Source organism: Trachypithecus francoisi, unplaced genomic scaffold (assembly GCF_009764315.1).
Source record: "Trachypithecus francoisi isolate TF-2019V2 unplaced genomic scaffold, Tfra_2.0 Lachesis_group14, whole genome shotgun sequence".
NCBI lineage: Eukaryota > Metazoa > Chordata > Mammalia > Primates > Cercopithecidae > Trachypithecus > Trachypithecus francoisi.
In genome coordinates this window covers 28,629,524-28,772,531 of record NW_022681459.1, presented here as the reverse complement: position 1 = coordinate 28,772,531, position 143,008 = coordinate 28,629,524, and the positions used below count along the sequence as shown (strand labels likewise).

The 143,008-nt window shown below is 47.4% G+C and overlaps 2 protein-coding genes across 9 annotated transcripts; one reads left to right on the top strand and one right to left on the bottom strand.

The window, feature by feature from the left end:
* Positions 1-63,926: 63,926 nt before the first annotated feature.
* Positions 63,927-106,004, top strand: TMPRSS2 (transmembrane serine protease 2). Of its 3 annotated transcripts, none has more exons than XM_033232534.1 (14): positions 63,927-64,004; positions 74,905-74,975; positions 78,568-78,790; positions 83,507-83,593; positions 84,568-84,687; positions 89,422-89,548; positions 90,739-90,849; positions 93,385-93,428; positions 96,736-96,907; positions 98,268-98,443; positions 99,852-99,947; positions 102,040-102,182; positions 102,691-102,843; positions 104,406-106,004. In XM_033232534.1, exons 2-14 carry the CDS (start codon positions 74,961-74,963, stop codon positions 104,424-104,426), a joined length of 1,488 nt encoding a protein of 495 aa, XP_033088425.1. In that variant the 5' UTR covers positions 63,927-64,004; positions 74,905-74,960; the 3' UTR covers positions 104,427-106,004. The 3 variants fall into 3 exon arrangements, with proteins under 3 accessions (XP_033088425.1, XP_033088422.1, XP_033088423.1); XM_033232531.1 differs by having other exon boundaries at positions 63,938-64,135; XM_033232532.1 differs by lacking the exon at positions 63,927-64,004 and adding an exon at positions 71,628-71,981 and having other exon boundaries at positions 104,406-104,551.
* A 1,032-nt stretch (positions 106,005-107,036) lies between these two features.
* MX1 (MX dynamin like GTPase 1) lies at positions 107,037-142,600 on the bottom strand. 6 transcript variants are annotated; one of them, XM_033232527.1, is made up of 16 exons: positions 142,514-142,600; positions 141,502-141,586; positions 138,220-138,295; positions 136,664-136,809; positions 132,543-132,735; positions 131,333-131,470; positions 128,636-128,790; positions 127,493-127,631; positions 126,720-126,918; positions 124,799-124,877; positions 123,102-123,224; positions 122,560-122,701; positions 119,486-119,644; positions 117,210-117,286; positions 115,695-115,940; positions 107,037-107,729 (listed from the first exon to the last, which is right to left on the bottom strand). In XM_033232527.1, the coding sequence occupies exons 4-16, from the start codon at positions 136,766-136,768 to the stop codon at positions 107,499-107,501; spliced, it is 1,986 nt and encodes a 661-aa protein (XP_033088418.1). In that variant the 5' UTR covers positions 136,769-136,809; positions 138,220-138,295; positions 141,502-141,586; positions 142,514-142,600; the 3' UTR covers positions 107,037-107,498. The 6 variants fall into 6 exon arrangements, with proteins under 6 accessions (XP_033088418.1, XP_033088416.1, XP_033088421.1 ...); XM_033232525.1 differs by having other exon boundaries at positions 136,664-136,790; XM_033232530.1 differs by having other exon boundaries at positions 136,664-136,790; positions 138,220-138,234.
* Between the last annotated feature and the right edge of the window lie 408 nt (positions 142,601-143,008).

Sequence of the window (143,008 nt, the reverse complement as noted above, 5' to 3'; positions counted from 1 at the left end):
TCTGCCTGCCTCGGCCTCCCGGTGTCAGGATTACAGGTGTGAGCCACGACGCCCAGCCCAGACTTTAAACAACCAGATCTCGTGTGATCTCGGAGCAAGAATTCACTCATTTACCACAAGACACACCAAGCATTCATGAGGGATTCACCACCATGACCAGGACACCTCCAAGCAGGCCCACCTCCAACACTGGAGGGCGCATTTCAACATTAGATTTGGAGGCAACACATGTCCAAACCATATCATCTGGCCTCAGGCCGAGATTTCATGGTGGGGTTTGCTGGGTTTGCTGAGCCCAACTACCACAACCGCAGGAGGAATGATCCAGCCTCTTCTCCTGAGTCGTGTCCTGGGGGAAGGGCAGCAACTGGGGGGCAGCTGCTCCTAGATCCCCAGAGACCCCACAGCCCAAGTGCCTCTGGCTTCCACTGCCCCTGCCCCAGAGAAGCCACCTGTGAACCGACCTGGCCTGCGACTGACCTCTGTCCAGGATTCTGCAAAGGCTGCCAGTGCTGAACCTTGTTCTTGGCCCTGAGACGGTGACAGTAACTTGGAAAAACCAGGTACCTCCCTGCCATATGGGGCGCCCACTCCAGAGGGACTCGGGCTCCCCAGCTGGTGCGGTTCAACCAGAGAATTCATCTCAGCACAGAGGAGGAAGTCAGCCTGGGCACTTTTTTGAAGCACAAGTGACTCTACATGAAAGAGTGAACCAATTTTTTAAAGTTTTGAACACTACAGTGACATAAGCTATACAAACATATGTACCGTAAACCTTTTCTGTAAGGAAAGGCAATTGCAAATAGTAGTTTGAGCAGTGTCACAAGTGTGTTTGAGAGGTTGTGGGGAAACAGCAGACTGGATTGCAGGGCCTTGCCTGCCAAGGGGAGCTCATGGCACATGCGCACCTGATCTCTGGAGCCTATCCTGCTCTGACTTTCTCTCACTCATCTACAAGCAAACTTAGCTGACACGATGTGAGTTAAAGGTAGGGATGATGGGCCCCAATGTCATGTGTAGTCACTAGAAAACCCCGAGTGTAGCAGAGCTTTGCCCTACTACTGGAAATATCTATGTCTGCTCAGATGTCCTTGTCCTCAGCCCTGGCCCAGTATCTCTCAGAGGCCATGTCTGTTCCTCCAGTGCTCTCCTGGGCAGTGCCAGAAGGCCAGACACTCCTCAGACCCTGCATTTCCATAATGGGGCTCCTTATTGTCCCCCAAATCTGTGCCTCTTCCATGTTCTCACAGTAAATTAAGGCACCATGGATCCCCTTGCTGAAGCTGAGGATCTCAGTGACAGCCTCGACCTCTTTCTGTCCCTCATGTCCACAGCCAAGCACCCTTTCCATCAGAAGGCTTCTTCCTGCGGACTCTCACATCAGTCCCCTCTCTGCATCCCTCCTGCCCTGCCAAATCCAAGCTTGTCCCCTCTTTCTAGACTATTATGATGGCCTTTCAATCACTTTCCTCTCGCCAGTCTTGATTTTTTTAGTCGGTTTCTCTGCTGCAGTCTCTGAGGTCTTTACACAAGACCCTCCAGCTTACTTACTCTGGCATCCAGGGCTTTTAGGATAATGTCAAAATTCAAAATTGGGACCTTCCTACTCCTTTCCTAATGCTCATCTTCACAAGATTTGATATTCAGAAAACACTGGCAAAAGATGACCAAAAGTACGTAGGAAGAAAGGAAGAAGCTCTGTATGTCTTTCTATTCCATAGCACACAGAAAAATACTCAAAATCCGAATTCTTTTCCTCCCTCTCAGTACTGGCTCAAAGACTCCCCAAAATCTCCCCTGTGCTTCCCCCAGCTGCTGGCTGTGCTGGCCTCTCTCTAAATCTCTTCATGGAGGCACCATGTCATGGACCCCAAAAGTTAAGCAAAGGGCAAGTCGTCAGCCAAAGTCCTCAGGAAAGAGACATGTTATTAATTCCTCTGTCTTCTCGTAGAAGTCTGAGCTCTCCACCTGCACTATGCTTCTTTGACTAGATTGGGCTTTGCTTTAGTACTAGTACTAAAGACTCTTGAATTGAATGAGAATCCCGTATTTTTATATTTTCCCTTTTAGGGCCCCACACCTTATAGATTGTAAAATGAAATGCTATTGAAAATAGGAATCTTTCCTAGCTTTGTCTGACCGCACAATCACAGCTGCTAAAGCTATTCTCCTGCCATCACAGAAACAGACCACATCCTAATATGTCTGCTCACCACTTCAGAAGAGCCTTGACTCTGGCCGCCAAGCCCTTTCATTGTACCCCACCCCAGATCTCACTTCCAACCTTTGACCCCCTTAAGCTTTGTACATCATGAATTAGTGCTGCCAATGGCTAGGGGAGAAAAGCTGGGTTCATGGAGCAGGCATGGGTTTTCTGTGAGCAGAGAGGAGAGAGATTAGGGAGAGGCATGGCCTGAGGCCGTCTCTTACCATCAGATACATCCACTTCAAGCCCTCTCTTTCCCACTCCCCACATCTGGTAAAGGCTAGCTGTGCCATGCTAAAAGCCAAAGATCTCCTCATGATCCTACACAACCCACATCCAACAGCGGAGTTGTGCATGGGTGTGTTCACACATTATGAACCCTCTCTTAAAACTCTGAGCTGTGTCTCACCTGAATAGACACAACTGTTTATCCATCTAAGTGTTTTTCTTGTTATGAATAAGCCCCATTTCTTGTTTGAGGAAGTGCAGGTTGTGGGCAATAACGTTGAACGAATGACAAGGAATAAAAAAACAAAATTGTTGTGGTGTGAGTCCTAATTAACACTTGGCACTTTGAGCTTATTAAAGTGGATGGTTATAGATTGTAAACTGAAGTGTAAATATTTAAAGTATAGAACATTTTTTAACTGAGACTTGGAGAAATATATTCACGGAAAAAGGACGTATGATAACTCATCTTTATTCACCAGAGTTTTAAGTGATTTCCACCTCTAGTTGTTTGGACTGAATAGGTAATTTTGATCAGTAATCCCAATGAAAACAACTCTAAAGCTGGATAAAATGTCTTTTAAAAGTGTTTAAAGGACTTGGAGCCATAACAAGGTTATAAAACTGTCTGGATGAATATCTAGGAAAAGAAAGAAATATAGAGAAATGCAGCTGGCATCGGGTGCTGCCTGAGTCTGGGAGGTTTCTGCTCTTTCAGGAAGAGGAGTCTGGGAAACTGAACAACACTTTTGACTGCCTCATGAGGCAGGAGGTCAAGTGCAGGAGTCCAAGTCCTGCCAAGATTAAGGCCTTCATAACGCCCTTAAACTGAGTTGGGAGCCCAACTCTTTTTACTGAGCAGTAAGGAGGAACAAAAGGTAAACCTGTTCTTACATATACTTGTCTCAGCTTCAAGTCACCTGAGAGGCCCTAAAAAATATCACCACTGAAATTGTATAAAGGTAATCCCGGATTAATGGTGTCTCCAGGCACCTGGCTGAAATAAAGAAATTCATCTCTGGAGAAAGCAACATCCTACCAGGCCTCAAATTATTTCTAAGCAATCTCTTAAATACTTGTTTGGCATTTTGTCAAAGATAGCCAGAAGCACAGGAGGTGTGACAATCTAACTTAGAACTAGCAGAAGGAACTGGTACACAAGCACCCTAAATAAAAGAATTATCAGACACAATCTCTAAAATAATTGTGTTTATGTGTTCAAGGATATGAAAAACAAGATTTAAGATATCAATAGAATACCAAACATATTCATTTGTGAAAATTACAGCAGCTTTGGGGGAAAAAAAGAAATTCTAGAACTGAAAAATACAGTAACAAATTAAAAACACAAGGAGCATGTTTTATAACAGAATGGAAATAGCTGAAGAGAGAATGATTAAACTGGAAGATAGGCCACAAGAGGATAGCCAGATTGAAGCAAGAAGAGTCTAAAAATGAGAAAGACAAGAAAGAATATTAGACTTGGCCAGGCGCGGTGGCTCAAGCCTGTAATCCCAGCACTTTGGGAGGCCGAGGCGGGCGGATCACGAGGTCAGGAGATCGAGACCATCCTGGCTAACATGGTGAAACCCTGTCTCTACTAAAAAATACAAAAAACTAGCTGGGAGAGGTGGCGGGCGCCTGTAGTCCCAGCTACTCGGAGGCTGAGGCAGGAGAATGGCAGTAAACCTGGGAGGCAGAGTTTGCAGTGAGCTGAGATCCGGCCACTGTACTCTAGCCCGGGCAACAGAGCGAGACTCCGTCTCAAAAAAAAAAAAAAAAAAAAAAGAATATTAGACTTGGAAGACATGGTGAAAGGACTAGAGTTTCAAAAGGAGAGAAGAAAGAAAATGGGCAGAAGCAATATTTGAGAAGATAGCAGCTGAGAAAATAATTTATTTCTTTTCTTTATTTTATGGGGAGTTCAGAGTTTTTTCTGAGCTTAATTTTTAGGAAGATGAAGCACTTTTAAAGTGCTCATTAGTCACTATCAAATAACTAGAGAATAAAAGCCTCTGTTTTAGATATAAGAAAATAGGACTTAAAGTAGTTCTAAACTTAAAGTAGTTCTAAACAGAGTTATATTAAAATATCACTTTTTAATTTGACTAATCAATTAATACTGGAAATAGGTTTATCTTAGCAAATATTCTATTAATATCTATTTTGGTACTTTGAGAATATGGTGGAATGGTTTCTTAACCACTTGAAAATAGGGAAACTAAGATTGTCCCCTGACCGTTGAACCTTACAATACAGAACTAGCTGATCAGGGCAAAGATATGCACCTTTCTTAATTACACAGAGTAGTGCCCAGGAAAGCTTCACTTGAAAACGACCTGAATGATGTCATATCTTAGTCAATTAGGTGTGTAAATGAAGGGGCAATTTTATCAGTAAAGCAAGCAGAGTAGAAGGAGGGTCACAGAGACAAACATTGGCTCGGCCTATAAAAGCTTAGTCTAGGGGCAAGGACAATGAATATTACCATACTCCAAACAAGACTCTTACATCAAAAGATTCCATACATCTCATTTATCCAACTGCTCCCTTGCTGTGATTCCAGATCCACCATTGTAATTATCTGATTATGGTTTGGCTTCCTAGGCTGTCTCCATAAAGAAAAATGGTCTTTGGTGATAGTGTGCTTCACTATAAATTGTAAGTTAGTGTTACGGTTTATACATCGGTCTCTGTTACATTGATTAATGTGAGTCTACTGCTACAGATGCATTCACTCAAAAGCCAGGGGTCTGATTCCATAGAGCTGGGAGCCAAAATATAGAACAGGTTATATTTGTCAAAGTAATGCCATTCTATGATTCCCTTAGATTTGTTTTTCATTATTTAAGTTAAAGCCCTGGCACCATCATTGGCTATTTATTTCTTTTAAAAGTTAAAGCAACATAATCATATATTTAAGAATTGTATCTACTATTAAAACATATCCTAAAATAGCTTATCCTTCTTTTACTCCCCACCCCCCCCGCCTGCCGACAATTCCAATACCGAAAGACAATTGATCACTCCTCATTTCTTCTGGAATTTACCATCATAACTTTTAAGTCCTGCATACATTCTATTTATTTTTCAATTAATTTTGAATATGTTGAGGCCAGGCGCGGCAGCTCAAGCCTGTAATCCCAGCACTTTGGGAGGCCGAGATGGGTGGATCACGAGGTCAGGAGATTGAGACTATCCTGGCTAACATGTTGAAACCCCGTCTCTACTAAAAAAAATACAAAAAACTAGCCAGGGGAGGTAGCGGGTGGCTGTAGTTCCAGCTACTCGGGAGGCTGAGGCAGGAGAATGGCGTAAGCCCGGGAGGCGGAGCTTGCAGTGAGCTGAGATCCGGCCACTGCACTCCAGCCTGGGCAACAGAGCCAGACTCCACCTCAAAAAAAAAATTTTTTTGAATATGTTGATAAAAAATTAGAAACATGATGAGTCTCTACTTCCTTGGAAGTTTTCCTGTCTTTATTTATGATTGATTATTGAAATACTTCAACTATTGGATGAATATTTTCATATGTGCTTTCTTATTTTTAATGACTTTTTTTATATCATGCTGTTTTGGTTTTAAGAATACAAATTCATGATAATTTTTTGACGATTTCTTCTATTCCCAAAATAATTTCTTTGTCCTTTACATGTTAAAATTCTTTTTATTTGTTTTGGTTTCACTGGCATATTATAGCCTTTCCCGGCTTCAGGTTTGTGGTGGACAGACCCTTCAAATGGTCTCAGTAACCTGCCCCCATCCTAGAGTTCACGACCTTGTTCAATTCCTTCCCCATGAGTGTGGGAAGAATGTGTGACATGCATCTAACCAACTGACTACCACAAAAGTGGCCAGATGTCCATGATTACAATAATGTAAAATTTAACATCAGTTTTGTTGGACTCTCTCTCTCTGCTTTGCTGATTTTGAGGAGGCAAGTGGTCATGTTGGATAACCCACGTGGCAGGAACTAAGGGCACCTCTAGGAGTCAAGGTGGCTTCTGGGCAACAGGAAATTGAAGCCTTCAGTCCAACAACTGCAAAGAACTGAAGCTTGCCAACAAGATGAGTGAGCTTGGAAGTGGATCTTTTCTCTGGTTAAAGCTCGATGCAAACTTAGCCAGCCAGACACCTGGATTAGAGCTTGGCTGAGACCCAGGCAGAGGACTCAGTGAAACATGCCTGTGCTGTGTTTATTATTTAACCATTAAAAAGTTGATAAGAAACTGTGTTTCTTTTTTTTTTAACTTTAATTTTAGGTTCATGGGTACATGTGCAGGTTTCTTATATAGGTAAACTCATGTCACAGGGTTTATTGTACAGATTATTTAGTCATCCAGGTACAAAAGCCTAGTACTCAATAGCTATTCTAGCTAATCCTCTACCTTCTCCCACCCTCCACCCTCAGGTAGGTCCCAATGTCTGTTACTCTCCTCTATGTGTCCCCATGTTCTCATCATTTATCTCCCACTTATAAGGGAGAATGTGCAGCATTTGGTTTTCTGTTCCTCCGTTAATTTGTTAAGGATAATGGCCTCCATCCACGTTCCTGCAAAGGATATAATCTTGTTCTTTTTTATGGCTGCATAGTATTCCCTGGTGTATATGTACCACAGTTTCTTTATCCACTCTATCACTGATGGACATTTAGGTTGATTCCCTTTGCTATTGTGAATAGTGTTGCAATAGCCATACCTGTGCATGTATGTTTATAGTAGAATGATTTATATTCTTTTGAGTATATACCCAGTAATGAGATTCCTGGGTCAAATGGACAGAAACTTTGTTACTAAAATTTAAAAGGAGTAGCCACACAAAATACTGGCAAGGATGTGGAGCCACTGCAGCTCTCAGGCATTGCTCATGGTACAGCCACTCTAGAAGACAGTTTCACAATTCCTTAAACGGTCAAACATTACAACAAAATGAGATATTATTACAAATATATTCAAATACCCACAATTGGAAAAGTCAACACCACCAAGTCCTGGTGAGGACTCTTATCAATTGCTAGTGGGATGCAAAACGCTACAACAAATTTGGAAAAAGAAAAATTGGCAATTTCTTGTAAAACTAAACATTCTCTTACCATACAATCCAACAATCATGGTATTTACCTTGGTATTTACTCAAATGAGTTAAAAATTTATGATCAGCTGGGCATGGTAGCTCACACCTGTAATCTCAGCACTTTGGGAGGCTGAGGTGGGTGGATTACTTGAGGTCGGGAGTTCAAGGTCAGTCTGACCAATATGGTGAAACCTCATCCCTTCTAAAAATACAAAAATTAGCTGGGTGTGGTGGCGGGTGCTCGTAATCCCTGCTACTCTGGAGGCAGGAGAATCACTGGAACCCAGGAGGTTGCAGTGAGCCAAGATCATGCCATTGCACTCCAGCCTGGGCAACAGAGTGAGACTCCATCTCAAAAACAATAATAATAAAAAAATTATGATCACACAAAACTGTGCATGCAGACATTTATAGCAGCTTTATTCCTAATTGCTAAAACTTGAAAGCAACTAAGATGCCCTTCAGTGGTAAATGAATAAATAAACTGTGGTACATCCGTACAATGAAATATTATTCACCACTGAAAAGAAATGAGCTATCAAGCCATAAAAAGACATGGAAGAAACTTAAATGCATATTACTCAGTGAAAGAAGGCAGACTGAAAGGCTGTACACTATATGATTCCAACTACATGACGTTCTGGCAAAGGCAAAGCTACAGAGTCAGTAAAAAGCTCAGTAGTTGCCAAGAGTTAGTGGGGAGGGAGTGATGAATCAGTGAAGCACAGAGGATTTTTAGGGCAGTGAAAAAATTCTGTATAATGGTATCAGGGTGGACATATCATGATCCATTTGTCAAAATTCATAAAATACAAATAGCAAGTGTGAACCCTAAACTATGGACTTTGGATGATTATGACGTATAAATGTAGGCCATAGATGGTAACAATGCGTGCTCTGCCACAGAACATCAATAGTGGGAAGCCTGTGCCATGTCAGGGAGGAGAGGGGGAGGGACCATATAGGAAATTTCTGTACTTTCTGCTCAATTTTGCGGTGAATCTAAATCTGTTCCAAAAAATAAAGTCTTTTTAAAAAAAGTTAAACACACATCTATATGATCCAGCAACCTCACTCCTGAAATTCATTTCACAAAAATAAAAACTTCTGTTCACACAAAAGCCTGAACATGAACATTTATTATACCAGCTCTATTCACAATTGCTAAAAGCTGAAACCAACCCAAATGTCCTCCAACAGGTGAGAGATGAACAATCTGTGGTCCATCCATAGCGTGAAATACTACCCAGCAATAAAAAAGAACAAACTGTTGGTGCACTCAACAACCGGATTGAATATCAAAGGATTAGTGAAAGAAGCCTGTTACATGCTACGTGCTGCCCAGTTCCCTTTATTTTTATTTTTATTTTTGAGATGGAGTGTTGCTTTGTCACCAGGGCTGGTGTGCAGTGGCGCGATTTTGGATCACTGCAACCTCTGCCTCCCGCGTTCAAGTGATTCTCCTGCCTCAGCCTCCGGAGTAGCTGGGATTACTGGCACACACCTTTAAATAAAATTCTCTGCCTTCTGATCAGTGGTGAAAAAATTTAAAAAGAAATCCTCAAAGAGACAAAAAGATAGTGATGGAGAACAAATCAGTGACTGCCAGAGCTTGGGGATAGGGAAAGATGTGACTTAGGGGGTAGAATGAGGGAGTTTTGGAGTGATGGGAATGTTTTATATCCTGCATAGGGTGGTAGTTACGTGAATCTATATAGCTGTTAATATTCACAGGGGTGTACACTGGCCCCCAAATTCAATGTTGCTGTATAATAACTTAAAAATGAAAACATACTTCATATCTAGAGACTGTACCATATAAAAATAAACATATACCATCCATAGGATCCAGCCATGCCACTCCCGGGTATCTATCCAAGAGAAATGAAAGCACGTGTCTGTGCAAAGTCTTTTCTTTCTTTGTTTTTCTTCTTTTTTTTTTTTTTGGAGACAGAATTTTGTTCTTGTCGCCCAGGCTGGAGTGCAATGGTGCGATCTCAGCTCACTAAAACCTCTGCCTCCCGGGTTCAAGTGATTCTCCTGTGTCAGCCTTCTGAATAGCTGGGATTATAGGCATGTGCCACCACGCCCAGCTAATTTTTGTATTTTTAGTAGAGACAGGGTTTCATCATATTGGCCAGGCTGGTCTTGAGCTCCTGACCTCGTGATCTACCCACCTGGGCCTCCCACAGTGCTGGGATTACAGGTGTGAGCCACCACGCCCAGCCTCATGCAAACTCTTGTAGGCAAACTACAATGTTCTTAAACAAGTGAATAAAAAAAAAGTGGTCTCTCCATTCAGTGAATTCTACTCAGCAATGAAAAGAAAGGAATCCCTGATGCAGGAGATGACATGGACAAATCTCAAAGTAATTATGGTGAGTGAAAGGAACCAGGCAGAAAGAGAGCACCTACTGTCTGGTTTCATTTGTACAAGATGATAGGGAATGCAACCTCACCTGCAGAGACAGGAAGTGGATGAGGGATGAGAAGGTGTGAGAAGACAGGGGGTCATTGCAAAGGGGCACAAGGAACTTCTGGGGGTGGTGGATATGTTCATTATCTTGACTATAGGGAGAGTTTTACACATGAATACACTGATATATATTTCATATAACATACATGCGTGTATTTTTAAAGCGCTGTCTTGCCCCAGTTTTGAGGCCCTGGCCAGAGGCCAGTCAGTTCTCCTTTGTAAGCAGCTGATTAGGCTCTCACACTCAGGGGCTGCTATATACCTGCCCTAATCACCCCAGAGCCAGGTACCAGACAACTAGGGAGAGCCCCTGTGCCTTAGAGTCTGCAGAACTGTTCAAATTAGCCAATCCACAAGGAACACCCAAAACCTAGTGTGAAACTAAATAAGTAGTGTAATGTAAATAATCCATTACATAGTGTAATGGATAGACAATATGTGACATACACCTGCAAGAGAATGTTAATCAGTCTTAAAAAAAGAAGGAAATCCTGTCCTATGTGGCAGCACGGACAAACCTTGAATGCATGATGCTAATGACATAACCCAGTCACAAGAGAACAAATACTGTTATGATTCTACTTCCATGAGGAATCTAAAGTAGCCAAATGCACAGAAACAGAAAGTAGAAAGGTGGGTGTCAGCGCTGGGAAGAGGGGGAATGAGGAGTCCGTGTATAATGTAGTTTCAGTTTTGCAAGATGAAGAAATTCTAGAGAGCACAACAGTGTGCATAGAGTTGACACTATTAAACTGTGCATCTAAAAATTATTCAAATGGTACATTTTATGTCATGTGTTTATTACCACAATTAAAAGAACTGTGAGGTGAACAGTGTGGTTATTTATTATTATTTTTACTTTTTTTTTTTTTTTTGAGATGGAGTTTAGCTCTGGCCGCTCAGGCTGGAGTGCAATGCGGTGATCTCGGCTCACGAGGGAGCCTGAGGGTGGGGTCTGGAAAGGAATCGGTGACAAGCGCAAGGCCTCAGGCTGCAAGGACCCATCCTGTGGACTTTGCCGACACGGGGAAGCAGCAGTTGTGGAGTTTGCATCTCTGCTCATTCTCTAACTCTGCCCAACCAGGAGCGAGTCGGCTGTGTGCTTGGCTCAGTCCATAAAATGAAAACAGTGCTCCCTGTCTGCTTTATAGGAACACTGTAAAACAAAGGTAGGATTTTAAAGCATTGTAAAATAGTCTGACACTCTAAGCTAAATTCGAACGCTGTCTAATAGAATGTCAGCTTGCATCGCACCTCGAGACACCCAGAAAATGCCAGTGATGCCAAACTGCTTCCACTTCTCCCAAACGGCTCCGGTCCCTCCTGTCCTTTCCCAGGTTTTGGCTCTGCTCCATACCTGGACAATCCATGCAGCACCCTGTCCAGTCCTTGCCTGGAGGAGGTGCCAGCCTCCTGTCATTTCTCTCCCTCTGGGAGAGCCCACCCTCTGCTCTCCTTCTTGTTTTTTATGTTCCTCCTTTTCCAGGCTTTTCTGGCTGTCATCAGCATTTACAACTGGTTTGTGGTCCCAGAATGTTCGAAATCAAAGAGTTCATATCCCAAATCCAGACCAACTGAGCAAAGATTAGGTCCAAGAATGAATGTGGGTGTGTGCTCTTAAAGCTTTGCTTGAGGCAATTTACAGCCACATTAGGAAGATGTGGGTGGGTGGCAGCGTCTATGAGAAGCCTCACAGCCTGCCAGACAAGGCAAAGATTCTGCCAGGAGGCAGAATCTGTGGTGGGGACAATGCAGAGGGCTAGAAGGACTGGACTCACCCGCTGAGCCATGGAGACGTCAAGGGCACAGTACATCCGCGGCAGGTGTTGGGAGAGGGCAGGGCACTATCTGTGGGCTTACAGCAACGTCCTGCTGCCCAGACAGTGCCTGGCATGCAAACAATTGCTGAAGGCATGAGTGGCCCATGCCTTTGGTACTCCGTCATGAGGAAGTGGGACTTGAGGGCAAGGCCGACGGAAGCGGACTGGTCTTGGGTGACAAATTGCAGGTGTGTTCTTCTCCCTCCAGGAAGAGACCTCAGAGAAGGGCAGATCCCAGGCATTCACGAAGCCCCTTCAGGTCCCCAGGAGGACCTCTCATACATGCTCACATCCATGCGCTGGGACCTCGGCTGCATGCCACCGTCTGCCCCAGCAGAGGAGTTGATCCTGAAGGCAGGCTCGGTCCCTTCTAGGAGCACCGCTCTTTATGGCTCTGCTCTTCCAAATTGCTGCTCTGGGACTTGCAACTGGGGCAGGGCTGACAGAGAAAAGTTTGCACCCTGAACACAGGTTGTCTGCAGGGCCCTTGCGCTTCCTCCTGGCACTTTAACCCCTCAGTCGCCAGCGACTCTTCTTTCTATGTGACTGTCTTAGCTGTCAGGACAGGGGTGAGCTGACACTCACTGTCACTCCAGCATGAAAGACTGACAAGGATTGTAGTAACTCATGAGACAGCCCCAGTGAACATGGAAACTAGTCTCTAAAAGTGGCACCCAAGCCATGACTGGCAAGGCTGATAGAATCCATCCATCCATCCATCCATCCATCCATCCATCCAACCATCCATCCAACCAACCATCCATCCATCCATCCAACCATCCATCCAACCAACCATCCATCCATCCATCCATCCATCCATCCAACCAACCATCCATCCATCCATCCATCCATCCATCCATCCAACCATTCATTCATTCATTCATTCATTCATTCTGTTTTGCTGGAGAAGCAAAGGAAATGCCCTCCCCTTTCCCAGTCATCAGCTGCTGCCTTCCTATGGCAGGACACAGACCATGCTTTCCCTCTGAGTGGGATGTGGTCCCCCATTGCCTTAGCTTCTGCAAGGCTTCCTAGTGGTGGGGGCACCTGATTGCTGTTCTCCAGCTCCCCCAACCAATCCCACCCAGGTGACTGAGGAGGAAACGGAAAGTCAGCTCTTGGGCTCCTCATCTCCAGGAGCCGCCCTGAAAGAAAGACTCTGTGGCCTCTTTGCCCTCTGGATTACAAATTAGGGCTCAAGGTGCCCCTAGGGAAGCCAAGTCTGGGACAATTGTCTGGATAACTCAGTTGAAGCCAGATCTGATTTAAGGAAGTATCGAAAAAGATTTAGCTTGATAGTAAACCTATGCTTTATCAGCCATTGGCCTTTGGACAATATATTTAATCTCCGTAAGCCTCAATTTCCTCATCCCATAAAATGAGATGGTGAGGGCACCTCCTCTGCAGGCTAGTTATGTAAACTCACTGAGATGAGTTGCAAAACGCTAAGGATGGCAAGGCCTTCACTTACAACCCACGCCTGGCTCACCTGGGATGGAGCAGGTAGACAAGTCTCCTGGAGGTACCAGGCAGTCATCAGCTCATCCCCCAGAGCAACTGTAGGGATGTGCGGTGCTATAAAAGCATGAACTCTGGGATGCGAGCTCATCAGAGAGGTCAGGGAAAACCACATCAAGGAAGGAGAGCTTTGAGGCCAGAGTTGAGGCAGATTTGGCAGCATTAACCAGGCAAGGAGGGGGAAAGAGCAAGCAGCTAAAAGGAACAGGTGTGCCAGGTTCCCCAGGCAGGAGGCACTGCGAAGGGGGAGCTGGGAGAGGCCAGGCATGTGCTCAAGGCAGAGGGTTTATCGCATTCCAGACCACTGTTGGGTTTTGACAAGGAGACTTGTTCAGATGTCAGAGTTCATCCATTTCCCGCCCCCACCAATCATGCTATCTTCCCTCTTTAAATCTAAAAATCAATCTGAAATTGATATTTTCCCATTAGATTGTTATCACATTTGCTTTTTTTTGAGACAGAGTTTTGCTCTTGTCGGCCAGGCTGGAGTGCAATGGTGCGATCTTGGCTTACTGCAACCTCCGCCACCCGGGTTCAAGCGATTCTCCTGCCTCAGCCTCCTGAGTAGCTGGAATTACAGGTATGTGCCACCGTGCCCAGCCAATTTTTTTTTTTTTTTTTTTTTTTTTTTTAGTAGAGCCGAGTTTCTCCATATTGTTCAGGCTGATCTCGAACTCACGACCTCAGGTAATCCACCTGCCTCAACCTCCCAGAGTGTTTTTTTTTTTTTTTTGAGACAGAGTGTGAGACCCTGTAGCCCAAGTTGAAGTGCAGTGGCATGATCTCAGCTCCTGAGCTCAAGTGATTCTCATGCCTCAGCCTCCTGAGTAGCTGGGACTACAGGCAAGCAATGCCACGCCCAGCTATTTTTTTTTTTTTTTTGAGACGGAGTCTTACTCTGTCGCCCAGGCTGGAGTGCAGTGGCACGATCTGAGCTCACTGCAAGCTCCGCCTCTTTGGTTCATACCATTCTCCTGCCTCAGCCTCCTGAGTAGCTGGGACTACAGGCACCCGCCACCACGCCTGGCTAATTTCTTTCATTTTTAGTAGAGACGAGGTTTCACTGCGTTAGTCAGGATGGTCTCGATCTCCTGACCTCGTGATCTGCCCGCCTCGGCCTCGCAAAGTGCTGGGATTACAGGCTTGAGCCACCGCGCCCGGCCTTTTTTTCTTCTTCTTGTATTTTAGTAGAGATGGTGTTTCATCATGTTGCCCAGGGTGGTCTCAAACTCCTGAGCTCAGGCAATCCTCCCACATGGGTCTCACAAAGTGCTGGGATTACAGGCATGAGCCACAGTGCCCAGCCTAGATTGTGATCACTTTTATCACACTGCAACATTAGTAAATAAATTCCAAGTTCAAGTAGACAAAGTGACTCCCTTTCCAGAACATACACAATTTAAACAACACCGAATCTTGGTCATTTGCATCATTTGCGGGCCATCCCCATGCCCAGCAGTGAATTCTGCGAGCTAATTTTAAACACAACCTTTGGTAACCATAACTGAAAAAGATGCAGTGACAATTGCTTGATGGACTATAGTAGATATCATGTGATAAAATTCAGTTTGACTTTTTTGTCGGGGGACTCATCCAGTCTTGTAAAAAGAAAGCCAGCCGTCTCATGACTGACATTTGACCTAGACTGTCAGGGGGCTTTACTGCAATGTTTTGGGGCCAGGAAGAGAAGATTTCCTGTAATGGAAGAAATGAACACTTGGTGAAGATTCTACATGGGAACGTGTTGTGTGTTGATTGAGGGCAACTCTCGGGCACTAGGAAATCCAGGTAGCTTGTCCGGTGATTGATCACGTGAGATGAGGAGGGTGAGAGAACAGAGGGGCAGCCTGCAGGAAGTGTATGCAGCACTGAATAGCCTCCAGATGTCGGTTGAGAAGAAAGCTGTAAAAAAAACGAAAAACAAAAACAAAGAAAAAGATTTAGCAACAAGGAAACAACCAGGCATATGGGAGTAACGCTTTGCTCTAGTTTTCAGGAACAAGTGACTCACAAGCCTCGTTGGTTACCACCAGAAACTGAACCGTCTGCTAAACGCAGCAGGAATACAGGAAGGTGTTACACGTGGGGCGAGTGTGATTCTAGGCATTTCCTGCACTATTGGAACAATTATTATTATTATTTTGAGAGAGGGTCTCACTCTGTTGCCCAGGCTGGAGTGTAGCGGTGGGATCAAGGCTCACTGCAGCCTCGACCTCCCCTGGCTCAGGCGATTCTCCCATCTCAGCCTCCTGAACAGCTGGGACTACTGGTGCACCACCATGCCCAGCTAATTTTTTTGTATATTTTTGTAGAGATGGGGTTTCACCATATTGCCCAGGCTGGTCTTGAACTCCTGGGCTCAAGTGATCTTTCTGCTACAGCCTCCCAAAGTGCTGAGAATATAGGCATGAGTCACCTTGCCCGGCCTGGAATGGTTAACAGTTTTCAGGAAGAAACTGAGACTCAGAGAGATGAAGGCAATGGGGTCACCTGTGGATAATGACCAGACTCCTAGTTCAAACCCAGTCTGGTCCATCTGACTGCAAACTCCACGTGCCTTTCTCTCTGCCTTGCTGCTTTCTAACGGGCAACCGTGAACCATTCCCAGCTACGCCTAAGCGCACATTTTTACGTGTTTTCTTTATTACTATTATTTTATTTTATTTTATTTTATTGAGACAGAGTCTCACTCTGTTGCCCAGGCTGGGGTGCAGTGGTGCCATCTCAGTTCACCAAAACCTCCACCTCCTGGGTTCAAGCGATTCTCCTGCCTCAGCCTCCCAAGTAGCTGGGATTACAGGCACCTGGCACGATGCCCAGCTAACTTTTGTATTTTTAGTAGAGATTAGGTTTCACGACATTGGCCAGACTGGTCTCAAACTCCTGAGCTCAGGCAATGTGCCCTCCTCGGCCTCCCAAAGTGCTGGGATTATAGGCATGAGCCACTGCGCCCAGCCACCATTTACTAAACAGAGAAATCAGGATCCTCAAGCTGAAAATAAGTATCAAGTCCGAAATCAAAGAGAATATTAGTTACTATCTACTTTTTCCTGGAAGCTCCATCACATGTAGCAGAAAGAATATCTAGAGAAGAAGAAGAAAATTCAGCATTGTCACCGTTCCCTAATCTTTCATTTCAGGAGAGAGAGAGGCACATCGTTCCAAACAATTCTGTGAAAAAACCTCTGCATCCGGCATGTTGAACCATTTGCAGGACATCCCAGTGCCCAGTGGTGAACTCTGCCAGTTAATTTTAAATACAACCCTGAGCCGCTGCTGCAGTCCCTCCATGGCCCTCACTCAGATTGTGGGGGACGCGCCCAGGACTTCCCGGACTCTCTGTCCTCCCGGCTCTTCCAGGACCCGTCCCCTTCAATCTCTCTGTGCCTCCTTCTCATACTCACAGCTCCTTCCAGTCCTCGCAGGGTCTCCTTCCTACCTTTCCCTGTCAAACTTCTGGAAATCACATCCGCTACCTTCAGCTTCTTACCGTTCCCCTGCACTCTGCCTCTTGCCATCTGGCGTCCACCTAGAACTCAGTGGAGATTGCTGGGGAGGGAAGAGACAGGAAGGACATCTTCCTTCAAGAGCCAGTTCCTCCTCCACCACCTGGACACGCCCAGGGTGCTTGACACCTGGAGGGTAAACATCTTCTAGCCTAGACCCCCAGGACTCCAGGGCCATGAGCTTCCTGCTGGGGCAGCCAGAGGCCCAGCTGTCTAGACCCAGGGGTCTTCGTCAGGCAGGTCAAGAAGCAAAGGGAAGATGAACAAGAGGAGGTGGAAGGCAGGCCACCTCTGGCTGGAGCTGTGCCAAGTGGCCTAAAGGATAGACTTTTCTTCCAGCTCCCCTAAGACCCCCGTTCAGCACTGTCACCTGAAGACTTGGCTGTGCTGCTGCTGCTGGCCCCCTGCGCCATCTTGTTTCTCTCCAGGGTGCCGCAGCAACTCTGCAAATGACCCAGCAGGACCAACTTCCTGGTCCCAAGCCTGCTAGATGGAGCTTAGGAGAGAGGGTAGATGGAGCATCGCTCATCCAGACACCTCAGAAGAGGCAGACACCAGCACACACAGTGCCAAGGGGGAAGAGATGTGGAGCAAAGAGCTGGAAACTTCTCAGGTGCGTGCACTTGGGGGCATGGAGGGGGAATGAGTGTCCCGGCGGAAGAGAAGGCAAAAGAAGGCACCCATCTGAAGAAGGGGCGTGCACTGCCCAAATCTGAGGGTGAGAACACCAGGGCCAGCGGGTGAAAACGTGAGGGCATGGGCCTTCTTAGAGCAGTGGTGGTAGATTTCTAGGTGGACTCCAGGCTACAGGGCACTAGAGATGGGGAGGCGGTGAGAAGCTTTCAGCAGCAGATGCTATTTTGAGAAATTTGGCCGGGAAGGGGAGGAAGGAGACAGCGTGAGACAGAGTCAGAGCAGATGGAATGGCGTGGCTCCAGGGCAGTGCCCGCCGCCTGCAGGTGTCGTATCCCATCGCTGGTGACCCTCCGAGGCAGCTTGACCAAGCCAGTGCTTTAGGAGCTGGAGTGGTGGAAGGGCCAGAGGGAGGGTGACTTCATCATTCACTCTTTAGAGAGGCCATGTGAGAGGAGGAAGTACAGCTGGGCAAGGCCCTTGGACATTCAGGTTCCAGGCCATTCACCCAGTGCTGCCCCAACCTGGGCAAACTCCAGGCCAAAGGGGACCAGCAGCCGCAGCTCCCTGCCTGGGGATTTCACTGGGTGACCGCGGGGCTGGGAAACACTGGGGAGCATCACATGGCCTCTCAATGGCGGAAGGTGACTCCTTCATGAGAGCTGCCTCCAGAACCTTCCGGGCCAGGATCCGCCTGCCAGCTGCCTGCCTCTGGGAGGCTGGAGGAGCCGGGCCAGGCCACATTTGTGGAGACTGAAACCCCGTATGGCATTTCTCCTATTCTGTTGAGTGGTAGTTTGCTTTGTTTTGTTTTCTTTTTTTTTTTTTTTTTGAGTTTATTTTCTTACTTCTAAGGCAAAAATTAAAACTGCCTACATTAAAATCTGGTTAAAATTCAACATGCTGCCTGCCATGTGTCTCTGTGTCTGGGCAGCTCAAACCACTGTCTCCTCGGCGGTCCTACTGCAGCCTTTGCCCACCGATGCTCCTCCACCCCACACCTTGCAAACCCGGGTGACAAAGGCTCATTCTGGCCCCCATGGTGGTGACCCCAAAGCGGAGTCCCCAGCCCTCCCTTGTCGGTGTTATTTTGGAGGCAGTGACGATGCCTCATGGTCGATGGTGATGCTATCTCGGGTCATGTTTCTTTCTCTCCCCTGACTGTGATCTTGGCCTGAGCAGACCAATCTAATGGTGCTCTTCATCTGTGAGGGCTGTGTGTGTGTGTGTGTGTGTGTGCGTGTGTGTGTGTGTCTGTGCGTGTGTGTGTGTGAGAGAGAGAGAACACGCACCAGCCGTCCATCCCCCTGCAAGTCAGGCAAGTGATCCTGCCCCAGGTGGAGAGAAAACTGGGGTCTCCTCCACACTACTCTAAGGCCATAGAGCCAGGCTTCAGGCACATGTCCAATGGTGCAGGTGTGCTGACCTTGAGCATTGACACATGACAGGCACACTGTGCTGATGGAGAATCCTGCGAAATGTGGCACTCCTCAAACACCCCCAAACATGGCAGAATCTGGTAAAGCGAGGATAAAGGGGCTGGAGCAGGTTGGAGCAGAGAGGCAGGGAGCAGGAAGCCCGAGCGGAGCCTGGTTCCACCTCAGTGCTGGGACCCAGGAAAGCACATGGCCTTTCTAAAGCCTCAGTTTCTCAGTTTCCCCATATGTAAAATGAGAGAATCAAACCAGAGGATCTCTAAAGCCCACCCACCTAGAGACTCTGCAGGGGACTAGTCACCTGGCCCTGCCAGCAGGATACTGCTACCTGGGTCCCTGGGCCACTGCTGATGGCCGGGAAGGCTCCCTGCCTTGAGACTGGATGAGTCCTCATGGTGATAGCTCATTGATGACCATAAGGTGTTCCAGGAAAGAAACAATAAATAAGATGTCCCTGTTTATCAGAGCCATTACTGAGCTGTGTGGTAGATTTCAGGTCAGCAGAGAAGTGACTTTTGCCCAGAGGAGGTCGGCCAGCAGGGACCCAGTAGACACACCCGGCTGTTAGAGGAAGGAGCTGCAGGGAGAAGTGCCCACACCCACAAGGTTTAACGAAGTGTGACCCACCCCTGCAACAATTTTCCTGGGAGCTGATTTAAAATGCAGATACCTGGGCCCTGCCTCAGACCCACTGACGCAGCGTCTGTGCAGGTAGGACCAGGGAATCTGCATTTTACACCAAGTGTGCCAGTGTTTTTTATGCATATGAAAGTGTGGAAAACCCTGAGAGGCTGGGCAGCAGTTTGATTCTAGAAGGGAATGCTTTAATTCCTCCAAAGTTGGCTAGCTTTTATCTTAGTGATAAGGTCGCTTGAAAGTTGACTTGGAGATGCCCTTGTTTAGACAGCTGGGTTAATGAGCGCCTTGCTTTTTGTGCTTACATAAATAACCCTTTTCCTGTTCACTGCTTTCTGGACTTACAGCATCACCGTCTTGTTCCCTAGACATTCACATTGGCAACTCCCATTCCAAGAATAATTATTTAAGACAGATTTCAAGTTTCGGGGCAGGGATGGTGTCTTACTCATCCTGGGCTTCAGGGCATATGTCTAACAGATGCTCCAGGTAATGCTTGTTGAAATGAACTAAAATGAAATGCTTGAATGAAGGTCGCCAGGCTTTCAAGGAAGCCCCATGCAATCACCTTATCGTCCAATAACCGCCCAGGGCCTTGCCCAGAGCACGGTATCAAATTGTAAAACACACACACCCAGAAGATTGGTTGGGTCTCCCCACAACAGTTAAGGAAGTAACTGCACGAAACAATAAACTGACTTGTCCAAAGTCCTCCCCAGTAAAAGCTTGGCTGAGATCAGGTTTCTGAACCACCAACACCCTCCAATGAGCTGACTGTTCCAGATGTGAATAGTAGAAATAGGCCAAGAAGAAATAAAAATAAGCAATTTCCTAAATTACCAACACACTCTCAATATTGCCAATTTGTTCAGAAAACAATAATTTGTTTAATGCCTGGATTCTTTACCCAAGAGTTGTGAAAATGAGCCCCATCTGTACCTTCTAAAGAATTCAGTGCTGTTCTTTCTAAGTGGTCTCCACAACTGCTCAGAGGACTCAACGCTCCCTTCTCCTCTTCATTTCTTCTGGTGTCCTTGACCCAGAGGACTAATCGGTGGTTCTCAAACTCAGCTGCCCCTGGAGAGATTTGAGAACTCCTGTCGGTGAGCTTCATGGCTTACAGATTAAAGTGGAACCACAGGGACTGAGCCCCAGGCATTAATAGTTAAAAAAAAAAAAAAAAAAAAATTCCCAGGAGTTTCTAATGTGCAGTGAGATTGCAATCCACTGATGTGAATAACATTAGGCCACCAACCGGCCCTTCTCCCCAAAACAAACATAAGGTACTTGAAAAATGAATGGGAAAAGCTCAGTTGGGAGAGAATAAGACAAATGAAATTCAAATTGTTCAAAAACTCTCACACCAAGCAATGAAACTGTCACACAGAGGATCCTCTCCCTAAATAATAGTTCATTGTTAACTGGCAGTTGACTGATTTAGGTGCTCTTGGTAACCTCTTCAGAATTCAGTTTTCTTCTTCCGAAGTAATTAGGTGAAGCAGTGATGTTAACCCTGGCTGAACACTGGAATCACCTGGGAAGATCAAAACGCACCACCACCTGCGTCTAGGTGTGGGCTGGACATTGGAATTTTTTTAACATTCCTGGTGGTTTTAATGGGCACGCAAGATTGAGAACTACTGATTTATCGTTTTCATCAAAAGTCCGTCTGATAAACTCTTCAGTCTTTTTCAGTCTGAAGTCTTTATTTTGAATTCAATCTTAATAAAAATTTAGTGGCTTACAGAATTTTAGGTTGAAAGTCATTTTCCAGGCCGGGCGCGGTGGCTCAAGCCTGTAATCCCAGCACTTTGGGAGGCTGAGACGGGCGGATCACGAGGTCAGGAGATCGAGACCATCCTGGCTAACACGGTGAAACCCTGTCTCTACTAAAAATACAAAAAACTAGCCGGGCGAGGTGGCGGGCGCCTGTAGTCCCAGCTACTCGGGAGGCTGAGGCAGGAGAATGGCATAAACCCGGGAGGCGGAGCTTGCAGTGAGCTGAGATCCGGCCACTGCACTCCAGCCTAGCGACAGAGCTAGACTCCATCTCAACAAAAAATAATAATAAAAAAAAAAAAAGAAAGTCATTTTCCTCTGACTTTTGAATATTTTCACTCACCACCTTCCTCTTTTTTTTTTTTTTAAAGACACAGTCTCACTATGTTGCCCAGGCTGGACTTGCACTCCTGGGGCTCAAACCACCCTCCTGCCTCAGCCTCCTGAGCAGTCACCTTCCACTCTTCATGTTGAGATGTCAGCTTTTAGCCTAAACTTTCTGGCTTTGTGTAGGTTTTTTTTTTTTTTATCTTTTTTGCTCTAGTAGCCTTTAGATTTTCTCTTTTTCCTCGATATCCTGCATTTTTAATGCACTGCATCTGACTATGAATTTATCTTTATTCTCCTTGTTTCTCAATGTTATCTTTCTAATTGGAAAATCATGTCTTTCTTCAATTTTGGAAAATTGTCAGGTATTTTAATCTGGATATGTCCTCCACCATTTCCTGTATTCTCTAGTTCTGGAATGCCGATTAGATGTATGTTGGAGTGTCTTATATTACTTTCCATATTATTTGGTCTCTTTCATATGTTTTCACTTCTTTGTCTCTCTGTCCTGTTAGCATTAATTCCTTGGTACAATCTGCTCTTTTTCTCTTTAACTGCATTTACTTGTTTATAGTTTATCTCAATATTTATAGTTTTTTATTTTCAGAATCTCCTATCCCTCATTTATCTTATCCATGTCTTCATATTGATAGCTGCTCAAGCTGTTCACAGCACCCTATTTTTGTTTTTTCCTATGGTTGAAACTTCTTTCGTCTCTTTGAACATTTATTTAACTCTTTGAACACAAATAAATCCTCTGATGATTGGTCTATCATTTAGATTTCCTCAGAAGCGTTCTCCAATTTGTCGCATTTACTGTAAATTTTTTCAAGCCGTGTATTTTTCCCCTGACTTTGAAACACTTTTTTGCAAGCTCCCATTGCTTGGTTTGTTTAGCTCTCCTTCTTCTCTCACCTCTCTGTCCTGGCTGGTAGGCCTATGTTTAACTCCACCCCGAACTTCATCCTTCCAAGATCAGACAAGCAGTCCTTATCAAAGCAACCTGGCCTTTTACTCCCGGGAGCAAAGTCCAACTCCTACTCTTTGTTTCCTAAAGAGGCTGACTCCAGGCTCCTGAAGCACGTACCACAGGAGCCCCTTCCCATTCAGGAGCTGGGATCCTGGTGGCTCTGCCCGTTTCTACATCTGTGGGTTCTGCCTGCCCCTTCTGTGCATATCCATTCCCTTCCTAACCCATAACATTTTTTATTTTTACGATGGCTTTGTAGGTAGAATATTTTCTGTATGCATGTTAAGATACTTTTGAGTGCAAGAAACAGAAATTGCAATTCAAAGTTTTTAAAATAAAGCAATTGATGGCATCATGCAACTGCAAATTCAGCAGTGTCTGGTTGCTCTAAGAGGCTGTGCACCTAGCTTGCACTTGTCCTTCCAGGTTGCCTCCACAGCCCTCTCTGTCCCAGCAAGCTGAACTTACAGACTTCCATTTGAATTCAGCAAATCAGGAGCATCAGCAGGTGATCATAGTAGAAAGCAAAGTGAGTGTGGGTATTTATTTCCCCAGCTGTCTCCCTGCAGGCACCCCCACGGCCAGGCTGGTGCAGTCTCCTCCCAGAAGGCCTATCCATGAGGCTCTCAGTCTTCAGGTTCTGGGAAGGTACCTCCCAACCCCGCTTTCAGAACTTGGTGGTGGAGAACAGGATGGGGACACCTCCTCCCACGGTCACTAACTTCAAGTAAGTACTTCCCTTATCCATTCTACACCTTTTAAAACAGTCACTTTATTAAACTTTCCCCAAATTTTCTCAATTACAATGTACCCTTTACTGGGAGTTTGATTAATTTAAAAGGTCACCAAATGTCAAGGTATTTTTGTGTCTCTGAGCTTCATCCTAAAAGTGGTTGGTTGACGATGGCTGCAGCGGTCATAGTGGATACACATGGTAACATTCAGTGGCAGAGAAAGACGTCTTCCCTTTATAGCTCAAGGGATTTTTCCAGCAGCTTCCAGCCAACCTCCCCGATGTTTCATTGGCTTTAATTCGTCTCCTGTCCATTTCTGAGCCGATTCCTAGCTACTAGGGAAATGCCTTGTGTTCATTGGCTTACACCTGGGGGCTCTGACCGATTGCTCTCAAGGAAGCTGGAATTTCAGTGGTTGGTTTAGATTCTCTAGAGCTGAGATCCATCCTCTGGGGAGACCTTACCGTTTCTGCTAAGTTTGGGAGGACAGAGGATGAAGTGGTGAACCTGAGAGTGTATTTGGATGATTGCTGTGGATTCTCCTTTGCTGTGTTGCTTGGAAGTCTACAGAAATTTACAGTTCAGAAGGCATTTGTTATTTGAAAGTAATGGCCCCTAAAAACTTTCATCAGTCTCCAGACCCAAGACAATTATCCAGACCCAAAATGCCCTCAGTTCCCTTACCTGAACCAGAACTAAAAGACAAAGCACTGCTTGAAAGATTGAATGAGATCGTGTGTCATTCACACCAAGTGGGGAGGCGGCTGGCCTGGTTTAGGCACAGCTCTGCGACCAGCTCCTCCCAACCTGCTTCGTCCATGAGTCAAAGTCTGACCACACTCCAGAGGACCATTGTGAGGGTTGGGGGATTGCTCAGAGTGGGTCAGATGCCAGCTGAGGATCAACCTTTCTGTGCAACGTGGCTCTCAGGCAGTTTGTTTGTGTGTTTGCTCATTCGTTTGTTTTGAGATGGAATCTCACTCCCGTCGCCCAGGCTGGAGTGCAATGGCGCAGTCTTGGCTCACTGCAACCTCCACCTCCTGGGTTCAAACAATTCTCCCACCTCAACCTCCCAAGTACCTGAGACTATAGGTGCCCGCCACCACACCCAGCTAATTTTTGTATTTTTAGTAAGACGGGGTTTCACCGTGTTGGCGAAACTGTTTTCAAATTCCTGACCTCAAATGATCTACCTGCCTCAGCTTTCTAAAGTGCTGGGATTACAGGCGTGAGCCACTGTGTGAGGCCTCTCAGTTTATTTCGGGCTTCATTATTAAGTCATTTTTTATTTCCTGAGAAGAGAAATGAGAGATTACATGAACCATTTCAGATCAATCTATTTGACTACAAAAATACGATGATTTAATGGAGCACATGAAACTTTCAATGATTCTTCACCACCTTTCCTTCTCTCTTCCTTCTCTTCTACCATCAGTAGAGACCGAAGTGTCCTCACTCTTCCTGGGTGAATCTTGACCTAGAGAATAGAATTGCTGAAAAGAAAACAAAGGATGACAGGGGTGCCTGTGTGAAAGTGTGTGTCTATGTGTACCTGTACGTACTTGTGCCTTCCTGCTTGATATGTATACATGTGACTTGAGTGTGTGAGCTTGTGTGCATGGGAGTGCACAGTTGCACACACCCCACTGCATACATCTCCTGAGTGCCTAGAAATCAAAACTAGATAGAATTTAGACATCAACTAATTCAGAATCTTCCTTGATCACAATGAACTTAATTAGAGCAAAAGACTTAGAGGTCTGCCAATATTTACCAATGCTCACGCTGCGTCAGAAAAAGAATTTGGTGATAACAACAAAATGGAGAGAAGGAAATATTCAACTTTCCCTAGAAATGTATATGAATGACTTATTTATGCTTTCATTAGAACAGAATATCAACTTATATATATTACTTGAATTATGAACAACACTCTATACGATTACAAATAATCTGATACTTTCAATATACTCACTGTGAGAAAATTTTGCAAATATTTTCATCTGTGTAGATTTATAGGCAGCACATTGTTAATGCCTGAATAAGACCTGTAGGGATTAGGCTGCATCCACGTATGTTTATCTGGCAGAGAAAGTTTGGGTAGCACATGTGACCTCGAACGGTACAAGACTCCAGGCTTAATTACAGGAAAATCCTAGACAGTTCTATTAACATATTATTCTTGAGTTAACCAAATAACACAAATTGATTAACAATTTGTTAACTCAAGAGTAAAATCAAATTGATAATACTAAGGCTGATATTAAGGGTAATTTATAAGCAGAAAGCATGAAGCAGCAGTGGAAAACCACAGCCAACTCAAAACAACACCAATGATAAAAACAAATTCAAAATCTTCAGCAATCACAATCACTGAATATGTTCCTAAATATTCTTCCTCCTCGAAAAAATAACCTTCTAAGAGATTAGTAGGTTGCTTTCCACTTAAATTCTCATTAAGTCTTTTATAAGGCATTCTTATACTTGCTTTTTAAACTCATGTTTTTATTGTGAAACATAACATCAATAGCTTTTCTGCAAAAGGCCAGTTTCTTTTTCCAGGAGGCACAGTAGCCTGGATTGACCTCAATCTGTGCTTGTCGGGGATGTCCAGAGTGGCCAGGGGGGTGAATCACTAATAGTAGATAAAGAAGAAAAGATATTTAACACACATTGAATTATTCCAGGAGGTATGGCCTCATATTCAGAGGTGTAGTGTGTTAAAAATAAGCCTTGTTGGAGGTTGCAGTGAGCCGAGATCGCACCACTGCACTGCAGCCTGGGTGACAGAGTGAGACTCTATCTCAAAAAAAAAAAAAAAAAAAAAAATCCGTGTAAAGACCACATTAAGAGCAATAGGTTGTCTATGTTGTATAAATTGTCTTACAAAAGGAATGAAAAAGAAACAATGTTCTAATGTTATATAAATAGTACTCACAAAAGTTTCCAGCAACAGTATCTTGAAGTCAGCAGAGCTCAAAGAAATTAGAGGAAACTGAAGACTTTATAATGTTCTCTGGAAAAGATTAGCTCAAAAGGCACGTCTGTGACAAGAAGGCTGTATGTCATAGAGACAAGGAGAGTTAGGATGGAATGGTGTCATCAAATGAGAGCTTGGGGAAAAAATGTGGCAAATTGGAATTTATATACATATGACATCTGACCTTTTAAATGTGTGTCATGAAGTTAACACATTTTATATTTTAAGTAAAGATCGGACTAATCCACATTGTTAAATTATCTATGGATTTTCTCATAGGACAGTGTCTTTAATGGCCCTTGTGGCCTAGTTCCGGGGATAGGAGGAGTCCCTGAGTCCCTGAAGTTCGCATCATAGTCACGAACGTGTGTTCTTTCTCTTAAAGAGAGCCCCTAAATTGTACAAGCTGCAGGTCCCAAAAAGGGTGAATTTTATCAAATCCCCAACAAAGACAAGGGAAAAACAAGAGTACCAACACTTAAAAAATTAAGTTAAGTTTGGGAGGCCAAGGCGGGTAGATCACAAGGTCAGGAGATCGAGACCATCCTGCCCAACATGGTGAAACCCCATCTCTACAAAAAATACAAAAATTAGCTGGGCGTGGTGGTGGGCACCTGTAATGCCAGCTACTCAGGAGGCTGAGGCAGGAGAATTGTCTGAACCCAGGAGGCAGAGGTTGCAGTGAGCCGAGATCAGCGCCATTGCACTCCAGCCTGGGTCACAGGGCAAGACTTCGTCTCGGAAAAAAAAAAAAAAAAGAAAAAGAAAAAGAAAAAAATTAAGTTAAGGAATAACCTGTGTAGATTAGGGGTTTGAAATGTTTATAATATTTCAGACAGTTTGGACTACTTGAAAATATAACAAATTGGACTTGTGATTGCAATTTAGTATGTTTTTGAGGCATTAATTTAGATCTTTGTTATCAAGCTCAAAACAGATCTCTTCTGTTTCTTGAAACATAACCATATTTATAAATGAATGCTATTAAAATTATATATGTACTTGAAAAAGTTTTGTTAGACAACTGAAGTACTTAAAATGAAACTAAAAATATTTTAAAACGATAAATGCAATTCAAAATATTTAAGAACATTTAATAAGCAAAAACTGTAAAGCCCCTTTTCTGAGTGATTATCAAAATTCTCCAGATTTCTAAGTAGAAAAAGAGGAATTGAACATAAAAGCCTAAAGAAAAACCAGGTTTTAAAATTTGTAGCTGTTGAAAAATCAAATATTAAATTTTTTTAAAAAGTCGTTGCAAATCGTCTTTCATAAGTGTAAAAGATACTCCACGGCACCATGAAATCCAAACAGAGAAATAGAATTTATCTCTGTGAGTGGACTTCACATACCTATTTTAAAGTCTATGTCAGATTTCTCATAAAATTAATTTTCCTGGAAAGAATGCCTTTTTTTTTTTTAATTGAAATCAAGCATGGTGGCTCATGCCTGTAATCCCTGCACTTTGGGAGGCTGAAGTGGGAGGACTGCTTGAGCCCAAGGGTTTGAGACCAGCCTGGGCAACATAGTGAGACCTCATTTCTACAAAAAAGTAAATAATTGGCCAGGCACAGTGGCTCACACCTGTAATCCAGCACTTTGGGAGGCCGAGGGGGTGGATCATGAGGTCAAGAGATGGAGACCATCCTGGCCAACATGATGAAACCCCGTCTCTGCTACAAATACAGAATTAGCTGGTTGTGGTGGCACGTGCCTGTAGTCCCAGCTATTTGGGAGGCTGAGGCAGGAGAATCACTTAAACCCAGGAGGCAGAGGTTACAGTGAGCCGAGATCATGCCACTGCATTCCAGCCTGGTGACAGAGCGAGACTCCATTTCAATAAATAAATAAATAATAAAAACTTGAGATGGGTTACCACTATATTGCCAAGGCTGGATTCCAACCCCTTGGCTCAAGGAATCCTCCTGCCTCAGCCACCTGAGTAGCTGGGATTACTCAGGTGTGAGCCACCAGGCCCAGCACGATTTTCCCAGGTTCCCAGGCCCCCACCTGTATGGGGCGGAAATAACAAATCCCATAGGCCAGGAGCTTCAATGTACATTTATTGGTTCAAAGTCCTGGAGGCTGAAAATCCGAGATGAAATTATTGGCAGGGCTGGTTCCTCTGAATCCTCTCTCCTCTGCTTGCAGACGGCATCTCCTCCCTGTGTCCTCACAAGGTCATCCCTCTGTGTGCATCTGTGTCCTCATCTCCTTGTCTTACAGGACATAGTCAGATTGGACCAGGCCCACCCTAATGCCGTCATTGGAACTCGGTCACCTCCACAAAAACCCTGTTTCCAAATAAGGTCACATTCTGAGGTATGGGGGTTAGGACTTCAACATATGGATTTTGGGGGACACAATTTAGCCCAAGAACCCCTTGACCTTGTTTTCCTCCTGTCCCCCCTTAGAACTTTCTGCTGTGCCCCAGGGCACCACATGGGACTCTTGTCTCCGGCTTCATTTCCTGAGAGATCCCAGCCAGCATTACTGCATTAAATCTTGTCTTGACACCCACATGGGAAAGACTCCCATGTTCCTGCTCCCAGCCCGGGCCTCCCCACAACTCCAGAGTTGGGTACTCAGTTGCGTCTTTGATGTCTCCCTTTGGGGATCCAGAATTAATATCAGATCTAACTTGTGTGAACCCCAGTGATCCTTTCACCCCCAACTTATCCCTGTCCACTCGGGGATGGTGCCTCCATCCCTCCTGGACTAGAAACACCCAGTGCTGTCTCTTCACTAATAAGGAGAGAAAGGCAATGAGTTACCTGTGCCTCTTCTGAACGAATCAAATGAAATGGCAAACAAGTAACGGCATGGAAAGAAAGAAAAAGGGTTAGAACTGTGCACTGGTGCAGGGCGGGTGGACTGCACTGGTCTTGGTCTCCTCCTCCTGCTTCACCTGCAGAAGCAGAGACAGATGGGCTTGCAGGGGTCCAGGTTGGAGGAGTCCAGGTAAAGGGCCCACCCAGGTCTCACTGGCTTGGGAACAATGAGTTCAGACTTCCCAAGCACTGCAGAGAAGCTAGGATGGTTCCAGAATTTTCCTGTGAGCTCAAACGGGAGATTTTCTGGAAAGCTGGAGCCTAGAAGTCCTGGGAGAAAGCTGCATGGCCATGGCATTTTGCGAACATTGCAAGAGTAAGTTATTTTCATTGCAATCCTGAGGACGGCTGTCTGTTTCTGTTCATGCTCTCTCTCCTTTCTGGATGTCCTGGCCATAGTGCAATGGCCTCAGGCACACCGGAGCGGTGCTAAGGGAGTGGGAGGTGCACAGAAGTTGGGACCAGTGAGTAGTTCTTATGTTGTTGGCAGTCATGTGCAGGTAATTTGTGGTTAACTCTGAGCCATGGGAATGGCTTCCAGGAATACATGTAACACACACAGTGCCTGCTGGGTGGCAAGGTGCAGGGCCAGGTGTCTCCCCACCACAGAAGTACAGTATGCCCCATGGTGCCCAGCACTTTAAGTTTTCGGGAAATGGAGTAGAGAAGAGAGTGTTAGAATTCCAGAGCCAGAAGCTACCGTGTCAAGAGAAGGCTGAAGTATCCTTCCAAGTGCTCAGCAGGAATGCTGTTTTTGTAATTATTGTCCTAAGAAGTAAGCAAAGTGCATGCACCTCAAAGCTGTAGTTTAACAGGAATTATAATATTAATACAATTATTATATTATTTTTGTGGATGTGTGATATTATGATACTGTTAGCTTTTTAGAATTTGTAATCCATTTTATTTTATTTTCTCATTTTAAACAAATATGATCTGCTTTGGATCTGCTCTTGTATTTATAATCGTGTATACTATTTCTTAGGCAAAGTCCCCCACTTTGTATAAGCTTCATCCTCTACAAAACTTGCATAGGCCCCTTGTAGGCTTCTTACAAATATGCCTCATCCTCCCTCCAGCAGCACTGAGCGCCCAGAGTTTGCACAGAGTGGGTGCGTCTTGCCAGTGCTGACACAGAGAATGAGCCAAAACCACAGAAAAACTGGCCCACCCAGCTAGCTGTGGACTGCTTTGGTGCTGCCTTCTCTCTTCAAAGCATTTCAGATCTATTATTTCACATGGCCACTGGCTCGGTAGATCACCAAATCCCCACTTTACAGAGGGAGAGGCTGAGGCTGAGGGCGTGGTGGTTGACAGACAGCCATCTCGCTCGAAACTGGGGGCCTGGAGCCTGAATGCAAACATCCTGGGCTCTGGTCCCTGCCTGGATGTGCACGAGTCCACATAAATGCCTGGCGAGGCTGGCATTTCCGGTGGCAACCAAGATGTGCCTACGGAAACATTCCCTTCTCCAGGCCCAGAGGCTGATATAGCTCCCGTGGGTGCGTCTGGTCCAACTGGAAAAACCAGCAAGCCAAGCCCCTGGGGTGACTTCAGGCTGACCGGGGAAGAGAAGTATTTTCAGATGCAGGTAGTGAGAAAAATAGCAGAAAGAAAAATGCTGAATCGTTCCACAAGTGGTCAAATCACTGCAATCCCAGCGGATAGATGAAAGAAGCGGATCCTGGGGCCATCACCTCGACCCCCAGGGCAGTGGATGCACAGCACGCAGGCGCGGGCAGAGGACGCGTCAGGACTCACTTCCACCTCTGTCCTTCCACTTCCTCGCTGGGTCCCCTGTTCCTGCCAGCTCTCCCAGCTTCTCAGCTTGCCCCTGGCTACCAACACAACTCCCACGTGGGACAGGGAATGCAGGGAATGTGCTTCCAACAACCTTACCCCTGGCCAGTGCTTCTTTCTGGATCCAAAACTAAAGCTGGAGTTTTGGGAACCCCCCCTCCCTCCATGCTGGGTTGTCTGGGTGCAGATGGATCACCCCTAGGGTTCATGCCCAGGCACAAGTCTACTGGCACCCACTCAGGGTGGCACTGGCCTGGCTGGTGCCTTCTCCGCCTCCCTACCCACCTTGACTACACGGTCCCTGGCTACACAGTGTCCAGCCCGACTACACTGAAGGTAAACACAGCCCGTCCCCCTCCCCCCTCCAAATCCAGCCCAGCCCCCAAACACCAGGCAACATTGAACAACACGCTCAGACCCTGTGCTTCCTCTGGAAAACAGGGCTACTAACGCCACCTCCCAGCATTATTCCAAGGATGGAATGAGAGAATATGCAGGAAACATTTACCAAAATACTGGACCTATGACACATCGCTTAAAAATCAAACCTATTGGATTACAGTCCTATTATGAATGATGAACATTTTAAATTGGAATATTTATTGTAATTACTTTTTATAGTAGGTATCGCAGGTTCTACATATCAAAAATATTGACTATAAACTCTCTCTTCTATGGTTTTGCTCCTGTTTTTCTGAGTGTCTTTTTTTTTTTTTTTGTGACGGAGTCTCGCTCTGTCACCCAGTCTGGAGTGCGATGGCACAATCTCGGCTCACCACTACCTCCGCTTCCCGGGTTCAAGCGATTCTCCTGCCTCAGCCTCCTGAGCAACTGGAATTACAGGCATGCACCACCACGCCCAGCTAATTTTTTTGTGTTTCTAGTAGAGACGGCGTTTCTCCATGTTGGTCAGGCTGGTCATGAACTCTTGACCTCAGGTGATCCACTCCCCTCGGCCCCCCAAAGTGCTGGGATTATAAGCGTGAGCCACTGCGCCCGGCCTGCTCTGGGTGTCCTGTATTGATTGCCACAAAACCAGAGCTGATGTGGCTCCATGAAATCCACTCATCCTCCCAGCTCCTCCTGATAAAATGGTACTCAGCTAATAATATCTTTCTTAAGGAAATTATATTACTCTAGGATTTGTAAAATCAGTAGTGCATGTAGTTCTTCTGTCATTTTCTCTTTATTGAATTTCAGGACAGGGAAGGCATTTTCCATATGAAGATTAAGCTATCACTGGGTGGGGGTCCGGCTCCATGTCTCCATCATCGATGCCATGGGTGAAAGTATGAGTTTAAAACTTATTTATTTATTTATTTTGGGGAGTGTCTCTGTCGCCCAGGCTGGAGTGCAATGTCATGATCTCGGCTCACTGCAACCTCTGTATCCTGGGCTCAAGTGATTCTCCTGTCTCAGCCTCCCGAGTAGCTGGGATTACAGGCATACGCCCGCCTGGCTAATTTTTGTATTTTTAGTAGAGACAGGGTTTTACCATGTTGGCCAGGCTTGTCTTGAACTTCTGACCTCAAGTGATCCACCCACCTTGGCCTCCCAAAGTGCTGGAGTTATAGGTGTGAGCCACCACGTCTGGCCAATGAGTTTAGAATTAAGAAACTGGGCTGGGTGCAGTGGCTCACACCTGTAATCCCAGCACTTTGGGAAGCTGAGGCAGGAGGATTGTTTGAGCCCAGGAGTTCAAGACCAGCCTGAGCAACATAGCAAGGCCCTGTCTCTACAAAAAATATTTTTTAAAAACCTAGCTGGGGCCAGGCGCGGTGGCTCATGCCTGTAATCCCACCACTTTGGGAGGCTGAGGCGGGCAGATCACGATGTCAGGAGATCGAGACCATCCTGGCTAACACGGTGAAACCCTGTCTCTACTAAAACTACAAAAAATTAGCTGGGTGAGGTGGCGGGCGCCTGTAGTCCCAGCTACTCGGGAGACTGAGGCAGGAGAATGGCGTGAACCTGGGAGGTGGAGCTTGCAGTGAGCTGAGATCGCGCCACCACACTCCAGCCTGGGAGACAGAGCGAGACTCTGTCTCAAAAACAAACGAACAAACAAACAAAAAACCTATCTGGGTGTGGCAGTGCATGCCCATAGTCCCAGCTACTCAGGAGGCTGAGGTGGGAGGATCACTTGAGCCCAGGAGTTTGAGGCTGCAGTGAGCTGTGATCGTTTCACTGCATCTAGCCTGGGTGACAGAGCAAGACTCTGTCTCTAAAAAAACCACAAAGGTTTAGGGAAAAAACAGACAGAAATGCTGAGGATCGAGCCACAGGCTTCTTTCCCAAGTCTTGACCCTCAGCATTTTAATTCCTCCAGCTGGTTCCATTCTCTCCCACCCCTTGGTTTTACGTCAAGCTATCATCATGGGGATTCTCTAAAAGTAGAAACACTTTCTTTGTCTCTTTATCTTGGGGTTGATCCGGGTCTGAAAAACACACGTGAAAGAATTTTGACCACTGTCAGATGCTGCCCAAGTGCGACAAGGAGAGACTGTGCTTCTTCAGAATCCAGCGAGCACCATGCTGTTGCCTTAGGTACTTCGTGGGCTTTCATCTTTTCAATCAGCCTACAGCATAGACATCCTTTGTCTGATCTCACAGATGAGATAACCAAGGCTTAGGGAATTTAAGCAACTTTTCTAGATTACACATCTCAGGAATGACAGTTCCAAGGGTTAAGACCACTTGTCTGATGTCAAAATCAAGATTGTAACAAACTTGAGCAGAATACACTGGTCCGCCAGTCCCTCTTTACAGAGCACATAATCGTCCCAAGCACAGAGTGAATTCCTGGAATCAAGAGGTGTCAAGAGGGTTATAGAGTCTGGACTCCAGGAGCTTTTATCCCCAACAAAACTGTCTTCCAAGTAAAGAACTGTGGCATTGATTACCAGAAATCCTCCTGGTCGCTGACTGCATTTCTCCCTGCTCTCTTACTGCCTTACACCCCAGCAGCCAGCACAGTCCCTGCTACTGAACTGGGATGGATTCTGTTCCCCATCCCTTCCCCAAGCATCCTTCAGGTGCTGTCCTCTGCCCCTCACCCCCACCATGCCCAGCAGCCCCCTCCAGGTGGTCACAGCCACCCCCATATGCCATCCAGCCGCCTGGCCAGGTGACACCTCTCTGGCTGCTTCTCGATGCTCCCATGCACCATCGGAAAGGGAGATCTCATTGGCTTTCACCAACTTGTGAAATAAATGCAAGACTGCTTATGACTTTTGGATGTGGAGCCGTTGACTCTTTGCCCTTGGGGTGGGATCTATATTCTCTCCCTTTTAAGCTTCATGGTGAGGACGGTGCAGGGGCAGCAGGCTCAGGGAGGAGTGGGGAGCTTTGTCAGAAAATTGCCTCCGACCCAAAATTCAAGCTTACAATCCCACCATCCGTGTAAGAGCCACAAAGCAGAGGACAGGGCTTGAATACATCATTTCTTTTCGTGTGTGTGTGTGTGTGTTTAAAGTAACAAGAAATTCAGGAAGGGCCAGGCGCAGTGGCTCATGCCTGTAATCCCAGCACTTTGGGAGGCTGAGGAGGGTGGATCACCTGAGGTCAGGAGTTCGAGACAAGCCTGGTCAACATGGCAAAACCCCATCTCTACTAAAAATACAAAAATTAGCCAGACATGGTGGCACACACCTGTAACTGCAGCTATTCGGGAGGCTGAGGCAGGAGAACTGCTTGAGCCTGGCAGATGGAGGTTGTAGTGAGCTGAGATAGTGCCATTACACTGCAGCCTGGCCAACAGAGTAAGACTCTGTCTCAAAAAAAACAAAAAAACAAAAAAACAAAAAAACACCAAAACAAAACAGAAATCCAGGAAGACAGTAAGCTCTGGGTGCATGTATTATGCAAAATAAATAAATACATAAATAAACCATAAAGCAAATGTTTAGAAGCAGGGGTGGGTTCCAGGGTCTTTCCAAATGAAATAGGTGATATTTCTTTCCCTGATGGTGGAAAAGAAACTGAGGAAATGACCAAGACTTTCTTCCCTGATGACCGCATGGACACCCTCTTTATTTTCTGGATTAAGAGGGGCAGGGCCTAGACTCCAGGATGCCTACAGCTTCCTAGCAACAGCAGCAGAGGAAGACAGATGTCTCTGGGGGATGTCACTCCCCAGGCACCCCAGGAGTTGGTCCATGGATGTGCACCCCTCAGAGAGGTTCTCTCCAAATCTAGGTGGGGTTCTGAGAAGCCCAGGACCCCTCCCTGCATTTCAGTGGCCTCAGTAGCTGTCATTGGAGTCCCTGTCTTACCTTAAAGTCATGTTTCTAAACCATTTCAGCCGTAGACATCTGGCACTGTGTCCAGGTCTAAGAAGAGAAGGAGCCAATAGCCAGTGGTGTAAGGTTATTTTTACAGCCGATCTAACTCAGATGACTTAAAAAAGGAAAGGTAACATTAAATTATAAACTCTTCATCTTTGGTGAACTAAGGATGAAACTCTGATTTTTTATCTTGCCCAAATTCCTATCGAAGTGGTCTGGGAAGTCATTTCCTACAAACCATACATTTTCGTCAGATGGGTTTTATTTAACCCTATAAATCGTGACTTACTTTCCAATCTAACTCTGGCATAACATTATGTGACAAAGAAGAAAATCAAAGTATTTTGCCCTGAAACGTGTTTCTTTGCCATATTTTGAAGTGCCCTGCAAAGATGTCCTTTGTGGGAGAAAATTTACATCTGTAAAGAATCTCTATTGACATAGCCAGATCTTTTTTCTTCCAGGCCCTCTCAATCCTGAAGAGATTAACTAAGAGCCCAGCACCTTTTAAAGGTCCCAATAGGAAGCATTTGTCATCAGTTGCCTCTAAGGGCAGCCACTAAAAGACTTCACAAGAACCTTGGTCTCCACAATCTTTTATCTTAACCTGAGCATTTCCTTTCTAAGGATCCCAGGTCTTTAGACAAGATCAACCAATTGTCAACCAGAAAATGTTTAATTTGACTGGGCACAGTGGCTCACGCCTGGAATCCCAACACTTTGGGAGGCCAAGGCGGGCGGATCACCTGAGGTCGGGAGTTTGAGAGCAGCCTGACCAACATGGAGCAACCCCATCTCTACTAAAAATACACAATTAGCCCAGCGTGGTGGTGCATGCCTGTAGTCTCCCAGCTACACGGGAGGCTGGGGCAGGAGAATCGCTTGAACCTGGGAGGCGGAGGTTGCGGTGAGCTGAGATCGTGCCACTGCACTCCAGCCTGGGCAACAAGAGTGAAGCTCCATCTCAAAACAAACGAACAAACAAAAAAGTGTAAATTCACCTAGAGCCTGGAAGCACCCCCCACCCACCCCCTCCCCCACCTTTGAGTTGTCCCGCCTTTCTGGACCAAACCAATGTATTTCTTAAATGCATTTGATTGATGTCTCATGCCTCCCTAAAATGTATAAAGCCAAATTGTGCCCGACCACCTTAGGCGCATGTCATCAGGACTTCCTGAGGGCTGTGTCACAGGCCACGGTCACTCAGATTTGGCTAAGAATAAAATTCTTCAAATGTTTTTTATTTTTTAATTTTTTTTAATTTTTATTATACTTTAAGTTCTAGGGTACATGTGCATAACGTGCAGGTTTGTTACATATGTATACTTGTGCCATGTTGGTGTGCTGCACCCATCAACTCGTCAGCACCCATCAGTTCATCATTTATATCATGCATACCTCCCCAATGCAATCCCTCCCCCCCGCCCCCCATGATAGGCCCCGGTGTGTGATGTTCCCCTTCCCGAGTCCAAGTGATCTCATTGTTCAGTTCCCACCTATGAGTGAGAACATGCGGTGTTTGGTTTTCTGTTCTTGTGATAGTTTGCTAAGAATGATGGTTTCCAGCTGCATCCATGTCCCTACAAAGGATGCAAACTCATCCTTTTTTTTATGGCTGCATAGTATTCCATGGTGTATATGTGCCACATTTTCTTAATCCAGTCTGTCACAGATGGACATTTGGGTTGATTCCAAGTCTCTGCTATTGCGAATAGTGCCACAATAAACATACGTGTGCATGTGTCTTTATAGCAGCATGATTTATAATCCTTTGGGTATATACCCAGTAGTGGGATGGCTGGGTCATATGGTACATCTAGTTCTAGATCCTTGAGGAATTGCCATACTGTTTTCCATAATGGTTGAACCAGTTTACAATCCCACCAACAGTGTAAAAGTGTTCCTATTTCTCCACATCCTCTCCAGCACCTGTTGTTTCCCGACTTTTTAATGATTGCCATTCTAACTGGTGTGAGATGGTATCTCATTGTGGTTTTGATTTGCATTTCTCTGATGGCCAGTGATGATGAGCATTTTTTCATGTGTCTGTTGGCTGTATGGATGTCTTCTTTTGAGAAATGTCTGTTCATATCCTTTGCCCACTTTTTGATGGGGTTGTTTGTTTTTTTTCTGGTAAATTTGTTTGAGTTCTTTGTAGGTTCTGGATATTATAGCCCTTTGTCAGATGAGTAGATTGCAAAAATTTTCTCCCATTCTGTAGGTTGCCTGTTCACTCTGATGGTAGTTTCTTTTGCTGTGCAGAAGCTCTTTAGTTTAATGAGATCCCATTTGTCAATTTTGGCTTTTGCTGCCGTTGCTTTTGGTGTTTTAGACATGAAGTCCTTGCCCATGCCTATGTCCTGAATGGTACTACCTAGGTTTTCTTCTAGGTTTTTATGATATAAGTCTAACATTGAAGTCTCTAATCCATCTTGAATTAATTTTCGTATAAGGAGTAAGGAAAGGATCCAGTTTCAGCTTTCTACTTATGGCTAGCCAATTTTCCCAGCACCATTTATTAAATAGGGAATCCTTTCCCCATTTCTTGTTTCTCTCAGGTTTGTCAAAGATCAGATGGCTGTAGATGTGTGGTATCATTTCTGAGGACTCTGTTCTGTTCCATTGGTCTATATCTCTGTTTTGGTACCAGTACCATGCTGTTTTGGTTCCTGTAGCCTTGTAGTATAGTTTGAAGTCAGGTAGCGTGATGCCTCCAGCTTTGTTCTTTTGACTTAGGATTGTCTTGGCAATGTGGGCTTTTTTTTGGTTCCATATGAACTTTAAAGCCGTTTTTTCCAATTCCGTGAAGAAACTCATTGGTAGCTTGATGGGGATGGCATTGAATCTATAAATAACCTTGGGCAGTATGGCCATTTTCACGATATTGATTCTTCCTATCCATGAGCATGGTATGTTCTTCCATTTGTTTGTGTCCTCTTTGATTTCACTGAGCAGTGGTTTGTAGTTCTCCTTGAAGAGGTCCTTGACATCCCTTGTAAGTTGGATTCCTAGGTATTTTATTCTCTTTGAAGCAATTGTGAATGGAAGTTCATTCATGCTTTGGCTCTCTGTTTGTCTGTTACTGGTGCATAAGAATGCTTGTGATTTTTGCACATTAATTTTGTATCCTGAGACTTTGCTGAAGTTGCTTATCAGCTTAAGGAGATTTGGGGCTGAGACAATGGGGTTTTCTAAATATACAATCATGTCATCTGTAAACAGGGACAATTTGACTTCTTCTTTTCCTAAGTGAATATCCTTTATTTCTTTCTCTTGCCTGATTGCCCTAGCCAGAACTTCCAACACTATGTTGAGTAGGAGTGGTGAGAGAGGGCATCCCTGTCTTGTGCCAGTTTTCAAAGGAAGTTTTTCCAGTTTTTGCCCATTCAGTATGATATTGGCTGTGGGTTTGTCATAAATAGCTCTTATTATTTTCAGGTACGTTCCATCAATACCGAATTTATTGAGCGTTTTTAGCATGAAGGGCTGTCGAATTTTGTCAAAAGCCTTTTCCGCATCTATTGAGATAATCATGTGGTTCTTGTCTTTGGTTCTGTTTCTATGCTGGATTACGTTTATTGATTTGCGAATGTTGAACCAGCCTTGCATCCCAGGGATGAAGCCCACTTGATCATGGTGGATAAGCTTTTTGATGTGCTGCTGAATCCGGTTTGCCAGTATTTTATTGAGGATTTTTACATCTATGTTCATCAGGGATATTGGTCTAAAATTCTCTTTTTTTGTTGTGTCTCTGCCAGGCTTTGGTATCAGGATGATGTTGGCCTCATAAAATGAGTTAGGGAGGATTCCCTCTTTTTCTATTGATTGGAATAGTTTCAGAAGGAATGGTACCAGCTCCTCCTTGTACCTCTGGTAGAATTCAGCTGTGAATCCATCTGGTCCTGGACTTTTTTTGGTTGGTAGGCTATTAATTATTGCCTCAATTTCAGAGTCTGCTATTGGGCTATTTAGGGATTCAACTTCTTCCTGGTTTAGTCTTGGGAGAGTGTAAGTGTCCAGGAAATGATCCATTTCTTCTAGATTTTCTAGTTGATTTGCGTAGAGGTGTTTATAGTATTCTCTGATGGTACTTTGTATTTCTGTGGGGTCGGTGGTGATATCCCCTTTATCATTTTTTATTGCGTCTATTTGATTCTTCTCTCTTTTCTTCTTTATTAGTCTTGCTAGTGGTCTGTCAATTTTGTTGATCTTTTCAAAAAACCAACTCCTGGATTCATTGATTTTTTGGAGGGTTTTTTGTGTCTCTATCTCCTTCGGTTCTGCTCTGATCTTAGTTATTTCTTGCCTTCTGCTAGCTTTTGAATGTGTTTGCTCTTGCCTCTCTAGTTCTTTTAATTGTGATGTTAGAGTGTCAATTTTAGATCTTCCCAGCTTTCTCTTGTGGGCATTTAGTGCTATAAATTTCCCTCTACACACTGCTTTAAATGTGTCCCAGAGATTCTGGTATGTTGTATCTTTGTTCTCATTGGTTTCAAAGAACATCTTTATTTCTGCCTTCATTTCGTTATGTACCCAGTAGTCATTCAGGAGCAGGTTGTTCAGTTTCCATGTAGTTGAGTGGTTTTGATTGAGTTTCTTAGTCCTGAGTTCTAGTTTGATTGCACTGTGGTCTGAGAGACAGTTTGTTATAATTTCTGTTCTTTTACATTTGCTGAGGAGTGTTTTACTTCCAATTATGTGGTCAGTTTTGGAATAAGTGCGATGTGGTGCTGAGAAGAATGTATATTCTGTTGATTTGGGGTGGAGAGTTCTATAGATGTCTATTAGGTCCGCTTGGTGCAGAGATGAGTTCAATTCCTGGATATCTTTGTTAACTTTCTGTCTCGTTGATCTGTCTAATGTTGACAGTGGGGTGTTGAAGTCTCCCATTATTATTGTATGGGAGTCTAAGTCTCTTTGTAAGTCTCTAAGGACTTGCTTTATGAATCTGGGTGCTCCTGTATTGGGTGCATATATATTTAGGAGAGTTAGCTCTTCCTGTTGAATTGATCCCTTTACCATTATGTAATGGCCTTATTTGTCTCTTTTGATCTTTGATGGTTTAAAGTCTGTTTTATCAGAGACTAGTATTGCAACCCCTGCTTTTTTCTGTTCTCCATTTGCTTGGTAGATCTTCCTCCATCCCTTTATTTTGAGCCTATGTATGTCTCTGCATGTGAGATGGGTCTCCTGAATACAGCAGACTGATGGGTCTTGACTCTTTATCCAGTTTGCCAGTCTGTGTCTTTTAATTGGAGCATTTAGTCCATTTACATTTAAGGTTAATATGGTTTTGTGTGAACTTGATCCTGCCATTATGATATTAACTGGTTATTTTGCTCGTTAGTTGATGCAGTTTCTTCCTAGCCTCGATGGTCTTTACATTTTGGCATGTTTTTACAATGGCTGGTACCGGTTGTTCCTTTCCATGTTTAGGGCTTCCTTCAGGGTCTCTTGTAAGGCAGGCGTGGTGGTGACAAAATCTCTAAAAGCATTTGCTTATCTGTAAAGGATTTTATTTCTCCTTCACTTATGAAACTTAGTTTGGCTGGATATGAAATTCTGGGTTTAAAGTTCTTTAAGAACGTTGAATATTGGCCCCCACTCTCTTCTGGCTTGTAGAGTTTCTGCCGAGAGATCTGCTGTTAGTCTGATGGGCTTCCCTTTGTGGGTAACCCGACCTTTCTCTCTGGCTGCCCTTAAGATTTTTTCCTTCATTTCAACTTTGGTGAATCTGGCAATTATGTGTCTTGGAGTTGCTCTTCTGGAGGAGTATCTTTGTGGCGTTCTCTGTATTTCCTGAATTTGAATGTTGGCCTGCCCTACTAGGTTGGGGAAGTTCTCCTGGATGATATCCTGAAGAGTGTTTTCCAACTTGGTTCCATTTTCCCCCTCACTTTCAGGCACCCCAATCAGATGTAGATTTGGTCATTTTCCATAATCCCATACTTCTTGCAGGCTTTGTTCATTTCTTTTTCTTCTTTTTTCTTTTGGTTTCTCTTCTCGCTTCGTTTCATGCATTTGATCCTCAATCGCTGATACTCTTTCTTCCAGTGGATCGAGTCGGTTACTGAAGCTTGTGCATCTGTCACGTATTTCTCGTGTCATGGTTTTCATCTCTGTCATTTCGTTTATGACCTTCTCTGCATTAATTATTCTAGCTGTCAATTCTTCCACTCTTTTTTCAAGATTTTTAGTTTCTTTGCACTGGGTACGTAATTCCTCCTTTAGCTGTGTGAAGTTTGATGGACTGAAGCCTTCTTCTCTCATCTCGTCAAAGTCATTCTCTGACCAGCTTCGATCCATTGCTGGCGATGAGCTGCGCTCCTTTGCAGGGTGAGATGCACTCTTATTTTTTGAATTTCCAGCTTTTCTGCCCTGCTTTTTCCCCATCTTTGTGGTTTTATCTGCCTCTGGTCTTTGATGATGGTGACGTACTGATGGGGTTTTGGTATAGGTGTCCTTCCTGTTTGATAGCTTTCCTTCTAACAGTCAGGACCCTCAGCTGCAGGTCTGTTGGAGATTGCTTGAGGTCCACTCCATATCCTGTTTGCCTGGGTATCAACAGCAGAGGTTGCAGAAGATAGAATATTGCTGAACAGCGAGTGTAGCTGTCTGATTCTTACTTTGGAAGCTTCCTCTCAGGGGTGTACTCCTCCCTGTGAGGTGTGGGGTGTCAGACTGCCCCTAGTGGGGGGTGTCTCCCAGTTAGGCTACTCAGGGTTCAGGGACCCACTTGAGCAGGCAGTCTGTCCCTTCTCAGATCTCACCCTCCATGTTGGGGGATCCACTGCTCTCTTCAGAGCTGTCAGACAGAATTGTTTGCGTCTGCAGAGGTTTCTGCTGCTTTTTTTGTTGTTGTTGTTTAGCTGTGCCCTGTCCCCAGAGGTGGAGTCTACAGAGACAGGCAGGTTTCCTTGAGCTGCTGTGAGCTCCACCCAGTTGGAGCTTCCCAGCGGCTTTGTTTACCTACTTAAGCTTCGGCAATGGTGGGCGCCCCTCCCCCAGCCTCGCTGCTGCCTTGTGGTTAGATCGCAGACTGCTGTGCTAGCAATGAGGGAGGCTCTGTGGGCGTGGGACCCTCCCGGCCAGGTGTGGGATATATTCTCCTGGTGTGCCCATTTGCTTAAAGCGCAGTATTGGGGTGGGAGTTACCCGATTTTCCAGGTGTTGTGTGTCTCAGTTCCCCTGGCTAGGAAAAGGGATTCCCTTCCCCCTTGTGCTTCCCAGGTGAGGCGATGCCTCGCCCTGCTTCAGCTCACGCTGGTCAGGCTGCAGCAGCTGACCAGCACCGATTGCCCAGCACTCGCTAGTGAGATGACTCCAGTACCTCAGTTGAAAATGCAGAAATCACCAGTCTTCTGTGTCGCTCGTGCTGGGAGTTGGAGACTGGAGCTGTTCCTATTCCGCCATCTTGCTCCACCCCCCAAAATTCTTCAAATGTTTTATAGCGTTTCACAGTTTTCATTGACACGTGGCTGTGTTTTTATGTATTTATCAACAATGGAAGCAAAAGAAGAGGGTGCAGGGGGCTCACAGACCGTCTCACACCAGGTGAGCTGCAGGCAAAGGCACCTAGGGCTGGATTTGTGGGGAGGGGTGGCCTGGGCCCGCCCCCCAGGTGAGGCTCTCATAGAGGACAGGGGGACGCCCCGCAGAAGTCACAATGCAGAGCTGCTCCTCACTCTTCCAGGCTGAGATCTGACTTCTCAGCCCACCAAAGGCAAAAAGAGGACAGTCTCATGGTCCCCAAGCCCAGAGACCACTGGGAGGGGAGCAAGTGGGGTCTGGACCACCGACCTTAGCTTCACCTCAACCCCAAGAACGCCTGCCTCGCTGGAGGCAAAAGACCTGGAAATTTGCATTGTTTAAAAGTCTGGCTTTCTCAATAACTCTTGTATGGAATGACGTTTGTGAATCACTGGAGGTATTATATATACACCCCCAACACACACACACACACACACACACACACACACACACGCATACACACACACACGATTGTTCTGACCAGAACCTTGAGCATTCTGTCCGTTATATGAGGTGCTTCTGTCTCCAGTTACAGCCACCCTGGTCAGGGGACCCCTGCTTCCCATCTGGGTCCCCTCTCCCTCACTGACAGCCGGCCCAGCCAGCACTCACCCCCACGATGGCATTTTCTAAACTCCTGTGGCCAGCCAACCCTGCTCGTCAGTGGCACATTCTTCTGGTTTTGTTTGTGTGTTTAGTTGTATGCATACTTTCGATCCATGAAGATAAGATCTCGCTGGCATTAAGCTATTTTTATCCTTTAAACATGACTTTGAATACTTATGCTCTGATCCTGCGTGAACTGCCTTTGCAGTTTTATGGTGAGAAAGCAATTATGTCATTACTTTCAACTTTTGGGGCAACAGCCTTGTCAGTCACTCCATCTAGAACAACACATACTTCATTATTATTATTATTATTAATTCTGTTCTTTTGCTTAATCTCACACTATAGGCAAGTTCCTGGCCTATGATCCTGTCTGGTCCTATGCTGTGACATTATTAGTGGTTTTGTATGTGCCCAGTTATTTTTGGATGTTAATGTATATATTTTTCTTTTGTTTTTCCCTTTTCTCTCCCTCTGGCAGACTGGAGCTGGCTGTGGACTTTATTTCTCAGGAGAAAGAGGTGGGAGCTGGAGCGAGTGACCCATGGGTGTTTCTGGCTTTTCCTTGGCTAGCTAGGTCGCTCGGGAGCTGGGAGCCAGAGTTCCGCTGAGCTGTGGGACCGAAGGCCACTGGCTCCCCTGCACCTGCGGACTGAGATGCCCACCTGCTGAGACCCAGCCTCTGTGTGCTTAGGGGTCCCCTGCTACAGGGTATTGAGGTGAGGTCTGCCTTTGCCCAGTGTGACAGCACCGCTTTCAGAGCTTTGAGAAGGCCGTTATCATTCGTTCCTTTTTGAACTTTCCGCTTCCCCACTCAGAGAATATTTCTGGAGATAGAGTTTTATAACTCCTGCGGCATAGTTGGTGCCTGCTCTCGACAACATTAAATCTATTTTCAGTGCCCCTCCTGCCACAAAATAATGTTTTTATTTCTCACATCCCTGGCAACACTGGGTTTATTTTTATTTTTCGTTACTGTCTGAAGTACATGGAATTTTAATACTTTAATATTGCCCTCATTCCTTTCCTTCCATGTCTGTGCCGTGCCCTTTTTTCAGGTGGACGTACATTGTTTTCACAGCTTCTTGCTCATTCATATCTTTCCTGGAATCCCCCCATTCTGCCTCTCGTGGGCAGCCCCAGAGCTCTGTCCACGGCTGAGCCTCCCTCCCGGGGTAGGTCCTCTGGGCCCCGGCTCTAAGTAGCACTTCCCTGCTGACGACCCCCAAGTTCACATCTCCATCCCCTCAACTCCACCTGCACTTCACTGTTTAATTAGCACCTCAAGTTGAACCTGTCCAAGGCCAAGTTCTTGATGTCATCTTGCACATCCGCTTTCCCCATCTCTGTCAGTGGCGGCTCCATTCCTTCAGCTGTTCAGACTAAAATTCCTGGGGTCACCTCTGACTGCCCAGGTATCCTCAGCCCCCACATTCCATTTGCTAGTCCTCCACTCCCATCCCCCGCTCTAGGATGTCTTGGGCACTATTGAATAAGCCTTCTGCTAGGACCTCCCCTCCTTGGCACTGCTCCCAGCACTTCACTTGTAACACAGCAGATAGGCCAGGCACGGTGGCTCACGCCTGTAATCCCAGCACTTTGGGAGGCTAAGGTGGGTGGACCACTTAAGGTCAGGAGTTCGAGACCAGTCTGGCCAACATGGCAAAACCCTGTCTCTACTGAAAAAAAAAAAAATGTAACACAGCAGAGAGCAGACTGTTTCTTTTGAAGTGTTAACCAGGGTATGTAATTTTTCTGGTCCCAGCCATCCAGAATACAATCCTAAATTCTTCCTGCAGTCTTCAGGGCCTTCCATAATGCACTCTTACTGCCCTCCTGAAAGCTCTTCTCCCATGCAGAGGCACCTGCTGCTTCTCCTGCAAATGGGCACCCTCCCAGACTCCTGCCGGAGATGAAGCCTCTTCAATAGTCAGGTTGGCCCCTTATCCTGGCTTTACTTTTTTTTTTTTTTTTTTTAGCACAAGCACTACACTTTCATTATTTGTTAGTTTCTGCCTTCCTTGCTGGGACAGAAGCTGCAGGAAGCTGCATGTTCTGCTCTCTTTGAACTTCCAGGCACAGGTGGGCAGTAAATGTGTGCAGCCGCCCTGCAGAGCAGATGCAGGGGTGCAGGTGTGGGGGTCTCCATCATTTTCCTCATTCTTTTTTTTTCTTTTTCATTTTCTTTTTTTTGAAACAGAGTCTTTCTCCATCACCCAGGCTGGAGTACAATGGCGTGTTCTTGGCTCACTGCAACCTCCTTCTCCCGGGTTCAAGTGATTCTCTTGCCTCAGCCTCCCAAGTAGCTGGGATTATAGGCGCCCACCACCACATGCAGCTAATTTTTGTATTTTTAGTAAAAATGGAGTTTCACCATATTGGTCAGGCTGGTCTCGAACTCCTGATCTCAGGTGATCCGCCCACCTCGGCCTCCCAAAGTGCTGGGATTACAGGCATGAGCCACCGCGCCCAGCCTTTTCCTCATTGTTTCCAAGCTAGGGAAGTTAGGAAGTGGAGCGGGTGCACAGAGGGAAGTCAAGGTGGTTCATGTGCTTGGCGGCAGCTTCTGACCTCCATCCTGCAGGGAGACAGGTCTCTGGAGCTCGCTGCTGGGCATCAGGGGTTAACCAGATCCCAGTGCCTCCTGGAACAGCTTAGGACAATGGTATTTCAGTTCCCTGTAGGGCTGCCACTCAGATGCCCGCAGGGCTGGGGAGCTCCTTCCTGCTCCTCTAAAAGGTGGCCCAGTGAGCCAGGTCTCCCATATTTTAAAGAGAAGCTGGAAAGCTGAATCTTATGTGAAGTCTCCTAGTTTTAAAATGTCAGTTCAAATGTTTGTAAATTTCTGTATTTCTAGTAAGACACATTGCACCTGGTTTGGCCCACTATAGTCAACTGACAGTTTTGTTCTGGGTCAATCTAAAGTTAATTGATGCATTTTCAAAAGTTGATGTTTTTTTTTCTGGCCTCCAGCCATATATGTAAGTCAAAGAACAATTAAGATACAGAACTCTGATTCAATGTTACAACCCATGTAGAAGAGAGTTCAGTCTTAAGATTTAGTTTCTTTCATCTTACAAAATAGGATCTGGACAGATAACTTCACCATGAGTTTGTTCAATATTTTCTTATGAATATGAATACATCATCCTTTCCATAGACATTTTAAGGCATCTGCAGGAAAGTGTCATGTTAAATATACATATCCTTCATTACTACGAATGTGAAAGTCATCCCTACATTTGTGCAGTATACAACCTGAACAACTACACATGGCAACCCTAGGTATGGATATCTCTTTCCAGCCCAGTCCAGCTCTAAACTGGTTTGCAAGTTGCCTGAATTCTCTACTTCTTGGAAAATATACCTTGGATTTGGCTAGCTCTTTGTAGTTCACAAGTCTCTCTTTATTCATTGGTTAATTTAATCCTTCATGCCCCAGAAATATGTATTATGCGTATTTTATGGATAAAGCAACTAATTCTCGGGGAAGCTGAGCAATTTTTCTGAGATTACAGAATTAGTTACAGGTACAGTGAGGGGCAAAGCTATGCTCTGATCTAAGGGGTCCCTGGAGCTGAGATGGTCCACCCTGCATGACTTGGTGCATCTTCCTTATCCTGTGGGCAGGTGGGTATCCTCACTCCCACCCCGGCACCCACAGTCCACCCTGGGGGTGAGGTCCAGTCCCTCCCAGTGTGCTGCCTGGGGTGACCAGGAATCAGTGTTTCAGTGAGCAGTTAAATGCCAGGCCGAGCCGGCTCACAGGCGCTGAGCACAGGTGCTTTCACCTTCCACATGCCTCTCACACACAGGGCTGGGTGACTCCCAGGAGGCGAGCATACTCACCGCACACATGCCTGTGACCTCTTGTCACCTGTGATGAACTCATCACCTAAAAGGTCTAACTCACCTTGAGCAGGAATCTTGAAATGCCTGACCCTTTTTTTTTAGCATCTCAGATATTAAAACGATTTTCAAACTGCCATTAGCCTAAGGGATTGCAGGTGATTTTTGGAGGACAGAGTGGGTAAAGAAGGAAGTAGCTTCCGCACCACCCCCCACCCCTCGTTTTCTTTTTATAGTAGAATTCTTTTTTTTTTTTTTTTTTGAGACGGAGTTTTGTTCTTGTTGCCCAGGCTGGAGTGCAGTGGCACGATCTCGGCTCACTACAACCTCCGCCTCCTGGGTTCAAGTGATTCTCCTGCCTCAGCCTCCTGAGTAGCTGGGATTACAGGCACCCACCACCACACCTGGCTAATTTTTGTACTATTAGTAGAGATGGGGTTTCATCATGCTGGCCAGGCTGTTCTCGAACTCCTAACCTTGGGTGATCCGCCCATCTCGACCTCCCAAAGTGCTGGGATTACAGGTGTGAGCCACCATGCCCGGTCTTTTTATAAGTAGAATTCTTCACTGTTTTACAGCAGACATTTTGTTCCCATGATTGGAAGACTTTTACAACCAGGAACATAGTCACTGTTTTATTTTCTTTGTTAGTTTTATTGAGTAGTTTATCACTGTATAGTTGGCACTGGTTACTGGCAGACATAGGCTCTCCAGATCCCTAACACACCAACACAAATTTGGCTAATTAGTCACAGTGATAAACGAAGTCACGCAGTGCCTGGGAGGCAGGAGGGCAAGGTTGGAACTCCCTGAAGATTGGAGTTGGGATAAAGTGGAACATTCACTGTCGAGGGGTCAAAGGGTCGAGGAGTGGGTGTGGACCATCTTACACCAGCCCAGGCGTGGTGGGAACAGCTAGACAAGGGGTATAAGGTGAGAGATTCAAAGAATCTTAGGGCACAGAGTTGCTGCTTTCCATTGAAGAGCTGATGGATCTTTCTGGAGGTTTCCACGAGAAATTTGTCCCATTTCATTTACCGGGGCTGGAGTCTCCTGGAAGGACTTTGCCAGTCACGTGAATGGAAACAGTGGAAGAGCAAAGTCTCTCCTTAATTACTCAGGGAACTGTTTGGGGTGTGGGGCACAGGTGGTTTAAGTTCTCATTTCTGGTTTTTTGTTTTTGTTTTTGTTTTTTTGACAGAGTCTCACTCTGTCTCCTAGGCTGGAGTGCAGTGGCGCGATCTCTGCTCACTGCAGCCTCTGCCTGCAAGGTTTAAGGATTCTCCTCCCTTAGCCTCCCAAGTAGCTGGGAGTACAGGTGTATACCACCACGCTTGTCTAATTTTTGTATTTTTAGTAGAGACAGGGTTTCATCATGTTGGCCAGGCTGGTCTCAAGCTCCTGACCTCAAGCGATCAACGCACTTTGGCCCCCCTAAGTGCTGGGATTACAGGCGTGAGCCACTGCACCTGGCCAAAGTTCTTGTTTCTTAAAGGACATATTTACTAAAGCTGTTATGGTTTCCAAAAATCAGTGGGAAAAATGGGCAGTTGTGTATTTGAATCTTTAACTATACACATTTATAAATATAAATATATATTTAACTATATTTATATTTATGTATACATACTGTATATATGCCTGTTTGTACACATATGTGTATACACGTGCATACACACATACACATACATGTGCATAGATAATTAAGTTCTCAGCATGTGATATATCCCAGAATCTGGAAGCAGAGGTGCTCAAGTAGGATGAACTGTGTTGCTCGTTGGTCATTTGGCTTGCTCCTGACTGGATGCTGGGAGTGATAACAGCAGACTCACAGTGTGGTGTTTCTTTGTCCCTGAAGAAATGAGAGAGGAGTGACCTAGCCATCTGCGACGTGCAGCCACCCCAGGGTCGCTCCTGTTCAGCGCGGAAGCCCATCGCGCCCATCCCTGTGGATCTGCATGTTTCACGGACCCTTTGCTCAGTCCCTCTTTAGCTACATTTCGTGTTTGTTTCTCTGCAAAGGCAGCGATTCGAGGGTTTTATGAACCTTCCTTTGGGTCAGCCATTTTCAGGAAAAAACAAAACAAACGGAAAACAGGTGCGGTTCCCTAAATGGACTGCGCCGCGGGATTTTGGGACTGGGAGGAGTTGAAGTGGGGTAAGTGCAGCAGCAGAAGCAGTGCCTGGCCGTCAAGGCTTTGGGTGCCCCAAAGTAACCTAGCTCCTCAAAGGCGTTTAAGCGTGAGCACTGCGGGAACATCCGTGGGATTTTTTTTTTTTTTTTTTGAAACGGTGTCTCTCTCTGTCCCCCAGGCTGGAGTGCAGTGGCGCGATCTCGGCTCACTGCAAGCTCAGCCTCCCGGGTTCACACCATTCTCCTGCCTCAGCCTCTCCAGTAACTGGGACCACAGGCGCCCGCCCCCACGCCCGGCTAATTTTTTTGTATTTTTAGTAGAGACAGGGTTTCACCGTGTTAGCCAGGATGGTCTCGATCTCCTGACCTCGTGATCCTCCCGCCTTGGCCTCCCAAAGTGCTGGGATTACAGGCGTGAGCCATCATGCCCGGCTGGCTTAACCTATTTTTATAAAGTTACTTGCATGTATTTTAGCTAGAAAAAAGAAATGTACAAGGATCAAAAAGCATATTTTATGATTATAAAGACTTCTGAACGACCAGGCACGGTGGCTCACGCCTGTAGTCCCAGCACTTTGGGAGGCCGAGGCGGGCAGATGACGAGGTCAGGAAATCGAGACCATCCTGGCTAACATGGTGAAACCCCGTCTCTACTAAAAATACAAAAAATTAGCAGGGCATGGTGGCGGGTGCCTGTAGTCCCAGCTACTCGGGAGGCTGAGGAGGAGAATGGCATGAACCCAGGAGGCAGAGCTTGCAGTGAGCCAAGACTGTGCCACCGCATGCACTCCAGCCTGGGCAACAGAGCGGGATGCCGTCTCAAAACAAAACAAAACAAAACCAAAAACAAACAAACAACTTGTGAACAAACCTTGAATTTTAGATCTTTAAAAACTTATTCTAAGTGGAATAATGTTTCTCATTTTTCTAAGCAATGAAAAAAAATATGACCCAGATTATCTTCAGCCATGAAGAGACTCCTCTTTGTTGGGTTGGAGTGGAGGAGGGCGAAGGCCCAGCCTTAGGGGAGGGCTTCAGTGAGGTCCATTCTATCAGCGCCACCTTTCTGGATATAACATTGCATTTGGCAACAGACATACTTTATTTTCTCTTGACAGACCGTAGGTAACAGCTTCTGAAACAGACAATAAAAGCTGTACTACTCATTTAGAAACACATTTTAGCAAGATGTTAAAAATACAGGAGAGGTACATTCTTGTCTATGCAAATGAAGCTCTAAAACTAGTTTCCTGGGCTTCCAACCACACTGGCATGTCAGCCCCCAGAACACAGGCATGTGCCCCTTCCTACTCTGGACCTGGCTGGGGTGGGCAGAAGGTGGGAGGGGGCAGGAGAAATCAGAGGTGCACGTTCTACCTCCATACATTGAGAAACGAAGTCACTTCCCTCTTCAACCCTTCCAGGATGCCCTTGCCCTGAGGTCAAACTAAGCTCTTTGGATGAGTCTGCAATGCCTCCAGGGTCTCATCGATCCCTGCCTCCTCCTCAACAGCAGGGACTTTCAAACCTTTGAAAGCAGCAGCCTCCATTTTGCAGACGAAATCTTGCACACCCTCTTCAAAATGGGCCCCAGCTGAGGTGGATAACAGAGGGTGTTGAGACCGCTGGTGCCTGCCCTCCCTTGGCCTCCACCCCGGCCATCCCCTCCCCACTGCCGTGGGACTTCCTTGCCCCACACCACAGACAGAGCTAGGTACCAGGGCTCCTGTCCTGGGGAGGGACAAGTGTCCCCTCCAAACTCCCTCTGCCCCACACTGGAGTCCCTGGCTGCCTTTCCTCATCCGTTCCTAGTGCAGGGAACTCCCAGGCCGTGGAGAACTCCCAAGGGACAAGATGATGACAAAGATGTTCTGCTTGATTTGACCCAGCAATTTCATTACTGGTTATACATCCAAAGGAATATCAATCATTCTGTTACAAAGATACATGCACGTGTATGTTCATTGCAGCACTATTTGCAATAGCAAAGACATGGAATCAACCCAAATGCCCATCAATGACAGACTGGATAAAGCAAATGTGATACATATACACCATGGAATACTATGCAGTCATAAAAAGGAACAAGATCATGTCCTTTGCAGGGATGTGGATGGAGCTGGAAGCCATTATCCTCAGCAAACTCACACAGGAACAGAAAACCAAATATTGCATGTTCTCACTCATAAGTGAGAGCTGAACAATGAGAACACATGGACACAGGAGGGGAACATCACACACTGGGGCCTGTCAGGAGTGGGGTGGGGGGAGGAAGAGCATTAGGAAAAATACCTGATGCATGCTGGGCTTAATACCTAGGTGATGGGTTGATAGGTGCAGCAAACCACCATAACACATGTTTACCTATGTAACAAACCTGCATATCCTGCAAAGTTTCACCAGGACTTACAATTAAAAGATTCTCTGCTTGATGGAACTTCAGTCAACCTCCTGAGGTTTTTTTAGGGTCCATATGTGAACTTCCTTCTAAAATCCAGCTCCAGCAAAGAACCCTGTTAAGTCAGTTTGGTGAGAACTCCACCCTCGATATCTGATGGGTTACCTTACCCTCCACTATCCCCCGGATGATGTTTGATCCCCCCAGCCTGTCCTCAGCAAGGGCGGTTTAGCCAGAATCTCCCTCACCCCTGATGTTTCCTCTTAGTGATTTTCTATCCATGGACCCCCCTCTTCTCCTGGGCTATCAGTTCCCACTTGCCTGTGCTATAATCAGAGTGGAGCCCAGTCTTTCCTACCCCGCAAAGTCCCATTGCCGTGGAGCCTATACCTATTGCAATGGTCCTGAATAATCTGCCTTTCCATCTTTAACAAGGGTCTTCGAATAACTTTTTAAACCATGGAAAGCAGGTGCTGCCTTTCTGGGAAAGATTTGGGGCAGTGATATTACCTTGTAGGCCCTTTTAAAAGAAGCCTTGTGATACCTCACCCATCTTTGACCTATATAGCCTTTCATTCAAAATCATGCTTTTTCAAAAAGCCCAGGATGTGAACTTGAAAGGTCATTCTGGAAGCTGACCTTTAATGAAATTTGTTTAATCATAAACTCTTATTGCTGGAGCTAGTGCTGCATCTATTAAAAACTTTAAAGGGTACGGCAGGTACTCATATCTGATTAGCATCTGCACTTCACCAGGTGGCCATTTGTTGTCTAAAAATGTTGGCATTCAACAATGTAATGAAAATGTTGGTCCTGGATGATGAAAAAAGTCTTTCACACAGCAAGGCAGAGGATAGTGCACTCCATTGTGGGGCCCAGGTCTCTCTGCACCACTGACTAGGGCAGGGGTGAGGAAGTGGTGGGCCACACCTCAGCCCAGAAGACGTGGTTTTTCCCGGGCACTTCAGAAGCTCTTTTCAATGTTTGCAATCACAGGGTCTCAGAATCTGCCAGGATTTAACAGGACTGGAGGACACCAGAATTTTCCAGGATTTAATAGGACTGGAGACCAGAATTCTCCAGGATTTAATAGGACTGGAGGAGAATAGAATGGGCTCCCCAGAGGCCTCAAACCTCCATTCCTTTCTGTCACTCAGAGTGACATATAAGCCTCCTCCCCACCTTTTTCACGGGAGGAGTTCTTATTGCAATGATCCTGTGTCCCCCTATCATTGTGAATGTGCTGTGTTGGGACCAGTTAGAATTATGACAGAGGTCCCAGAGCCACCTCCCGAAGACCTGCCTACCCAGTGAGAGGATTTCTCAGCAGCTGGTGACCCATCCTAGACACAGGGGTTTCCATGTGGAGGTGACAGCAGTGAGGTGGGAGGAAAAGGAGGCCCAGAGAGAGGGAAGGAGGAGACGAAGCAGACCAGGTGTCACCTCACCCTCAGCTGCTGCTGCACTCCCCATGCTCTCCCAAACACCTTTCCCCTGCAACTGCCTCCCTCTGGGTTCTGGAGCTAAGAGAGCCTGCAGGACTTGGGGCCCCTGGGGACAGAAAGGGAGCAGAACAACCCCACCAACAGGGTTCCCTTCCCAAATCCTGTCCCCAGGTACCCCAGCTCCTGATTCCAACTCAGCTGCCCATCTCCTAGGGGCTATGTGGTGCAGCCAAGTCAAGTGCCCTCTCTGAACCCCAGCGTTCTCAGCCGTAAAATGGGGAAATCAGCATATCCATCTTGCACTGTGACTGGCAAAGCAAATATTCAGTAAAAGGTAATTGTTTTTATAGCATACACAGTAAGCCTTGGAGCTGAGCCTTATAACTCATTTCAACCATGAAAAACAACAAATATTAAACAACCTTTTCCTTGTTTGAACAACTGGCATCTGGAATTCACCTGAAGAATTTGCTGAAAGCTTGGTGGTTGTATGAAGAGATCCATGAAAGTCTTTGCTATGGTATGAATGTTAGAAACTTAATCCCTGATGGAACAGTATTGGGAGAGCGGCATAATGGGAGGTGTTTAGGTCATGAGGCTTAACTCTTAGGGATGGATTCATGATGATTAGAGGGCTTGAGGTTTTGAGGTTATGTGTTCCAGCTCTTGCTGTCTCACCATGTGATACCTTTTGCCATGTTATGATGCAGCAAGAAGACCCTCGCCAGACAGAGCCCCTCAATCTTGGACTTCCCAGCCTCTAGAACCATGAGCCAAATAAACTTCTATTGTTAGTAAATTATCCAGTCTGTAGTATTCTGTAAAAGCAGCACAAAGCAGACTAAGACAGTCTTTATTTTTTTCTAAATGAGGGACCTCATTCATCCCTTGAGGACACGGCCAAAGGTCCTCAGCACTCAAGAGATTTGCTTCACCTGGCTCTTGTAAGAGCTGATCATCCCATGTATAGCATTCTACACATCCTGTCTTTACAAGGAACTCGTGAATTCTCTGTCTTGCCTTCCGACTACGAGTACTTGTGGGAATCTTAGAGCTGGTTCATATCAAAACTAAAGTACAGACACTGGGACAAACACTGGAACAAACATTGTTTTATTGCTGACATCATGAATAGCTGCATTATTCCTTTTCAGGTACACACATTTTAAAATCCATTAATGAAGAATCAAATGTCACTTTTCTTTTTCTTTCTTTTTTGATACGGAGTTTCACTCTTGTTGCCCAGGTTGGAGCACAATGGCATGATCTTGGCTAACTGCAACCTCCTACCTCCTGGGTTCAAGCAATTCTCCAGCCTCAGCCTCCCAAGTAGCTGGGATTACAGGCACCCATCACCATGCCCAGCTAATTTTTTGTATTTTTAGTAGAGATGGGGTTTCACTATGTTGGCCAGATTGGTCTCAAACTCCTGACCTCGGGCAATCCACCCGCCTTGGCCTCCCAAAGTGCTGGGATTACAGGAGTGAGCCACCACACCCGGCCAAATGTCACTTTTCAAATTAGGAAATATTTCATACATACTAGAACATATATATATATAATACAAAAAAGGAATGAAGAAAAAATGAAGTGAACACCCATGTATTTACCTAGGTTCTCATCTAGGTTAAGAAACAGATTATTGCAATACTATTTTGCCCAGTTCCACAGTTTGTACCCCCAGGCCCACTGAATCTCCATGCATTTCCACTAGAGGAATCACCTTACTGAATTTTGTGTTTATCAATTTATTTCCCTTTTTCATAGATTTAGTATATATTTCTGACTATACATAATTTAGCTTTGGTTGTTAATGAACTTTATTTAAATAAGATCTGCAACTGGTTTTCTTGCCTAATACTTTGTTTCTGAGAGTTATCCGTGTGGATGCAACATTAGTTCACCATCTTTCATTGTTGGAGGGCACTGGATCACATGCATACATCACTGCACGTTTATCTTTCCTCCTATCAGTAGGAACTGACAGAATTTCCTATCAGTATTTGTTTTCTTTTTCTCCAGGCTTTGCAGCAGAAATAGGGCTTCTCTGAACATATGAAGGTTTTTGGTATGTTGCAAGAGTTTCTTTAGGGCACATACTTAGCAGCGGGATTTCTGGGTGAAAGATTTTCATGTCTTCAACATTACAGCATGATGCTGAAAAGGTTTTCAAAGTGGTTGTACCAATTTATATGCTCCTCTCATTCCCTCTGCCCCCAGCAGATCCCCCATTTTGGTCATACATACTACTGAGCAATTTCGATTTTTGCCAGTCTGGTGTGTATAAAATGGTAGCTCATTTCTAAAATTGTGTAAAATATACATAACATAAAATTTATACTTTTACCATTTTTCAGTGTACAGGTGAGTGGCATCAAGTACATTCACACTGTCATGCAATCATCACCATCTATTTTCAGAACATTCTCATCTTCCCAAACTGAAATTCTCTACCCGTTAAACACTAACTCCCAACCCTCCACCTTCACCCCATAGCCTTTGCCACCTACCATTCTATTTTCTGTCTTTTTAACTACTTTGGACTTCTCTAGGGACCTCATAATAGTGGAATCATACAGTACTTGTCTTTTTGTGACTGGCATGTTTCACTGAGCAGAGAGTCCTCAAGGTTCCTCCATGCTGAGCACTCATTTGGTTTTGTGTTCCACTTACTATAATGATGTGGTGTGGGGTGTGTATGTGAGTGTGTGTGTGTCTTTAAAAGGGATTGCTTAGAGGATTTGGCCTTCTGGGTCAAACTGTGGGATCTGACTAAGCGGTCTCTCAGTGGCTCTTGTCGTTGCATCTGAAGTTGGGACTTGAAGTCCACAAGGCAAGCATTTGGGAAGGGAAGAAGGTTATAAAACGAGGAAGAACAAGGACAAGCTGGAACCAATGAGCATGAGCTGGAGCCCACAAGGCCAGACTACCGCCTGTAACAGTGACAAGAGGGTCAAGCTGGGCCTGGGGCAGGAGCTCATCATCTTGAACGTACACACCTGGCCCTGGAATCAGACGAGCTGATGGAACATCCAGGGGAAGGCGGAGCAGTTGCAGATTTAGGCATTCTTCTTTGCTTTATTTTGCTTGGTTTCACTGAGTCATCTCCTCCTCCCTCCTCTCATCCCATTTTTTAATTATTTGGGTTTGGATGCTCATCGTATTATTATTATTATTATCATTATTATTATTATATATGCTTCAAATCCTAAGGACCTGTGCTACAATTCACCTCCAGGGCCTGTCCACAGTTCCATATCACATTTCTCTCTGTCACTGAAACTTCAAGCACCATTGGATCTGCTGGGTCCTATGGCCCAGGGGTCAAAGCAGCTTGCACAGCAGCCTGGTCTGTTGTAGAGCCTTCTTCTGTTCTGGGAACCGCTCAAAACTAGCATCTTTTCAGGTCACTCAGTAAGTGGGCCAGAGTAACACATCCAACTCAAACTCCTGGCCTCAGGTGATCCTACCTCAGCCTCCCAAGTAGCTGGCATTACTGGTGAGAGTCACCATGCCTGGCTTCTTTTGTTCTTTTGTAATTATGCTTTCAGTAAGCATACTCAACAAAGCCTAAAGTTAATGAGTAAGTCTTTTTTCCACCAGAATCATACAACCGTTAAAAGGCTTTAATTGTGTTCATCGCACTACTGGCTTTCCTGGTGTGATCTTCCGAGACTGCAGTTCTATCTTTGTGTTGTTGGTATTGTTGTTACTCTTTTACAAGTTAAACATTACTACTGGAGTTGCTCTATGCTGTAAATATTAGCTTAGATTTACCCACATTTTCAGGATTTTATTGGTTCACCATTTTCTCTTGCATGTCAGACTTTCTCCTGGGATTATTTTCCTTCTTCCTGAGCTATATCCTTTGGAAGTTTTTTTGTTATGGTCAACACTGTTTTGTCTTGCCTATACATGTCTTTTCCCTCTCTTGAAGTATATTTTGCAGGATATAAAATTCTATGTAGCCTGACGTGGTGGCTCACACTATAATCCCAGCACTTTGGGAGGGTGAGATGGATGGATCACTGGAGGTCAGGAGTTTGAGACCAGCCTGGTCGATATGGTGAAACGCTGTCTCTACTAAAAATACACAAATTAGCCAGGCGTGGTGGCAGGCACCTATAATCCCAGCTGCTAAGGAGGCTTAGGCAGGAGAATCCCTTGAACCTGGGAGGCAGAGGCTGCAGTGAGCTGAGATCGAGCCACTGCACTCAAGCCTGGGTGACAGAGTGAGACTCTGTCTCAAAAAATAAAAATAAATAAATTAATTAATAAATTAATTCTATGTTGACAGCCTCTTTCCCCCAAGACTTTAAATATTTTATTCCACTATATTCTAGCTTCCATCTGGATGTTGTCAAGTCTTTTGTTTTATAATGCTTTTTATTTCTATTTATTTATTTATTTAGAGACGGAGTCTCACCCTGTTGCCCAGGATAGAGTGCAGTGGCATGGTCTCAGCTCATTGCAGCCTCCACCTCCCGGGTTCAAGTGATTCTTGTGCCTCAGCCTCCTGAGTAGCTGGGATTATAGGTGTGAGCCATCACATCAGGCCCGTAATGCTTTTTAGGTCTTCTCTTCACTTCAAGGATTCTGCAGTTTCACTAGTATGTGTTTCTACAGGTTCCTCTTCTTTTCTGCTTGGGATTTGTTGTGCTTCAGTAATCTAAGACTTTCTGACTTTTATCCATTTTGGAAAATTCCTGATCATTTATTGTTTTAAATATTGATTCTGCCTTATTATCTCAATGATCACTCTCCAAACAACTAATCAGACATATTTTAGATCTTTTTACTCTATCCTCATACCACTTAAGCTCTTTCTCATGTTAAAACAAAATAACTGTCTTCCTAGGTGAATTTTGAATAATTTCTTCTGGTCTATATTCCATATCACTGATTCCCTCTTCAGCTATTGAAAACTTTCAACTTTTTACTTCTAGAATGTCTCTTTAGTTTTTTTCTCTGCAATTCTGCCAGGTAATTTTAAACAATCCTGATTCCCCTGAAGACCCATCCTACCACCCTTTGCTCTAGACCTATAACCTAACTCAAGTTATAACAGGCTCCTAAAGGTGAGGTCCAAAGTGTGACCCATAGAGAAGTATGCTGTATTCCATTTGATGATGGAGTGCTGCTGTGCATCCTCAGCTTTATGGCTTGGTGGGGCAGGTAACATCCAGTCCATGACAGGAGCTCAGGTCACATGGTAACTTGTTGGCCCACGATCCGGTCTTCCATCTCTACTAAGGCCTGGTACCTGGGCAAAGAGCTGTTTCTCAAAAGGTAAGTATTTATCTGTGGAGGATGGCAGGGCTTTGCTTCAAATCCTAAGGACCTGTGCTACAATTCACCCCCAGGGCCTGTCAACAGTTCCATATCACATCTCTCTCTGTCACTGAAACTTCAAGCACCATTGGATCTGCTGGGTCCTATGGCCCAGGTGTCAGAGCAGCTTGCACAGCAGCCTGGCCTGTTGTAGAGCATTCTTCTGTTCTGGGGCCTGCTCAAAACTAGCACCTTTTCAGGTCACTCAGTAAGTGGTCCAGAGTAACACATCCAACTGTTTTGCCTCTGAAATCCAAAACAGAGGCACAATGCTTACAGGGCATCTTTGGATTTTAGAGGCTGAGGCTGGTCTCGATCTCCTGACCTGGTGACCCAACCCCCTCTTGGGTGCTGGAATTACAGGTGTGAGTCACCGTACCCGGCCAGGAGAGGACTTTAGTCATCAAGTGGGACAGGGTGCGGAGGCTCACGTCTATAATCCTAGCACTTTGGGAGGCCAAGGTGGGTGGATTGCCTGAGCTCAGGAGTTTGAGACCAGCCTCGGCAACACAGTGAAACCCCGTCTCTACTATAATTCAAAAAATTAGCTGAGCATGGTGGGGGGGTGCCTGTAATCCCGGCTACTCAGGAGGCTGAGACAGGAGATTGCTTGAACCTGGGAGGTGGAGGTTGCAGTGAGCCAAGATTGTGTCACAGCACTCCAGCCTGGGTAACGGAGTGAGACTCTGTCCCAAAAAAAAACAAAAAAACAAACAAACAAAAAAAAATCAAGTGGATGGGATGACCGATTCTGTAGATGCCAGTCAGCCTTTCCCCAGCCACTCCTGTCATCACCCAATGGGCTCATGGACAAAGTGGCCTCAGTGGCAGGGAAGGATATTATGCATGGATTCAGCAACATGGACTCCCACTGACCAAGGCTGAACTGGCTACAGCCACAACTGAGTGCCCATCTGCCAGCAGCAGAGACCAGCACCAGGGCTCTGATATGGCACGGTTCCCCAGGATGATCAGGCAGCAACCGGTGGCAGGTGGATTACATTGGACTGCTTTCACTATGAAAGGGGCAGCATTTTGTCCTTACTGGAATAGACAGTCTGGATACAGATTTGTCTTCCCTGCACACAGTGCTTCTGGTGGAACTCACAGAATGCCTCATCCACCATCATGGTATTCCACACAGCATTGCTTTTGACCAAGGAACTGACTTCTCAAACAAGCATGGCAATGGGCTTATCCTCATGGAATCGACTGATCTTCCCATATTCCCCACCCCCATGAAGCAGCTGACTTGATAGAATGGTGGAATAGCCTTTTGAAGACGCAGTTACAGTGCTGGCTAGGTGACAATGCTTTGCAGGCTGGGGCAAGGTTCTCCAGAAGGCTGTGTATGCTCCAAATCAGCATCCAATATGCGGAGCTGTTTCTCCCGTAGCCAGGACTCACGGGTCCAGGAATCAAGGGGTGGAAATGGGAGTGGCACCACTCACTATTACTCCAAGTGGCCCACTAGCAAAATTTTTGCTTCCTGTTTCTGTGACTTGATGCTCTGCTGACCTAGAGGTCTTCGTTCCAGACGGAGGAATGCTGTCACCAGGAGACACAACAGTGATTCCATTATTTACGACTGCCACCTGGCCACATTGAGCTCCACATGCCTCTGAATCAACAGGCAAGGAGAGAGTTATGGCATTGGCTGGGGAGACCGATCTGGACTACCAAGGAGAAGCTAGACTACTACTACTCTACCAGGAAGGTAAGGAAGAGTGTGTCTGGAATACAATGATTCCTTAGGGCATCTTTTAGTTTTACCATGCTTGTGATTAAGGCCAATGGAAAACTACAACACAATCCAGGCAGGGCTATTAATGGCCCAGACCCTTAAGGAATGAAAGTTTTATCACTCCATCAGGTTAAGAACCATGGCCAGTTGCCATGCTTTCCGAAGGCAGAGGGAACGCAGAGTGGGTAGTGGAAGAAGACAGTTACAAACACCAGCTATTGCCCATGCAACCTGTTACAAAGCCTTAGATTGTCATGAATATTTTCTCATTTTTTTCTAAATACATTTGTGCACGTATTTGTATGTACAGTATATATCTCTGTTTTCTTTTCTCTCATATTCCCTTATTACATAACTTAAGGTGTGTTGACATTATATCATTGTATTAAGTATTGTTAATTTTACGTTATGGTGCTTAAGTTATGGAATACCAAGGAGAAGTGTAAACACTTGAGAATTTTACATCCACTTCTGGGGAAGGGCTTAGTGCATTTTTTGGTTGTATGCAGAAGAGTTTTATCACATTAGGCAAAATTATTACTTTGCTATTGTCTTTAGAGATAAAGTATGGTGTAAGGAGATGTATGGGTGCGAAGTTGACAAGGGGTCAACTTATGGCGGTATATATATATATTTTCATGCTCAGGTAAAACTAAGGTCTCATTCTGTCATCCAAGCTGGAGTGCAGTGGCACAATCAAAGCTCACTGCAGCCTTAAACTCCTCGACTCAACTGATCCTCTCACTTCAGCCTCCCAAGTAGCTTGGGCTACAGGTGCACACCACCATACTTGACTAATTTTTAAAAAACGTTTTGTAGAGGCAGATTCTTGCTATAGTGTCCAGGCTAGTCTCAAACTGCTGGGCTCAAGAGATCCTCCCACCTTAGCCTTCTAAGTGCTGGGATTACAGGTGGGAGCCACTGCATCCAGCCATGGTTAATTTTATGTGTCAAGCTGACTTGGTCATGGGATGCCCAGGTAACTGGTTAAACATTATTTCTGGGTATCTGTGTGTGAAGGTGTTTTTGGAAGAGATTAATGTTTGAATAGACTGTGTAACACTGATTGCCCTCAATTTGGGCAATCTGTTGAGAGCCTGAACAGAACAGAAAAGGGGAGGAAGGTTGAATTTGCTCTCTGCCTGACTGTGTGAGCTGAACTTTGATCCTCTCCTGCCCTCAGCACTCCTGATTCTCAGGCCTTCAGACCTGGACTGGAATCTGTACCATCTACTCTCTAGTTCTCTGGCTCTCAGGACTTTGAAAGCTATAACACCAGCTTTCCTGGGTCTCCAGTCTATAGATGGCAGAATGTAGAGCTTCTCACCCTCCATAATTGTATGAGTCAATTACTTATAATAAATCTTTATATATTGTAGATAATATTTATTACATATAAGCTATGTATAATATATATCTGTATTGTATTATGCATATAAATATGCATGTTTATGTGTATATTATATGTATTTATCTATAATATATAAGGTATTTATATTTATAAATAATATATAGAAATATAGATGTGTGTATATACGTGTGTGCATATATATGTGTGTGTAAATATTTGTATATCTCCTGTTGTTTCTGTTTCTCTGGAGAACCCTGGTTATTAATATAAAAGGAAAGATAAATGGTGAATGAACAAGCACTACAAGAGGTCTGAGTCTGTAGCAGCACTTACTCCCTGGTTTGTGGGTGGAATTAGCAGGCACCAAACACACTGTCAAGACAGAAATAAGTGAGTTGCTGCTGAAAGATAACTGGACTTGACCTGTGTGCTGGAGGGGGTCTTTGAGGGTCTCCCACTGGGGCAGACAGGAGAGCAGGGCAGTGTGGGGGATGGGGAGGGCTGGGGCATATTTGGGACAATCCCTGTTGTGGGTGCCACCAGCAGACCACAAAAGGTGCCAAAGGAGGGAGTGAGAGGGAAGGGTTTACTAGGAAAGTCCTGCCAGACAAGAGACTTCCAGGAGAGCTTCCTAGGAAGGGAACAGTGAGCCAGGGCAGCCTGGGATGGGACCAAATGGGGCTTTTTTCTGCTTTCACCTCATTTTAAAGCAAATCATGTTGATTTGTATATAATGCAAGGGAGGAGAAAACATGCTTCCCCTCTACCCTTCCAGATTCTTCAGGAAGTCTACAAATTAAATTGACATCAAATAGATGAACAAGAGGAAAGCTGTTTCAATGTATGTACTCACAGATGGGAATCCCACAAGAATATGAGACTTAAAGAGCAGGCCAGGTGATTGGGGGGTCCAGTGCCAGGGCTCACCCCTGTAATCCCAGCACTTTGGGAGGCCAAGGCAGGTGGATCGCTTAAGCCCAGATTGGAGACCAGCCTGGGCAACATAGGGAGACCCCATCTCTACAAAAAATTAAATTAGCTAGGTGTGGCGGCACTCGCCTCTAGTCCAATCTACTCAGGAGGCTGAAGTGGGAGGATTACTTGTGCCTTGGGAGGTTGAAGCTGCAACGAGCCATGATTGAGCCACTGCACTCCATCCTGGGCAACACAGTGAGACCCCTTCTGGGGAAAAAAAAGGTACAGCAGCCAGATGATTTGTCACTCTGAGTGACACAAAGAAATGGGGGTTTGAGGCTTCTGGGGAGCGGTGGAGGAGTGAGGGGAGTGTAAGGAAAGGAGGTGTCTGGCGAACACAGGTTGCCCAGTGAGGCAGATAAAAGTTTCCCAGGTGACAGAGGTTGTGGGGAACAGCTCTCTTCCTGGTACAGATATGTTGACTAATGAACATTTCCTTTACAGGTGCAAATTTCCTTTACAAAAGAGCAGTCTCTCAGAGGTACTCCGGTGTCTGCAGTTTCTCAACATAACCAGTTCCAAATCATCAGTGTGCCAAAGAGGACTATTTTGGGGTAGCAGCTTCTGGTCTCCTCCAGTCCTACTTGGGGTGGTGAATTCTGGTCTCCTCCAGTCCTATTAAATTCTGGTGAATTCTGAGCCCCCGCAATTGCAAACATTGGAAAGAACCTCTGAAGTGCCCGGGAACAGCCACGTCTTCCTAGCTGAGGTGTGTCCCACCGCTTCCTCACTCCCGCCCTGGCCAGTGGTGCAGAGAGACCTGGGACCCTCCTGGGGAGCCCTTTCCCCTGGACGCTGGTGGGGGCCAAGAAAGGCCAGCCTAGGCGGACTGGGGAGGGTCTTGGGCGCCCGGCGCTGTGTCCCCGCCACTCGTGCTTGGGCCAGCGGTCCCCCAAGGCTGACTCCTGGGTCATTGCACAGAGGCCACAGTGGGTTCCCCGGAGGCCAGGACGGGGCCGGCCGCCTGCAGGAGCTCGTGAGGTAGCAGCTCCGGGGGCTTACCCAGGACTCGAGGAGCGCTCCCCGGAATCCCCCTCCTTAACCCAAACTCGAACCCTCGGGCAGCGCTGCGCCGCGGACCCGAGTGGGGCAGGCTGGCCGCTGGGGCAGGGCCGGGGAAGTGCCCCCGAGTCCCTCCTGGGTCCCGCCGCATCCGGGGTTGAGCTAGACTGGGAACCCGTCCCGAGCTTCCCTTGGGAAACGCCTCCTCCCGCCGCCCCCGCCCCCGCCCCCGCCCGCCCGGGGTGACCCGCGACGCGCATTTGGGGGTGTTGCCCTGGGCCCTGGGACGCCGCCTCCTGAGATTAAAGTGAGAGCCAGGGCGGGCGGGTCGAGAAGGCGCGAGCTAAGCAGGAGGCAGCGGAGGAGGGCGAGGGGCGGGGATCGCCGCCTGGAGCTCGGCAGGTGAGCGGCGCCTGTACCGGGGTCCCGGCTCGGGGTCCGGGCTGGGGAGGGGAACCTGGGCGCCTGGGACCCGCCGATGACCCCTGCCCCGCCAGGAGGAGAAAGCGGGTGTGAGGAGCGCGGCGCGGCAGGTGAGTGCGCCCAAGGGTCGAGCACTGCGGTCAGCCGGGCAGGGCGCCTCCAGGGGTGCTGGGAGAGTGCTGGGCGCCTGGGACTCCTTGCGTGCGACCGAGAGCCCTGGCCGCCCCCGTTGGCTTGGCGTCGCGAGGCTGGGGCAGGTGGTCCTGCGAGTCCCTAGCCAGTCGGTGGAAGAGGGTCCTACTGGGTCCCCGAAGCTGGCTCCTCGTCCGCCTTCCCTCCAAGGCCCTCGCCTGGGAGCACCGGTAAACCTTTTCTCCTTGGGGACGAGGACCGGGAGTGCTGTCCGTTGGCTTCTTTGTTTGGGAGAAATCTCTGCAGTCCCGCAGTGTTACCTGAACTCCTTCTGCTTCTTGGTTCCCTACAGAGGTAGGGAGAAACTGGAAACTCGCTGAGATGCCGGGAACGATACGGCCGGCGCGGCGGGGACCGTTGGGCCAGGCTCCGGGAGGGCCTCCGGGCTGGGCGCGAACTGCCCGTCAGTCCCGGGGAGGGACTGCTCGCGACCCACGCCCCTTTGCGGTGACCCACTGGCGGTGATCAGGGCCGGGGCCGCCTGAACACTTGGCACCCGCAGTTACTCGCCCGGGAGGAACTCGTCAGGCTCCTTGGCTTGCGCTGCCTGCCGGGTTGGGGGGAAGGCGGGGCACCTGGTCGCTTCGGTCCACCTCAACCTGTCCTGCCGGGTTCAGCACAGTGGCACCCTGAGTGGTCAAGCGCTCCAGCCTAGCAGTGGGCGCTCTGCTCGAGCACGGGTCCAGATGAAAAACTGCGCCATGTCCAGAAAGTTTGTGCGCCGAGAGCCCTGAGCGCTTGTGGTAGAGGAGGGCCTTCGTCCGCTCGGCGGTAGGGCACAGCGCGGTGGCCCTAAATCCTGTTCAGAACGCCCTGGTGGCAGGCCTAGTCACGAGGAATCCTGGTGGCTTGTTTGGGAAGGAAAGGATAACACGGCGGCCCGAGGTGAGCCTGTTGGGCAGGGGACACCAAGGGCTCGGCTTCGAGGCTGCGCAGCCCTCGCCTCCGTGCGAACCGGTGCGGTGGTCCCATAGGAAAGATGAGCGCATCGCGCCCAAGACAATGCCTGACTTCACCGAGCTCCCAGCCGCGAGAACCTCCCGAATCGTGGAAAATTACAAAGGCTACGCAGCCCAGTTACAAGGCATTTGAAAAACCTAACGTGAGACTACGGCTGTTGACCTGTCCCAGGAGTCTGGGAAGGTACTCCAGGAAGTGGGGATGGAGCCAGCTCCCCTGCAGGAAGGACGGGGCTTGGGAGTGTGGCAGGGAAGAGTTTACCAGCGCAAAGAGACTTGGGGAGGGAGGGAGCTAAGTCAGTCCTGGCTCCTTAGCTGCTGCTGTGAAGGGAGGGCCTGGTGGGCCAGGTAACCAGGAGTTCCCCCAGAAAGTCACTGGAGGTTGCTCGGGACTTCCCCACCTTTGCTGAGTGCTTTTGAAGAAGTGGGACCTGTCCCGCTCGTTGCGGGACTACTGGACAGATGAGGTTAGAATGAAACCTAGCAAAAACCTAGGACACATTAGGCTGGAGAGCTCCGGGTGCATCCTATGGGCTGAGACCTCTGCCTGGAGGTGGCCATCTGCACCTCGGCCTCTGGTTATTTTTGATGATCAGCTGGTGAACTGGCTGGGCCTTTGTTCTCTGCCTGGACATTTGTTTGGTCCCCAGCAGCTTCCCTTATTCCCACCCGGGAAGGACAACCTTCTAACAACAAGCTTGTGCTGTTGCTGGAGCCTCAGGCAAGGCCTCCCAGGTTGCTAGGTGCTGGCCTGGCCCGCACCCTTGGCCACTCTATCTTGAACTCAAGTCACCTTAATTGTAGGAGTACATTTGGCTGCACTGGCATTATAATAATAACCACAGACATTGATGTGGCACTTTCTTTTTTCAGCCGGGCATCATTGCAAACCCTTTATAATATACTTAACTCAATTGTAAGGAAACTGGGGAAGAGAGATTGGGTAGCTTGTCCAAGGTCTTTAACCTGTAAGGGGCAGAACTGGGGGTAAACACAGCCTATCTGGCTCCACAGGTCAGGGCTTCCAGTGTCGGGCTCTGAGTCGGAGACACAGGATGCCTAGAAGGGGCTTTAGTGACAATCCGCACAGTATCGATTCCTTTTGCTCTTTCCCTGGGTCCCCCCCTCCGGGATGTTGGAATGTTACCAGCAAGTGGAGAAAAGGAGGGAAGGAAGCTGAAAACAACGCACCTGGAATCCTGATTGAAAAGGGCTTGTTCCTGGGCCAGGCTCTGGTTCTCCCTGACCTGAAAGCCTAGTCCCTGCCCAAAGCCCCACCTGGGCTCCGTGCTGCCCCCTCTAGCAGTATAACATGGTCAGAGTGCCTAGAACTCTGAAAGGGGGCCTGCGGAGGGCTGACCTCCTGGGCCATGCGGGCATTGAGTGACAAGACGCTGGTGCGCATGTCCTGTAGGTGAAAAGGTAGATGCATGCAGTACATTATGCCAGTAACCACCACCACCATCATCATCATCAGAGTGTGTTGTCCCCCTACTCTGGGTCCAACCTAAGGGTGAGGGCCGTACCAGGAAATGTACACCAGAAGTCTGGCTGATAACGCCTACTCTTTCCCACCTGAATCTGTGGCAGGATTCCCTAGAGGATCTTCATAATAATGTGGGATCATTGCCTTGGTCCCCATTACTGCATCAGACTCTGACAATGGGGCCCAGGAAGCTTATTTATTTATTTATTTATTTATTTATTTATTTTTTCTAAGCCCTCTTGAAAATTCTGGGTTTGGGGAGCACTGAGCAGATCTAAGCCTTGGGCATTGAGATAGAAAGGAAAGGTGAGGCCGGGCACGGTGGCTCAAGCCTGTAATCCCAGCACTTTGGGAGGCCGAGACGGGTGGATCACGAGGTCAGGAGATTGAGACCATCCTGGCTAACACGGCGAAACCCCGTCTCTACTAAAAAATACAAAAAAAACTAGCCGGGCGAGGTGGCGGGCACCTGTAGTCCCAGCTACTCGGGAGGCTGAGGCAGGAGAATGGCGTGAACCCGGGAGGCGGAGCTTGCAGTGAGCTGAGATCCGGCCACTGTACTCCAGCCTGGGCGGCAGAGGAGACTCCATCTCAAAAAAAAAAAAAAAAAAAAGGAAAGGTGAATGGTCAATGGAGTGGTTGTTCAGTTTTGGTTGCTGAAGACTTGGAAAGTGGCCTTCCTGGTGAGGAGAGTGAGGCCAGGGAGACTCCCTATGGGGATCCAGAGAGCCCAGGGTCATTGAAGGCCCAGGTGCATTTCTGCTCTCTGGTCCCTCCTGCTCTGCACTCCCTGAGTGTCCCTCATCCCGCAGTCACCAGGCCTTTGCTACTCTTCCCGGCCCTGCCTTACTTTCCAGGACACCTGTCAGGGGGTCTTCCAATACTGGATGCATTGCATGGCCTCGGTACTGGGGTGCAGGAGCATTATGTACCTGAGAGCTGAGGCCTGAATGGGGTCAGCCTTTGTGGGGCCCCTGCTGGTCCTAAGGGTGATTTGGAAGGCCCTGACTTGCAAGCACCAAGTTAGATATGGGCCTGCATGTGAAGGAGGGGGCTTATGATGTCCCCATGGCCATTGACCACCCTGGCCCCATGGACACCCAGGGAGGAGCAAAAGGGGATCTGTGACAGGGTAGCAGCTTGGTTGAGCACACAGGCAGCTCTTCAGGATGACCTAGAACAGAGACTGGGCTCCAGGAGGAGGCAGAGCCTGACCTGGGACTTGGTTATTCCTGGTCGCTGGGCAATGGTCAGGAGAGAGGAACTGAATGAGCGGAAATGCACTGGTTGGGTGTCAAGGCTGGTTTTCTGGCAGGGGTGTGGGTAGTTACTTTTGTTGTAAACAGAGTGAAGTTTGAGAGGGCAAAAAACTCAAAGACAGGCTTTTCATCCTCCTGGAGGTGAGTCCACAAGAGGGAAGCGAGGGCTCCGACATCTGTGTGTGGATAGCGCTGAGCCATTGGGCATCGATGGCAGGAGAGCAGGAGGGGTTTAGGGCACAGAACTGTGATAAGAAAGCAGGAAGTGTTTGAAGGGCACCTTGGCTTGTGGTTGCAGCAGCAGAAGTCTGGAAGTTCACTCAAGGGCAGATTAGGTGGAAAAATTGAGGCTGTCAAGTGGAACTCAGAAGAGAGGCTATGACCATTGGATTTGTTAGAAAAATATGTTCAAGTGAGGTCTGACTTGGCAGATGGAACTAAGCTGAGGCTTTTTATTATTGTTTGTACGAGGTGCACAATGCAGTGGCAAATTCCCTTTAAGACCATTGCTTTCCAAGGGGCTGTCCTGGCAGGGCACTTAGCCCGACCCCACTGCGGTACAGCCCAGGGGTCATGGGAGAGCATGCTTTCTAGGGACAATGGGCTTGGAGTTCTTTCTGCAAGCTTCTGCTGACAGAGAATTCGCTGACATTTTCAAGTTCACTGGTGATGCATTTATAAGGAGTTGGGAGCAATGTTGAGAGATCACCATGTCTGGTCTTGACACTCAAGCCTAATTCTGTTCTGGAATATGTTAGAGAAATGATCTTCCAGTCTTGAAAAGTACGTTTTTAGGTTTGAGGAATCTTGAAACATATGTTTTTAGGTTTGAGGAATCGGTACTTTCTAAGGTAGCTTCGGGCTGTATTTGAACTTCCTTTTTTTTTTTTTTTTTTTTGAGGCCAAGTCTCGCTCTGTCACCCAGGCTAGAGTGCAGTGGTGTGATCTCAGCTCACTGCAAGCTCTACCTCCTGGGTTCACGCCATTCTTCTGCCTCAGTCTCCTGAGTAGCTGGGACTACAGATGCCTGCCAGCACATCTGGCTAATTTTTTGTATTTTTAGTAGAGATGGGGTTTCACTGCATTAGCCAGGATGGTCTTGATCTCCTGACCTCGTGATCCACCCGCCTCGGTCTCCCAAAGTGCTGGGATTACAGGCGTGAGGCACCGCGCCCAGCCTCAGGTTGCATTTGAACTTTCTAATTGTTAGAAACTTGATTTCCCCAGATGGAATCCAAGTCTACTGTTCTGGAAATTCTGATCATGATTCTGGTTTTGTGCTTTGGATGTACGCAGAATAAATTGAATTCCTTCTCCACATAGCTGGGTCTTAGGTGTTGGAAGATAAATCTTATCTGCCATCATTATGTTATTACTGAGTGCTCGTCATGTGTCGGGCACTGAGCTGCGGCCTTGCTTTCTCCCTTAATCCCGCAACAACCCTATTTCTGTATCATCCCCATTTTACAGACTGACTTGGACAAGTTCTTTAAACCTTAGCCAGTGGCTTGTGTGTGGTGTTGAGGTCTCTGCCTGGAGTGGCCTGGGGGCCTCTGCCACCTGCCTGCCTGTCACGCCAGGCTGCACTCAGTTTGGGGCACCTGGACTCCTGGGAGGTCACCCACTGTCCTGACTTGGGGTGCTGGTGTTGTCTGGGAGTAGGCATCTCATCTCCCTCTGCTAAATTTCGTTGTACTCATTTTGCCTTTGGAACTGAGAAAATATTTTTTTTTCCTGCAAATTGTATTGTATTTCAAATTTACATTTCCAATCATCTGTGTTGGTGTATAAAAACACATAGATTTTTATATTGATCTTGTATCCCTCAACTTTGTCAAACATGCTTATTAATTTTTTCCCCAATAGTTTTTGAGGTACAGGTGGTAGGAGCTCCATAAAAACATTTAAATACTGTCTTTGTAAGCTACAAAGCTAGATTTAAAAAACAAAGAGAGAGAGAGAACCAGACCTGATTTCTGCCCTAAAAAGTTTATAATCTCTTTGGGACAATGAGTCATTCACAAGAAAAGAAACTTGGATGATGCAGGCAGTACCTCTCCTGAGGTGATCTTTCTGTTTCTTGCTCAGCCTTTCTCTCTCAGTAGAACTCTTGTGCCAATCATTGTGTATGCAATTTACCTGATTACACGTAAACAAGTGTCTGCTCAACAGCCACTGAAATCCACTGTTGGCTAACTTTCATTTGGTTGTGCATTCTATCCTTAAGAAGATAGAACATCCCGTTGTATAATGTGATGTTAGTGCAGTTATTTTGGCAGAAGGGGCTCTTTTTGATCATTTGGTCATTGGCTGGAACGTGTCCGTGGATGGTGATAGTGCTGTCTGGAGTTTGAAGAAGGGTCACTGAGTCTGAGTCTGGCCTGTCTGTTCCCTCTCACACCTCCAGCAACTCGAACAGTACCAGTCACACGTGGGGGCTTCGAGAAGGAGCAGGTGTGTGCACAGTGGTGCATGGTGAGGTCAGTGGAGACTTCACTGCAGAGAATACCCCTGGATCTTGGGTGGGAGTCAGTGTCTGTGAGCCTGACTTCATCCACGTTGACTTGGTTATTTGGAAAGTAAGTCTCCAGCAAACGTGTCCTGAGATCTCCAGAGGAGAGAAACTAGGAGAAATGATTCTTGTTTTGGCAGTAACTTCATCATGTCATGGGATGCAGATATGATACCACAGCATCGTCCTGCTGCATGGCGGCCAGGCAGGTGACTCATGGGCTGACTCAACTCTCAGCCCAGGATGGACCAAAACAGTGTGAGGACAGCTGCGTGCCATTGTGAGATTCAAGTGGCTGACACTGTCTGTTTTGAAGAAGGAGCTCCCTGCCATCCAGGAAAGGGGCCTGAGGGCCACCCGCTGTTGCTCTTTTGCACTTAAAGGAAAATTTCCCCAAGTGCTCATGATGGCTGGCTTTCCAGAATTGAGAGCCGTCATCACAGTCCTTTAAATGACAGGAGTAAGCACTCGCTAAACAGCATTGTCTCTCCTCATCTACGTTACATCTTGCTCCTTTCAGAAACTAGTTAATGAGATGTACAAGCTTGTGTGAACGAGGAAATGCCTGTTTTAAAGACGAACAGGACTGAGTGTGAGTTCCTGGTCTTTTCAGGACAGCAGTGCTTCCCCTCTCAGATCAAATGTCAGAGCAGGACATTCCCCCCTTCTTTTCTCTTCAGCTGGAGAATGTTTGTTATTGTTGTTTGTTGTTTTTGTTTCTGTTTTTTGTTTGTTTGTTTGTTTTTGAGACAGAGTCTCTCTCTGTCGCCCAGGCTGGAGTGCAGTGGCCTGATCTTGGCTGACTACAACCTCTGCCTCCCGGGTTCAAGCGATTCTCCTGCCCCAGCCTCCCGAGTAACTGAGACTACAGGCACCTGCCACCACACTCAACTAATTTTTGTATTTTTAGTAGAGATGGGGTTTCACCATGTTGGCCATGCTGGTCTTGAACTCCTGACCTCAGGTGATCTGCCCGCCTTGGCCTTCCAAAGTGCTGAGATTACAGGTGTGAGTCATCACGCCCGACCCAGCTGGAGAATGTTATTGGCAGCATCACTCTGGTCTTCCAGTCCAAAGTCCATGGTAGCTGATTTGGGCACACTGAATATTTTTGTTTATCATGTTCTGATTGCTGGAAGAGATAGGATTATCCTGCCACCGCTTCTGGGTCCCATGGCTTTTATTTGACAATTAATGGTGGTGGCTCCCGGTGTTCCTTCCTTCCCTGGCTTCCTTGTTAGGGATCGTGAATGAATAGCAAGTGTGGGTTTTGAGCATTGATTCTTCATTGCTTTCAGAGGGCTTCTGAGCTGGGAGAGCCGCCAATGGGATCAAATTTTCACTTCCTGAAACTTCAACCAAACCTATAACTGGGGAGATAGGAGAGCTGAGAAACCAGAGGTGTGAGAATGTGTTTGGTTAGGCAGGGCTCTTTGAAAGCAATCTTAGGACGGTACTGAGTTCTTTCCTGCTTATGAGACAAGAATGCGGGATTTATTGTGTTGATGTCGGGCCTGAGGATCCTCTCTCTTCACAAAGCAGACATAGGTAAGGTCTATTAAGATGTGACTAAAAGGCTTAAACGTTTTTGATATATTTTAAGTGGTGATCCTTCCCACCTGTATATTAGTCACTTTCCTTTCCTCATACCCAGAAAGATGTGAACTTTAGTTTTAATCCTAGAAAAAATCCCAAAGCTATGACATGACCTGGTTCTTATATTTTTATCTGTACGTGAAGAGTAAATAAATGATCATTGTATGTTTGTCGTAACCTGTTTGGTGAGGTTTCTGGAGACTAAAAAGTCATACTCATTTTCATTCATGGCGGGTTGTTGGGGTTTTGTAGTTTAATGATTCAGGAGCTAGTTCTGCTTAGGACATAGGAAAGCAATGGTGTGCTGAAGCCAGCCCCCCGTACCTGGCTCCGTGGTGAGCTTCATGTTGGTAGCCTGGGAATACTTACCGAATGCAAGCCTGCAAATCAAGACAGCCCTCTTTTCCTTCAGCAGGTGGTTAAATGTTTATCAGCTTTATAATTCCTCTTATTTAATGGAAAGTTATATAGCACTCATTTTATGCTAAGCACGAAGCACTTCATTAGTATTAACTCATTTAATGCCCTGGAGGTAGGTGTTACTATTATCCGCATTTGCAGATGGGGAAACTGAGGGACCGAACCGATAGCTTCCTCCAGGTCATGAATAGTGAGTGGCTGAGCCTGAGTTTGGATCTAGAGTCTGGTCTCAGAGGTCAGGGGCTGAACCACTGCCCAGTGCGGCCCGCTGCTGTTTGAGCACGGTTGTGTGCCAGCAGGCGGGAAATACTCTTCTGTGAGCATGTCACAGGGAGTGGGCCCTGGTCTGGCCAGCTCCAAAGCCCAGAGCCTCCTCCAGGCTCTTGTTCTTTCATTGGGAACATGGTCTTCTGGATGGATAATCTTGAACCCCGTTTCTTAAAATATTCTTTGGTCATTTAAAGTCAAGTGGGTAGGGGTGGAAAAAAGCCCTTTATTTGCTCACGATGTGCTTGTTAAAGAAAAAAAAAATCATTCAATGACTTGTTAAAGATGGCGAGGCGAACTTTATTCAGGATCACGGAGACAGGTACAGGGATCACAGCCAGCAGATTTTGCCGTGGGAAAGAGACTGGGATCCACTTGAGCACAGTATGGGCAAGTGGGAGTTAATTTATAACCAAAGATCAGGGTGGGGTTGGTGGAAAAATCACTAAGAGAAAGCATCAAGGGTAAGGGGGATTCTGGCTAAACCAACCAAACAGGATTCTTGCTGAAGACAGGCTGGGTGATCAGACATCACCTGTGGCATGGCGGCAGCTGAGGAACCCGATCAGATATCAAGAGTGATCACATACCGAGGGTGGGAGGTTCCGGCTTAACTGACTGAGCAAGGTGTTTTGCTAAAGCCGGATTTTACAAGGAAATGCACAGATGGCCTAGAAGGTTCAGGAGCCTGATGTAAGTTTGATCAAGCAAAGAATCTTTGTCTGTGGAGAGTGATGTCAGAATGCGGCTTTACTATAAAGCATTTCTTGTTGAAGGCATCTTTAGCTATTATTGTTAACTGTTCACAAAGGACAGCAAACGAAATGGCCCACAGCTTTCTTTTCATTACTGCTAATCTTAGAAATGGTCAAAATGGGCCGGGCGCGGTGGCTCACGCCTGTAATCCCAGGACTTTGGGAGGCCGAGACGGGCGGATCACAAGGTCAGGAGATCGAGACCATCCTGGCTAACACGGTGAAACCTCGTCTCTACTAAAAAATACAAAAAACTAGCCGGGCGTGGTGGTGGGCGCCTGTAGTCCCAGCTACTCGGGAGGCTGAGGCAGGAGAATGGCGGGAACCTGAAAGGCGGAGCTTGCAGTGAGCTGAGATCCGGCCACTGCACTCCAGTTTGGGCGACAGAGCTAGACTCCGTCTCAAAAAAAAAAAAAAAAAAAAGAAATGGTCAAAATGGTTGGCTCTGAATTTCTTTCTTTTTTGGGTTTGGGGTAGTAAATGGAGTCACTGTGGACATGTTTTATGGATTCTTTTAAATGTATGTATCTATTAAAAATTGAGAGGACCCACATGGCCAGCTTTAAAACGTCAACCTTGAGCTGTGTCTGGTGCTGAGCCCTGGACCACCCGCTGGGCGGTAGGTGGCTACTGGCAGTGCCTGTGGATGTTCTCTGGGAAAGACAGTCTGATTGCACCTGTTCTTCCTTAGTTCCTGGTACTATGAGGCACTCCTTCCCCACTCTCCTGGAACCCTCAGCTTAACACAACAGTGGCGATTGCTCTGTCCGTTTTCCCCTGAGGACCCTGAGATTTCAACAAGGTTCCGTAACTCACCCATGACACTTCCAGGGAGCTGTGTTGCCAGGAACTGGCCCAGGCCTTTCCCTCCTTGAGCCCATCTTGTCCTTAACCTCTGTCAACCTTGGTGGGCTTAGTCACCTTGTTGTGTTTCTTCAGCATTTTTATCCCATGCAGTCTCCCTTGAGTAGATGTTCTGTACAGGGGAAATCACAGCTGCCTGGTGAGAACTGGGTTAAATCTAGCAGGATGCCTGGGCTTAGTGGCAGTGGAGTTGTGGGTGGCCTTGAGTCCCAGGCAGTCCCCTGAGAGTCCTTCCCAATGGATGTCTAAGTCATTGAGTGTGTTCCTTCTTCTTCCCGGTCAGGCTGTCCTGGCCGCAGCACTTACAATTGCACCCATCCTCCTCCCCGCTCTGATCCTTGAGGAGAGTGCTTCTGCTGTTACCTCTAAGGTACAAGTGGGTCCCAAAGTCCTTAAATATGGAGGGATGTGGGGAAGCAGTGGTGAAGATGCAGGCCAAAGGTCAGCAGGCAACACTGGTCTTTGTTCTAGGTAACCTTCATCTAGAGATTCTTCTAGTTCTTTCTGGATTTATCTTCTAAAAACGAACTGATATGGAAATATTACAGTGCTGTAATTCTTTGTTCTAGGTCATACTGAACATTCCAGATACCTATCATTACTCGATGCTGTTGATAAAAGCAAGATGGCTTTGAACTCAGTAAGTGGTTAATTATTATCTTCCTGGCCTTTTATTTGTTCCCTTGTCCCTTCTGTTATTTCCAATGGTGTTTATGGGTCAGCAATTGCAAGGGCTACTTGTAGGGAATGCTGGGCCATGCGGATGCTGTTCAAGGCACCCTCTAGAAAGAGTGATTTGGGGCACAGCCACACAGCTGCCCAGGTGAGTTGCAAAAGCCATGGCTGTTGGGTAGACGTGAGTGATATGCATTCTCACCTTAACCTCGTCCCTTCCTGCTTTGTGAGGCAGAGGGCAGGGACAAGGAGTGGGGACAGATGAGGCAGGATGGCGATAACGGGGTATGTCCCAGGGAAGAGACCCATGTGGGATCCTATTGATGCCCAACTGAAGGACTAGGAAAAGTCATAACTGCATGAGGCATGGGTGGGCCCTCCCTCTCCCCTCTCCCCTCTCCCCTCTCCCCTCTCCCCTCTCCCCTCTCCCCTCTCCCCTCTCCCCTCTCCCCTCTCCCCTCACCTCTCCCTGGAGCCCACTGCCTTTGGAGACAAATGTGGCTAATCTCTACTCCCCATTGTAACTGACCATTTACTAAGTGCCTTCTACCTAAAGTAAGTGCACTTAGTAAAGAGTTTTAAACACTTCATAGATTCTATATCTGGAAAACACACCTTGTTTTCTCCTTTATTTGTTCCTGATATTCATGTTTGACTGGGTCTGTGTTTAATTTCAAGTCCACTGCTCAGGAATTTTCAGGGACAAACCTCCTTGCTAGTGGATGGCGAATTCTTAGATGGCTGAGATTGCAGCCTCTGGCTCCCTCATTTAGATGAGAGATTACCTTGTATTTTCCCTCTGTGTGCCGCTCTGGTTCAGAGTTGTAATCTTCAGACTTTTGAAGGATAGCATTAGTGAGTTATTAAGTGCAGGTGAACTCTGTAAGCCTTGTTTGGCTCATTCCGTGATAATCAACTTCCCTGGAGGCCTCATTTAAAGTTCTAAGAGCTCTGCTGCCTCTGCTCAGAACACCTGTCCATTGAGTACAACCTTGCTGTCATTCTCTGAGGTCAATAAGAGACAAGGAGCAGGCTGGGAGTGGTGGCGCGCACCTGTGTTCCAGCACTTTGGAAGGCCGAGGCAGGCAGATCACCTGAGGTTGGGAGTTCAAGATCAGCCTGACCAACATGGAGAAACCCCGTCTCTACTAAAAATACAAAAATTAGCCGGGTGTGGTGGCGCATGTCTGTAATCCCAGCTACTCGGGTGGCTGAGGCAGGAGAATTGCTTGAACCTGGGAGGCGGAGGTTGTGGTGAACCAAGATCGTGCCACTGCACTCCAACCTGGGCAACAAGAGGGAAGTACTGTCTAAAAGAAAAAAGGAGCGAGTGAGAGAGACAAGGGGCAGAAATTAATGAATGGGTAAAAGTTTTGCATGAGGGCCCTTAGATACAGATAAGAGGAAAAATGTGGCCTCCCAGAGTGGCCCAGCCAACAGGTAACTGGGGAGAAGTGAAAGAAGGGGAAGATGCGGGCTGGTGGGGCCCACAGTGGCCTGTTCTGGGCGAGTCTTGACAGGGTAGGCCTTGGGAAGGCAATTTTTAAGTAGGCTGAGGAAGGGGAGAGGGACATTCTAAGAAGATAGGCACCAACTGAAGGACGGAGCTGAGAATAAAACGCTACTTCTAGGCAGTTCCTTTCACATTTATGTATGGCCACATTCTGGCCCAGAAATTTCATTTAAAGGGATGTAGCTACACATTTCTGCCCTCTGCACAAAAACGCATGTGCTTTGTAAGAACGTTTCTTGCAGCACAGCTGCTAACAGCCCACATTGTGAACCACTCAAATGTCCATTAATAAGAGATGGTGAATGAATGATGATACATTCCTTACATGAGAGAAGAGGATGTGGAAGAGGTATTTTCAGGATAACACAGAGAGTATGCTTCTTTAGGCAAATTTCTTCACTCAGTTTTTTTTCCCTGCAAAATGGTTGTATTAATTCATACCTGTGCCAGTCTTGCTGGTAGCGGGAAGGGTTATGGTGAGCCTTCAAGGGGATTATGAGTACAGGGGCCTGGCAGCAGCTGAGTTCTCCAATGTTAGCTATTATTCTTCTCATTATAATTATGGTATTGCTAGTTTATAATTTTGTATATCAATACTCAAGGAAAAGACTAGAGGAATTAAAAGTATAGGATTTGGCTTAATGGATTCTAACCCAGACCTCTACACAACTTTTTAAAATTATTACTATATTTTACTAAATCCCAATGTCTGCCACTTTTTTTTAAATTTCAAAGAATACATAGCCTGTTGGGCACACTTGGGTTTGTGTGCTTGGCTTTTCAGCAGGTGCGAAAGCCCTGGGGTGGGTATGCCCTGGCTTGTGTGGTTCTCGAGTTTGAGTCTGTACGTCTGGAGTGGGTCAGGGGCCCCAGAGCTTTGCTGCTGTTGATTTCTCCCCAACAGCAGACAAAGCCTCACAATGACCTCAATTTTCCCTCTTTCTTTTGAAGGACCGACTTTTCATGGTGCTTGTCTTGTTTTCATAGTGGTTTTTTTTTTTTGAGATGGAGTTTCGCTCTTGTCACCCAGGCTGGAATGTGGTGGCGCAATCTCCATTCACTGCAACTTCCACCTCCCAGGTTCAAGCAATTCTCCTGCCTCAGCCTCCCAAGTAGCTGGAACTACAGGCGCATACCGCCATCTCCGGCTAATTTTTTGTATTTTTAGTAGAGATGGGGTTTCACCATGTTGGCCAGGCTGGTCTCGAACTCCTGACCTCAGGTGATCCACCTGCCTCAGCCACCCAAAGTGCTGGGATTACAGGCATGAGTCACTGCGCCCAGCCAAATCTGTATTTTTGTATGTAGAGGGAAATAATCTTCTCAACTGTAATCATGAATAATATTGTATTAAACTGTCATGAAGGAACTCCTGTTTAATAAATGGACATGTAAGAAAAAAGGAATGAATAGTAAAACCAAACCGAAACAAAAAACTTTGGTAATTGAAAGTTCTGGTTAGTTTTTATTGTAAGTAAGTTCAATGTTTGACATAGTTGTAGACACCTAGGGAGAATCTGTAGTACCTCTTCTTTTACTTTTTTTTTTTTTTTTTGAGACAGAGTCTTGCTCTGCCACCCAGGCTGGAATGCAGTGACGTGATCTCGGCTTACTGCAATCTCTGCCTCAAGGGTTCAAGCCATTCTCCTGCCTCAGCCTCCCGAGTAGCTGGGCTTATAGGTGCCCGCCACCACACCCAGCTAATTTTTGTATTTTTAGTAGAGACGGGGTTTCACCATGTTGGCCAGGATGGTCTCGATCTCCTGACCTCACGATCCACCCGCCTTTGCCTCCCAAAGTGCTGGGATGACAGGCATGAGCCACCACGCCCAGCCTTGTAGTACCTTTTAATAACTTGTCACTTTCTTATTAATCTCTAACTGTACAAGTTGTATAGACAGGATGCAAATTTCACAAAATAAAACAAAAACATTATCAGTTTAAAAGATCATTGGTACAGCTGTGATATGATGTGATAGTTTATATTTAACCCTTTAGTGCAAATAAGAGTTTTATATTATTCATCTTCTTTTCAATTGTTTAGGGGTCACCGCCAGGTGTTGGACCTTACTATGAAAACCGTGGATACCAACCAGAAAACCCCTATCGTGCACAGCCCACTGTGGCCCCCAATGTCTACGAGGTGCATCCGGCTCAGTACTACCTGTCCCCCGTACCCCAGTACACCCCGAGGGTCCTGACGCATGCTTCCAACCCCGCCGTCTGCACGCAGCCCAAATCCCCGTCGGGGACAGTGTGCACCTCAAGTAGGATTCTCTGTGTTTATTTCCTGTAATAAACCCGAGGTCCTGGGTCAGCTTCCCCAGGGGGCTCTCTGCTCCCACCACCACTGTCGCCAGCTCTCCTGGTCTGACCCTTCTCCTCCATCTGCTGGAGCCAGTCTGTCTTCATGGCTTTCCACTCTTTTCCTGCTGGATCAAAGCTGTCGCCACCAGCTCTAGCCTCTTGCCCAGGGCCTGCAGAGAGGCCTCTGTCTGCCGTTAACTCTCCTGTACAGCTTTGCCTGTTCTACTCAGCATGGGCTTTTGAGATCACCTTCTCTGGGTTTCTTGGGTGTGTGGTTTATTGATGGCTGCTCTTGAATAACTGATAAGCTTCCAAGAGCAGAAATCAACTATCTTATCTTTCTTTGTCACACAGTCCCCTGGATATGACAGGTCATGTTTAAGATGCTCCTTGTTTCTTTGTGTTTAGTGAATGACCTGGCTGGTGTGGTTGTGGCACAGAAGTGTCTGAGCTGTCTCAGTGGGCTTCAGGGTCTTGCGGGTGGCTGGAGCAGGCCAGAGTGAGCGTGGGAGGACTGGAGGTTACATTTTATTTGCTGTCACTTCAGTCCCTCCTCTTCGTCACCCTTCCATTCATCTCCTTTCTTTGCCATTTCGTTTGGTCTCGTGTCTTTCCAGACCGCCCCCTCTTGCACTGCCTCCCAGTTTTTAATTCAGGCTAGTTTCAGTGCTAAGAATTGCCCAGGTGGAAATCGCACAGCAGCGGCTACACCAAAGATCTTTTACATTCATCTTTTAATTGATAGTGTTTTTATTTTATTTTGTGAAATGTGCATCCTGTCTCTACAACTTCCACAGTTAGAGATTCATCAGAATGTGAATTTCCATGGGTTCACCATTACATAATCAGTCATCGACATGATTAATGCCAGTGCTCTGTGAAGCTCTGTCTGTCCCCACCTCTCCCCCACTCAGGACAAGTGCTGTCACTCCTGTGTTTCTGCCTCTCCTCTCAACCCCTCACCCTTCACAAATGGCTCTTCCACCCTGTTCCTCTCTGGCCACCTCCTGTCTCTGAGTTTTCTACCCTTTCATGAGCCTTCCTCTCTTTCTTCCTCTCCCTTCTCTGTTTCTCTCTTTCCCTCCTTTCAATGCCCCCCACCAAGCGAGTACTTGTGTTTGCACTGATCTGCTTCTGGGGGTGGTTGGGTAGGTCAAAGCCAGTGGTTCTCAGTCAGAACAGTTTGGACCACCAGAGACAACTGGCAGTGTCTGGAGACAGTGTGGGAGGTTACAAGTGGGGAGGGGGTGCTGCTCCTAGGTAGGCACCAGGGATGCTGCTCAACCTCCTGCAAGGCACAAACAACCCCCCCGACAGCAAAGAATGCTCCAGGCAAAATATCGTTTAGTGTGGAGGTTGGGAACTCCTGGTCTTTGTCCATTATGGGGATGGAAGGAAGCCAGGGTGAAAGGGTTAAGGAACTGTCTGTATGAGCTACCTCCCAAAGAAACAGCATGAAGGTCCTCTCCTGAAGTCAGCACCTCCAGACGGTGGTGTTCCCACCAGGGATGGCCAAACCCAGGAGGGCAAATGAACCCCTGGCCCACCTGATGGACACATTTCCACTTTTCCCAGGAAAGACTAGGTGATGACAGAGTTGGATAGGTTATATCAATCCCTTATCAGTTGCTTTTATAAGGGAAGAATATGAACCTACATGTATGATTTCGCATTATAAAATTCATAAACTCAAAAATAATTTAGTAATTGAACTTACGCTGGTATTATTTTTAAGAAAACACTGTTGGCATTTAATATATAGAAATGTATACATTTTGAAAGTGTAATGTTTGGTTTTGAAACTCTTCTCCCAGTTATTGAGTAGCACACATTCAGAAGCATGCATCAGGAGTATAAGGAACTTTTTCTAGACTTAATGTATTTATTTGCTTTAGCAACAGCCATAGAAGGTTGATGCTTGAATAGGAGCAGACACACAGCTTAAAGCTTAGGCTTTGGGGAACCGAAGGTCAAAAGTCCTCCAAATGTGTGTGTGAAACAAGCAGTTAAACGCAAGAAACCGTAGGGCTGAGTTGACTACCTTAAGTTGGTCATGATTGAGGGAAATGCGTAGTGGGTTTTGTGTGCATGTTTGTTTGTTTGTTTGTTTGTTTTTTGAGACGGAATCCCATTCTGTCACCAGGCTGAAGTGCAGTGGCACGATCTCGGCTCACTGCAACCTCTGCCTCTCGGGTTCAAGCAATTCTCCTGCCTCAGCGTCCTGAGTAGCTGGAACTACAGGTGTGCCATCACGTCCAGCTAATTTTTGTATTTTTAGTAGAGATGGAGTTTTGCCATGTTGGCCAGGCTGGTCTCGAACTCCTGACATCAGGTGATCCGCCTGCCTTGGCCTCCCAAAGTGCTGGGATTACAGGCATGAGCCACTGTGCCCAGCCGGTGGGGTATAATTAAACTCTGCAACAGCAGCCATGTCAAGCCAGGACCCAGTGGTGTCTGTTACTGTCGATGCGCTGACTACAGATGCCTGTCCAGCAAAGTAAACTTAGGTTTGCACACGCTTCTGGTGAGACCTGTACAGGTCAGCACATGCTGAGTGTGAGGTTCAGGATACCTAAGTGAATAGCCCTCAACTCAGCAGACCAGTTATTTTATCTTGGATAAAATGGCACTCGGGAAGCCGTCTGTGGAGGAAAGTGTCCTTGGTAATGGGCCAGAGAGGCCATCTGGAATTTCTCTCACGAACTACCTTGGCCCTAGCTTGCCTCCATCATATATAATCATTGCAGCCGAGTTATGAGAACGTTGTGTGCCTGCGCTTGGTCCTCAGACCAGTGGTGCTGGCATCATCTGTGAGCCTGTTAGAAATTCAGATTCAGGTCGGGTGCGGTGGCTCACACCTGTGATTCCAGCACTTTGAGAGGCTGAGGCGAATGGATTACTTGGGCCCAGGATTTTGAGACCAGTCTGGGAGTCTGGGAAACATGGTGAAATCTCATCTACCAAAAATGAGCCCAGCAGAGCGGCGCACATCTGTGGTCCCAGCTACTCGAGAGGCTGAAGTGGGAGGATGGCTTGAGCCCAGGAGGTGGAGGCTGCAGTGAACCATGATCATACCACTGCACTCCAGCCTGGGCAACAAGCAAGACCCTGTCTCAAAAAAAAAAAAAAAAAAAAAGCAGTGCAGATTCATGCCCTATCCCCAGTTGAAACAGAATCTCTGGTGATGGGAACCATCACATTCCCCAGGTAATTCTTAAGCCTGTAACAGTTTGAGAGTGATTGTAGGATTATCAGAATGGTGTCACAAGGTGAGAGGCATGGCATTGAGCCCTCAGCAGTTGGGTCAGCTCTGAGCTTGTCTCACTGGCAGACCTCCGGAGGCACAGGTGTGGCCAGGTGCGGGAGTTCCAGGCTGCCATGCCACCTCTCCAGCCCAGGAGGGTCTGTTCAAATGCCCTCTCCTCCTCTCTCCTCCACCTCTGCACCTTTCTTCAGGGAAAGCTCCCGGGAGCTCCTGGACCTGGGGCTGCCGGGCATCAGTGGGGTGATGGGGATGGACGCCCTCCCTCCTGGCCCATGAGCTGGCTGAGCCCAGCGTCTGACTCTGCCATGCCTCTCTCGTGCCTGTAACTATCCTCTGAACTCTGTGTGACTTTTGGCTTACCCTCTGACCAACAATGCCATGTCTTACTAGAGAAAATCAGTGACCTCTTCCAAATTCCTTAATTTTTATCTGAAATGTGCCTTTCCTCTGAGTTTGGTATTTCTGCCCTCGGATCAAAGGGCCTATGCTGGTGCTGTCCAGCAGGACTTAGGGACGCCATGGGAAGGTTCTACCACTGCACTGCCTGACATGGTAGCCACTGGCCACATGTGATGACTGAGCACCTCAATTTAGATCATTTTACTTAATTCCATGGAACATTAATTAAATAGCCACATGTGGCTGGTGGATGTCAGAATGGGACAGTAGCATCCATTCGCTAAACAACCTTGGGTAAGACAACTTATTCTGCTTTGAGTACCGCTGACAGAGTGATGATAGTTTTGAGGACAGTATTATTATTTTGCTTGTGCTTGTAATTACTAGGATGAGGTCCTAGTTCTTTCTTTTTACATTAATCATCTGCCTATTTTAAGATCCTCTTTTAGCATACCATACTTTTTTTTTTGAGACGGAGTTTTTGCTCTGTCACCCAGGCTGGAGTGCAATGGCGTGATCTCAGCTCACTGCAACCTCTGCCTCCCAGGTTCAAGTGATTCTCCTGCCTCAGCCTCCCAAGTAGCTGGGATCACAGGCACCTGCCACCACGCACGGCTAATTTTTGTATTTTTAGTAGAGACGAGGTTTCACCATGTTGGCCAGGCTGGTCTCGAACTCCTGACCTCAGGCAATCCACCCACCTCAGCCTCTCAGAATGTTAGGATCACTGGCGTGAGCCACCGCGCCTGGCCACGCATACCATACTTTTTAAAGAGCCTAACCTTTGTGTACTTTGCTGAAGATCACAGCTTCCTCCTGTTGGTCTCCAAATTGCATAAGGTTTAGTGTTATGGAAGAAGCAGAATCATCCATCGTATTTCTTAAAATTAAAAGTCACGTTTTTAAGAAATAATTATTTCTTAATATGGTGTATAAAAATAATAGATAACATTTGAGAGCATGACTTCTAAACAACTCTGGTCTGAACGTTGCACTCTCCTCCTTCTTCCAGAGACTAAGAAAGCACTGTGCGTCACCATGACCCTGGGGGCCGTCCTCGTGGGAGCTGCGCTGGCCGCTGGCCTGCTCTGGAAGTTCAGTAAGTGCAGGGAGCCTCGATCCCACCATGTGCTCCTGCAGTCCCCAGTGCTCTGAGCCAGACCCTGTTCTCTGGGCTGTTGAGACCTCCGAGGCCCTCCATGAGGTTCCTCTCTTCCATAATGAGGCTGTCTCTCTTCCCTTCTCTTGTTCAGCTATGAGATTGACACATCATGGGGAAAGCATTTAGAATGTATCCAGCGCTTTGGGGTGCTTAGTGCCACCCAGCACTGTGAGCACAAGTTCTTCTACCTTGGGGCCACACTCAGTTACCTGTATCTCACTGCACAGCAGTGGCCATTGGGGGCCAGGCCCGCCCCTCCCTGTCCTACCGTCTGCAACTGCAGCCTGAGCCTTTCCCATTAGCCTGGGGTGGTGCAGACCCATGCGCCATTGTGGATCCTTGAAGTTACCTGTGTGATAGAGAGGACGTGTGAGTGCCGTCCAAACGCAAACACTGAGAGGGTCCTTCCCATTGCCCCCACGGAAGTAAGGTGCCCCTGTGCTAATTCCACTTATACTTACTGGTGGCAAGGACACTTCTCCTCCTTATTAAAGTGGGGGATTGGCAGGGTGCGGTGGCTCACGCCTGTTATCCCAGCACTTTAAGAGGCCAAGGCAGGTGGACCACCTGAAGTCAGGAGTTCGAGACCAGCATCCTGGCCAACATGTTGAAACTCCATCTCTACTAAAAATACAAAAAATTAGCCAGGGATGGTGGCACGCACCTGTAATCCCACCTACTTGGGAGGCTGGGGCAGGAGAATCACTTGAACCCAGAAGGCAGAGGTTGCAGTGAGCCAAGATGGTGCCCCTGCACTCCAGCCTGGGTGACAGAGTGAGACTTTGTCTAAAAAAAAAAAAAAAAAGTTGCAGGCTGCAGAGAGCTACAGTAATGCCACCGTGTTCCTCGCTCCATGAGGCTCATTGGGTTTCTCAGCCTGATGGGCACCTCTCTTCTGTTTTCTCTGCAAGTGGGCAGCAAGTGCTCCGACTCTGGGATAGAGTGCGACTCCTCAGGTACCTGCATCAGCTCCTCTAACTGGTGCGATGGCGTGTCACACTGCCCCAGCGGGGAGGACGAGAACCGGTGTGGTGAGTCGGCCTTGGCCTTGGGAAGGGACTGCTCTGCTCATCTTAGAGACAGCAGCTGGGTCCAGGGGCCTTTGGGTGGCTGGGCCTGGCCTGTGTCCAGTACGCTGACACATGATGCCATTGAATTCCTGCTCCAGGCTGAGCCCTGGGGCTCAGAGGGGTTGTGTTTCTGGCCGAACCTCACACAGCAGGTGGGAGGCAGATGACAAGGCCACTAAGGACTGCGTCATTGGAAACATACGTGCTCTGAACTGCCACTGGAAGTCAGTTAAGATGAGCAAACTGTCTGTAAAGTTAGAGATGCAGGCCAGGCACGGTGGTTCATGCCTGTAATCCCAGTACTTTGGGAGGCCAAGGCAGGTGGATCACCTGAGGTCAGGAGTTTGAGACCAGCCTGACCAATAAGGTGAAAACCTGTCTCCACTAAAAAATAAAAATTAGCCAGGTGTGGTGGCAGGTGCCTGTAATCCCAACTACTCAGGAGGCTGAGGCAGGATAATCACTTGAACCTGGGAGGCAGAGGTTGCAGCGAGCTGAAATCATGCCACTGCTCCTGCCTGGGAGACAGAGCCAGACTCTGTCTCAAAAGATTAATTAATTAATTAATTAAAAACAAAGTTGGAGATGCACTATGTTATTTTCAAAACAAGCTGCCTTTAAAAGTCTATCTCCTGTCACAGAGTGGGCTCATCTGTTTTACTTTATTTTCTGTGGTTTATCTATTTACTTATTTTAATGAACGAGGAGGCATTGCACCTGTTTATGGCGTACCACGTGATGTTTGGATACGTGTATGCCTGTGGCATGGCCAAGTCAAGCTAGAACATGGGCCTTACCTCGCATACATGTCTTATGAAGAACACATAAAACCTATTCTCATTAGTGATTTGCAAATATGCAACATAAAGTTTATTAACTGCAGTCACTATGATGGACAATAGATCTCTGGAACTTACTCCTCCTGTCTAACTAAGATTTTGTGACCTCTGACCAACATCTCCCCAGTGTTATCACCCCCCGCCCCCAGCCTCTGGTAGCTGCCATTCTCTCTGCTTCTGCGAGTTTGATGTTTTTACATTCCACATGTCAGTGGCCTCATGCAGTGTTGGTATCTCTGTGTCTAGCTTGTTCACTTAGCGTAATGTCCTCCAGCTTCATCTGTGTTGTCGGAAATGACAGGATTTCCATCTTTCTTATGGCGGAATAGGATCGCATTGTGCATATACACCACGTTTTCTTTACCCATTCATTCACCGACGGACACTTAGGTTGATGTCATATCTTGGCTGTTGTGAAAAATGCCACAGTGAGCATGGGAGTGCAGGTCTCTTCAACACACGGATATCCTTTCCTTTGGAGATAAACCCAGCAGTGAGATTGCTGGATCACATGGCAGTTCTGTTTCTAACTTTTTGAGGAAACTCCATACTGTTTTCTATAATGACCATAGCAACTTCCACTCCCGGTGCAAAGGCTCCATTTCTCATCTACATCCTCACCAACTCCTGTTATTTTCCATCTTTTTGATAGTAGCCATGCTTAGAGGTATGAGATGATACCTCATTGTGGTTTTCATTTGCATTTTTATTTGTATTTTTCATGAATTTTTGAGGGTGATTTCAAGGGTAGTTAGTGGCTGTAACAGGGAAAGGAGCCTGAGTATGAGGGTTGTGCTGATCATCCCCCTCCTGCCCGCTGTGTACTGAACGGGGCTCAGCAGGGGGCATGGAGCTGGCTCATTTCTCAAGGGCTGCCTTTTACTTTCTTCCTCTTCTTTTAAAACTTATTTCCCGGCCGGGCGCGGTGGCTCATACCTGTAATCCTGACACTTCGGGAGGCCAAGGTGGGCAGATCATGAGGTCAGGAGTTTGAGACCAGCCTGACCAACGTGATGAAACCCTGTCTCTGCTAAAAATACAAAAATTAGCCAGACATGGTGGTGCACACCTGTAGTCCCAGCTACTCAGGAGGCTAAGGCAGGAGATTTGCTTGAACCTGAGAGGCGGAGGTTGCAGTGAGCTGAAATTGTGCCACTGCACACCAGCCTGGGTGACAGAGCGAGACTCCATCTCAAAAAAAAAAAAAGTGATTTCCCAAGCACAGCCACGTATTCCAGGCTTGCGGATCAGCGTTGGTGGTGGTGTGTGCTCTCACATTTCCGCTAAGATCACTCTGACATGTTTACACTAGAACCATTTTTTTTTCTAGAAATAGAAATTTCAGAATTGTAGAGTCAGAGGACTTACCAGAAATCTCTTAGGTAGTTCTCCTCCCCTCCCTCAAGTGCAGTCCTAACCTCCTGGGGTTTTCTGTAGAAACCATGAGCCTCAGAGCTGGCCGAGAATTCTACACAGAGTTTTCTGTGTTAAAGTAATTCCCCCTCTCCTAAGGGCCGTCCTTGGTGGGGACTGGCTTCCTATTACGCCCTCACGGTAAGTCCTGGCTGTGGAATTTCCTGGTGAGGAGCACTGGCCCATGGAGCTCGGCCCTTGTGCCGGTCTTGAGCGGCCCAAGTGTTCTGTTTTCTTGATACTTTTCCTCCAGCACAGCCTTGCTTCCCAAAAAAGGGTTTGCACTTGAAAATGATGCATTTGCTGATTAAACATAGTTCTTTTGCTTTATTTAGTTTCTTAAATAAAGTGGGGAGTTTTTAAGATTGAGTAGCTTGTAGTTAAGATAGCACGTGGTTTTTGTTTTTTTTTTTTTTTTTCTGGCAACAGGGTTTCACTCTGTTGCCCAGGCTGGAGTGCGGTGGCATGATCACGGCTTGCTGCAACTTCAACCTCGTGGGGTTAAGCGATTCCCCCAGCCTCAGCCCCCCACGTAGCTGGGACTGCATGGGCTCGCCACCATGCCTGGCTAATTTTTGTATTTTTTGTAGAAATGGAGTTTCGTTGATGTTGTCCACGCTGGTCTCGAACTCCTGACCTCAAGCAATCCTCACAACTCAGCCTCCCAAACTGCTGGAATTACAGGCGTGAACCATAGCACCTGTCTTTTGATGTTCTCCTATGTGCACATGTGGGTGAATAAACACCAACAAAGTCCTTATGTTGCCTGAAGAGTTGCTCCCTTCTTAATATTTAAGTCGTATTTATTTAAATACTTTAATAGTTGTACACCCAGGCAGGTCAAAATCAAGGAAGTACAAAAGGATATGCTGTGAAAAATCTCTTTTTCCTTGCTCTCCTTACTTATCTACCCCCATCACCCACCTTATACCTCAGACACACAAACAGATGTGTGTCTGTTCACTTTCTTAAAAGTAACTGAAATGAGATACACTTCTTCTTCTTTTTTTTTTTTTTTTTCTTGTTGCCCAGGTTGGAGTGCAATGGCACGATCTTGGCTCACCGCAACCTCCGCCTCCTAGGTTCAAGAGATTCTCCTGACTCAGCCTCCCGAGTAGCTGGGGTTATAGGCATGTACCAACACATTGGCTAATTTTCTATTTTTAGTAGAGATGGAGTTTCTCCGTGTTGGTCAGGCTGGTCTCGAACTCCTGACCTCAGGTGATCCACCCGCCTCGGCCTCCCAAAGTGCTGGGATTACAGGCATGAGCCACCATGACTGGCCCATCTTATTTATTTTTAAAAATAGCTTATTGAGATCTAATTTATGTACCATAAAATTCAAGTATATAATTCAGTGCTTTTATATATAAAACATTATATATATATAAAACAACTTATTGAGATATAATTTTTTATATAAAACAGCTTATTGAAATGTTATTTATGTACCATCAAATTTAAATGTATAATTCACTGGCTTTTATATGTTCATGAATATGTGCAACTATCACCACAGTCAATTTTAGGATATTTTCATCAGCTCATAAACCCCAAGCCCTTGAACTATCACCCCGTATCCCTCCTCCCAGCCCATCCCTCCTACTCCTAAGCAATCACTAATGTACTTAGTGTCTATAGATTTCCTACTGTAGGCATTCCATGTGAGTGGGATCATGCAATATGTGGGCTCATGCAGTACGTCTGGCTCCTTTCACTGAGCATAAGGTCTTCAAGGCTCATGCAGGTTGCAGCCTGGGTCTGAATTTCATTCCCTCTTCTGGCTGAATCATATTCCATTGTATATCCTATTCTGGATATACATATACCTATTCTGCTCACCCAGCTGTTGGTGGGCATTTGGAGTGTTTTTGCCTTTTGGCTGTTTTAAGAGGGCTGCGGTGAACGTTCGTACAAGTTTTTGACCCAATGCCTGTTTCAATTATTTTGTGTAGAGAACACTTTTTGCAGGAAAAGAATAGTTTGTGGCCTCCCTTTGTGTGTGGTCAGTGCCTCGCAAAGAGTAAACTCTATGCGGCCACCTCCGGAGTCTCGAGGAGCGCGGGGCTCGGGTAGCAGCTAGGACAATACAAGTTGGGACAAAGCGTGGTGCAATGGTTCACACCTGCAATTCCCACACTTTGGGAGGCTGAGGCAGGGGGATCACCTGAGGTCAGGAGTTTGAGACTAGCCTGGCCAACACGATGAAACCCCATCTCTAATAAAATAGAAAAATTAGCTGGACGGGGTGGTGAACGCCTGTAATCCCAGCTACTCAGGAGGCTGAGGCAGGAGAATCGCTTGAACCCAGGAGGTGGAGGCTGCAGTGAGTGGAGATCACACCACTGCACTTCAGCCTAGGCAACAGAGCGAGACTCCATCTCAAAAAAAAAAAAAAAAAAAAAAAGGAAGAAACTCACAGAAAATCCTCCTTCTCGTGCAGTTCGCCTCTATGGACCAAACTTCATCCTTCAGGTGTACTCATCTCAGAGGAAGTCGTGGCACCCTGTATGCCGAGACGACTGGAATGAGAATTACGGGCGGGCGGCCTGCAGGGACATGGGCTATAAGTGAGTACGGGGCAGCACCCGCCTGGTGATGGGAACAGACAGCAGAAACATGAGAAGACCCTCTCTCTGCCTCGCCGTGAAAGTACTGGCACATGAGTGCTGGGGACAATTGTCACCTTCTAAAAGCTGAGCCCTGTAACCAGCAGGTGGAACTTGTCCTGCTAGGGCTGTGCCCAGCACATGGACCTCGGCTCACTGACACCCTGCGCTGCCTCCTCCTTGACCTCTATAGACTTCTAGTTGCTCGGGAGTGCCAGTGCTGTGGTCATCTGGTCAGGGGTGCAGGCTGAGGGCATTAGGTGCCTCTTTTTCCAAGATGCCTCTCAGCCAGGGTCCATTCACCCGCTGGGTAGAGGTTGGGCCAGAACAGCCGGCGAGGAGGGTTGGGCTGGGGAGAGCAGCAGAGACCAATCCTGTGCCACTTTCACTGTATTTGGGAGCCATGGAAGGCTTTTGAGCTGGTGAGAGAATCAATCAATCAGATTTATACTTAAAAAATGTCATTCCTGCTTGTAGCTCTAGGGGAAGGTGGGAAGGCTTAAGGGGGTTGTGTCCCTTGCCAGTGGTTCCTGGCGGGGCGGGGTTGGGGGGCGGCGGTTACCACTGACCAGCACTGCTTGGGGAGACGCGGCCGCCCTCAGGCATCGGGGGAAAGGGTGGTAGGATTCTGCTGCCACTTTATTTTCCATGGGAGGGTCCCCAGGTGATTTCTATGCAACTTTAGGGTATTCAATATGCCAGTTTTCAGAATGAATTACAACTTGATGAGAAAGTTGGCATCTTAGCTAGTCACTCTGCCATCCCTAAACAGCAAGGGTGAATTACACAGCAAAGCACCCAGTCACAGTCCAGGAACCTGGTGGAATTGATAACTGGGGACATTTTAACATCTGTACCTTTCATTAGATTAAATGTATGTGTGATTATACACTCCTATGTCATTCTCATAGTTTCTTGATCCTAACCTGGATAAGAAACAAGACCAATGAAAAAATTTTACCTGACACTTTAGGGTTATTGAACCGAAAAATCGTTACACTTGGTTAGAATGTGTGATTATTTTTTTCCTAAACGCTAAGGTTTTTCCCTCTTATTTTGAATGTCATATGAGAGGTATTATGACATAGTATAGGATTTGTATTTGCTTATGCCTTAACCATTACATAAATAAGGTTTTCTGTCTTTTTTAGGAATAGTTTTTACTCTAGCCAAGGAATAGCGGATAACAGTGGAGCCACCAGCTTTATGAAACTGAACACAAGTGCCGGCAATGTCGATATCTATAAAAAACTGTACCACAGGTATGCAGTGATTTCTTCTTTGAAACATTTTGGAATGAAATCAACTAGGAGACACCATGGGGAATCGCTGTCCTGAGTCTCATTTCTCTAAGCTGCAATACTCGGTCTGGATGGGTTTTGCATTGGGAGGAGATTAGAGTCTGACCAGGCCTGGTTACTCTAAGCAGCCCTTGGTTTACTCATAGGAAGTGGCCGAGGTTTCTCTGCTATTTCGTTTTCAGCCTCTACCGTCTGCCCTCGATGGTACCGGATAACACTGGAGCACTGACATTCAACTCTATTATTTTCCTTTGCTCTTCAGACATTTAGAAATGTACTATTGTGTCAGGGTGTGGTTCTAGGAATCCAAGAGAATATCTCGGTGTCCCAGCCGGGGTGACTGGCTCTTCCCAGTTTGCCAGGGACTTCACTGTGCAAGGAAAGTCCTACTCTGTTCCAGGCAGCTGGGCTGGCTGGTCCCCTTAGCCCCAACCCTGGGACGGCAGTGCCAGACGGTGCTCTGTGAGGGGTGGGCAGCATTCTGGCGGCCTGGGAATGAGTCGTGTGTGTCCAGGGGTTAGAAGTAGGCACAAGCCACAGGTCACGTGATGAGTGGCTGACCTGACTGGGAGGGCAGAAGAGGGGATAGACTTAGCTATTCCTTTTGCTTTGCACATATTTAAGATGTTTGCTACGATTGTTGCTGTTATGTGAATGTTTTCTGATGTGAAAGATACACAGTGTCCTATGCCCATGAGCTCTCCTTGCCTCCCAGGTCCCCAGGGCTTATGCTTGGTGTCTAGGCATCACCTCCCTGCCCGCCAGGTGCCAGGTGCTGCGTTTCGGGGGAGGATGAACTAATCATCCTGTGCCACCTTTCCTCTGAGTGGGAGCCTGGGGCAGATTTGCATTCCTGGTGGCCGCTGGCAGAGGTGTCTGGGGACCTGACTTCCACCGCAGCCTGCTGTCCTGGGGAATGTGGCAGGGCAAGCCCAGTGGGGAGGGCTGTGCGCGGCCAGGTGCACCCATCAAAACAGCAGGGCTGCGGTTTGTCCCTGTGGAGAAGCTAAACACAGCTGCCTGGGCACTTTGTAAATGCTGAGTGGTTCTTTGTCTTCCTGGGTTACACACAGAATCAGGGAGCCAAGTCCAGCTGGGCAGGGCTGGGGGAGGGGAGGAGGTGCTGCCGTCCCTTGGCAAGAGCCTTGGGAACTCACAAGGAGGCTGGAGGGCTTGGAAGAAAGAAGAGAAGGCCATTGTCTGGTAGGCTCTATTCTGCCTCCGCGGTGGTGCTGGGCGGAGGAGGCATTTCTTTTCCTCTTTTTGTGCAGGAGTTGCCCTTGGATGCCTGAGTTCTTGGCTTGTTTTCTGTTGGGCTTCTGTGAACAGCCACATGTGCCCTGACGCTGTGACCACACAGGGCGATCTCTACCGACCTTAGGATTCTTAGGAAATGTCTTCTCTTGAAGAGAACATGTCTTTGCTTGGCCGTGTCAGTGCCCCAGAGCCAGAGTCCACCTGGAATGCACCTGTAGTCACTGGGAACCCGGGGGTTGTGCCTCAGTAAGAGGGTGTTAGGAAGGACCTATTATTGTGGGGCCTGGGCTCCTGCGAGGTGGTTTAGGGGCGGCTGGAGGAAGCAGGGCTTTGCTCTGGATTGGATGCAATCAGGAAGCAGGGGTAATTCTGTGATGGCTGCTTTATTATTTTTTTTCTAGGAGGAGGTTGGAATGAGGCTAGGCTAAAGCTATGATTGGTAAAGAAACGTCCATCGTTCAAGTTAGCCAGGACAGGAGGAGAGTTCAGGTCGTGATTTTGTGGTTCTGACCACCAGGTTCCTGTTCAGACATCATTTCAGAGGAGGCTCCTTGTGTCTTGCCCCATCTCGGGCATGGGAAGCCTAGTCCGATATTGATGCTCAGTGAAATTGTTTATGTTCCGCAGAGCACACGGCCCAGTTGTTGGGGCGGGCCAGCTCTGCACGCCACGGGCTGTGACTTTCCTTCTCAGCATAGCCGGGGGAATTCACTGAAGGACAGAAGGCATCAATGACTTCCTCTTCATCCATAACCTGGGATGTTTGACTCCCAAATGAGTAACTCCTATGTTTCTTCTGATTCTAGGGAAATTATTGGTTATATTGCCTTCAACACTACAAATGTAAAGCGGTCATAGCAGCCCAGAAGTTTCCAAATGGCTTCCTTACAAAATTAGAAGATGATTTTAAATTCCAAGAGGAAAAAGAAAAACTAGCGTTATCGTATGCTTACCCTCACAACCACCTTAGGAGTTGGTACAGTTTTAAGAGAGGTTGAGTCACTTGCCCAAGGTCACACAGTGGGGATATGAGTGGGGATATGTACTTTGGCTCAGTGTCGGTCTTTGCCACTGTCCCTATATGGATTTACTTACCTTGTTGGGGTTGTAAATCGCAGACCCTTCTGCGTCTCAGAAGACAGGAGAGGGAACATCAGAAGAAATGACTGACTTCTGAGTATGCGAGAGGCAGGTGACTCCTCAGTATCGTGACCAGAATTTCCCTTTTTCTTTTTGTAGTGATGCCTGTTCTTCAAAAGCAGTGGTTTCTTTACGCTGTATAGGTAAGTTCACCTGGAGTCCCCCTTTTGATACTTCTAACTAGGAAATGCTCTCTACTTTCAGAACAGTACTCCCTGTGTCTCTGGGGGCGTGGGAAGGAAGAAGGTGGGGTCACGGGTTGGGATGTGCCCAGCGGCCTCTCGCTCTTTCCAAGGAGCTCTTGGTTTGGATTTCCATGGCCTGTAGACACCTTTAGCCTTGGGTCCAAGGGACACCCCCTGAGGTCAGGCACACTGAGGAAGCTGACAAAGCCCTACGCTTTATGCCACCTATGAGCTGGAGGCGCAGCAGGTCTCTTTCTCCAGAAAGTGAAGGGAGTGGTATTAGTGAGCCCTGGCAGCCACCTAATGTGGACTTGGAGCATCTGCAGGGCTGTGGTCCAGCACCATGGTGTGGCCACCAGGCGCCCATCAGCCAGTGGGACCTGGGAAGAGGGACAAACTCAGAGAACAACAGCGCTCTTGCCTCTTCTCTTCCGAATTTTGGACAGTGGCTTAGACTTGGGTGTACCCATCTCTGTGTTTGGAGTGCTTACAGCAAATGTGGAAGCCGCCGTCCCTCTTCTCCTCTGGGATGGCACAGTGCTGTTGTAGGGCCGTGGTCCTGAGTTCAGCTTTTCATTTGAAGAGGTGGAAAGCGCTGACACAGTCATCCCAGCAGGGCTGGCTCAGGTCTTCTTTAGGTCCTGAGTTGGGGTCCAGTACAGCTCCAAGGGCACGTGGTACCCGCCCTGCCCTCTGCCCATGTACTCACCTCCTGGTGGAGAAGACACTCGCACACAGGAAGCAGGGAAGGCAGCAGGCCTCTTCACCCCTCACCCCTCCCTCACTCACCCTCTATCACTCCCTCAACCCCTCATTCACCCCTGACTCCCTCACTCACCCCCTACTTACCCCCTCAACCTCACATTTACCCCTCACTCCCTCACTCACCCTTCACCCCTCACTCACCCTTCACCCCTCACTCACCCCTCACCCCCTCACTCACCCTTCACTCCCTCACTCACCCTTCACCCCTCACTCACCCCTCACCCCCTCATTCACCCCTCACTCCCTCACTCACCCCCTACTTAACCCTCAACCTCACATTTACCCCTCACTCCCTCACTCACCCTTTACCCCTCACTCACCCTTCACCCCTCACTCACCCCTCACCCCCTCACTCACCCTTCACTCCCTCACTCACCCTCTATCACCCCCTCACCCCCTCATTCACCCCTTACCCCCTCACTCACCCCTACTCACCCCCTCACCTCTCATTTACCCCTCACCCCCTCACTCACCCGTCACCCCCACTCACCCCCGATCCCCTCGCCCTCTCACCCCCTGATCCCCTCGCCCTCTCACTCACCCCCTCACTCCCTCAACCCTCACTCACCTCCTCACTCACCTCCTCACTCACCCCCTCATCCCTCACTCACCCTTCACCCCTCACCCCCTCACCCCCTCACTCCGTCACCCCCTCATTCACCCCTTCAGCCCCTCACCCACCCCTCACCCACCCCTCACCTACCCCTCACCTCCTCACTCACCCCTACTCACCCCCTCAACTCCTCATTCACCCTTCACTCCCTCACCCCCGCACCCCCTCACCCACCTGCTCACCTTCTCACTCAACCCCTCACCCCTTCACTCATCCCTCACCCCCTTATTCACCCTCTCACCCCCTCACTCACCCCCGCACCCCCTCACCCACCTGCTCACCTTCTCACTCAACCCCTCACCCCTTCACTCATCCCTCACCCCCTTATTCACCCTCTCACCCCCTCACTCACCCTTACCCCCTCACCTACCCGCTCACCTCCACTCACCCCCTCACTCATCCCCACACTCCCTTACTCACCCCTTCATCCCTTCACTCACCTGCTCACCTCCTCACTCAACCCCCTCACTCCCTCACTCACCCCCTCACCCTTCTCCCCCTCAACTCCTCACTCACCCTTCAGCCCCTCACTCACCCCCTCACCCCCTCACTCACCCTTCACCTCCTCACTCACCCCCTCACCTCCTCACTCACCCCCCACCCCCTCACTCATCCTCTCACCCCCCACTCACCTTCTCACTCCCTCACTTACCCCCTCACTCACCCCCTCACCCCCTCACTCATCACCTCATCTCCTCACTCATCCTTTCACCTTCTCACTCACCTCCTCACCTCCTCACCCCCTCACTTCCTCACTCACCCCCTCACTTCCTCACTCACCCCCTCACTCACCCCCTCACCCCCTCACTCACCCTCTCACCTCCTCACTCATCCTCTCACCCCCTCACTCACCTCCTCACCTCCTCACTTACCCCCTCACCCCTTCAATCACCCCCTTACCCCCTCACTCACCCCCTCACCTCCTCACTCACCCCTTCACCCCCTCACTCATCCTCTCACCCCCCACTCACCTCCTCACCTCCTCACTCATCCCTCACCCCCTCACTCACCCCCTCACCCCCTCACTCACCCCCTTACCCACCCCCTCATTCACCCCTCACCTCCTCACTCACTCACCCCCTCACCTCTTCACTCACCTCCTTACCCCCTCACTCACCCTTTCACCTCCTCACTCACCCCCTCACCCCCTCACTTAGCCCCTTACTTCCTCAATCACCCCCTTACCTTTTCACTCACCCTGTCACCCCCTCACTCACCCCCTTACTCCCTCACCTCCTCACCCCCTCACTCACCCCCTCACCCCCTCACTCATCCCTCACCCCCTCAATTACCCCCTCATCCTTTCAATTACCTACTTACCCCCCTCACCCCCTCAATTACTCCCTCATCCTTTCAATTACCTACTCACCCCCTCACCTCCTCACTCACCTCTTCACTTACCTCTTCACTCACCCCTTCACCTTCTCATTCACCCCTCACCTCCTCACTTACCCCCTCACCTCCTCACTCACTCACCCCTTCACCGTCTCACTCACCCCTCGTCTTCTCACCCCCTCACTCCCAGCCTGCCCCTCCCATCTTACTTTTCTTTGTGTGAGAATCTGAGGCCCTTGAGTGGTGTCAGTCCCTCCAATACTCAAGGAGTCCCCAGGGCCTTGTTATCCAGAACACCCGACCTGGGTCCCAGGAGACACAGGAGTGTTCAGGGGTATGGTGCTTCCTGGGTCTGGGTGGGCTGAAGGGGCGTCCTCCCTTCTCCAAGCAAGAGGAGGCCCCCAGAAGCCCCCTGAGTCTGCCCCCAGCAGTGGTGCTGGTGCCATCTGCCTTGGCCTTGCAGCCTGGGAGACCCTCGGGAAGGGAGGGCGCTGGGTGGCTGGGTGGCTTCTCCTGACCTCACCCCACTGGCCTCCTGTTTATCTTCCTCAGCTTGCGGGGTCCGCTCAAACTCAAGCCGCCAGAGCAGGATCGTGGGCGGCCAGAACGCGTTCCCGGGGGCCTGGCCCTGGCAGGTCAGCCTGCACGTCCAGAACATCCATGTGTGTGGAGGCTCCATCATCACCCCTGAGTGGATCGTGACAGCTGCCCACTGCGTGGAAAAGTATGCCAGGGACGGCGCGGGCTGGGTGGGATCTCCGGGCTGGTCTCCAGTCACCCTGTGACCTTGAGCAGGATCTCAACCCTTGCAGCCCGGGCGTCCTTGTGTTTAAATGGGGAGAGTGTTGCGCCTGCTTCCTAGGCTCATGGGGCACCAGGTGCACTCATGCCGGGCAGCATATGGCTGTGTCATCCTTCAGCACGTATGCACTGAGTGTCCCCTGCACACGGGACACAGGGTGCAGGTGGAACATTCTCCACGATGTCGCCATGACCAGCGTTCCTTTCAGCCACTGTCCTCTGAGCTCTGTCCTGCCCTTGAGTGAAGCCCCCTGAGGTCTCCTTTCTCCCGGACACTAGTCCCAGGGGAGGACACACTCAGGCTCAGGGGCCTCAGGCTGCCCTGCTGGAAGGTCCCTGGGGTTGAGTGTTCTTGGCCACAGCATTGCTCATGCAAAGGGCTAGGTAGGGGTGAGGCTAGCTGTGACAGTGTTAGCATTTATGGAAGCTACTAACCCCTCTCCTTTTTCTTAAACACATAGTGCTTTTGGTCACATGCTGCTTTGGGGAAGGCCTCACTCGGCGGATGTATTTTCCTGCCTTAGAGAGAGGCTGAACTGGGTTTGACTCTTGGCCCCGCCCTCTTTGGCTGCGTGGCCTTAGATTCACTCGACATCTGACCCATGGTGCATGCAGCTATAAGATGGGCACGCCCTTCTCCTCTCGGGCTGTTATGAAGGTCAAGAAAGCAAGGGCTGTTATCCAAGGGTGCGCCCTTCTCTGCCCATCTTCACACCCCTGTGTGCTCTAGGCCCTCTAGGAGCTGGGTTTCTCTCAAGGGCTATTACCCAAGGGTGCGCCCTTCTCTCCCCCTCTTCCTACTCCCAAACGCTCTGGGTCCACTAGGAGCTGGGATTATCTTAAAAGGGAAACACCTGGATATAAAGGAAATGGGTTGATTGATATTGGACTTCAAGTCTGTTCATCAGTACCCATTTATTAAGCACCTACTATGTGCAAGGAAATGCTTTGGCATACAAAGGAAAATAAGGGCCAGTCCTGCTAGAAATGGCCTTGAAACCCCAGGGAGGGATGTCGGCCCCATGGTGGGTGCTGCAGATCCCTTGAAGGTGACACAAGAGCCAGAAAGAGGGATGATGTCGGGGGCTGAGGTGGGGAGTCGGAGTGGAGGGAGTGTGGGGGAGAAGGGGAGGCCAAGCCCCTCCTCCACTGTCTCCCTGTGTGGTTTTTGGTGAATCATCCCGCCTCTGGGTGTCTTGCCTCCAGCTTCTGATGTTGGAAGTTCATCCACCAAGAGCTCCGTGTTTATGGCTCTGAGATACTGAGTCCTTCTTCTCTCCCAGACCTCTTAACAATCCGTGGCAATGGACGGCATTTGCGGGGATTTTGAGACAATCTTTCATGCTCTATGAGAAAGGACACCGAGTAGAAAAAGTGATTTCTCATCCAAATTATGACTCCAAGACCAAGAACAATGACATTGCGCTGATGAAGCTGCATACGCCTCTGACTTTCAACGGTACACGTGGCTCAGGCTTGGCAAGCAAGTTGGCAGAATCTTAAGGAGATGTTGATTGGAAATGACACTTGTGCTATGCCAAATGGAAGGGAGGCATTTGCGTTGAGCGAGGGTGGTGTGCAGTGGGTGGCCTGTGGGAGAGGCTCACAGAGGCTAAGAGCACCTGCCGCATTTGGGGGGAGGCAGCAGCCACCACATCTGTTCTGTACTATACTGAGTGGTGATGATTGAAGCCAGGGGTGGAAAAGGCTAGAACAGGGCTTTCCCACTGCAGCACTCTTGACATCTGAGGTGGTTCTCTGTTCTGGGTGTTCTCTTGTGCCTTGTAGGATGTTTAGCAGCATCCCCAGCCTCTACCCACTGGAGGCCAGTAGCTCCCAAGTTGTGACAACCAGTGTTGTCTGCTGACAATGCCAAACATCCCCTTTGAGGCAAAGTCACTTCCAGTTGAGAACTACCATTGAGATGTGTAAAGATCCTTGATTTTTATTTTTTGTTTTTTATTTTATTTATTTATTTATTTATTTTGAGACGGAGTCTCGCTCTGTCGCGGGGGGCTGGAGTGCAGTGGCCGGATCTCAGCTCACTGCAAGCTCCGCCTCCCGGGTTCCCGCCATTCTCCTGCCTCAGCCTCTGGAGTAGCTGGGACTACAGGCGCCCGCCACCTCGCCGGGCTAGATTTTTGTATTTTTTTTTTAGTAGAGACGGGGTTTCACCGTGTTACCCAGGATGGTCTCGATCTCCTGACCTCGTGATCCGCCCGTCTCGGCCTCCCAAAGTGCTGGGATTACAGGCTTGAGCCACCGCGCCCGGCCAGATCCTTGATTTTTAAAGGTACATTCTAAAACCAAGTTGCTTAATTCAGGACAAACATGCTTTCTCTTAGCCTCTTATTCGGTCCCACTGTGGTCCAGCCAACGGTCTGGAATGTTCTAGCCCCATGTGGATAGAGAAGAAGCAAAACCCCAGCCCTCCCCACAACGTGTCTGTATTCACACTGGGAAAGGGTTCACATATAGAAGAGCGAACACGTGAGCAACGGCGTGGTGCCTCTGGGGCGAAAGCTGACTCCATCAGCTTTTTGGCTGTTGCTTCCTGTGTGTCTTTCCCATCTTGGTCACCTGGAGAAGTGTAATTTTAGAAGCAGAGCTAGCAAATAATTCCTCTTATAAGCAGAGTTAGCAAATAATTCTACTTATAAGTAGCATAACTTCTTGCCTGCCAGAAGGAGGGGTCCAGCAGGGGGAGAAAGTGAGAATGTGGGACTTGTTGGGATGCAGGGTCCTCTGGGCAGGGTGGCCGGGGTGCCAGGCCCAGCAGCCTGCATGTGGGAAGGCCAGGTGGAGACATAGCCCGAGGCCTTGGGTGATACCAGCCTGGCTCACTGTGTTTTCTCTTCTTAAAACAGAGTTAGTGAAACCAGTATGTCTGCCCAACCCAGGCATGATGCTGGAGGCGGAACAGCACTGCTGGATTTCTGGGTGGGGGGCCACCCAGGAGAAAGGTGAGGCTCCTGGGCCTGTAGGACTGCAGGGCCCACAGATGGAGCATTGGGTTCGGAAGTGGGAGGTCCAGGTTTTAATCCAGTCCTACTACTCAATGATTGGATGACTTTGGATGATTCCCCCAGTCCTTGTGCCTCAGTTTCTCCATCTGCTAAATGGGAGAAATCCTGCCCAGTCTACCTAATACACTGTGTTCTTATTACGATCACACGGAGCAGCATGTAGAATGGCTTTTGAGGTATCTGGGTCATACGCGTTTAGAGGTGCAGGATCTCCTGTGCTGCACCCATTGTGAGTTTAGAGCTGCCCTGGAGATCCCATCAAGGCCTCCATGGCTGAGTGACAGGGCGCTTGGTGAGGACGGGCATCCTGGACCTGTGGTGGCCACATCTAAGCCTGTCCTCTGCCCTGATAACCACAGAGAGAGGCTGTCTCGGCCCCCTTCAATTGCAATCTGCATTTCTCTCTGACAGTCTTTCAAATGAAAGGAGCCTGGCTGCTTCATTTTTATGGAGGGTTGGAAGAGCTTAGTGGTAGGCACCAAGGTTCATTTTACATATTGTTTACATCCTTCTCAAAAGCATCTAGGCCATACGGACAGCAAATCCGTTCAAACAAGGGGAGAAGTACAAAGGTTGGGTGATTTGGGGGGGGCATCAGGGAAGGTAGTAGGGGGCATCCTGGCTCCTCATCAGCAGAAACTTACTGCAGTGGAGCCACAAGCTGGGCAAAAGGCCTCATGGAATCCAAGATGAAGGGAATAGCGACAAATATGCGTGCACACCTGCACCTAGTAGGGGCTGAGTGCTACTCAGGTGCCAGGAATGCAGAAGTGAACAGAGTGAGACAAACATCTCTGCTGTCAGGAGCTTTACCTCTTGTGGATGTGGGGGCCGGGGGTGGGGGGCAGGTGTGGTCAGACAGAAGACAAACAACTGAGTGAGGTACTTCCAAATATCTGAGGGTGGGGAGCAAGGTCCCGGCTACTTTGAAGGGGTGGTCAGGGAAGGCTTCTCCGGGGAGGTGGCATTTGAGCTGAGACTCAAATGGCAGAAATGTGTATACATCAAAAAGGCCAGTGCGTGTATCTTAAGGTGTGGTCAAGGGGCCAAGAAGGTGGGCTGGGGCCAGATTGCATAGGTCCTTGTAGATTATGGCGAAGACACCAGCTTCTCGTCTGCTTGAGGTAGCGAGATCGTGAGCCAGGGAGTGCCATGATCTGGCAGCTGTGTGGGGAGTGGAGATGAATGGATGGAGATGAGGATTATGGTGACAAGTCCATTGCTGTGGTTCCCTGAGACAGGAAGGCAGCTCATAGCAGAGTGTGGGCATGGTTGTGGAGAGATGAGGGTACATTTGGGCTAGAGCCACCAGACTTGCTGATGGGTTGCACGTCTGTGGGGGAGAGAGTGAGAAGTCAGGGACGATGGCTTTCCGCTCTGTGACTGAAGTCCCAGGGTGGCGGGTGGTGCCATCTTCCAAGCCAGGGAATATTGGTTGGTGAGAATTTGGGGTGGGAGAAGCTGTGATGGAGGGTTCTGGTTTTGCACATTAAGCCCACGGTGCCCAGAAGATACCCAAGGGGAGGCGAAGCGAGAGTGGGAAATGCAGAGGTAGCAAGTGCAGGCCGTGTCTTGAGAAGCTCTAATGTGCAGGGGAGCCAAGAAGCAGGCGGCCTAGGGAGGGTTGTGGGTGCTCCAGAAGGGTGTGTGCGTGCCAGAGGGGAAACAGGAGCCTGTGTCCTGGGTAGTGTTCAGTGAGGAGCGGGAAATTGGTTCGGCAGAACCAAGCCTTTGGTGAATGAGAGGGGGATTCCACGGCACTGATAGAGCCCTGTGGTTTCAGAACTGGGAAGTTCTTTCCCTAAAGCTGAACTCCAGAGCTGCATTCAGCACAGGCACTGCCAGCTGTAAGGAGAATCCAGGTTTCCCAGGAGAGGGCTTGGTGCTAGGATGAGCTGATGGGGGCAGGGCTGGAGAGAGAGCTGTGACCATCTGTGTAGTGTGTGTGCAGGTCTCAGGGAGGCAAGTGTGCTCTCCCTGCGATAGCTGCTGGCAACACTGGGAGCTCAGCAAGTCTCCCTGTCCTTAGGGAAGACCTCAGACGTGCTGAACGCTGCCATGGTGCCTCTCATTGAGTCGTGGAGATGCAACAGCAAATATGTCTATGACAGCCTGATCACACCAGCCATGATCTGTGCCGGCTTCCTGCAGGGGACCGTTGATTCTTGCCAGGTAATTCAACATTTTTATTCTACCTTTGACCCTTACCAGATCCTACTGAACCCCCCATGAGAGAGAGGGCATTCTTGGGGTCAGCAGAGCCTCCGCAGTGACATGGAGCCAGCTCGGGGCAGTCATGGGAAGTGATGGCCACAAACAGTGTGAACACTTCTGGTGGCAGAAGCAAGTACAAACAGCAAATCACACGCGCCCTCTGAAAAACTGTTATTTGGTAAAAGTGCCAGTGGAACAGAAACAAGTATTTAGACTCTTTTAAATTATGAACAGCAATTTATTTGGTAACTATTAGCTTGTACAGATTAAAATTCAGGGTGGGGGCTGTCTCTTTGGGGGTTACATCTCTGTTACCGTCACCCTTTGATGGTGGAGACTTGAAGCCCACATGGTGACTTGTAACTCACACCGCAACACACACCCCCACCTCCTCTAGGCCTGGTCAGTGGTGTGCAGTGGATTGTGATTTGATTTTCTGCTCTCTGTACCTTGTCGTGTCCCCCAGGGTGACAGTGGAGGGCCTCTGGTCACTTTGAAGAATGATGTCTGGTGGCTGATCGGGGATACAAGCTGGGGATCTGGCTGTGCCAAAGCTTACAGACCAGGAGTGTACGGGAATGTGACCGTATTCACGGACTGGATTTATCGACAAATGAGGGTAACTATCCTGTCCTCCTTCTGACTGTGTTCTGATTCCTCAAGCCAAAGCCAGACATCTGTTAGGCATGGTTCTGCTGCCGGAAGCTGACTGCTGACCACTGGTCAGCATGAAACTCCACTTACTCCAGCCACAGCCCCGTCCCCCTGGTGTCCACCCATTGCTCATTGCCTCTCACTGACTTCACTTGCATATTTCCCCCGGCGCTTGGATGAAAAGCGCTGGGGCTCGGCTTGTGTGAAACTCCTTCGTGCTCTGCTGACCACACTTAGTTCTGGCTCAGCTGACTCAGTTATTCCACACAGGCCACCTCGCATCAAACTTTTTTTTTTTTTTTTTTTTGAGATAGAGTCTCACTCTGTCACCCAGACTGGAGTGCAGTGGCACGATCTCAACTCACTACAACCTTTGCCTCCTGGGTTCAAGTGATTCTCCTGCCTCAGCCTCCCGAGTAGCTGGGATTACAGGCACCCGCCACCACGCCCAGCTACTTTTTGTATTTTTAGTAGAGATGGGGTTTCTCCATGTTGGCCAGGCTGGTCTCGAAGCCCTGACCTCAGGTGATCCACCCACCTCTGCCTCCCAAAGTGATGGGATTACAGGCGTGAACCACCGCGCCTGGCCTCACATAAAGCTTTTGATTTATAGAGAGCAGAGGGAAGAACCGACTGTGCCCATCCTTTTCTGAGGCTATCGGGTGGCCCCTGGGCAGCCCCCAAGGTTAGGAAGAGCAGGAGCAGCCAGGGTTCTCTGATGCCCCAGACTCAAGCACGAGGGAAGGTCCCAGGGGTTCCCCGTGAACCTCACGGACGTCTCTGTTTAGCAGAGCCCTGGCCTTGGGCATTGCCCGGATAGAGGTTGAGAACCAGACCTTCTCATCTCCAGGGCCTCAGACCTGTAGTTTTCTCAGATTGCTGTTTTCTAGGGCTGGGCTACTCGTGGAAGAAAATGCTCTATTCTGTGTCCTCTCAAGTCTCCCAGATGCCCAGTCTGTTGAAGGAGGAGCAGAACCAGGGGGTATTTCCTGCTAAGGCCCGACCTGTGTCTCCTTCAGATGACACGCAGGACTCAGGGCCTTCCCATGACCATGGGGCCCAGCTTGGCCTTGCCTGGCACAGGGCCCAGTGCTGGAAACAGATGATCCCAGGGGAGGCAGGGCAGGAGGGAAGCTGGCAGGGCTGGGACGGTCAGCCAGGCTGAGGGGCGGACTCACGCCAGGATGGAGCTAGCAAATGAGCCGGGTATGTTTGGCGGCTGCAGGTGGGTCCGTGTGGCTGTGCGGGGAGGGACTGTGTGGCAGGAGAACAGCTGGGGGAAGCCCAGACTCTGCTGAAGCGATGTTCCTCGGGCTAGCCTACACATATGCTGCCTGCTCCTCCAGGAGCTCCTGCCCCGCCATGCTCAGCCTAACTCTGACCTCCATGCTGGAGAGAAAAATGATCCTTTGTGCTATTAAGCTTGCTTATTTGGTTTCTAAGTACTTCATGTGAACCTAGAGGAAAAAAACTATTTTCCACCTTTGTCTTAAGAAAATAATACTTTTTTTTTTCCTATTTGAACAGGCAGACGACTCATCCTCATGATCTCTGTCCTTGACGTCGTTCTACGAGAAAACAAAGCGGCTGGTTTTGCTTTCCCCGTGCATGATTTACTCTTACAGATGATTCAGAGGTCACTTCATTTTTATTAAACAGTGAACTTGTCTGGCTTTGGCACTCTCTGCCATTCTGTGTAGTCTGCAGTGGCTCCACTGCCCAGCCTGCTCTCCCTAACCCCTTGTCCACAAGGGGTGATGGCCGGCTGGTTGTGGACACTGGCGGTCAAGTGTGAACGAGAAGGGTGGAGGCTACCCCATTGAGATCTTCCTATTGAGTCCTTTCCAGGGGCCACTTTTGGATGAGCATGGAGCTGTTGCCTCTCAGCTGCTGGATGGCTTGAGATGGAAAAGGAGAGACATGGAAAGGGAGACAGCCAGGTGGCACCTGCAGCGGCTGCCCTCTGGGGCCACTTGGGTAGTGTCCCCAGCCTAGCTCTCCATAGGGGGTTTTTGATGATTGGTTCTTAGTGCCTTAGCAGCCCCGGATGGTGGCTGGAAATAAAGGAACCAGCCCTTCATGGGTGGTGACATGGTAGTCACTTGTAAGGGCAACAGAAACATTTTTGTTTTTACAGGGTGAGAATGTAGACAGTGCCCTTGGTGCAAGGGAAGCAATTGCAGAGGAACTTGCCCTGAGCACTCCTGGTGCAGGTCTCCACTTGCACATTGGGTGGGGCTCCTGGGAGGGAGACTCAGCCTTCCTCCTCATCCTCCCCGACCCTGCTGCCAGCACCCTGGAGATTGCACATGCCCCTTGGTCCTGGCAGGGGACCAAGTCTGGCACCACGTTGGCCTCTTCAGGCCTACTAGTCACTGGAAATTGAGGTCCATGGGAGAAATCAAGGATGCTCAGTTTTAGGTACACTGTTTCCATGTTATGTTTCTACACATTGCTACCTCAGTGCTCCTGGAATCTTAGCATTTGATGTCTCCAAGTAGTCCACCTACATTTAACTCTTTGAAACTATCATCTTTTTGCCAAGTTTGAGTGGTGGCCTATTTGAGATACTTTGACAAAATGATTGGCTTCTGACTTAACGTTCTATAAATGAATGTGCTGAAGGAAAGTGCCCATGGTGGCGGTGAAGAAGACAAAGATGTGTTTTGTTTTGGACTCTCTGTGGTTCCTTCCAATGCCGTGGGTTTCCAACCAGGGGAAGGGTCCCTCTTGTATTACCAAGTGCCATAACCATGAGCACTACTCTAACATGGTTCTGCCTCTTGGCCAAGCAGGCTGGTTTGCAGGAATGAAATGAATGATTCTACTGCTAGGTCTTAACCTTGAAATGGAAGGTCATGCAATCCCATTTGCAGGATCCATCTGTGCACGCGCCTCTGTAGAGAGCAGCATTCCCAGGGACCTTGGAAACAGGTGGCACGATAAGGTGCCTGCTCCCCAAGACACATCCTAAAAGATGTTGTAATGGTGAAAACGTCTTTCTTATTGCCCCTTTTTATTTATGTGAGCAACCATTTGTCTTTTTTGTATCTTTTTTAAACTGTAAAGTTCAATTGTGAAAATGAGTATCATGCAAATAAATTATGCAATTTTTTTTCAGAGTAATTACTGCATCTTTGAAGTTCTGCCTGGTGAGTAGGACCAGTCTCCATTTCCTTGTAAGGGGGTGATGTTGAGGCTGCTGGTCAGAGGACCAAGGTGAGGCAAGGCCGGTCTTTCTCTTTCTCTTTCCTAAGTTCGGGCAATCCTGATCCTTCAACTCTCCCCTTAAGGGACACAGTGTTTGGTCCTCTCCTGCCCCATCCATCCAGTCCACTGTTCAATTTCCTGCCCTTGAGCCTGCCTTGGCCTCATGGTGAGGAGGCCCAACAGCAGCACTGATTGGCAGTCATGGTTCTCAGGCTCAGGGCGTAAGAGTGTGGCTTCGAGTCTCCCCCCACCAGGCTAGACCAAAGAGAACTTCAGTCGGGTTCTGCCTTCTCTGCTTCCCAGACCACTCCCCTGGCCCCAGCCTCTGCAGGTAAAGGCCCACTGGGAAACCTCTTTTTTCTGATATGGAGTCTTTCTTACTCTGTAGCCCAGACTGGAGTACAGTGGCACAATCTGGGCTCACTGCAACCTCCACCTCCTGGGTTCAAGCAATTCTTCTGTCTCTGCCTCCCGAGTAGCTGGGACTATAGGCACCTATCACCACACCCAGCTAATTTTTGGATTTTTAGTAGAGACGGGGTTTCACCATATTGGTCAGGCTAGTCCTGAACTCCTGGCCTCAGGTGATCCACCTGCCTTGGCCTCCCAAAGTGCTGGGATTACAGCGTGAACCACCACACCTGACCTGGCAACCTCTTCTTGACTGGGCCTTGTGCTTTTCAACTCCATGCTAGGTACCCAGTGACTCAACAAATTGGACACTTGATCAGTGTACATTGTTAGCACCACTGGCTTCATATTCTGTTTCATTTTTTTAAAGTGTGTTCCCCCATTTCCTTCCAGTCTGTAGGAAATCATCAGACCCTGTTCTTTTGCTCGCTCCTACCTGGCCCCGCCATGGAGGGCAGCTTTAGCGCCGACTGCTCCATTGCGTCCTACCTGCTAGTTTCAGGCTTCTCCCCCAAAATACAAAACATGGCAGAGCGGTGTCCACTAGAAATAAGTTTATTACAAACAGGGGGACAGGGCTCTGACAGGACTCACGCACACGGCCCTCATGCTCCTAAAACACTGAGTTTGTGTAGGGACATTACAAAAACTAGGAAATAAGCTGCTGTGATGCTCAGCCCATGTCAGCTCCTAAGAATACAGAGAAGGGGAAGAGCTGCCAGGTGGAGCAATTCTGAGGGCTGAAAATCCCTTTCCCAGTACCAAGACATCATCCTTCATCCCCACCAGCTCATGTGCATCTGAGGGTGGGGCTTTGTCTTCATGCGGGAAACCAAACTGCTCTCACAGCTTCTTGCTAAATTGCCATGGGCTAATGGATAAGCAGAGACTGTGACTATCAAGTCTGACTACTGAGCACTCAAGTAGTCTGTCCAGTAGTTACCTGGGAACAGGGGCAGACGGTGTGAGTGCACGTCTACAGGGCTGGACAGAGCATGGTTAGCCAGGGAACTGGGCGAGCCGGCGCCGAGCTTGCGTCAGCCGTGCAAGCCGCTCCTTCAGGAACTTCCGCTTGTCGCTGGTGTCGCTCCGCTCCTTCAGGAGCCAGCTATAGGTGTCTTTGTCCTGCAGGAGCTGCAGCATGGCCTTCTGAAGCTGCTGGCCATATGTCTGGAGCATGAAGAACTGGATGATCAAAGGGATGTGGCTGGAGATGCGCTTGCTGGCCTCCTGGAAGGAAAGAACAGTTCATGGGAGGGTGGAGGGGAGTTCATGGGAGGGTGGAGGGGACACTGTGAGGAAGGGACTCTGACTTCACCGGGTGCACATCAGAGGATCCAGATTCTCAATGAGGGACACCCTCGCAAGGCAAGGACCTTCCCCTGGGTTTCAAACCCATCAATCTCCTCCATGGTGGCGGCAGAGAGGAACGATGCACAGTGCAGAGAATGTCCCAGCTATAAGTCATATTCCCACCAGCTTTTCCTGACCATTAAATGGGTACCTCTGATAGAAGGGGGCAAAATATGCTGTATAAAGGTAAGCAGGCAGATAGTGCAAAAACTGCACCTCCAGACCAGACTGGTCAACGTGGTGAAACCACCTCTCGATTAAAAATACAAAAACTAGCCAGGTGTGGTGGCACGCGCCTGTAGTTCCAGCTACTCGGGAGGCTGAGGCAGGAGAATCACTTGAACCCCGGAGGCCAAGATTGCACCACTGCACTCCAGTCTGGGCGACAGAGCAAGAGTCCATCTCAAAAAAAATTAAAAAAAGAAAAAAACTGCATTTCCAAATTATTTACAAGCCTGTCAAAGAGATTTGAAGGCTACTGCTTCTTTTTAATCAACACTCAAGTGACTCAGTAGAAAAAAACATTGGGCTTTCAAAAGCCATGGAATGGAGCTGTCTGAGCTACCTGCATATAGACAGTTTCTACCACTTCCTTTCTCCCTCCCCAAAGTCCCACCTATTAGCAAAACTTTTTTCTTTCCCAGGATGGGTGGATCTCAGGAAGCTGCAGTGTACTGGTCCCTCAGCAAGGTTCTGGTATCTTCTCTATAAAACAGGGCTCATGTGAGGCACTGGTCTCATGGGGTGGTTAAAAATATTAAAGGAGTTAAAAGATGAAATTTTAGATGCAAGTTTAGAAAGATGCCAGGCATGTAATAAGCACTTCATATTGGTGAGACTGAGGCGGAACTCCCGATCCATGTTCTGTGACCAGAGTGACCAAGAGGCGGGGCGGTCACCGCCTGGAAATGGGGGAAAGGAGACAGGACCAGGCTGAGGCATTCAGGGCAATGCTGGAGCCCCAGACAGGGGCAGACGGTGTGAGTCCTCACCAGGAGAACCGATGAGAATCAGCTGTAAAACTGCTACAAACAGAGTCAGGACGGGTGTGAGGTGTGGCATTGATACATCTAACGCTCATATATCAAAATCGCATCTAACACCAACAAACAGGAGACATAGAGGGAGAAAAGCCGCTTTACAGTACACAACAATGAGAACATGTAGGCATAAACCTCAGAGATGTGCACCTTATACAAAGAAAACTTTAAAATATTCCTGAGGCCCCGGCAAAAGGAGGCCTTAAAAACAGACTTGGGAGGCTGAGGCAGGTGGATCAGAAGGTCAGGAGATCGAGACCATCCTGGCTAACACAGCGAAACCCCGTCTCTACTAAAAATACAAAAACATTAGCTGGGCATGGTGGCGGGCGCCTGTAGTCCCAGCTACTCAGGAGGCTGAGGCAGGAGAATGGCGTGAACCCAGGAGGCGGAGCTTGCAGTGAGCTGAGATTGCGCCACTGCCCTCCAGCCTGGGAGACAGATCAGCCTTGCCAACACGGTGAAACACTGTTTCTACAAGAAACAACAACACTTAAGCAGGGAATGGTGGTGTACACATGTAGTCCCAGCTACTTGGGAGGCTGAGGCTGGAGAATCACTGGAACCTGGGAGATGGGAGTTGCAGTGAGCTGAGATCGAGCCACTGCACTCCAGCCTGGGCGACAGAGCAAGACTCTCTCAAACAAAACAAAATAAATAAAAAACCGGAAAGACTCAAGATGTTCTTGGAAAAAGATATGATGTCAGCACAACGTCAGCACTCCCCACGGAGGGCTATGCAGTGAATGCAATCCCAGTACATACAGCAGCAGTTCTCCTCATTCATGAGAAACTGGATACACTGATTCTGAAATTCATATTGAAACTGAACAAACACAAAGAGGCAAAACATCTGTACATAAAAACAAGTGGGAACCCAGATAACTGGACACCCATGTTCTTAGTAGCACTATTTACAACAGCCAAAAGGTGAAACAAGTATCCACGATACAAGAAATGGGTAAAAATAATGTGGTGTCTATCAACAGAACAGTATTCTGCCTTTATTAAAAAGGAGTGAACCTGTAATCCCAGCACTTCGGGAGGCCGAGGTGAGGACTGCTCGAGCCCAGGAGTTCAAGACCAACCTGAGCAACACAGGGACACCCCGTCTCTACGAAAAATTAAAATATCACCCGGGTGGGGTGGTGCATGCCTGTGGTCCCAGCTACTTAGGCGGTGGAGGTGGGAGGATGGCTTAGAGCCTGGGAGACTGAGGTAGCAGCGACCTAGGATCCCGCCACTGCACTCGAGCCTGGGCAATAACAGCGAGACCCTGTCTCTAAAAATAACACACTTTGGAAGGCCTAGGTGGGCAGATCACTTGAAGTCAGGAATTCCAGAACAGCCTGGCCAATATGGTGAAACCCTGTCTCTACTAAAAATACAAAAATTAGCCAGGCGTAGTGGCTACAGATTACAAACCTGTAATCTCAGCTACTCGGGAGGCTGAGGCAGGAGAATTGTTTGAACGCAGGCAGGGGGAGGCTGCAGTGAACTGAGATCATGCCATTGCACTCTAGCCTGGGGGACAGAGTGACACTCTGTCTCATAATAAATAAATAGGCGTGAACCTCTGACACTTGCTACCACCTGGATGAGGACATCATGCTACATGAAATAAGCCAGTCCTACAGACAGTAGGATGGTAGCTGTCAGGGACTCGGGGACAGAGAATGGGGAATATGTTTAATGAGGACCGAGTTTCAGTGTGGGAAGGTGATAGGGTCCTGGAGGTGGCTGCTGGTGATGCTGGCACGATATGAATGTACTTAATGCCACTGAACTATGTACCCCAAAATGGTTAAGATGATAAAATAGACATGATGAATATTTCTGCACAATTTAACGAAAGAAAAAGTGAGGGTGATGTGGGGGTGCTGGCTGCACTAGATGGTGAAACATGGGATAGGGATGTACCAGTGTGACCTGGGTGACACTGACAGCTGAAAAGAAGGAAAATAGGGCTGAAGACAGGGTGCAGACAGGACCCAACGCAGAGAGGAAGCGAGTGCTGGAGCGGACCAGCGGGAACTAGACGACCCTCCCAGGACGGGACTGGGACCTCTGCTGCCATCTGGATCCTGCCTCATTCTTGACATCAAAGCACTCCAAATGGACCAAAGGTATCATGTAACAGTTAAAATAAGAAATTAAAGAAAATATTGTCTACCTCATTTATCATCTCAGGGAGACAAAGTCCTTTTAAAGTATGACAAAAACCACTGAAGCCCAAATCCCACTCAAATTTTCTGCTCTAGAAAACTTGAGCATAGTTTAAACCACCGTAGACAAAAATGACAAAGCTAATGACAAAATGCAGAGCGTCTGCATCAGAAATCGCAGATGTCTACTATCTCGCCATGCCGAGACACTCCTCCTGGATGAACTGTTTGCTGAGCAAGAAATAGAAATAACTCTCAACACACAGAAAGATGCACCACCTCATCGTCATAAGAGGGTGCCAATTAAAATTATAATGAGACATCATTTTCATCTATTAGGCTGTCAAAAAACCCCAACGAGGCCGGGCACAGTGGCTCACGCCTGAAACCCCAGCACTTTGGTAGGCCGAGGTGGATGGATCACAAGGTCAGGAGTTCAAGACCAGCCTGGCCAATATGGTGAAACCCTGTCTCTACTAAAAAAGAAACAAAAATTAGCCGAGTGTGGTGGCACGCGCCTGTAGTCCCAGCTACTCAGGAGGCTGAGGCAGGAGAATCACTTGATCTCAGGAGGCAGAGGATGCAGTGAGCCAAGATTGAGCCACTGCACTCCAGCCTGGGCGACAGAGTGAGACTCTGTCACCAAAAAAAAACAAACAAAACAAAAAAACCCCAGCAACTTTAGTGCAGACTAAACTGGCCAGTGTGGATGGAAGCAGGCCTTCTCTGGGTAATCTTGATCAGTCTAAAACAAGCCATCCTTTCCCCAGCTGTGATGGTCTGTGTCATGTGTCAACTTGGCTAGGCTCAAGTCCTCAGTGATTCCATCAAACACGAATCTAGGTATTGCTGCGGAGGTATTCTGTAGACATGGGTAACGTGTAACCCCCTGTAAGTGAAGGAGGCCATTCTCGATGATGTGGATGGGCGTCATCCAATCAGTTGAGGGTCTTAAGAAAAATGAGGTTTCCCTAAAAAGAAGAAATTCTGCCTGTAGACTCAGCCTTAGCTCCTGCTGCAATTTCTGGTCTGCCCTCCCTGCTGGCATGCCCTGGGATTTTGGACTTGTCAGGCCCCAAAATGGTAGAAGCCAATTCCTTGAAATATATATATTTCTTTCCTTTTTTTTTTTTGTTTTTGAGATTGAGTCTCGCTCTGTCACCCAGGCTGGAGTGCAGTGGCGTGATTCTGGCTCACTGCAACCTCTGCCTCCCAGGTTCAAGCTATTCTCGTGTCTCAGCTTTCCAAGTAGCTGGGACTACAGGTATGGGCCACCATGTCCAGCTGCTTTTTTTGTAGTTTTAGTAGAGACCGAGTTTCACCACGTTGGCCAGGCTGGTCTCAAACTCCTGGCCTCAAGAGATCCACCCACATCAGCCTCCCAAAGTGCTGGGATTACAGGCGTGAGCCACCATGACTGGCCGAAATATATTTCTTTACATACATATATCTGTGGTTCTATTTCCCTGCACAATCCTAACATAACAGGAATCTCATTTCTGAGAACTGATGCTTCCACACACGATATACAAACAAACCTATTCACAGCAACACGCCTGCATTAGCAACAGACGCAAACAAACTGTTCGCTTAAAGAGCTGGCTCAATACACCACAACCATACAGTGGGATACTCAGCAGCCATTGAAAAGAACAAGACAGCCCCATCAGAACTGAGGCAGAACAATCTCCCAGGTACAGCAAAAGAGGCAGGGTGCAGAGCAGCACGTCTACTCCTCTGCTAATCTTTGTGTACAAACCATTACAAAATGTATATGCATGGGAGCTTCTGAATGCATGAGTTGCCCTCGGAGGACAGAGATGAACCTGGAGAAGGGCTGCTTCTGTCTGGGGAGCTGCTTGGCTCAGAGACTTGTTTGCCATTGTCACTCATCCTATTGTTTGGATTCTGTGCACGTATATGCCTCACCTACTCTCAAGGTAACTATTCATTCTAGGAGGCAGTGTAAGCAGCAGACAGGTGTGAGCTTGGTTGCAGGAGAAGCCGACGTGCATGCCTGTCTACCCCCTTCACTGGCTTCACTCATGTGTGTGCAGCTCCCAGTGTTTGGAGGAACGGAGGTTGACCCTTGGTTTAGAGCCTTGCTGCTCAAAGTGCAGTCTCCATCCAGTAGTATGGGGACCCCTGAGAGCCCGTTAGAAATGCAGAGGCCAAGCACGGTGGCTCACGCCTCTAATCCCAGCACTTTGGGAGGCCGAGGCAGGCAGATCACTTGAGGTCAGGAGTTCAAGACCAGCCTGGCCAACATGGTGAAACCCCATCTCTACTAAAAATACAAAAAACAGCCAGGCATGGTGGCAGGTGCCTTTAATTCCAGCTATTTGGGAGGCTGAGGCAGGTGAATTGCTTGAACCCAGGAGGTAGAGGTTGCAGTGAGCTGAGATTGTGCCACTGCACTCCAACCTGGGCGACAGAGACTCAGTTTCCAAAAAAAAAAAGCAGACTCTCAGCCTCATCCTGATCTGCAATTAGCATCTGCATTTCCACAAGATCCCCCGGAGGCCCCTGTGCTGGGTGAAGTTTGAGAGGCACTGCTTTAAAGCATCCAAATAGTGAGGCAATGGGGACATCTGATAAACCGAGAGATTACAATTTGCTTTACCTCCTCGGGTGTTTCTACATCCCAAGGGCTCTACCGGAGTTGTGCCTGTGTTCACTGCCTCCTTGCCCAGGATGAATTAGATGGTACTTCAGGTTATCTGAATCGTGCAGTATCACCCAAAGCATGTGTCCATGAGATAGCTTCCATTTAGTCTGCTACCACTGCGTTCCAATGCTGCACTAAGGAACCTGTTAACCAAAAATAAAATCCTATGCCTTCCACTCAACTCAACAGACCCCCTTCTTGGCCAAGTGAACCCCAGAGAAACCTGAAGATCTGCATTCCTGGCCCTAACAGGCAGAGAAGCCAGGCCCATTTTGGAGTTTAGGTTGAAATTGAGATAAGACTGGCAAACAAGACTCTGGCAGTAAGACACCAGATTATAAAGTCATGTGAGGCAGGGGTTAAGTCACACGTGCCCAACACACCATAAAATCTCCTTGCATGGGTTTTCATCAACTCGGTATAATGTGGCTTACTTTCCACCCCGACTCTCGTATAGCATCACAAGACAGATAGCAGACCCTAAAGGAAATACAAATATTTTACCTAAAAATACATTTTTTGGACATATTTTGAAACGGCTGTTACAGGACCAACAGATCGAAATGGCCCTGCCATGTTTTGTGGGGGGGAATTTGCACCGTAAAGAATCTCCATTAATGCAGCCAGACCTCTCCCCTTCTAGGCCTTCCCTGAATCTAGGAGATTAACTGAGAACCTGTTGCCTCTAAGGCCTGAAAAGAAACATTTACCATTTATTCTCTCTGAAGGCTGCTACCCAGAGTCTTCATCTACATACCTTTGGCCTCTAACACTGCCCTTAACTCAGGTATTTCTTTCTACTGATGTCAGGTCTGTAGACAAAGTTTAACTCTTTCAAGCAATTGCCAACTGGAAAATCTCTGGGCCCACCTATGACTGGTAACCTCCCCCTCCTTCAAGGTGTCCTGCCTCTTTAGGGAGGACAAGTACATCTCCCCCACGTATTTATGATTTTACCTACAATTCCTGCCTCCCTAAAATGTATAAATTCAAACCGCATCCTCACAGCCTCAGGCCCTCCCGAGACTATTCCCAGAGCCATGGTCCCTCATATTTGGCTCAGAATAAACCTCTTTCAAATATTTTAACAGAGTTTGGTTTTCCCATTAGTAAGCAATTAACATCATCCATACTTGTCTCCTGGAATAGCCACTAGAATCTATGAGGATACCATTTTACAAAGAAAGCTGGGGCTCAGAGAGGTTAAGTTAACTTGGCCAGAGCTAGACAGCCATCAAAACCAGATGTCAGTGGCTCTAAGCCACCACCTCTCTGTCTGAGGTTGAGCTGCTTCTATGGAGGCGATATGATTTGGCTGTGGCCCCACCCAAATCTCATCTCAAATTGTACTCCCATAATTCCCACATGTTGTGGGAAGGACCCAGTGGGAGATAATTGAATCATGGGGGCAGTTTCTCCCCTGCTGTTCTCGTGGGAGTGAGTCTCACGAGATCTGATGGTTTGATAAGGGGAAACCCCTTTCACTTGGCTCTCATTCTCTCTCTTGCCACCACTGCCAGGTAAGAAGTGCCTTTCGCTTTCTGCCATGATGGTAGAAGGCCTCCCCAGCCACGTGAAACTGTAACTCCATTAAACCTCTCTCTTTTGTCAATTGCCCAGTCTTGGGTATGTCTTTATCAGCAGCATGAAAATGAACTAATGCAGGAGGCTAACAAGGAGGTGAATGACAGAGCTAACCAATGTCACCTACAGAGAGAGCAAGACTAAAGAGACAGGCGTTTAGAAGAAAAGGAAAGAACGGAAGTTGCCATCCTGAACCACGTGAAGACGTAAGGGAAGCTCCCATCCTGAACCACACGAAGATGTACGGGAAGCTCCCATCCTGAACCATGCGAAGATGTACGGGAAGCTCCCATCCTGAACCACACGAAGATGTACGGGAAGCTCCCATCCTGAACCACGCGAAGATGTACGGGAAGCTCCCATCCTGAACCATGCGAAGATGTACCTGGTGATAAGCCATCAGGTGCTGAAAGATCTCCTCCATGGAAGAGTCTGTCGAGGAGGGCTGGAAAGTCCCCACATCCCAGGATTTCTTCTTCTTTTCTTCTTCCAACTCCTTCTCTCTGACCTTCTGCAATGCACTCCTGTATACCTGGTCCTGGCAGTAGACAATCTGCTCCATCTGGAAGTGGAGGCGGATCAGCTTCTCACTTTCTCTCTCTTGTTCTGTTCTAATGTCTTCGATTTTGGACTACAGTTAAAAAAAAAACACACACACACACACACAACTCAGTTTCCCGAGTCACAGGAAAGTAGGTAAGAAGTCCATAAATACCAGGTTACCCGACGGGAGTGAAACAGCACGTTTCCTGGGAACAGCCCTCTGGGCCATGCCCGGGTGTATCTAAGGTGGGTTTCTAGCCCTGGCTGACAGTCAGAGCTTCCCAGGAGGCTTGAACCACAGATGGGCCAGACCCCCATCCCGGGGCCTGGGGACCTGCATGGGTTTTGCTTTCAGGTTCTATAACTCGGCTTCTTTCCTTTCTCTTTTAGCAGCTTTTATATCTGATGGTGAGGATTGTCATATCAGATAATCCACAGGGATGAGCAGGGGAGCCAAGTTTAAGTCAGACAAATTCTGTTGTATGTTCCTGGGGTTTAGAGAAACTGGTTGTCAAAACCTGAGGAGGAGAAACTTCACACATGGACCCTCCAGGCCTTGATGAGAGGCACAGTGCATGGTGGCAGGTGCATCCTAAACATCTTCCTCCATATCCATCTCCACCTTCTGGGGAAGGCCTTATTAGTGTCATTTTATGAATGAGGAGTCGGGGCACAGACTGGAAGTGGCACATCCCAAGGCCTCCAGCTGGTGAATGATGGGGCCGGGCTCCTCATCTGTGCCAGGGATGCCCGTTTCTAAGAGTGGCTAAGTCTGGTCTCTTGGCCCAGTCTGTCCCCCAGGCTCATTTCCTGTAGGCTCTTTCTTCACTCTGGAAAGTTTTGAGACAGAGTCTCGCTCCGTCATCTAGGCTGGAATGCAGTGGTGCAATCTCGGCTCACTACAATCGATTCTAAAACTACAGGCATGTATTTTTAGTAGAGATGGGGTTTTGCCATGTTGGCCAGGCTGGTCTCAATCTCCTGGCTTTAAGTCATCTACTGGCCTCAGCCTCCCAAAATGCTGGGATTACAGACTCATCGTGCCCACTCGGGCCAGAAAGATTCTATTTTTATACGTAGCTTCCTCAATGAGTTTCTGGATTTGGAGCCATTGCCTTTAGATGTGATAATCTTCTCCACTAACTGTGGATCTCTTGTTCTATGTGTTTAAGCACTCTCTCCTTTATTGCTTTCAACCAGACATCACCGGTAACACCAGAAGAAGCACTAGTGAGTGATGTTATTTGCTGCTCTAAATGTACACAATAAAATTGAAATAATCCTCATCCAAGAAATCTGTTTTCTAGTGTCAAGCTTAGTTTTTTTTTTTTTTTAAATAACATACGGTTGGTTTTACCTTGGCGGTTCTGTGGAGGTTAAAAAGTTCTTCAAAATTTTTCATTGAAACATCTGTGAAAGCAAGCCGGACCATATCTAATCAAAGAGAGAAAAACAGTTCAATATTGGTAGGATCATTTGTTCTCTTCCTAAGATGCAAAAAAAATATGAGGATCAAATGATATGAAGTCAAGTTTCCCCTCTCCCCCCTCCTTTCTTCTCTTTACCACGAAAAAGGAAGGCGGGCTCTTTTTGCTTAATAGCTTGCTGGAAGAATCTTAAAAGCAGATGACCCCTGGCATACATTTATTTGATATTTAAGCTTTTTATCCTAAACAGTTGCAAATCATATAATTTCTGTTAAATTATAAATATTAATATTTTATGATACAACTCTTAATATAAGTCAAATCACTCTTAATGTAGACATTCAAATTCCATTGATATAATTTATTCATTTGAAAAAAAATACAAGCTTTTAGATTTAAAAATTTATATTATTTATCTTTTATTTTTGAAACTCATTTCTATTCTACTTCCTCACAGAATTTTATTGTAATACAGCATATAGTATCTTTATGACTGAAAACTTCTTATTGATCTCCATGTCATATATTTCAGAAAAAGAAGTAGGTATATCTATATTGATTTTTATGACTATAAGGCTCTAAGTATTACAGACTTTCCTCTGGAGTGAGTTAAGAGTCTACAATGGACCAAAACAACATGATTGCAAGTTTTGGTATATGATGATTAAGGCTAAAAGGTCAATTTTACTGGAAATACACCTCTGAGTGAGCTGTTCTGAGGCTATCTCCAGCTCCTTAGTTCATGGATCCATGAGTGATTATTAATTACTCCTAAGATGAGACAGCTGAAGTGTGAGTAAGGATGCTGTCAGTCAAGGAGAGGATGAAGAAAAGAGATTCAATAACGTGTGGAAAACCAAGAAAGCAAAGCATTTCAAGGGAGTGGATCCACAGTGGGATATAGTTTCCTATCTATCTGTGACACACCTAGATTCCTACAGCACTCTAAAATGCTCCAAACACGTCTACATGTGCAGTTATTTAACTACTGGCTTTACTCCTTGGAGACTTCAAATAAACAGCCGATTGAGTGTGAATTTTGAGTGTGAAGCCAGCATAGCAGTGAACAGGGTGGAGGTGTGGTGTGATAGGAAAAATAGAAATATTTTGTCTTTGTCACCAATTCCTAACACAGAAGAACCTACATCTCTTAGAATGTCTGGCCTGTGGGCCGGGCGCGGTGGCTCAAGCCTGTAATCCCAGCACTTTGGGAGGCCGAGACGGGCGGATCACGAGGTCAGGAGATCAAGACCATCCTGGCTAACATGGTGAAACCCCGTCTCTACTAAAAAATACAAAAAACTAGCCGGGCGAGGTGGCGGGCGCCTGTAGTCCCAGCTACTCGGGAGGCTGAGGCAGGAGAATGGCATGAACCCGGGAGGTGGAGCTTGCAGTGAGCTGAGATCCGGCCACTGCACTCCAGCCCGGGCGACAAGAGCGAGACTCTGTCTCAAAAAAAAAAAAAAAAAAAAGAATGTCTGGCCTGTTAAGAGTATCTCGTGTTTTTAAGAGATGATGCCCGGTGGGCCTCTACATAGCTTCAGGATTGGGGCCGAGCACTAGAAAGACCAAGCCTTGACTAGAAACTTAGAACTTCCAGCTCCACAGAGGAGGGAGAGCCTGGAGATTGAGTCAATCATCCATCAGGCCTTCGCGATGGAGCCTCCATGAACCCTTCGCAGTGGTGAGGTTCTAAGAGCTCCCTGGTTGATGACCAGATCCCTGTGCCATGAGGGTGGTGCCCCCAACCCCTGGGGACAGAAGCTTCTGTATTCAGGCCCCTACTATGTGCCTCTCCAACAGCTTCATTTGTGCCCCTTATCAAATCCTTTCTAATGGACCAGTCAATGTTAGTGAAGTGTGTTCCAGAGCTCTTGGCTGAGCTGAGGAACGGGTGGCAAGAATCTCGATTTATAAACAGTCCATCAGAAGAATGGGAGGTCTGCGACTTGTGACTGGCGTCTGCAGTTGGGGCCAGTCTTGTGGGACTGAGCCCTTAAGCTATGGGAACCACACAGACTCAGGGCAGTGTCAGAATTGAATTGAATTGTTGAACACCAACCTGACACCTGCAGAATCAGAGGTTTGCTTGGTGGTGTGGGATGTGCCCCAGGAGGAAAGTGCTGAATGAAGTCTGGTGCTGGCTTTGGTTCGAACCTTTCCCGTCTTTAGAAATCAATGTCCAGAAGTGAAACTGAGCACTCACCTGTCACGGTGTGTAGCATATTCACAGCTGGCTCTTCCAGCGCCTTGATTTGCTGTTTTATGATTGTCTCAAATGTCCTGTAATTCACAAAGCCTGGCAGCTCTCTACCACGATACTGATTTTCAAATTTCTGCATTTTTCTACTCGTAATTTTATGGCCTATAGCAGGAAAAAAATAACACCAAATTATCTTACAAAAATAATCTTGCACATTTTTCTAAACATAATACCATTCTAGATTTTCTGAAAATATAAATGGCAAGAAAAAGTGGTATCAAATCAAATCTAACTGGTAAACTAAAAATATTCAGGGATCGCACACACACACAAAAAGCCAGATCTCAAGATAATTTTCCTTAATCATCTCAGGAAGGGGAGTGCAGAGCCAGGTACAATGTCAGGAACCTGCACATGCAGAAACTTCGAGTAAGATCCCCTTTTTTTTGAGATGGAGTCTTGCTCTGTCACCCAGGCTGGAGTGCAGTGGTGCAAACTCGGCTCACTGCAAGCTCCACCTCCCGGGTTCATGTCATTCTCCTGCCTTAGCCTCCCGAGTAGCTGGGACTACAGGTGCCGACCACCACGCCCAGCTAATTTTTTTGTATTTTTAGTAGAGACAGGGTTTCACCATGTTAGCCAGGATGGTCTCGATCTCCTAACCTCGTGATCCACCCGTGTCAGCCTCCCAAAGTGCTGGGATTACAGGCGTGAGCCACTGTGCCTGGCCAAGACCCCTTCTTAAAAACGTACTTGAGTATGGACTGTTGTGAACCTAATTTTAGTTTTACCAAAGAAATTGTACCATAACACATTCCTTGCCCTCAACTGCATGCCCATTAGAAGTGAGCATGAACACTTTCTGGAATTAACAATATATCATATATTCATGTGTAGAAAGTGTTTACAAGTCAAATGGGATAACAGAGTAAACCAGGTACATCAACTTGTAGGAATGTGATACAGTAGCACTGTTCACTGTGTAAGATGCTGCATTTTTCTTTAAACTTTTGGAATTGTTTGTACTCCCAACAGTCCACACTAGAGAGAGTTAGCCCCATCAGAAGTTCAGAGGGTTTGAGTTCCTTTTTGAATGGTAATCCAGTACCCTTTTTCAGTCAGGATTTTTCTTACTATCATTTATATAGTATAAAATTCACTCTATTGAAAGTATATGGTTCAGGCCAGGCGCGGTGGTTCACGCCCATAATCCCGGCACTTTGGGAGGCTGAGGCTGGTGGATCACCTGTGGTCAGGAGGTCAAGAACAGACTGGCCAACATGGTAAAACCCCATCTCTACTAAAAATACAAAAATTAGCCAAGCCAGGTGTGGTGGCAAGTGCCTGTAATCCCAGCTACTAAGGAGGCAGAGGCTGAAGCAGGAGAATCACTTGAACCCGGGAGGCAGAGGGTGCAGTGAGCCGAGACTGAGCCACTGCACCCCAGCCTGGGCGACACAGCGAGACCCTGTCTCCAAAGAAAAAAAAAAAGAAAAAAGTGTATGTGTGAGTGAATTTTAGTATATTCACCAAGTTGTGCAACCATCCCCAAACATAACTACCAAACCCCACACCCATCACCCATCAATGACCACTTCCCACTTTTCCCTCCCCAGCCCCTGGCAGCCACTATTCTGCTTTACGCCCGTCTGGGTTTGCCCACTTTAGCCATTTTCTATCAATGGAATCAAAGAGTATGATATGTGGCCTTTGTGGCTGGCTTCTTTCACTCAGCATGATGTTTTCAAGGTTCATCCATGGGGTGCTGTAGACCAGCACTCTGTGCCTGTCTGTGGCTGGAAATATTCCAGGGCTTGGTGTTATGGGCTGAGTTTGAGTTGTGACCTCTTCAAATTCCTATGCTGAAGTCCTAACCCTCAGGAACTCAGACTCTTACCGTGTTTGGAGACAGGCAAAGAGGTAATTACACTGAAATCAGGTCACTAGGGTGGGCCCTCATCCCATCTGCCTAGTGTCCTTGTAGGAGAAGATGAGAACACAGACACACACAGAGGGCAACCCCATGAGGACCTAGCGAGAAGACGCCATGTGCAAGGCAAGGAGAGAGGCCTTAGAAGGAACCAACTCCACCAACACTTTGATCTTGGACTTCCAGCCTTCAGAATTGTAAGAAAATAAATTTCTACTGTTTAAGCCCCCCACCAAGTCTGTGGGACTTTGTTCTGGCAGCCAGAGCCAACTGCTACACACAGACACATGCCAGTTAGTTTATCGATTCATCAGCGGATGGTCATTTGGGTTCAGTGATATAGAAGAGAACAAATGTGGCTTTAGTTGTCACCAGCTCCTTATCCTGACCATCCTCCCCAACTGCCCCACTCTCCTCTGTCTTAAGCCAACGTATCAGGCTCACCACGCTATTGACTCATTGCTATGGTCGACATGTTGGTGTCCCCTAAAAATTCCTATGTTGAAACTCAATCCTCAGTGTGATGGTAACAGAGGAGATCTTTAGGAAGGATTGGGTTGTGAGCACTCTGCCCTCACGAATGGGATTCCAGGCACTTCAGATACTGTATTTTTTGCAATTGAAGGTCGGTGGCAACCCCATGTCAAGCAAATCAGCACCATTTCTTCCAGTAGCACATGCTACTTTTTGTTTCTGTATCAGCAATTTTTTTAGCAATAAGGTGTTTTAAACTAAGGTCCGTAGATATTTTTTAGGCCTAATGTTATTACACACTTAGTAGACTACAGTATGGCATAAACGAACTGTTTATGCACCAGAAACCAAGAAGTTTATGTGACTTGCATTATTGCAATATTCGTTTTGTCTGGAATTGAACCCACAATCTCTCTGAGGTATGCCTCTGGTATCTCTGTAAAAAAAAGAGGTCTGAGGAAGCTTGTTCGTCCCTTATCCCATGAGAGGACACAGCTAAAAGGTGCCATCTTTGAAGCAGGGAACAGGCTCTCACCAGACACCAAATTTCCTGATTCCTTAAGAATGGATTTCTCGCCTCCAGAACAATGAGCAGTAAGTTTCTACTGTTTATAAATGACCCAGTCTCAGGTATTTGGTTGTAGCAGCTCAAAGAAGGGACTAAGACACTCACCTTCTTGCAAATTGTTTTCAATTATTATACCCCATTTGTGGAACTCATGTCGGAGTCTGGTAAACAGTCGGCTGTCTTCTTCCCCTACAGTTTCCTCCCCTTGTATGAGAGCAGTGATATCCTGATTAAAGGCATTAATTTTCTGTCAAGAAGAAAAACATCAGTATAAGCGGATAGACTTCAAATCCAAGGTCAAGGTCGTTTGGAGGCTGTGTCTGTGTGGAGGGTGGGAAATCATTCTTTGCTTCCTTATGGAGCAGAGGTTTTGGCACCAGAAAATCCTATCCCACCCCTTACTGCCTTAAGGATCTGGGCAATGATCATGACAGAGCAGGCACAACGCAGCCTGAGCATCCCTCACTGCTAACGCACCCGCGCTCCCTGCCCTGCCTCCCTCAAGCCCTGTCCACCCTTGGAGTGCTACAGGCCAGACGTCTTTGGATCAGCCTTGGGGGAGTGAAGAAGGAAGTGCATAAGGCCCAGGGTCCCTTTTTTGACCATGACATGTGCTTCTCCAGCTCCATGCAGCTGGCAACACTCACGTCTATCAGAAAGAACATTTTTTCATTTTCATCTTCCGGTATGTCGACACCATACTTTTGTAGCTCTTCTGTTATTCCCTGGTGACTCTCCTTGATTTGATTTTCTAACAGCGGCAGAGATTTCTGAGGAAAATGGAGAGAAAATAATGGGAATTTATAAAGACGAACAGCGAATGAAAAGGAAGTCCTGGGCCTCCCTCTACATAGGAGCTGTGTGGGCTGTTTGACTTCCTGGCTTCCTCTAAAAGGAAGCTTTTCCAGACCTGAGGGGCAGGAGGACACACGCTAGGGGCACTGTTTTCTGCCCAGGTCTTCCCCCTTCCCCACTCCTGTGACAGCAGCCTCATGAGCAGCAATGAGGCACCCACTGTGCATGGGTGCTGGGCCCTGGTAGAGCGACCCAGGGGCAGTTCCTCCTGTCGTCGAATTAGGTAAACTCTCTGGAGGGAGACTGGAGAGACCCACTTGTTTAGTAGGTTCTGAAGAAGTGGCATTTGGAGCAATTGGAGATTCAACAACGTTTATGTTGTTTGCAATCAATAAACAGTGATCAGAGACTTCTGTTTTTAACAATACGGTTGACACCATATGCTGGCTCACACGTCCATAGCAAACATCTAAAAATGCCGGCTGACATGTGAAAGCCATACCTTTAAAATATATCAGTGGACTGACAAATCAGTGAGGGGTACTCAGATGCCAGCCCCAGTAACAGTGGCCAGGGAGGGGCTCAAGAAGAAGGCAGCAATGGAGCGTATCTCAGCCACAAGGGCATCTGTCTAGGCAAGACAACTCAAACATGAACCTCTGAGCCTGACTTGGTGCCTGACTTGGTACAATGGCAAAAAACCCCCCTGGGCTTGCTCGAGGTGGGGAATCTAATAAAGAAGCATCCCTTTTCTGCACACAATGGGACCCCAAAGAGCTCTGCGCTCATCACAGTCAGCTGGAAAACAACCCCATTCTGCACCCACATTCCTGGGGACCACGTAGAAGACCTTGCACTCTGGTGCTGAGTTGAAAATTTGAAAAAGGCCAGCCTGGCCAACATGGTGAAACCCTGACTCTACTAAAAACACAAAAATTAGCTGGGCATGGTGGTGTGCACCTGTAATCCCAGCTACTCAGAAGGCTGAGGTAGGAGAACGGCTTGAACCCAGGAGGCAGAGGTTGCAGTGAGCCGAGATCACGCCACCGCACTCCAGCCTGGGCAATAGAGAGAGACTCTGTCTCAAAAAAGAAAAAAAAAAAAAAAAAAAGGGAAAAAGAAAATTTGAAAAAGGAAGAGACTACATTCAGGCAGATTTTTAAAAAGAACCACAGAGCTTTAACAAAGCTTTTAGAAGTTAAAAAATACGTTCATTAGAATGACTAAGACATTATAATAGTGGTTGTCAATGGGAAAGGAAGAGTTAGGAGCTTGTGCGTAAGATTTTAATTTTTATTTTGGCCCAGTAGAGATAGTCTGTCAGCATCCCCCCAGACTGTGGTCCCCTGAAAAGCAGTATCTGCATCGTCTGGGGGCTTGCTGGAAATGCAGAATCCTAGGCCCCACTCCAGACCCAGAGAATCTGAATCTGCATCTTAACAAGATCTTCAGAAGATCTGTGTGTACAGCGATGTTTAAGCAGCCAGCAAGGTTCAGCTCTGTGTTCACAGAATTCTTTTCAAGAACCCACAGCTCTGCCCGTGCTTACACAGATGTGTGCGATGAGCTCGCTGGTAAGTTTCTCTGCCAGGCAGGGAACTGTGGCCTTTCCTTCCTCCAGCAGATCCCTAGAAGAGAACACAGGATTGATTTCCACCTTGATGTAGCCAGAACATGCATGTCTGCCTTCTGCTGTTGGGAAAAGTCAAGGTGAATTTCAGTTGTTTACAACTGAATGGAATGTCGTGCAATTGGTACCCAACAGATACTCAGAATTGGATTGAATAGGATTATGACTGAATTTTAGCAATCTAGGATATTTCAACAATGATATGGAATGAGCCCTTCCAGCTGATATAATAAATGTGTATCATGGTATTTGACTATAGACTTGGTCATCACCAAAATACACAGGCATGTATAGACACGTTTATGTAACACATACCCCCTTCTATGTGTAATATGTGTAGGTAATCATAATGGATAGAGGCATGTCTTCATACGAATACATTGAAGCATACTGAGATAAATGGGTAGCAGAACACTGAGGAGAAGAGACACAAGATATCTTGTCCAAGATAAAAACTTAAACCATGGGCTGCCTGGAGGAAGGAAGTCAAGCATCTTCTCACCCGATCCAAATTTGTGCTCCCCGGGTGAGTTATTACAGGGTTTCCCACATTTTATAGGACATTTTAGGATAAAGGAAGCAGCGAAGCATGAGTTTCTGTACCTTTTTGTGAGAGTATACTCATACCTAAGCTTCAGTTTCTCTGTCAATTTTTCTAGATTGTGGTAAAATACATATAACATAAAATTGACCATTTAACCATCTTTAAGAGTACACTTGACTGGCATTAAGTACGTTCACGCTATTATGCAACCATCACCACTGTCTTCAGAACTTTTCATATTCCCAAACTGAAACAATGGCCCCATTAAACACTACCTCCCCATTCTCTCTCTCTCAGCCCCTGGCACCCACCATTCTTTCTGCCTCTATGAATCTTACTACTCCAGGGACCTCAGCTAAGTGGAATCAGACAGTATCTGTCCTCTTATGACTGGGTTCTTTTAACTTAGTAGAACGTTCCCAAGCTTCATCCATGTTGTAGCATGTGTTGGAATGTCCTTCCTTTTCTAAGGCTGAAAGTATTCCACGTTTTTGTACAGACCACATTGCTTTCTGCATCCGTCCATCAATGACACTGAGTCATCTCATCTTTTGGCTATTGTGAATGTGCAGAACAACATGTAAGTTTCTGATATTTCTGGAATTCTGAGTAATGGCTCTCTGTAGGCTTCTGGGAGAACTGAATGCAAGAATGTTTACAACTCTACATAGTCCCATCATTTTAAATCTTACCAATTTATCAGTCTTTTCCTTTTAAAAAATGTCACTTTTGGCAGGAGGGATAGAAAGGCCTTATAAACTATTCGCCTACCTTTTCTTCTGGGATGCTTATTGCTTCCTTTTAATATTTAACTTTAAACTTTAACTATTTTGGTATAATGAGGTAAGTAAGGGCAGTATTTTAATTTTTTTCCCAAATATTAATTAGCCCCACACCATTAATAGATAGTCAAGCTGATATAGTCCACTATTTGATTTGAAATGCTGCATTTATCATGTATCAAATATATACATCCAGGTCTATTTCTGGGCTTTCTACTTTTTTTCTATTCATGTTTTTATAAAATATGGTTCTAGCACCATACTATTTAAATTATTGTACATTGTTTTCTCCCTATTTTCATTTTGATTGGTTTTTAGTTTTTCGTTTTTTTTTTTTTTGGCAGCATTTTGTAATCCCCTTTCTATTCTTCTAGCTGAATTCCATAGTCCTTGTTGGGGAACAAGCATAGTCACACACACACTCCACACATCTGTGGGATGGCTGCCACTTTCCCCAGGAAGGCCTGACATCCTGGGCTTGGACTGATCCGTGATGAAACCCAGGCGAGCGCACCTGAAATGTGGGTGGTCCTGAAAGAAGACCTTCTCTCTCTGCAGGGCTTCAGACAGGCTCAGCTGGTCCTGGATCTCCTGCTGGCCGCGGCACTTGACGATCATGTAGCCCTTCTTCAGGTGGAACACGAGGTTCCGCACCACATCCACAACCTGGTCTTCAGTTCCTTTGTCCACCAGATCAGGCTTCGTCAAGATTCCTGCGAGCCAGATGTATTTGGGGAGAGAACATGCCCAGTCACGAGGCAGAGGTGAAGGAACAACCACTCACGCCCCCAGTCTCCCAGGGTTTCCTCCCATCCTTGCTTGAGGGCAGGCCATGGGCCCTGCAGAACCATGGGGCCAGTGGAGCCCCGCTCCAGAAAAGAACTCCATGGCAAGCCGCATGAAGGCAGGAATGCCTCCCAGAACAGTGTGTGGCTCTCCCCAAGCTCCTTCACCCGGGTCCACTGTAGAACACACCACATTCTGTTTGTCCCTTGAGTTATGGACATCCCATCTGAAACACATTCTTAATGAATACCATGTGCTTCCTGAGTTTGCCCTGCTTCTGAGCCCACTGTGCCTTTCTGAGCAAACAGATAAGGGTTACAAGGTAACCTAGCCAGTGAAAGTCAAAAGCAGCTCATTTCGCTTGGCCTTGGTGGGCACCAAACCTGCCCCCTTAGCAGGTCTTAGTGGAGGCAGGTCCCCACTGAGCAAAGCCCATGGAGACTGGAGGGACACTTGCCCACTGGCAGACCACTGAGCACAGGCGGGCTTCCCCATTCTCACCGATGGTCCTGTCTCCCTCGGGGTCCACCTCCTGGGCCATGCTCAGTGCCTCTGTGGTGGCAATGTCCACATTACTGGGGACCACCACCAGGTTGATCGTCTCCTGCCTCTGGATGTACTTCTTGATGAGTGTCTTGATCTGTAAGGAAATGAGAGGAGGTGACTCATGAGTATGGCAAAGTCAAGTGAGAGGTGAGACAGGTCCTGACCTTGTACTTGCTTCAGGCTCTGAGAGTCCCAGGGGTATTTCCCCCAAAAGAAGTAACTTTGGAGAAATGAACCCACAAACGCAACCCTAGAGGTACCTACCAAGCTGGAATTATGAGAAAATAAATTATCTGGGGCAGAAACAGAGCTGTAGGCTCAGGGAAAACCACGAGGTTTCAGGTAATTAACCCCCAAGACCATAGATCTGATGGTCACAATGAAAAATGGTGGCCAAAAAACCCCACTTCACCCCTAAATCTTTAATCTATAAAGTAAGATTCACTGATACTAAAATATCATTATACCTATTTCTTTCTTGCTTGTTTGTTTTTTGTTTTGAGACAAGTTCTTGCTCTGTTGCCCAGGCTGGAGTGCAGTGGCACAATCATGGCTCATCGCAGCCTCCCTGGTTCCAGCAATCCTCCCAGTAGTTGACAGGTGCACGCCACTATACCTGGCTAATTTTTTAACCTTTCTTTTATAGAGAAGGGGATCTTCACTATGTTGTTCGGGTTTCTGTCAAACTCTTGGGCTCAAGGAATCCTCCTGCCTCAGCCTCCCAAAGTGCTGGGATTATAGGAGTGAGCCACTGTGTGTGGCCCATTATACTTCTTTTTAATGCTGTCTTCCCACATAAGACCCCTTCCTAATACACAGCACTTTAGATATGGCATTGCATAAAACATAAAACAAATACATAGAAGATGTTTCCAACTGGGCCCATTGGCCTCACTTTCTCCAAAGCAGCTTCCATTCAACTTGACAGAAAAGACTGACCAATGGGCTCTCTAAATTCCCCACTCACACCTCCAAATACCAACTCAGCTCTAGACTCACGGTTACTCTAATACAGTACCCCCTTTTCTCCTCCCACCCCTCCCACACACCCCCCATCCCCACACCAACGCCAAGGTCAGAATGGGTCTGAAGTCTGACCTTATACCCAATGTCAGCAGGTTGATTGCCCACAGCCACTCTGGTTATCCCAGGAAGGTCTATTAGAGTCAGATCTGGGACATCTCGGGAGCTGATCTCCAGGGTAATTAGCTCATGACTGATTCCCATTCCTTCCCCGGCGATGGTATTCTGGGCTAGAGAAGAAGCAGGGAAGATCAAACCCAGAGCTTAGGATGAAAGGATCTCATGACAGTGAACACTCTGAAAGCATCTTCTCCTCTCTGTAAGTCATGGATAAAAGCATATTTGGAGCAGGTTCAATTTTCTGTGATTGGGACGACAGAGATCTCAAAGGATAACTCAGTGTTTTCCCTGCTGTTGGCCAGCACTGTGTGTACAGAGACCTTGTGAGAACATCACCATGAGTGACACCCACTTAGACCAGTTCAAAGCTGGGCTGAGGCAAGAAGTTCTTCCTGGTAACATTCCTAAGTCCTTCTCATTGATGTCAGTAGGAAATCAGCAACCAAGCAAAATAAAAACAACACTATATGGAAATGCCTAAAATATAAACTGGAAAATCATATGGGGAAATGTGCTTATTTTAGCTAAGATAAGCACTGACTGTTAACATCCCAATAAGATTTTATTTTGCTCCTTCCTCCTTAATGAATTTTAGGATAGGAATTTGTTTCATCAAATTGTTGGCTAACACCACTTTCCTCTTTTCTACATCTAGAATGTCTTTTTGAGATGTTCAATATCAATTTAGAACTTAGGAAATAACAGTGGTTATGGTCCACTAATTGTTCCCCCAGTATCCATGTACCTGCCATGTGGTCATGAGATCAGGTTCTGGCCAGTGGGCCATGTGAAAATGTTGTGTAACTTCCAGAAAGTGTGCTTATGAAGGCGGAGATATGCCCCTTGCCATGGTCCAGCTGGCTTCAAAGTGGACTTGCTGACTAAGTCACAGTGGTGGGGGGGGCCTTGGAAACAGAGGCCACGCCCAGTGAAGAAATGGGATCAGAATAAGTCTTGGTTCCTGACATTGGAATCCCCAGTCAGCTCTGGTCTGTCCCCCTTCAGACTTTTATGAGAGGGACAGAAAGCTTCTGCATTGTTTAGACCACTGTGTTAGCAACTTGCTGGCACAATGGCATCCACACTCCCTTCCATCCCTGTATGCACACTACTTTACAGGGTGCCTTTCTCACTTCCATGGAGAGAGAGAATCTGTCCCTTGAAATTGGGCTTGGCCACTTGACTTTCTCTGGCTAAGGGGATGTTACACAGTGCGATGCCAGGAGAGACTGAAAGGTGTTAGACGCTGGGTCTTGCCCTCTTTTGCTGCTAGGAACCCCTCCACCTAAATTAAGAAGTCCAGCTTAGCCTTCTGGAGGGGAGAGACCACACAGACAGAAGGCCTGGTCACTCCAGCCAAGGGCCATCCTGGACCACCAGCCCCAGCCCAGCTAGCCCAGAGATAGCTGGTCCATCAGATCATGAGAAATCAAAGTGGTTAAGCCATTAGTTTTAAGATGGGTTTGTTTTACAGCAAGGGCTGACTAACACACACAGTTATTTTGAGTGTTCTGCTGCAGGCAGCCAACCTAATCCCAACTAATTCAAAATCATGGTTTGTCAATAACATTATTTATCTTTCTGTAGACAGTCAACAAATGTGATTAATGCTCCATCTTTACAAATGCTAAACTTGTCCCTTCCTATTGCTGGGCATCAGTTCATGTCACTTCAGTACCTTCCCAGTGTGAATGAAACTTAATCATGTGACACGCTAGAAAAACAGAAAGGTCAACAGGAAGATGTTATCCGTGCATCTCACAGTGGCTGCTCTTTGTCAGCTACTCTGCCCTGTCTACACTGCTGGTGTTGGTTCCCCTTGCAGACAACTTCAAATTGATCCTTGTGGTTTGCATTTATGGAGGCCTGCCATGAGTTAGCCTAAGCTAGGATTATGCAAACCCAGGCACTCCCCTTTCTTAGGAAAAGGGTGCTGGTTCTGAGTGGGGTTCAGTGACGATCCAGTCCACAATGTGGAGCTCTTTGCACAAAGGAAGAAGGGGAGGAGGCTCCCTCACCCTCACATCTGGCTCCTCTTCTGCCAGATCTAAGTAGGGAAGCCCTTGATTAAAGGACAGGTCGTCCATATATGGGAACAAGTTTTACATTTCAAAATTCACATTATTCTAGATACTCACATATTAAGCAATAGATGTGTTTTTGAGACAGGGTCTCACTCTGTTGCCAGGCTAGAGTGCTGTGGCAAGATCACAGCTCACTGCAGCCTTGACTTCCCAGGCTCAAGCAACTCTTCCAGCTCAGCTTCCTGAGAATAGCTGGGACCACGGGTGCATGCCACCATGCCCAGCTATTTTAATTTTTTTTAAGAGACAGGGTCTCACTATGTTGCCCTGGCTGGTCTCGAACGCCTGGGCCCAAGCAATCCTCCTGCGTCAGCCTCCCAAAGAGCTGGGATTACAAGCACAAGCCACTGTGCCCGGCCAGAAATAAATTATTGCTATCAGATGCTGATATCCAAGCATGCTGGTCATAATGAGGTAAAAGAAGTAGAAGGAACTGGGGCCTGATGTGCAGGAGAAAGGGGTCCTAAGGAAACAGCACAGGCCCAGGGAGGTGGGAGTAGAAACAGTTACAAACTGACCCCAGGCATGTCAGAAGGCTTGACCAGGCATCCAAACAGGGGGTACTCACCTTTATTAATTTCCTTTTCTACCTCTGAAGCATCCAAAATCTCAATCTCGTAGTCCTGGTAACTGACCTTGCCTCTCCACTCATCTTCGTTCACAAGTTTCTTCAGTTTCAGCACCAGCGGGCATCTAGTCACGATCCCTAGGAGGCCACGCCCACATCAGTGCTCCACTTTGCTCTTAAAAGACCTACATAGTGCCTTAGGCCCATGGTTCTCAAACTTTTATACACTCATCTGGGGAGACATTTAAAACTGGAAACTTTCTGGTCTTACCTGGGTTACATATTCAGAATGCATGTTCTTGAGGTCACCCAGCCACAGTGCGATGTCCCCACATATCAGAAAGTTTCCAGTTTTAAATGTCTCCCCAGATATGTGGGGACATCACACTGTGTCTGGGTGACCTCAAGAACATGCATTCTGAATATGTAACCCAGGTGAGTTTTTGCTCACTAACGCTTGAAAGCCACCACTCTTGGCTTCCTGCCTCATCCCAGTGTTCTGCCATGAGCTCAGGTGGCAGACCACATGGGGAAACCCCCCAAACTCATCCAAACATCTTCCATTATCCTCCCAACATACACACTCTACCCCCATTAGGAAAGTATCCTGCTGCCACCAGGACACCTTACCACTGTACTCCTACTGTAAACTCCTTCCATATTCTACCTACCATGCCTGACCTGTATTGCAAGACCCATCCCAGGCCTGAACTCTTTGAGCCCTCACTGATCTAGTTCTGAACTGGGGGACCCAAATGCATTTATTCAGATCCTCCTCAAACTGTAGATTACATATTACTTACGTGAAAAAAAAATGTGCAATGAGATAGTGTTATGAAATGGTGTTCCCTCCAAATTCCTATGTTGAAGCCCTAACCCCTAATGGGACTGTATTTGAAAATAAGGCCTTTAAAGCAGTAATTAAGGTTAAATGAGGTCATTAGGGTGGGCCCCAATCCAATATGACGGATGCCCTTATGAAGAGGAAGAGACAGCAGAGATGCTTGTGTGCAGAAGGCCGCATGGGGGAGCGGTGAGGAGGTGGTCATCTGCAAGCCATGGAGAAAGGCCTCAGGAGAAACTAAACCATGATATTGGACTTCCAGTCTCCAGAACTGTGAGAAAATAAGCTTTTGTTGTGTAAGCCAGCCCGTCTGTGGTATTTTGTTATAGCAACCTGAGCAGACTAATATAGAATGTAAGTTCTTACCACTGCCTCTGGGAAGGGCAACTCCTGACAGTGCCTCCAACACAGAGCTCTTGCCCGAGCTCTGGTCCCCGATGACGGCGATGGCCGGCAGGGCCAGGTCCTGCTCCACACCCAGAGCCCGCAGCGAGTCGATGAGGTCGATGCAGGGGCGCACCTTCTCCTCGTACTGGCTGCACAGGTTGTTCTCAGCCACCTGGAGGAAGCGAAAATGGAGAATTCTTCATGGCCTGCAGATCATGTTCATGATATGGTTTGGCTCTGTGTCCCCACCCAAATCTCATCTCAAATTGTAATCCCCATAATCCCTATGTATGAAGGGAGAGACCATAATTGGATTGCGGGGGAAGTTTCCCCATGCTGTTCTCATGATAGTGACTTTTCATGAGATCTAATGGTTTTATAAGTGTTTGGCAAGTTCCTCCTTCAGTTATTCTCTCTCCTGCCGCCTTGTGAAGAGATGCCTTCCTCCATGATTGTAAGTTTCCTGAGGCCTCCCCAGCCATGAGGATTGTGAGTCAATTAAACCTCTTTTCTTTATAAATTGCCCAGTTTCAGGCAGTTCTTTATAGCAGTGTAGAAACAAACCAATACCCTCCATTAAAGACGGCCAACTTCAGTAAGTCTAATACACAGGTTACCGGAATCCCCAAAAGATAATGGAAGAGACACAAAAAAAATTCAAAGAAATAATACACACAATTCCCTCAAACTTAATGAAAACCATAAACCCAAAGATCCTAGAAACTCAACAAACATCAAGCACAGCAAACATAAACATCATCAAGCCATTAAGAGGGTTAAATTGCTCAAAACCAGTAATAAAGAGAAAATGATAGGAGCAGCCAGAGAATGATATAGTGTGAGCAGAGGAACACAAATGAGAAATCTGCTGTAAATTTTATCAGAAACAATAATAAGTGAGAAGACAGTTAAGCAGTATTTTTGAAGTACTGAAAAACACCATCAAGAATTCTATACCCAGCAAAAATATCTTTTAAAAATGAAGGCAAAACAAAGACCTTTCTAGCCATCCAAAAGCTTAACTAATTCATTACCAGTAGACCTGCACTACAGGAAATGTTAAAGAAGTTCTTCAGGTAGGAGGAAAATGACACTGAATGGAAATCTGGATCTACACAAAGGAGTCTATACTAGAAGGGGTAACTACTAGACTTTTCCCTGTTACTTTGCTATCTTTATTGAATATGTGAACATAAATAATAACAATACTGTGGGATTTATGATGTATGTAAAAGTAAGATGCATGATAGAAATAGTATGAAGGCTGGGAGCAGAGAGATGGAAGTACACTATTCTAAGGCTCTCACACTATACATGAAGGGACAGACTATCACTTGAAGGTTGACTTATTAAAGATATATACTATAGGCTGGGCGCGGTGCCTCAAGCCTGTAATCCCAGCACTTTGGGAGGCCGAGACGGGCGGATCATGAGGTCAGGAGATCGAGACCATCCTGGCTAACACCGTGAAACCCCGTCTCTACTAAAAAATACAAAAAATTAGCCGGGCGAGGTGGCGGGCGCCTGTAGTCCCAGCTACTCGGGAGGCTGAGGCAGGAGAATGGCGTGAACCCGGGAGGCGGAGCTTGCAGTGAGCTGAGATCCGGCCACTGCACTCCAGCCTGGGCGACAGAGCGAGACTCCGTCTCCAAAAAAAAAAAAGATATATACTATAAACACCAAGAGTTATACTTAATAAGACAACAAAGGAGACATGATGGAATCATAAAAAATAATTAATCCAGAAGGCAGAAAAAGAGGAAAGGGGGAATGAAGAACAGGTGGGATAAATAGAAAACAAATAGTAAGATGATATTCTCAAACCTAATTCTATTATCAATCACATTAAATATAAATGATCTAAATATTCTTAGTCAAAATGACTTTGAAAAAGAAGAAAGTCAGAGGACTAGCATTACCTAATTTCCATAATTACTATCAAGTTAATCAAAACAGTGAAGTACTTGCATAAAAACAGAAAAAGCAGCAGACTTCACACTCATCCTGCCCACCTACCAGCAGCTGGGCACAATTTTCCAAATGTGGGCTGATTGGGGTTCAGGAAGAAAATATGAGAAAAATCATCTCATCTTTTACCTCTTTCTTTTTAATGACTATTTTTGTGCATGCTTCAACATAGACATGAGTTTTCACTAGAATAGCTTCTTTATATCAGGACAAGAAGCTCTTCATATTTGGGCTCAGATGATTCTTTGTTGCAGCGGCTGCCCTACACATTGTAGGAGGTTTAGCCAAATATTTGGCCTCTATTCACTATTCACCCTGAGTTGTGACAACTGAGATGTCTCTAGACCTGGCCACAAGTTCCAGGGAGCAAAATGGCCCCTGACTGAGTAAGAACCACAGCCTTACCAAATGCATGAATACCATCAGTAGCCTCGGTCTTCTGGAACTTTTTGTTTTGATTTCTTTATACTATCTATTTACAAAAGTGTGTCAAACATAATAAAGCAAATACGCATGTACTAACCACTTGGGTTAAGAACACAAACACTCCCAGTACTTAGGACATTGCACACACCTCCCTGGTCACCTCCTTCCTGTTACTCCCTCACCTCCAGAGGGTCCCTCTATCCTGAGGCTTGCAATCATCACATCCTTGCTTTTCTTTCTAGTTTTGCCACCTATACGTTTTTCCCATAATGGTGTATTGCTTATTGCTGCCTGTTTGGGAACTTTATATAAGTGGAATCATTTTGTGTATTTCCTGTGTTACTCAATTATTTGGTTCAACATTGTTCATTTGATGCAGCCATTTTGATGCCTGAAAATCTAGTTCATTCCTTTTTATTACTGCATAGAATTCTGCTACATGAACGTACCACACTCCCAGGATCTATTCCACCATGACAGGCACGTGGACAGAGTCCGGGTTTTGCTGTTATAAACAGTGCTGCGATGCAGGTGGCTCCCAGGGGGATGTGCAAGAGTTTACACACGGTTCTCAAACTCCAGCATGCAGCAGAATCACCTGGAGAGCTTGGTAAGGCACAGGGGGTGGGCGCTGCCCCAGAGTGTCCAATTCACCAGGTCTGAGAGTGGGAGGAGGGGCTGGTCATTTGCCTTTCAATCAACTTCCCAGGTGATACTGATGGACTGGTCTGCGGGCCACACTTTGAGAACTACCGTCTATTCCCAGAAGTGGAACGGTCAGATCACAAGACACACTGTGTTCTCCTTGACTGGAAAAGGCCAAGCTGCTTCTAAAGCAGGCGAGTATGAGTGAGGGAGAGTTCCTCCTGCCCCACACCCTGACATAATTACATCTCTTACAGCCAGACAAGAGATGCACGAGGGAGGGAAATGCAGAACAATGTCAACAGTGGTATCAGGGTGGTGGAAAGGTGGTGGTCCTCTGTTTTTCCTAAATGATTCAATATTTTTAAAATATTGTTTGAAAAATTGTTTAACATTGCCTAGGAAAACAGAGTCAGCCTGAAACAGACCAGTGATCCATGGTAATAGGAAACTGAGCACTCTGAGTGCCTGGACACTCCCTGCACTTACTCCTCTCAACAGCCATATAAAGCAAAGCCTATTATTCTCATTTGAGATATGGAAAACCAGGCTTATAACAGGAGGAATAACTGCCCACGATCACACAGCTGGGAGTGTCAGCGTCGGGACCAACTCAGGTTGGACTGATTCCGGGGGCCATGATTGCTTCCCACCAAAAATATGTCGATTCTGGGCAAAAAATGCACCACGTGGCTTCCCTACAGAGATAATATCCTAATGATGCCCCACGGTTTGTAGCTTGAGACTGAATCATGATGTGGGCAGGAGAAACAAACCTAGTGCTCCTTGAACCCAGGGCCTGGGCCAATTCCTGCATGAACCCATCAACAGCTCAGCCGGTGGCCCCAACCCCAGCAGCACCTCCACCCACAGTCGGCTAAGGCAACGAGTCTACACTTGGTTGTAAGCTGGCAAGTAGAGGGTCAGGATCTGCGTCCTGGCACAGGAGAGGTGAGAGAGCAGGCATCTCTGGGGCAGCAGCAGCACCTCTGTAGAGAAGGGCAGCCTCGAGTGGACACGGCTCACGTCACATGGATAGCGACTTTCAGAGAGCAACTTACCGAGCCCGGACTTTTCTGGGCCACGTCAGCATCTCCATTCAGTAATAGAGGACGGGATGCAGCAGCTGGATCAGCTTTTACGATGTCCACTTCAGAAAGAACCATCTTCCTTCTTTCTAAAGTTAAGCTTAAAATAAAGCAGATGCCTATTCAACAGATAAGCAGCTGAGTGTATTCAACCATGGAACCAAACCCACCACCAGAAGGGAAGGCCCCTGGGGGCGGGGACTCTGACTAGTTGTTCTTGGTGATGTCCCGAGCCTAGAAGAGTGCCTGGGACTCTTTATTCACAGAAAGAGAAACAGAGGGACCCAAAGAAGCCGAGGTCAGATGAAGACACATGCTGCCTCCCCGCTCAAGACGCTTCAAGAATATCCCTCTAGGCCTGGCGCCGTGGCTCACGCCTACAATCTCAGCACTTTGGGAGGCTGAGGTGGGTGGATCATGAGGTCAGGAGTTCAAGACCAGCCTGGCCAAGATGGTGAAAGTCGTCTCTACTAAAAATACAAAAAAAATTAGCTGGGCATGGTGGCGGGCACCTGTAATCCCAACTACTCAGGAGGCTGAGGCAAAGAATTGCTTGAATCCGGCAGGCAGAGGTTGCAGTGAGCTGAGATCGTGCTCCTGCACTCCAGCCTGGGTGACAGAGCAAGATGCCGTCTTAAAATAAAAAAATAAAATAAAAATAAAGAATATGCCTCTGTTCCCCAAAAGATTTTCTATGTATCTCCTGTCATAATTTTAGGCTGAATTTCAAAAATGTTTTCAGTATAAATTTGAACAGGATAACAAAGGACACAATTTCTGATGCAATTGTAATACAATTAAAAACTTTACATTTAAAGGCCGGGAGAGGTGGCTCACGCCTGTAATCCCAGCACTCTGGGAGACCAAGACGAGTGGATCACCTGAGGTCAGGAGTTCGAAGGTAGCTTGGCCAATATAGTGAAACCCTGTCTCTACTAAAAATATAAAAACTAGCTTAAGTAGTGGCACATGCCTGTAGTCCCAGCTACTTGGGAGGCTGAGGCAGGAGAATCACTTGAACCTGGGAGGTGGAGGTTGCAGTGAGTCGAGATTGCACCACTGCATTCCAGCCTGGGTGACAGAGCAAGATTCTGTCTTAAAAACAACAACAAACAAAAACAAAAACTTTACATTTAAAAATAAAATTGTTATAGAACTGTTTCCAGCGTAGCCAAGGGAATCCAAATATTATGGTAATTTGACACCCAAACCTTTAGTTTAAAAAAACATGTGAGCTCTAAATCTTTTATGCTCTTTCTTTTGATCATCAATTTCACATTTTCATTCTTTTTCTCCCATAAGTGGGGGAAATGAAATGTCATTCATTTTACTCTCGAAAGCATGTAACTGCCTTATACTTGTCCGCACTACAAATACACATGTATTTGAAATTCGTTTTTAAAATGTTGTAGGACAAGTGTCTAAATACAAAATTTTACAGTGTCTAATAATCTTGGATAGAAGTAACTGAAAATCTTTCTCCTATGACTCAAAATAAATGTTATAGAAAATAGCATGCACCAACTTACCTCCAATATACGTTTCTTCAAATAAAAGTAACGTCAACAAGTTAGATGGTATCACTGAGCTGTTCTCCTGCACCTCCTTGAAATCAAGCAAAGTATACAAGTAAGACCCAAACCCGCAGAACACCCAAGAGTACCCACCCACCCAGTCCCATTCCCAAGGCTGAGAACCGTGCAAGTGCAGGAGGTCTGAAGCCGATTCCGATTTCCCAGAATCCTTTTCCTATGTTTTGACTATTTCAACTATTTTAACAGATGAATAAAGCACAGAGCTTTGCTGCAAATCTGCTGCCTGGATCAATAATATGTAAGGATGCTCTCCTTGCTTCTCCTCACGGGAACCTTCCCCGAGAACCACGTGATCTTTGTCAATATCATGGTGGTTGAAGGGACAGGTTAAAACAAACTCATCACCCCTGCTGGTCGCCCTGCTCTGTAACATATCTAGCTGCATACCTGAGCCAACGCCATTTCTCCTGTCACACTAGAGTTCACAGAAACACCCATGTCAGGAAGTGCTGCCACGGGTTCATGCTGCCTTGGCTAAAGAACATGTCCCTGACGCCAATACTTAAAACTATCCTTTTCTGTCTCCCTTCCCCGGGTTTAAACGCTTCCAGGACAGGCACCCTTGTTTGATTTGGATGGGAAGGAACAGATGTATTCCTTTTTTTTTTTTTTTTTTGAGACAGAGTCTTGCTTTGTTACCAGGCTGGAGTGCAGTGGCGCGATCTTGGCTCATTGCAATCTCCACCTCCCGGGTTCAAGCGATTCTCCTGCCTCAGCCTCCCGAGTAGCTGGGACTACAGGCACCCGCCACCGCACCCAGCTAATTTTTTGTATTTTTTTAGTAGAGATGGGATTTCCCAGTGTTAGCCAGGATGGTCTCAATCTCCTGACCTCGTGATCCGCCTACCTCTTTTGTCAGGTAGGAGTGGAATGGTTACAAAAGGCAATCCACTGTAAACGGTACTTCTGGAGTCTGACAATCTGGAAATTTATTCCCTAAAACTCCCATTCTCATGTGCCCAGGGCATCCCAGGCTCGATACCAATGACCACCACTTCATCTGCCTCTCAGAAGTGCCAGTCTTCTGGGCTATGGTTGCCTCAGTTGGACTTTCTGCAGCCAGATACGGAGCATCATTGAGACCAGGACTTGCACCTCATGACCACAGGCTCCACTCAGTCAGCTGAAACAGGACTTGGTGAGTAGATTCCCTTCCCTAATTTGTTTCATCAATTGAGATTCTCTGAAAGCTAAACCTTACGGGTTTTGTCTGTAAACCATAAACGTTTGTACCTTTCCCTGATCGTTCGAAACACCAGTTTGGATTTCAGGGACAGGGCAGTCTCGGGAGTTCAAACTGGTTTCTTACTCCTCCATGGAGCTCGGCATCCAGCTGCAGTCTTCAAACTAAACCAGCTCTGGCCTTGGAAGAGCCAAGAGGTGGTGACTCCTAGCTCTCCATCCCAAAATGCTCCTAAAATGTCTCGGATGCACCCTGTGTTTGCAGAGGAGGCTGCAGGGAGCCTGGACATGCCTCCCACCTCTCTCTTTTCCAGTCCTCCATCCACTGGCCACTGCACAGCCCCACTGGTCAGAGCCTGAGGTGTTAGGTGGGCATGGATGGGGTTATGCACCAGGCTCTTCTCACATCCTGAGCAACTGCCCCTGTGCAAGGGATTCCTTCCATCCCTGCCCAGGGCAAGTTTGTGCCCATGACATATAATGACTTGTGACTCTAATGTCTCAAAATGGAGGCACTCGTATTAGGTGGCATTAAGCCCACAGGAGGTTTTTTTCTTTAGAAACTATAAACATACATGTTTCTCACTTTCGCTCTTAGTAAAGGGAGTTTTCCTTCAAAGTGGTAAGCATGTGTGTGGTAGACTAAGGGGATGAGGGAACACTTGCTGTGGCCCAACGCCACCAGAGACCCCAGTGGATAAGGACCCGGTGGCACGCACACCCACAGAGGATCGCAAAAGCAGCAAGGGACTGGCAATGTCTGAAGCATTTTGAGAATCTTGGCAGTGAGATTTCGGAAAGCTTCTTCCTGACTTTGGCAGCTGGGCAGCCCAAGACGAGGCCCCTGGAGGAACAGATTTTCCTCCACCACCCAGCACTAGAGAGGGACTTCCGATTCCCTGGAGTGGCTGTCAGTGGGCTGGCCTCCAGAGCCTCCGCTGTGGGTCCTTACCCTAATCACTCCCTTTAATCATTGTACTGTGAATGTCTGCTCAATTGTGTGTGTGACTCTCTCACAATAAATTCTGAATTTGAGAATCACTCATTGCCTACTGGGTCATCATCCTGAAACCTTTTGGGAAAGTGACAGCACAAAGCTGGAGGAAACCTGGTTAACAGTTAAAATGAACCTGACTGGGTGCAGTGGCTCATGCTTGTAATCCCAGTACTTTGGGAAGCCAAGGTGGGTGGATCTCTTGAGGCCAGGAGTTTGAAACCAGCCTGGCCAACATGGTGAAACATTGTCTCTACTAAAAAGATACAAATTAGCCAGGTGTCATGAAGTGTGCCTGTAAACCCAGCTATTCGGGAGACTGAGGCAACAGAATCGCTTGAACCTGGGAGGCGGAGGTTGCAGTGAGCTGAGATGGCACCACTGCATTCCAGCATGGACAACAGAGTGGGACCCTGTCTCAAATTAAAAAAAAAAAAAAACAAAAAACCAACAGCCCACTTCATTTCTGCTGTCCCTTAGAATGGTGGTGGCTGGATGGCGGCCTTCTCCACTCCAGATTTCAGGGAGCAGGAGTTTTCCTGTAGCCTCCAGACCCAGAAACGATCTCCCAGCAGTGTGGCCACAGAATTCCTGCAGTGAGGGTGGAGGTGGCATCCAGGGTTGTCAGGGGGTTTCCCTCCTTGTGGGGAAGCTTCCTCAGCTCAGACCCCGTAAAGGAGCAGGGATGGGAGGTAGGATTCAGCCCCCTTCCTCTCCCAAAACCCCTAATAAGCACCACCTGCTACCAACGTTCTAGGAAATACCTAAGATGCAAGAGTCTACTACTTTCCCAACATAATCCAGTCTAGTTTTTTCTTTCATATACTTTTAAGTTCTGGGGTACATGTGCAGAACGTGCAAGTTTGCTACATAGGTAATACATGTGCCAATCCAGTCTAGTTTTAAAACTAACTCTTGCATGACTGACATTCACCTTTTCTTCTGAAAGCGTTTTTTCCCCAAACCCCACTAGCATTTAAATTTGTTATGAATAAAAGAGAGAACATCTTGCACTTTAGACCAAATGCACTGCTACCTACCAAAGCCCCTGACCTGGGTGAGCAGGTGGGCGGCAGGGGCGCGAGGGCGACGCTGGGATTCTTGGCCGGCAACTGTGGTCCAAGGCTGAAAGATGACAGAGCCATTTTAGGAGCCCTTTGGGACTGATGACACCGGGGGTGGAGGTAGACGCGTGGTTAGCATCACTCCACTCCACTTCCCAATAACAAACGTGATTTAAAATTTGACCAAATAACTTGGGCCATCCCAATTGCCCAGCTCCGCAGTCACCCGCTGTTAGCGTTGATAGGGTGGGGGCGCAGGTCTCAGCTGTGCCCGGGCTCCTTCTGCCACCCCCGGGACTGTCCTGCCTCCCTTCGTCCACCGCACCCACTCCACGATCCCGGCCAACTACGCTGGATCCCGAGGGTGTGTCGGCCCCACGCGCGGGGGAGGCCCCAGGCATCGCATCCACTGGGGCAGTTGCGGCGGGGCAGCAGGGGGCAGCGGTCTTCCCGCGCATGCCCCATCTTGGCCCAGCTTGGAACCCCCTTAATTCAACAGGATTGGCGAGGACTCCTTGAACCTTCCCTCCCCAGCGATCTCCGCACTCTGACTTGGGTTTGCTTTGGCGCGTTCGCAGGAAACAGAAGTCGACGGAAAGCGGTGGTCGGCGTTCGGGGTGGGCTCGTGGCCCGCGCAGCCGTGGATCTGAAACTTTCCCGGCGCCCTTTCCCGCTTACTAGAGTCCCTCGGAAACCTCTCCCGAGCCCCGTCCCCCAACCCTTCCCAACCTCTCCTGCAGGAAGGCCGCGGGTTAGAGTGGGGGTGTGTCTGATGAGTCATCAGGAGCCTGGGCAGCCTGGTGGAAATCAGAATCAGGCGTGCTCCGAGCCCGCCCATCAGCGCCCTTGCTATTATTATTATGATATTAGTTACTAGCAGCCGAGAAGATGCCCCCGCCGTGCCCGTGCTCCGGAGTGCTAGTCTCCGCCACGAAAGCCGCTCTCCCAATGCCCGTTTCTGGCCGCTGCCCCCAGAAGCTACACTCACCGGTCCTTGCGCAGTGCGCGAGTGCGGCCTCCCCTCTAGCTCCGCCGCTTTTACCCGGCGCCCCGCCCCGCCCCGCGCCGCGAAGAAACGAAACTCACAGACCCCGTGCTGAGGGCGGCTCCGGGCTCAGAAACGAAACCTAACTCCCGGCCGCGCACCGGCAGCACGTGCCTCCCGGGAACTCGCGGGAGACGCAGGTTCTCAGGCCCGAACCCAGGCCTGCTGAATCAGGAGCTCGTTTCATCAGGCCCGTCTGAGGATCCAGGTGCTCCAGAGGCTCCCTAAGGGCCCGGAGTCATCCAAGCCTGCACGCATCCTTGAACCTAGGCATGCCCTCCCCCCCCCCACCGTCGGTTTTGAAAACAGATGCATTGGTCATTGGGGGTCTTCAGTTCCTGCCCAGGGCTCACTGGGATGATCCCAGCACCAGCAGGGATTCCCAGGCATTGTGTGCCAATGGTTGCAGCGCCCCTATTGTCCTGAACTCCGTTCAGC

Coding starts and splice junctions, on each gene's coding strand:
- TMPRSS2 (XM_033232531.1), top strand. CDS start 64,081: ATGACCCCTGCCCCGCCAGGAGGAGAAAGCGGGTGTGAGGAGCGCGGC. Junction 98,444..99,851: donor TACGCCTCTGACTTTCAACG/GTACACGTGGCT, acceptor TTCTTAAAACAG/AGTTAGTGAAACCAGTATGT. Junction 102,844..104,405: donor GGATTTATCGACAAATGAGG/GTAACTATCCTG, acceptor CTATTTGAACAG/GCAGACGACTCATCCTCATG.
- MX1 (XM_033232527.1), bottom strand. CDS start 136,768: ATGGTTCTTTCTGAAGTGGACATCGTAAAAGCTGATCCAGCTGCTGCA. Junction 128,791..131,332: donor AGAAAAGGAAATTAATAAAG/GTGAGTACCCCC, acceptor CTTCTTCTCTAG/CCCAGAATACCATCGCCGGG. Junction 123,225..124,798: donor AGCTCATCGCACACATCTGT/GTAAGCACGGGC, acceptor CATTTTCCTCAG/AAATCTCTGCCGCTGTTAGA.